General features: G+C 44.1%; 2 protein-coding genes across 6 annotated transcripts in view; both read left to right on the top strand.

The window, feature by feature from the left end:
• The first annotated feature begins 41,161 nt into the window (after positions 1-41,161).
• LOC147633110 (uncharacterized) lies at positions 41,162-113,053 on the top strand. The gene is made up of 4 exons (XM_086806108.1): positions 41,162-41,624; positions 106,832-106,864; positions 107,009-107,259; positions 112,299-113,053. The coding sequence occupies exons 1-4, from the start codon at positions 41,194-41,196 to the stop codon at positions 112,478-112,480; spliced, it is 897 nt and encodes a 298-aa protein (XP_086662234.1). The 5' UTR covers positions 41,162-41,193; the 3' UTR covers positions 112,481-113,053.
• A 23,682-nt stretch (positions 113,054-136,735) lies between these two features.
• Positions 136,736-144,179, top strand: part of LOC147633109 (triacylglycerol lipase 1-like) — a 22,754-nt gene continuing 15,310 nt past the window's right edge. Inside the window, exons 1-6 of one of the 5 annotated variants that reach the window (XM_086806107.1) lie at positions 136,736-137,571; positions 137,696-137,797; positions 137,962-138,026; positions 138,413-138,517; positions 138,624-138,764; positions 144,100-144,179. The exon at positions 144,100-144,179 is cut by the window's right edge and continues 31 nt beyond it. In XM_086806107.1, the coding sequence (XP_086662233.1) occupies positions 138,500-138,517; positions 138,624-138,764; positions 144,100-144,179 (239 nt within the window). In that variant the 5' untranslated portion in view covers positions 136,736-137,571; positions 137,696-137,797; positions 137,962-138,026; positions 138,413-138,499. The other 4 variants (XM_086806105.1, XM_086806104.1, XM_086806106.1 and 1 more) reach the window with 4 other exon arrangements.

Raw genomic sequence — 144,179 nt, 5'->3', positions numbered from 1 at the left:
AGCGACTCTACGGTGCAATCGTGGAGGAGGAGCTTGGAGGCTAGAGCTTTAACAAGCGAGCTTGGAGGCCTCAAGGGACTCAAGTTCGAAGTATTGGTACGTGCCCTATGATAGTTGTGATCTATTGCTCATCCTTTAGGTGAATGTGTTGAGTTCCCTCTTGGAGGTGTGGTAGCCCATAACATTTTTGGCACTGCTGCTGTCGAGGAGACACCTTTGTTTCTTCCATCCTCTTGAATTTTCAGCTCCCATTGCATAAGATTCATGATTTTCCTTGCCTTCTGGTAGTGCATTGTGTAGAAAATGAATGGATAAGATTTGTGTGGTAGGAAGAAATTGTGAGAAATTGATTGTGATGTTGTGTATGTGTGTGGTGGAGTGGTCTTAGGATAGAGCTTCATTGTTTTTTCTTGTTAATTTTGGTATTTGCATCATTGGAAGCACCAACGTGAACAAACAAGTTGGTGTTTTGTTTTTCTTTTTTCTTTTTTAAAAATTTAAAAAAATAAAAAATAAGGAGCCATTGATTGTGCCAAGAACTTGCATTCCATTCCTTAGGCGTGGTACAATCAATTTGGGATCCATAAGTATTTTGCACCCAAAAACATAACTTCCGACGTGGGAAGTTCCATGTGACTGCACGAAAAACGTTCATGCTGTGAACTTTTTCTGCAACTTCACGGTGCGAATCGCTCCCAACATCAGTGCCGATTAATGCCGTAATTCATAAGATTACCTTGCCAAAAATAGACAACATTATCTTGACACCTCTGACGCCACGAAGTCTGACAAAATTTTTGATCACGTGAAAGTTCAAAAAAACATTCACACCGTGAACTTTTTCATAAAATCTTCACGGTGTGAACCAATCAAAAAATCTTCACGGCGTGAACCCTTTTGTGTTCACGACCTAAACTTTTTCTGCAGACTCACGGTTTAGTCGAATCCAACGAATAGTCAGGCCAAGGCCATGAAGGTCGGTAAGGGAGGGACACCTATAGCAAAGAAGAGGGGATCTGAACCTAAAAGAAAAAATCTTTCATGATGTGAAAGTGCAGAAGAACATTCACGTCGTGAACCTTTTTCTGACACTTCATGTCGTGAACTATTCTCTACAGTTTCATGGCTTCAGAAACAGAGCAATAGAATCAGAGAAAAATCAATTTGGGTCGACAAAGTAGCTTATCAAATCATACATACATGCACTTAAGATCTAGAAAACTCATCGGAGACAATCTTACACCTGACGATAATGCATCAAATCACCCAGGATCTTCCTATCAAAGAAGTGTGGGGTTAGGACATTCCACAACCACACACCTGAGTGTCTTAAGAAACATGACCACCGTTGAAACTAGTTAGCGAAGTGTCCATGGAAGAAGGGCTAAGATACGTTGGTTTCGGGCAAGAGGAGAAACCACCCTCCCCAACCAGGTCCAGTGGTATCATTAATATCGCAAGGGGATTTTTGGTCTCCAAACCAGTCATGACCAAAGAAGCGCAATCTACGAGCATGGGTTCGTCATCGAGCACTGGAATCGGTCCACAACAGGAAGTGCCTATCCAAACGTCGAATTCTAGGCTGTCGAACACCAGCACCCCCCGAATGAGACAGGACATGGAAAGTGCAGCCAGGACGAGTCAAATATTATTCCCCACCTCCGAGGAAGTAGAGGTAGATCTTAGAAGGAGCGAGGTGGAACCACAGCTATGAGAGTTGAGCTTAAGGAAACAAGAGCTCGATACTCAAAGGGTGAGAGCTGAGCAAAAGGAAACAGAAAGTTTAAACCCACTCTAATCATGAGGTAAGGAGCCAAAATTGGTGATGGGAAGAAGTGGGAGAAATTTCAAACTTGGAATCCATAAATGAGGAATCCAGAGCTGAGGAAGGTTTTACAACCATAGAAGAAGAGGATAACCTAGCAAGAGTGGCAGGCAAAGTAGAGGACTGTCTGTACACCAAAAAGGATATTGAGCAGATGATCAATCACCCTACATTCCTACAAGACATGGAACTTCTGATTTTGCAAAGACGTACGGAGGCAACTAATGATGAGCCACTCCAAGGTATAGCGACAGGACCATCCCATGGACCAGAAATACCTAGAAGAGCTAATACAGGAAGGAGAGGAGGTCTAGGAAGGGGGGGCGATTCCTTAAAGGCCAAGGATGGATCCAACCATGGACTTTAATGCAGCCACAAGGACAAACCTGCTAAATATAGCGGTAGAGATGGGTCGAGGAATAGTTAGAGAACTAGACACTGCTCTAGAATCCCGACCCTCCTAAATGAAACCACATATCATTTCCAAACTCGTCCAAAAATTCTTTGGGGATGGAGATCCTATCCAACACATGTAGAGATTTTTGAATCCATATGTGAAACCTGCGGGCCTGTCAGTGATGTGATAATGATTCATGCCTTCTCACTGACCTTGGAAGGAAAAGCTTATCATCAGTGGTTCCGAACCCTCAAGCCTGAGGATAAGGTTAACTTCACAAGGCTTAAGAACATTTTTGTGCCCAATTTTGCCCGAAGTGGTGACAGATGGAGCCCTGTGGTGGCACAGTTACATAATATCAAAGAAAAGAAAGTTGAGTCAATGAGAGACTATGTGTCTCGTCTTAAGCACTTAAATTTAAGTTGCAGACTACGGGAGAGGTTAATTGATGACAGTTATTACCTTGATTCCGAAGAGGGGTTAGAGACCACAAAATGCATGATTACCTGGTACTAGCCCGACCCACTGACACCATTTGCCTCTGGTCCTATCAGTTAGTGTCTTTGATGTGCCTACACATACATTATGTTGATGGGTGCCGATGTATCATTAATCTACTCATCGTCTCGTCGGAGGGCATCACATAATAGATGTAGCAATGCACATCACTGGAACTGAGTAGTAATGGCAAAGGAGCTTCCCAGACACATTGCTGCACTCCTCTCCAGTTGCTAGATGTATTTGACACCCTGTCAGATTCTTTAAACATGGGCAAAGTTCATTAACACACTTCAAACTACCTAGACAATGGCTTTGCTGACATACTCCAGAGAAGGCAATGTTAAGAGGTTTGCGGCCTTGACCACCAGTGGGGATCATACTTATGCTCCATGGAGTCCATTCCTGAGCATGTTCCCATGGTCACCATTGTATTGTCTAGGAATCTCCATGGCCTTGATAATGTCTTTGACATTTAGCAAAATCTTTGTTAATGTGTTTCCCTTCTTCATGCTGAAAAGGTATTCTAAAATGCTCTTACCTTAACCTCTTGCAACACTGGATGAGCCTGATGTATCGGTATCCTTGTTATCTTATCGGCATGTGTATTGGTTCCAATTGATCGAGTACACACTCAAATTGTACACAAGGCTCACGGATGCCCTGAAATCTTACAGAAAGTGTCATTTTGAGAAGGCATTTATTAGGTGAAAAGAACAAATGTGTGCTACCTTGGATCCTAACCAGCAACCACACCTACCATGCATAGCACAACACCTCTTGTACAGGTATAAAGTACCACAACTCTTTTTTTAAAACCTTGCATGGTGGAGAAGTTTTCTTGCTTCTTGTATTGGTTTCTTAGACCTTTCTAATGGCTATGTATTAGGTGGTGGAGAAGTAGTGTACATGATCGGGGTCTACATTCCCAAGCACCCTTCAGACATATGGGAGCTGTTTGAGGTGGAGGAGACAGGACTGTACCCTGAAGCGTGGATCGACGAGCTTCGGGGCAAGGACACATGGATACTTTGTCCATGGTGGTTAGACTACATAGAGGGGGAGTTTCCTCCCGAGGAGGCAGAGCAGTTTCAGACTACATAGAGGGGGAGTTTCCTCCCGAGGAGGCAGAGCAGTTTCAGAGTACGTTTCCTTGTGCACAGTATTTAATTTGCACAAGGTATGAAGCCTGTTTTTTGGGAGTTTACAGTTCTAATGTTGGTTGAATGCAGTGGCCAGAAAGGGCAAGAAGCCTACCACTGAGCAAGAATTGACCCCTGTGAAGAAAAAGAGTAAGAAATCCACATCTTCATCGTCCCAAAAAAGGTCACGGCTAGATTGGGAAGGGGATGACTCAGATGAGGAATCTGAGGACAGCCATTCCAAGGATGATGAGCATGAAGATGAGCGGCAATCCCATGCACAGGGCAAAGAGCAGGTGACCCCTTCGCATGGCGAGACCTAAGAGCAGGGGTCTGAGAGTTCAAAAAATAATGAGGCGGACCTCTTGAGATCTAGTAAGTAAACTTAACGTGTTAAAGCATTCATTAGATCATTTATTCATCAATGCTCATAACATGTATTTGGTGTTGTGTAAATGTAGACTACCGTCCCATTGTGGTAAACCCCCTACACTTAGTTTTGAGCTCGAACATTGATCACCTCCATCTTGCGCTTATGGGAAAACAAAAACACAGGTACAATCTTTGAGACGTGCGAGTGACTCTCTCCGTTCATCGTCTAGCGTTTGCACTCCCCTTACATGCTTTGTTGTTCCAGGAATCTTGTAGTATTGCAATGATTCATGGGATCTTTGTTGACAAGGTGGGGAATGGAGGCCTTTGATAGCCTTGGAGGCGTGCGCTTGGTGTGGGGGGCTGATTTTCCTATAGATACGTGTCTCCACAATGTTTTTCGGAAGATACTTGTGGGGTTGGCTTTTATGCTTTCTGCAGAGTTCCTACATACCGATGGCACTATGGTGTGCACTCTACATGCAGAGCACCTAGGGATTGTTGTGCGGGAGGTAGGAACTTGGAACTTCACACTGTGAAGGAATTTGTTCTTGCGCGTCCCGCGATATCTCTATGTCATGTCAGAAGATGGCCAAGAAGAGGTGAGTGCAAGATGAAGTCAAGCTCAATGATTTCCCTCCCTAAAGTACTTACTAGTGTGCGCAAGTAGGTCTCTGCTTTGGTCATCTCACTATCTTCATGCACCCCAGTGAGATTACGTCAACTCGTCCAAAGTATGACATGCGAGGAGGCAAGGAAGCTGCAGATTGCAGAGGTTTTAAGGTTGGCGATGATATCTTCTTGGAGCCGAAAGCATAGGAGGAAACCTCCCCATACCAATTGGATGTAGACGGGGATCCCATCCGATATACTATTGAGCATAGCGAGCCTTTCACACAAGGTAATCATGTGCACGATTCAAGTAGTGAAATTGTTATATAATCAATGTCTTAGACATTGTCATCCATTTGTACATATGGTAATTGTGGGCTTCCACTATGGCAGGTGGTTACTCGGGACATTCACTGATCACACGTGGGGATGCTATCCTAGATTGCTTTTGCTGGTACTGGGTCCATGGCTAGAGCATGTAGGACATTGCATTGACATTGCATCAGCGTGGAGAGTGACGAGGTGTGCCTTAGTTCATGTCTGCGACCACTTGTTGCCGCCGCTGTGCACGATGATTTGGGTAACCAATTTTTGAGGGGTGAGGTCAGTGAAATTGTTAGACAAGAACAATAGATGGACATGGGGGTACCATATCCTCTAGTCCTTCTGGTACCCATGAGCCCAACACAGTCTAGTGCTTTGTCATGGCCACCTAGTGTTCTAATGGAGCCCCAATATCGACATGTCTTGCCACATACATCCCCCGTAGCTTCATGCGTAGTTCTCTCATAGGCACCACGGCCTGATTTTTCAAGGCCACTTTTTCCACCCGCACTTGCACCATTTGGTAGAGGTCCCTACCCCATACCACCTCCTTTCTTCCATCAGGGAGTCCGACATTCGTACTGATGTATTTCAGTAGCTTGTAATGTTTGAAATATATTGGTTTTAGACATTATTGTTGTTCACTCATATTATGACAATGGCCATGTTTTTTGCTTCTTTCGTGGCTTAGATTTTTGAGAGAGATGATGCAATTGGAGTGGGATCTCAACAACACGAGAGAGAGAGAGAGAGAGAGAGAGAGAGAGAGAGAGAGAGAGAGAGAGAGAACTTATGATGGAGACATTAAAATAATAACAATTGTGATTAAAGTAGTTTTTCTTATGCTTAAAATAAGAATTCTAGTGCTCGAAAAAGTAAATTTTATTCCTTTTGCCATATTCTTCTAGACACATCCTATACCACTCTCCCCTTATATCTTCATATTGCAACAGAGTCCTTGTTGTGAACTCTATGGTTATGGCTTCATCTAGTAATTCCTCTAATACTACAACATTTGCCACCATCTTAAGTAAAGCTCTTCAATCTTTCATGAAATTCAAAGAAAAGGAACCCAGATCAGATACCGTTTTTGGAGGCATGGACAATAACGTCTGAAGTAAATGAGCTCTACAAGAAGCTAAAAACATGCCAAGCGGTAGACCTTACAGACAAGAACATGCTAGAGGTGAAAGCAGCTTCAGCCACTGGGATATGGAGAGCTTTCGGTATCATTGAAGAGGCAAAGGAGGATCCTCTAAGAGTTGAAGTTTCCACCTTCATTCACAAGTTAGGGTACATGGGAAAGGCGAAGATAATAGTTGAGGCCCGAAATGCTTTCATATGGTATCTTTGTAAAGAAGTACAAATGATTGTGTCATGTCGTAGTGTTTGCCATGTAATGTTGTGGCCTTGTAAGTTTGCTAGGGAATATAAAATAGAAGTTTAAGATCATAATATGGTGACTTTGTAAACAAGTTACAATGGTAGTTATAACTTGATATGCATTGATAGTTGTAAATGAGTTGCAATGTGTATAGTGCTTTTGTATCCATCCACTCCTCTCCTCTACTGTCACTATGAGTCGTAATAATGTGCGAAACCATAGAGAGATGATAGAGGGAAGGAAGTGTAGAGAGAGAAACCGCTCGCCTAAACACCAAAAAGTGCTCGCTAGCCAAAAAATATACCCTTAGAATTCCAAGTTATTCCAATAAATTCTCCGTTGGAAATTCTCAACTTTGGAGAGAGTTATATAACTGGATGAATGGGAACCTAAGAGCCCATATAACTGATGTAAACTTGAAGAGGAGGAGCCATGCCACTTTGGAGAGACTTATCTAGTTGGATGAATGGGAACAGAGCCCACATAGGTGAATGTGAACCTCAAGGGGAGGAGCCCACATAGGTGAATGTGAACCTCAAGAGGAGGAGCCATGCCACATTGAGCACGCACCCACGCACCCTCCATAACCAAAACAAAATGATAGCTAGAAGTGTTTTTGGCTAAGAGGTAATGTCGATATTTCTTGACGACGTAATCCATAGCCAATCCTTCCCTCTCTGTGGTGGTGTAGTTCACCTTCGCATCATTTAGCTGACGACTAGCGAAGCAGACTAGATAGTCCAATTTAAACTCACCAGGCTGGGCTAGTACACATCCAATAGCAAAATTGTATGCATCAATATGCACGTGAAATATGAGATCCCAATTGGGGGGTCATAGAATTGGTGCACTAGCCAATGCTTGCTTCAGTCGATCATATACTTCCTGGCATTCATCAGTCCATTCAAAGACAATGAGGAGCTTGTACAATGGTCTGGCAATTTTAGCATAGAAAATTATGAAGCGGCGATAATACCCCAAATGGCCCATAAATCTTTGCACACCCTTGTAATTGGTGGGCGGTGGTAGCTCCAATATTAGCTTAACCTTGCTATCATCCATGGATATACCATTCTTTGAGACAATGTGTCCCAATATCACACCATGCTTGACCCAAAACTGACACTTTGAAGGGTTCAAGGATATGCGATATAATCTACATCGCTCGAACACTTTCCTCAAGTAGGCCAGATGGTCTGCCCATCGAGAGTGTGCACACAGATCGTCAATGAATACCTCCAACCACTTTTGTAAGTAGTCCTTGAAGGCTATGCACATCAACCGTTGAAATGTTGTTGGGGCATTGGTGAGGCCGAAGGGCATAACCTTGTATGCAAATGTCCCCCACATTGTATTGAAAGCTGTGTTGTGCTGGTCCTTTGGTGCTATGGACACCTAATTGTAACCAGAGAATCCATCTAAGAAGCTCTAAGCTTCTTCCCTAGTAGCCACTCTTTCCAAAACATTTTTCGTATAGGGCAGTGGATAATGGTCTTTCTTAGTGGCTACGTTGACTTTTTTAAGATCAACACATATCCTAAGTTTTCCATTCTTTTTTGGCACTATCACAATTGGTGACAACAACCAATCCATAAGTTCGATTTCATAGATGAAATTCACAGCAAATGAGCTTGTCTATTTCATCCTTTATAATTTCTGCATACTTAGGATTCATTTGGTATGGTTTCTACCTAGTTAGTCTCGACCCTTCCATGATTGGAATCGTATGTTGTACTACCTCAGGTGGTACCCCCTTCATCTCTTTGTAATTCCAGGCAAAATAGTCCTCAAATTCCTCGAGGAGAGTGACGAGCTCATCTTCTTTAGTTAAAGTCAAGTCCTTAGCAATGTATATGGGTCGAGCTTGCTCCCCTGGTCCCACAATATCCACTTCCTTGACTTCTGTTGAGCCATCGCATGATCTGGACATCCCATCCTCCTTAACCCTTGTTTTCGTCAGTTAGACCACTTTCTGTTCAGTATAGGTTTTGAAGTGGTCGGCGGGTACTGAGAGCAAGTCTGGTTCATCCTCAATTTCACTTTTGGTTTTAGCGACAATCTTTCTAGCCTCACGTTCTGCTTCTGCCAAGGCTTTATTGCGTTTTCGGCACCCAACTTTTGTAAGTTGCTTGGGTGTTTCTAACTCTTGAAGGAGGGCGATTTCTCCTTGTGTCCTCCCTCTAGTGATATCTCAACTCCTCACCTCAATCCTTGGAGAACTCATTGTGTACCTTAGTGGCCTCAAGGTACCTCAGCCCACTGGGCATCCGTGGGTTTTCTTCGTAATAGGGAATTTTGTCGGGCTATATATCGTTTCTGTTTTCGCCACTATCTGAGGCAGTGAGCATTAGTATGGCCTTGTGCTATGGTCCCTTCTGTACTGGATGTCTCGTCTTCTTTTGATGCTTCATCAATGGTCTGTCAATTAGCCATACAGATAGAGGTCGTGTGGGGACGGTTCCAAATTCCACATACGGGTCCCCTTGGGTTGCATCACATCTATGGTGGCCAACACATGCATCCAGTTTTCACTGAAGTCCAGAGGAGGAAGTGACACATACATTTCCATTTCCTCTTCTTCCTTGGGATCTCCCACCGAGGGGCTAGCATGTTTGTATAGAGGTGGTCCATTCCGTTTTGTGACCAAATCATTACCAAACAAGTGCCCTTCCATGGGATGTGCTTTCCATGTTCTCATATCAATCTTTAAGATTTGTGAATCCCTATATACATGCACGTGATCTAAGGCCTGATCATGCACCAATTTTTCAAGGTGACCCTGTTATATCTGTCCATGGGCTTCACCTGCATCATCAAGGACATGGCCCTACAAGCTTTTTCTGTAGCTTCATCCTGGATGTTTTCGTACTCGGCCCATTTGAGTTGTAAGAACTTTTCTTGAGCATTGCATCAAAAGGCATTTTGTTGATGGCATGTGTGTGGACCTTGACTACAGGTGGAAGTTGTAGAGCATCCTGTATGAGATCTTAAGTGATGAGGAGTTGCTTGGAAGTCCCGTCAGCTTTGGTGATGGTTTCCCTTTTCGTGCCCTTGTCATAGGTCTTGAGGTATCCAAGTGCAGAGTTCTGTGTTGATACTTCTTGGGAGTATCTGTGCCATTTTCCCCAAACCAACCTTGTCGAGCTTTGCTTTGACTTTGGCCTCCTCTAGAATTTGGAGCAATTCTGGGTTGTGGTAATATAGGGCTACCTTTTCATGGGCAGTGAGAGCTTCTTTGCTAATGATGGCCCCATGGAAGGCCTGGGCATAAGGGCCCAAAAAGTTCAACTTTGGGCCTTGCACACTGGCCTCTTTCTTTGACTTGCTGGGGATCCGGTGGTGTTGGCTTGAGTCACAGAGCTAGGATCTCGAGAGCTTCTGACTCCGAGGCTGACATCTGTACATGAACATCGCATCAGTCTACCGACTGGTCGGGTTGATATCATCTTTTCTTTTTATTTTCTTTCTTTTTCCTTTGAAACAAAAGGGTAATTGATTAGTTAAATTGAGGAGTTTGTTAGTGTAGGAGCAATCATAGGGTATGTTAATATACAGGTGAAGGCTGTGGCATAAAGGTGTAGGGTTAGAGTGGTTTCGTGAATCTGCAGGCCTTGAAGTCAGGTTCTGTGAAACAGTTAGTTTTCGTGAAAAAAAGTTAGGTTCCATGAAAAGGTTAGGCATGAAAAGGTGAGGTTTCGTGAAAAAGTTAGGTTTCGTGAAAAATTTAGGCTCCATTAACCTTTGTTCCGTGAAAAAGTTAGGTTCCATGAAAATGTTAGGCGTAAAAAGGCGAGGTTCCGTGAAAAAATGAGTTTTCATGAAACTGCAGGTTCCATGAAAAAGTTAGGCTCCGTGAAATTGCAAGTTGACGAACCTGAGTTCTCTGAAACTGCAAGGTGTTAATATCATGAATCGTTTGTTTGTTTATGAGGGTTTTCCTTTTTGCTTTTAGTGTAGAGATGAATGTGAGGATACCATGAAGAAATTGTTTTAGAATAATTATGACATATGTACACAAAGCAGTGTTGACAAGATTTTTATCAATCTCATGAATATCAACAAAAATACAAGAAGAAAAAGAAAACGAAAAGAAAAAGGATCAACCTCCCACACCTCAAAGGGCGATAGTCAAAATTCAGGATGGCGGGATGGGAGATGCAGAGCGATGAAGAGTGGAAGCGATGAGAATCAAAAGTGCAGGTCACACGATGCAAAATGATGAAAGAGGAAAAAAATTTGATTTTATAACGCAACCGTCGGACAAGGCGGTTGTCTTAATGAAGAAAACCATGTGGCACTGCTTGATTGGCCCATGAGAAATTATCGTTTCACGACGTGAACGTTTTTTATTTTTTTCACGACGTGTACCTTGTGAATTTGTTCACGGTGTGAACCTTTTCGAAGTTTGCATGCATTTGTCCAATACCTTCTCATTTTTTCCTTCATGCTCAAGTAGTCAAACATGCACATAATGAGTGAATGATACCTTGCTTACCTCGTACCCATTGTGCAACCCATTGGACACCCTTCTATCTTATTGCCACCACGAGAACCAAGGGGTCACTTTTGGGCATTTGTTGATGCAGTCATTTTAGCTCTATGTGGGAGTTTTTAATTGTTCCTTCCACCCAATTGGACAGTGTTGTCACTGTGCCTTGTGGTAGTGGAGGACTTCTATTTGTGTCTCTTTGCTGAACTTCTTTGTTTCTACCTTTAGGTTCCCTGTTCAGTTTTGTATAACCGGAGTGGGTACTTTCATTGCTTGGCAATTCCCAACCCATTTGACTAAGTTGTCTTTTTCCTCCACACACAAGGGTTAGCGAGGTTCTTACTTAAGTTGGTAGTTGATGTTATATGCTCTTACTACTCTCTTTTTTATGACTTGAATTGCTTGTGGTGTTGGCCCATTGAGTGGGGTTTGGGTACCCATATTGCCGTATTGCCTTGGTAGTATCCTTGTGCTCGGTAAGTCCTTTTGGATCCATTGCTTTTATGGAACCTTTGAGATCTATTGGGATGTTTGGAGTCCTGTTAATCTATTTGTGTCATCAAGGTCTGACTTTTGAATTTTTTGCATATTCTTCTTGTGGTCCCCATATTATTCATGGTGTCCTTTTTGTCGGGTTGATTTTTAAGTTGAATCTTGGGCACCCACTTCTGTGTACCCTTAGATGTTGGGTATTGTGTGTGCAAGCTTCATGGGACTGATGCTTGTTTGGTTTTATGAGGTGTTGCCACTGCACTCGGTGTTGTTTGTTCATCAGTTATGATGTGTTTCCCTCTGTTTGTCAAGCTCCATAAGGGTACGGACATGACCTTGTTGCCCGTGCTTAACAACGCTCTCTTTTCTTCCCATTGGATATTCCATTTACTTGCACACATCCAGGATCATCCTAGAATCAATTCCTCTTCCATGGAACCTGCATGCATGACAAACACCTACCAAGGAATTATTTCTGATGGAAATGTTAACATTTAAAATTCCTCAGCTCTCGTAGTTATCAAGTGAACACTGCGTACTTGCACATCAGTGGGTTCAGGGTGTGGTCTATCTAATGCTACGCAGGTTTCATATGAGATCAAGTTATGACTTGACCCCGTATCTATTAATGCAATGCTTGTTTTATGGCCTTTAGCTGTAGTAGGTCCCACCTTGAGTCGTGTTGGCTCAATATTTAGTTCCTCTTCATCCAACAGAGTCACAGAAGCCATGTTGACATGTATCAGTCTATTCTACAGTAATTGTTTGGCTTTGGCCTCCCTAGCCTTAACTTCTTCTTGAGCTTACTGGATTTTTTCCTTTGCAAGCTGTTTTTGTTGTTTTAAGAGATGCTCTTGCAAGAACATCTCTTGGATCAGTGGTCCAAAATATTTTTTTAATTTACTTCCATTGATGTAACCCTCCATCTGTATGTCGTCAATTGTCTCAATTCGAACAGACCCTTGAGGTGTGATCTCCGATACTCGGAATGGTCCCAGGCCTCGGTATTTGAGTTTCTTTTTCCTAGTGCTTCTGACACCATACATCAGAACAAGGTCCCCCGTTTCCAGTTCTTTTTGCTTTAGATTTTTGTCGAACCAATGTTTCCTATGTAGTTTTTCGACCATGAGTCCATGTGATGCTATTTGCCTGGTCTCATCAAGCTTCTCTAAGTCAATTAGCCTTTTAGAGCTAATGCATTCTCCGTCAGACGTTCTTGTACGGCAATCCTTAAGTTGGGAGACTAGGTATTCCATGGTCATAACTACTTTAACACCATAAGCTAGACAGAAGGGAGTGTACCCTGTTGCTACCTTATATGATGTTTGATACGCCCATCGGGCTGCTGTCAGCTTATGTTCCCAGTCTGTTCAACTTGCTTCCAAGGTTTTTGTCAAGATAGTACACAAAATTTTATGTGTACTCTCCGCTCGACCATTGGCCTGTGGATAATAAGGTGATGATTTTCGATGGACCACTAAGAATCCCGCAAGTAAATAATTAATCACCTCATTAATAAAATATGAGCCGCGATCACTAACTAATTCTGATGGGCAGCCAAACCTTGAGATAATTTGCTCGTATAAAAAAAATTTTGTTGTTCGTGCATCAGCTTTCTTTGAGGCTCTGGCTTCTGCCCATTTTGTGAAATAGTCCGCGTGGCCACGATCACGTATCAAGCTTGGGATGGATGTGCTGCCAGACTAATAGGTCCAACAAAATCTACTCCCCATTTCTCGAATGGTTATCTTACAATAATAGTGGTGAGCGGTATCTTGTCCTTTTGTTGTGGGATAGCAAAACGTTGACATTCTTCGCATCTTTTAACAAATTCTATGGCATCTCCAAATAATGTAGGCCACCATAGTCCTGCTTGAAGCACTTTTCAAGCTGTGATCTCTCAAGCAAATTGCCCGCCTGTTATCCCTGAATGAACTTCATCCAATATTGTGACGAACTCATCTTCTCTAACGTATCTTCTTAGCACATTATCTTTTTCTAGCTCATATAGTTCTCCCGCAATCAGTTGATAAGGTGCAGCAAGCTTGATAAGCCATCGCATTTCATCTTTGTTCAAAGGTATTTCCTGCGAAAAACCATAAGCTAGATAATCTGAGATATCCTCACTCCATTCGGGTCCAATTTGAACAAACAAGCATCACAGAGATCATCATCAACACCAATTTGCTGGTTCCCCATTTGGAATTCTTGACATATGATCGGCTAACACATGTTGTGTTCCTTTTCTTACCGTGACTATCAAGTCGAATTCCAACAATAATAGCAACCATTGTGTGATTCTCCCCGTGGTGCAAGGCTTATTCACTAGGTATAATAAGGCTTGATGGTCCATGAAGAATACATTTGAGTACCCACCCTCCACAACCAAAACCAAAGGATAGCTAGAAGTGCCCATGAACAAGCTAGGATACTATTTTTAAAGTGATGAAATGAACACCATGCCACATTCAGCACCCCACCTCCATAACCAAAACCAAGGGATAGCCAAAAGTGTGTCAACAAGCTAGGGTACTATTTTGAAAGCGACAAAATTAACATCATGTTACATATTGTGTACAAAAGGAATGACTGCCTTTCCAACCTTGGATGGTGGTCTTGGTTTCAAGGATTTCTGGGAGGCTTGGGGAAGCTCACCACTCTTAAGCAGAAGCCTTGTGGTCAAGTTTACCGAGCGACGAGCACATGGGCACCACAAGATGCAAAGATTAAGACCTTTGGGCAAAGTTTCCACCATAGAGGGTCATGCACCATGATCCTTGTGGAAGGCCATATATACAAGAAGTAAGGCTGGTTCTTGATTGGGAATCCAATCACATTTATATATGCAAATGCAACCAATCACATTTATATATGCAAATGCAACTAGTCCTTAAAAATAAACTTGAAAACAAGGAAGACTCATCCCATGGGGCGAGGAACTAGGCCTAAAAAATAAACTTGAAAACAAGAAAGACTCATCCCATGGGGCGAGGAATTCTCACCATATGTAAGTGTTGAACCAAGTTTTTAGATAGTGAAGATGTTATGGCTCACCCTAACCCCCCTTGAAACACATCTAACAAGAGATTACCTGGTGAACCGTAACTATCATAAGGATCTTTCCAATGGCCAAGCTCGTAACCCTTGAGGTCTCCAAGCTTTACAACTCCTTGAGAAGCAATTCCACCATGTCTTCCCACGAGCATTGTCACACCGCCACGTTGCACTACATGTACTCGTCCCTCCTCTCACCTCACTTCACTCACACACACTCACTAGCATGCATTAGAGAGAGATATTAGCAAGAGGATTAGCAAGAGCAAGACTCTATTGCACAATGGGAGTGTATTCTTGTATTATGAGAGATATTCACTTATATACATGGCCATAAGTATATTCACTTATATACATGGCCATAAGTATTCTTGTATTATGAGAGATATTCACTTATATACATGGCCATAAGTATTCACACTCAGTTAAATTGTGGCCGGCCAGACACTTTAGGCTCATAAGAGGCCTAATGCTATTACAATGATTACTCTCATAATATATCCATGAAGTACATCATGGGACTTCATCCTAACTTGCTACCACATGCTCTTAAAGAGGGAACCACCTTAAGTATTCCATCAGACCATTACGGGTGCCTGTCCAAGTTGTAGATTTGGACACCATTGCTTCATATCTTGAATATATGACCTTTTGGTGTATTTACCTTGACTCCTTAATGTAAGATAATGGTGGTAGCTCTTGTTAACCCTAGGAATGGGTTAACATTTACCCCTTCCTGATGTCGATCACGTCCTTGTGATCACATTGGAGACCTTTGTATGGGGAGAAGTGACAAGCTTGTAGATGGCTTTGATGTTGAGTGACGTTCAATGGTCATTGTTTCTCCACCATAAGGAATAAGAAAGGCAAGTTAGTAAATGAAAAGGTTAGTAGTTTATTGGGAATTCCTAACGGGGTGGGGGGTGGGGTTTTTGCAAATGATTGCATTTTTATATTTTAGTGAGCATGTTTTTTTTGGGGGACTCACTTTGTTTTTGGCAATCATAAGCAAGTTACATGTGATTTGTGCTAGTGGGGGGAAGCAAAGATATGTTCATAATGGGGGAGAAGAAAAGGAAGGATTCGGAGAGGAACGTAGACATAATCATCAGAATGAGATTGTGTTTCTCAGTTTCTCATTTGATTCATTGAAGCGACATTCATCAAAATGAGATTTTGTTTCTCAGTTTCTCATTTGATTCATTGAAGCGACATTCATCATTTGAATATGCCTTCGATGAAGTCCCCTTTTTTGAGGCAAGATTCTTGTCAAATGTTGTTGAGTAGGACCTGTTCTTGCATGCTTCTTCCCATGTGCTATTTTTGCTTTTATGTATATGTAAGTGCTCTAACAAAGCAGATATACATGAAGTACAAGAATTGAGTCACATAGACTCTTATGGAGCTGCTGCTTGTTGATGGAGCCACTTGTTGGTGAGGCATGAAAGAATTATGTCGACTTGCGAGGCTAAGACTTCTTCAATAAGGATTTAAGACCCATGCATTGTGAAGAATTGTGTTTGGGAAGGTTTGCAATTTGAAGGAAAGTTTGAGGCAATGGGTCGTACCATTAACCAGGCTTTTGCCCACCATGGCCCCCCCATCCCCAAAGATATACCTAGAAGTTGTCAATGGTGAAGCTTTTGTGTAAATGTCCTCCAGTGCATGAGTATGGATATGTACTCATGGAGCAGCTCTTACATTAACTTAGTCAAAAGAATAGTAAGCTATACGCTTAACAAAATTGTATTGGCTATTGAAGATCGTTGGGAGTTGCTTCTGATATTCTACCTTTTTTAGGTAGGCCATATGTGTGACTCCCTGGTGTTTGTCTTTCTTTTTCTCTCTCTTTCTCTTTTTTTTTCTTTTTTACACCTTGCGATCAATGTTTCTTGTGTCTATTTTAGAGAATAGGTGCTTATGTCTGCCGCGTAGCTTCCGCACTTATGCTTCATATCTAGAGGGGTGAAAAGAGCATTGTGAGTTTATCTTTGATATGCTCATAAGTCTCCGTTTTGCAGACGTGGGAATGGAATCTTGAATTTTTGGTGCAAGTGTTGTTGAGGTGGTATGTACAGCTTCTAGAACACGCAAGCTCTTGTGTATTTGTTGAGTGGCTTGTTTGGTGTTACTTGGGTTTCCATTCTTGTGTATTTGTTAAGTGGCTTGTTTGGTGTTGCTTGGGTTTCCATTCTTGTCGAAATTTAGGTGAAACTTTTGGGGCTGAAGTTGGTGGTGAGGATTTCCTCACTTTGTTTGATTTTGGCAACCATATGAAGGTATTATCATCATAATACCCATGTTCCTGAAGCACATGCATAGGCGCCCATCTATGATGAACATTATGACTTGGTGGCTGATACTTTTGGTGTTGAGGTTTCTTTCTTTTTGCAGGCTTAGGGGACTTTTTGATGCGTTTGGAAATCCAAGCTTTGGTATTTCCTTGGTAGTACCCTTGTGCTTGCAGTAATTGTTTTGGTGCCCACACTTGTTTAGTTGTTGGAGTTCGTTGAGGAACTCGCATAGGATTTTATTTACGGTGTTGTGGAGTACTTTTATTTTTCCTCTTTGGCCTCTGAGTGCTGTGTTGAGGAAGAGGATTTGACTTTTGAGGCACCCAAATTTGATTGGCACCTTCATAGTAGCCTTGAGCTGCAAGTAGCTGCTTCTCCACCCATATTTTGATACCATTAAGATACCTTGATTTGTGTTATCTTGGTGGATTTTGTGGTTGGGAGGGTTCTAGTTTCTTGATTGGTCTATGAGGTGCGCCTAGTGCTGAATCAGAACTTGTTTCATCCTCACTTAGTGATGTACTAGAACTTGTTTCATCTTCTGACTTTCTTTGGATCGTCAAGTTTTCATCATATTTACCCATGCAATGAGAACAAATTTTCTTTCGGGCTTTTATATTCTGTGTCGTATATATCGGTGTTGTGGTTTGTGTGGTAGCCTTTGAGGTGGATGCTTCTGTATCATGTATAGATTTTGGCTCTTTTGGAGTTATGTCCTCCATAGGCTCTTTTTCCTTGTCCTTTATTTTAGCTTTAGTTTTAATAGTTTGTTTCCCCTTGTCCTTCTTGGGTTTAGAAGATTTTGCTTTTTCTTTTGGTTCTTGTTTTAAAGCATGTTCTTTTGCCCATTTTGAAGTGTTTACTTTTGCATTCTTTTTTACTCTCTCATGCCTTGGCTTCTAAGTGTGTAAGCACGTTCAAGGGTACCGTGGAAAATTGCTCGTTTTGTACACTTAAGATGTTAAGAGTTGTATTTTGTGAGACAAGTTGCATTGAAGAAACTCGCCTTGGGCAATCTTGGAACATGTGATCAATGCCACATCATTCACACATGGGTTGCAAAGTGTCAGTGACTATGGGCATGGAAGTACTCCAAATTATGTAGTCTGCCACTTTGTGAGGTCCATGACAATAGAAACACTGAAGTTTTTGCTTAACTGCTTCTTGAGCGGTTTCTACCCTTTGGTCTATTTCTGTTTAGTGCAAAGGAGATGGAGGTTTTGAGTTAATTGTTGATGAATTGTTACATAGAGTTGTGCCATGACCAAAGGTTTTGCAATATATGCAGTACAGAAAAATAGGTGCCTTATATGCACAATGGGATTGGGATGGTCGTAGTGATTACAATTAACACAAGGCATTTTGCTCATCACTTGAAGAGGCATTAAGGATGTTTGGTTTTGAAGGATCTCATCCTCTATTAGAGATGTTGGTTGTAAGCTTTTAAGCAAGGCTACATAGAATTCAGGGAATGACAACTCTGAGATCAATTTTTTGTCGTTAGTCATTGCTTCACTTGGTTTAGATGAGGAACATCTCGTATCATGATCATCTTTCATCATGTTGTCATCTAACCGTATTGCTTCTTTAAAATATTGATCGAATGTTTTCGGGTTGGATATAATGATCAAGTTGTGTAAGCTGTTATTCTTTAAGTCCATCATGAAACATCTCTTCATTTAGTTTCTCCCATGGCTCACATCATAAGTCCAAGAGTTTTATCTGAAGGATAAAATCTCGAATGGTTTCGTTTTGCTTCCACTCAATTGAATAAAGTTCTATCACTGCACTCCATTGATCACCTTGTCTTGAAAAGCCGTGGATAAAAACTTTTTTCAAGGTCCTGAAGTTTGTCTTGATCGTTGGCATCAATGTGATGAACCATCAACTAGCCTTTCCCACTACGCATAGGTTCAACACATTTACCTTGGTGGGGTAGTTTGGATTTCTAAAAGCTTCACATCTTTGTTGGCATCAATGTGATGAACCATCAACTAGCCTTTCCCACTACGCATAGGTTCAACGCATTTACCTTGGTGGGGTAGTTTGGATTTCTAAAAGCTTCACATCTTTGTTGTTCAAACATTTGAATGAATTGAACAAGATCAATTGTTCCATCATATTTGCCCATGATTTTTGAAATATATACGGCCGTGTTTTTGTATGAGTCACTGAGGTCGTGTGTGAGTGCTCTTGTGGGTAGGGACTCACTTAGTCTCCTTGGGCAACCCTCCTTCCTAGATTAGTCAATATATCCAAGGTGTGGGCATTTAGGGGTTGTAAAGGGTTGGTACCTATAGGATTTGTAGGAATGTTAGGTAAAAGAGTAAAGCCCGATGGGATTGAAGTGATAGAGGATATAAAACCTGATGACATGCTTATTGTCGGCATGGCCAATGGTATTGGAAGATGCATTTGAGGTTTTGATCTCAATGGCTCGAAGATGTCAGCCATTGGGTTCAGTGAGGGTGTCGGCCCATGTAGTCCCTTTATCGTTGCCATGTCTGACACTACCAATTGCTCCTTAATGAGTAAGCACGCTTTTGTTTTCTTTTTAAGATTTATGATAGCCAGTTACAGCCTTAGGAGGCATGGCGTGCCCATTCATTGGGTCAAACGATGTCCATTTGCCCAAATTAGCTTAGACGTTACACGCACATGAACGACCTCTTAGAGATATTTTTTTCGAAAAAAGTGCAAGATGGTAGCATCTTAGATGGAAGAAGAGGTCTCAAAACCTATTTTTTAATCACTGTCTGAAGACAAATTTTCTTTCAAGAAGATTTTTCCTCTTTCACAGTCCGTTTCTGAAGGTGTTCCAAAAGGAATTTGGAAAAAATCTATATGAGAGAGTTGTAGTATTTTTGGAGTACTACAACTTTGTCTCTTTGAGTTTTTCGTGATTTTATCGTTTAGACCCTCAAAAAGTAGCCTGTATACGGTTCGCAATCATTTTCCTGTTGTTTAGGGCGATTTTTAGTGCTTTTAGGGCCATTTTGCCTCGATTTTTGGAACCAATTTTGAGGTTGTTGGTCAGAGGCTAAAACGATAGATTTTGCCTTCGGACCCTCACGTGAAGAGCTCGATGCTAGCTTTTCGATGAGCTCTAGAGCGCCTTTAACAGATTCAAGGTTTAGGAGATACGAGCCTCCAAATAGGATTGTTTTCCAGAGTCTCTTTTTTTTTTTTGGGGGCCGACGGACCCCCTTTCACATCATGAAACAGTAGGGCGCAATACACGTCATAAAACGGACTTCACGAAAAGAATTAATTTGGATTTTTTTAAAGATGCTAGGACTGTTTCACATCGTGAGACACTTAAGGGTTTAACACCGTGAACCCTTAAGGCGTGAACCGGACTTCACAAATTTTATCAAATTTAAATTATTTTTTTTGTGCGGAGACTATTTCATGCCGTGAGACGCTTAAGGGTTTCATGCTATGAACCCTTAAGGCGTGAAACAAGCTTCATGGATTTTATCAAATTTGACCTTTTTTTTGCACGGGAACTGTTTCATGTCGTGAACCCTTAAGGTGTGAAATGGACTTCATGGATTTTATCAAATTTGAAAAAGAAAGTCACGTGAGGCCTTAAGGCGTGAAACGCCATTTTTTTTTTGGCGAAAAACTTTCACGACGTGAAAGTTCAACTATTTCACGGCATGAAATAGTCAAGTGTTTCACGTCGTGAAAGTTCAAGAACAATACGATTTTTTTTTGGGCGTCTAGAGCGAAATTCGAGTTTCCTTGTTTGGGAGGGATATTTTTTGAATTTTAAATTAGGAAGATATGAGAATTTTTCCAAAAAGGCAAGTGGAAATAAAAAAAGTCAACCTTTTTTTATGACACCCCCTTACACCCCTCATAAATGACCCTTAAAATGGATAATTTAACAACTCATTGGCATCCTCTCATTTAATGCTCATTAGCCTTAATGAGTTATGTAAAAAAGTATTTAAGAATTAATCAAAGATTAATCTCCTCCTTTTAGACTAATCAAGAGCTCTAATTAACTATTACTAATTAATTCACACCATTGAGCACATCATTGGATAGAGCATGAAATTGCTAAGCTATGTGCATCAACAAATGTGTAAATTAATATATAATTAGATATTAATTAAACTCTTAATTAATATCTCTTCTCTTTAAGCAAAATTAAGCAAAAGAGAGGAAAATTCATCCAATTGATGAAGAAATTGACGTAATTAGGTGTTTTAATGCATCTAGAAGCTCGCACAAAACACTCATAAACACTAATTTTGACCTTTTACATGATTAATTTGGACCCAAAAAAATATATTTTTGAAAATTTTTACTTCTTGAATTGGATTCATCACCCTTAATGATAAAAACCACAAAATTAAGAAAGATTAGTCAATTTCAAATATTTTTTTGATGGTTTTGAAATTTTTTTTCAATAATTAAGCTACTTCTATTGCTTGCTAACACTCTAATGCATACAATTCAAACACAAAACACACAATTTTAGCAAAAAATAATGATTCTAGCTCGATGTTTAACTCTAAAGTAAGCTAAAAATCACTAAAAGTTATATTTTATTGCATTGTTTGATGTAATGGATACAAACTAAGGAACATTAAAAACCACATTAGCAATAACAAAAAACAACAATTTAGGCTAAAATTAAACAAAAATATTCTTTACAAAACAAAAAAGAGAGCTATTCTACACCAAATCACACATAAATCACCATCAAATCCACATCTTTTTTATGGGAAACCACTAATCAAGACAATGGGTAATGCGTATATTAGAGAAAAATAATGAAAAAAGCCAAGGGATGGCTCCCCGACAGCGGCGCCAAAAGTTGTTTGTTATGTAGCACATGTTGAATTCAATGATTGTAGATGTATCCATAAACGGTGATAATGTATGGTACGTGGATGCAAGAGTCTCTAACTACATGACTTGCCATGGTGAGTGGTTTAAAGATGTCAAAAATTTAGAAAAACCAGGTTATGTAGAGATGGGGGATGACATGGCTCATCCTATTGCTCACATTGGAAATGTGCCATTGGCTATGTAAGATGGCAAGATGTGGTACTTGGCTGATGTACTTCATATGCCTAGCATAACAAAGAACTTGGAGAAGAAACATGCACAGGCTTCAACTCATTAAGCAAGTCATCAATCCTTGGAATAGGGAATCTATTCTTGATTATTGACTTATTCAAATTCCTATAGTCTACACACATGCGAAAAGTATTGTCCTTCTTCTTAACCAAGAGTATGGGTGGTACAAAAGGTGATTGGAAAAAGGAGTAACCCATCCTACGTCCATGCGCTCTTGCACTTGCTTTCTCACTTCATCCTTTTTCTACCTTTGACAACCTGTAAGGTGGTTTATTTGATGGGCTTGGTATGCAACTCAAGCTCTATCCCATGATCCACCTCTCACTTTGGCATTCGAAACACATCTTTATACTCCTTTAACAACTCCTTCATACCTTTATGCATAACTTCACCCTTTTCTTCATTGCTCATGCAAGCTATAATACATAAATGCATCCCACATTCCTTAGCTTCCTCTTGAGTTGTGTTGCATTAATCGTCTTAAGGCTTGGCATATAAGTCCTAGCTAATGTTGTAAATTCACAGTAAATAACCCGAGTTGCCAACCAATCACATCCCAACACGATGTCAATAGGACCCATGTCTAAGACAAGCAAATGAACCTTGTAAGTGTAATCCTTTGTGAGTACCAAAATGGCCTCTCTTAGAATAGAAATCCCTCCCCCCCACATAAAGTTCTGAAGCTCTGATCTACGAAGCTCTTTGATCAGCTCTCTCTCTCTCTCTCTCTCTCTCTCTCTCTCTCTCTGTCTCTCTTTGTGCGTCTTTGTCTAACATTCACAAGCACATCATAAGATCACTCCACCGTTTCTTGCTCTGATCTAACCCAAGAAAGGGACACAATGTGGAATGGCCTTTCTCTCAGAGAAGAAAAACGAAGGCATCTCCCTATATAATAGCAAGATTTTCAATGCCATCGTCGAGGACTTCTCTTAGCTCAATCATTGGCACAGTAGGACGACGTTCTATGTGTTGCATTCTGTTTTACTTTCTAATGTGGTTGTGGGATCCCTGTCCCCACCGCGCAACGAATTCAGGGGGTTCAAGCAGCGGAAGTAGCACTTCTTGCGCAGGGCAGGGTCTCACACTCGGGGCCTCACCCACGGATATCTGGACAAGAGACTAATCCATCGGTTCTTCCAAAACCGATCCCAGAAAAACTTCCCTTGCTTGAAAAGCGCGGGCGATTCCTCCAGGATAACTTTTCTCTAACGTAGTCAAAAGCCTTAACTAACTGAACTGATCTGACCGAACCCATAAGTCCCAAGTCAGATCAGGAAAAAGATTGCACTTGGATCATAGAGACCAACACTTTTTTCCTCATGGTCGTTTGATTCTTTTCCATAAAACAATTTTTGTCCGGGATTTACTTCATCTATCGTACCATAACAGAATTGAGTCTCAATTTAAGGATCCATCAGTCCAGCCTACCCCATCCAGTCCCGTGGGTTAGTCAACCGCCCCAACCACTGTAGTGATGGGATCCAATTAAGAATCTAGTTAGGTTTTGTCCCGAGTACCAGGGAAAAGAGTTTCCAGGCCCCCTAGCTGGATATTCATGCAAACTTAAAACTAGTCACACCACTTACACACCCAATATGAAATTGCCTTTTTCTCAGCATCAGCTATCTTTAAAACAATCATTTAATGAAACCATTGTGTCACTGATCACAATCCTCAAAATCTCCGGTTGAATCCTTATTTCTAATCATTCCTTTATGGGTGTACCTATGGCATCATTGGCAACCAGAATGCTCACCACCTGTTCACTCAGGGGCCTTTTCGATAGTTCCTAGCTCATAGTAACCGACAATATATTCACATATCAAAATGGAATCTCTGTTGAAGATCAGCAACATCAACCAATGGATCCATATAAAAGAGCCATGGGCTCATCCGTTGGACCAGCAAGGTCAACCAACCAGATCCATGCCCGAATTCAGAAAACAACTCTTACTCCTTGTTCCAATATCTTCCCCGACGTACATGTGGGTATCTTCGGCGACCCAGAGCCCGAGCACCGTATGGTGAGCACCCTCTAGGATCCTTCGCAGGTCACCTAGCACTTCACTCATAGGCTGCTTCCTTGGTCCCTCATCCACTATACCAGAAGCTCACCATTTAAATCAAACCGAGACTGGTCAAGACCTCGGCTGACCTTGCTACGCGAGACGTCCTCCGTTGACTCTCCGTCTCAGCAGTTGCAACTTTAACAGATAGGTCTTCCATGACCTCATTTACAAAACGGTCAAAATGCTTCCCCAGCATCCTTGACATAAAACAGTCATTTAAAAACAGATTTCACATACAAATACAGTTCCAACAATATTTTCATCTTTTCTCATCACTCCATATCCTCACATTAGTCCCCATCTTTTCTCATCTTCCCACAATTTTTTTTCTTCATCGATCCCTATCACATCACATCATTCCCACATCAATTCACATCCAATCGCATCATCCACACATCAATCCACATCATCCATACATCCATCCACATCATCCACACCAATCCACATCACCCATACATCCATCCACATCAATCCACATTATCCACACATCCATCCACATCTTTCATACATCCATCCACATCAATCCACATTACCCACATATCAATCCACATTATCCACACATCAATCCACATCATCCATACATCCATTCACGTCAATCCACATTACCCACACATCAATACACATCATCCATACATCCATCCACATCATACACATCCATCCACATTATCCACTCATCCATCCACATCAATCCACATTACCCACACATCCATCCACATCTTCCATACATCCATCCACATCAATCCATACGTCAATCCACATCAATCCATACGTCAATCCACATTCATTTCATAAGTATTCCCATTCTCATCTAATCACATCTTTTTCTATCTCATCACTTATTTCCTCATTTATCCTCATCAGATCACATCTACTTGCATCTACCCATACATCTCATCACTTCACATACATTAACATCTATCCAGATTACATCGCATCTTATCACATCCATTTCACATCACATCTCATCATTCACATCCTGATTCACATGCTAACACATTCATTCACATCCCGATTCACATGCTAACACATTCATTCACATCCCTTATCGTTCATTCACATCCCGATTCACATGTTATCACATTCATTCACATCTTATATCATTACATCCTGATTCACATGACATCACATTCATTCACATCCTATATTCATTTACATCCTGATTCACATGACATCACATCTCATCTATTCATTCACATTTATCTGATTCGCATCACATATCATCATATCTATTTACCTTTCATTCTCATCACTTCTATTCTCATCACATCCATCCATCCATTCTTTCCCATCTATCTGATTCGCATTACATCTCATCACATCTATTCACCTCACATTCTCGTCACTCCTATTCTCATCGCATCCATCCATCCATTCATTCCCATCTATCTGATTCGCATCACACATCATTACATCTATTTACCTTTCATTCTCATCACTTCTATTCTCATCGCATCCACCATCGCATCCATCTATCCATTCATTCCCATCTATCTGATTCATTCCCATCTATCTGATTCATATCACATCTTATCACATCTATTTATAGAATGTAAAAGAATTCTTATTTTTGATATAAAGATTCTTTACGCATCTATTTATGCATAAGAATAACTTCAGTGGGAAATAACACGTTTATAAAAATCCGTTTATGCATCTATTTATGCATAAATTCAATTTTAACGAGAATAACACTTTCAAAATAAAAAAATCTTTTATGCATCTTTCTATGCATAAACTCAATTTTAATGAGAATAACTCTTTTGAAATAAAAATAAATTTCTTTATGCATCTTTCTATGCATAAATAAAAATTGATGAGAATAACTCTTTTGAAATAAAACTAAATTTCTTTATGCATCTTTCTATGCATAAAATCAAAATTGATGAGAATAACTCTTTTGAAATAAAAAAAAATTTCTTTATGCATCTTTCTATGCATAAAATCAAAATTGATGAGAGTAACTCTTTTGAAATAATAATAAATTTCTTTATGCATCTTTCTATGCATAAAATCAAAATTTGATGAAAGTAATGCTTTTATAATAAAAAATTCTTTTATGCATCTATTTATGCATAAATTCATTTTTAAGGAGAATAACTCTTTTGAAATAAAAATAAATTTCTTTATGCATCTTTCTATGCATAAAATCAAAATTGATGAGAATAACTCTTTTGAAATAAAAATAAATTTCTTTTTGTATCTTTCTATGCATAAAATCAAAATTTGATGAAAGTAACGCTTTTATAATTTAAAAAAAATTAATTTTGATGAAAGTAACACTTTTATAATCAAAATATTTCCAATATGCATCTTTCTATGCATAGAAATTAATTCTAATGAAAATAACATATTTATTATAAAAATATTTCTAATATGCATTTTTTTATGCATAGAATAAAAATAACACTTTTAGAATACACAAGCGGTGAGGATTACTCTTTTTGAATAATAAAAGATAAAACTTATTTCACAAAATTTAGGAAAATTTTGCCATAACCTCCTTTGTATGGTTGACCATTTTTCAAATTTTTTTTCATTCTCAAGTTACTTAGAAATTATTCCAAATGGTTTAAAGCATTCTAAACTAATCAAATTTCACTTTTTAAAGAGAAACAATATGAAAAGTTTAATTCTAACAATGTGATTACACATCTAGGATAAAGAAAGGCTCAATTCAAGAATGAAGAGAGGGGGAAAGCCTTTCCAACAAGACATAGCACCATTTTTCATTTTAAAGAAAACAAAAATTAGAAAACCATTAAATGGAATAAAGAAAAAGTAGGATTTCTAGCTTACATGAATTTTTGTGAGCTTTCCTTTGGCTTGATGGTTTGAGGGATCTACTCTTGTTTGCAACAAGAGTGGCCACCAATTCTTTTGAAAAGGAAATGGTCAAAAACTAATGAATTATCAATAAATTTATTATTTTTGGCTCTGGGGAGGAGTAGAGTAACAGTGCATAAAACACTATTAACCATTTACAAAGGGGGATGCTTCATTTATAGGAAAAAGTGAGCCTCTAACCAAGAAAACTGATTCTAAAATTTTCCAGATCAGTTTGGTCAAATTTTTACCATTTTTAGGTCAGTTTAGCTTACTTTTTGGATCTAGTTGAAGCAGGAGAGAGGAGAGATGAAAATATCTCATTATTTGTGAGTTTAAAACTCAACCACACATGTGAAATAGGTGCCTCCTTCATGAGGGGAATTCCCCCACACTGAGGTGTCAAAAATGCATCATATCTCTTCTTTTTTAACTAATAACCTTGTCCTTAGTCATCTCTTCATCTTATGTGAGTATTTACTCATTTTTGGGGGGATTTCCTTTTATTCTTCAATTTATCTCCTACATTTGGATTAATCTAATTGGTCCATAGGAACCTTAATTCAAAAATTTCAGAAAATCTGGACCCTTAGGCTAAGGTCCTTTTTACTTTATTTCAATTTATTCCAATTGCACATTGGGAATTTCTTTTTGAATATCTGTTTCATGGAAAACCTGTTTAGACACTAGGAGGATTTTTATATCAAAAAATATCTCAATTTTGAATTACCTTCCTCTAGACATTTTCTCTCTCTAGGCCAAAACAGGGAAAAACAGGATCTTTCTTTTATTTTAGAGAGGGGAATAAATATAAGATAAGAAGGGGGGAGATTGGGTATATCTTCGGATTATGAAGCAAAGATTGAAGCAAGTGATGCCGGCTCGCTGAAGCTCCCGCCACCCCTCTCCCTGCTCGCGATTCTGCATAGCGCCATCGCCCCCCCTGCCTGCTCGCCCCCCCGCCTTCCCATCGCGCCCTCCCCCCTCCGCCTTCCCTGCATTGCCTGCCGCCGTTTAGCCCCCCCGCCTGCTTCTGCAGCTGCGCCCCCCCCCCCTTTTTTTTCAGTTCCGCCTCGCTTCCTCTCCTCGCGCCTTCCCCCTTGTCTTCGCGCCCCCCCTCCCCTCTGCTGCGCCTCATCCCCCCCTCTTCCGCCTGCTCGCTTCCTCCATTCTCTCTTGTGCGCAGCCCCCGCCTTCCCCCTTTTTAGGGGTTTTTTTTCTCTTTTCTCTCCTTCGCCTGTTCCCACCCCCCCTCCTTCTTGCTTCCGCCCCCCCTTGGGGTTTTGTTTTTCTTTTTCGCATCGTTTCCCGCCTCTCTGTGTGCAGTTCGGTTCCAGCAGGATCCCGCCTTCGCCTCGCCTTCGCTGCAGCTTCAGACTCTCATGGAGGCTCCTCCCGCCCCGCCTCAGAGGGACTCATCCGCAGCCCCCTCGCCCGCCCCTGGGTCACCCCCATCAGGGTTTCTCTTTCGCCGGAAGAGGAAGCGAGCCTCATTGTAGAGGTGGAACGCCTCCAGGCTCATTCCACCATCTGCGGCACTCGCCCCAACAGAGGGGAGATCAGGGATCTTCTTCTGGCCCGCCTTCTTGCAGATGTGGGCAAGATCCTGGATGTACAGCTTCTGGGCCGGGGACATTATCAGATCGAGTTCGAGGCCGCCCAGAGCATTGCCAAGGTCCTTGCCATGAGTCCCCTTGACATCAGGGGTGCTCGGGCTTTCTTTAGACCTTGGCAGCATGGATTTGACCCAGCAGCGGTGGAGCAGGGAGAGCGCCTCTTTCATGTTACAGTTTGTTTCCCTGGTCTCCGCCGAGAGTATCTTCCGCTCCTCTCCAGGCTCGGAGCATTGGTGGGCTCGGTAGAGACGGGCCCCTCAGCAGCTTCAGTGGTGGCCAGAGCAGCTGGGCTACCTTCGGTCAGAGTGTTGGTGTCTGACATCTCCTCCCTTCCTAAGGTCATTCAGCTACCTAGGATAGGGGGGTGGATAGATCAGAGAGTGGAGTTCTCGGGGCTCCCGAACCAGTGCTTCATTTGCAGGCAGTTCGGTCATCTGGCCAAGGCCTGCCCTCGCAGGAGACCTCGACCCTCACCACAGCTGCAGGCTACTGATGGCCCGCCCACAGATTCGGCTCGGCAGGCTGCCTCCGGGACACCTGCTCAGGCCACAGAGACCTCGGAGTGGCAGCCTGGACAGGGGTGCCGCCGAGGGAGACAGCCACAGCAGCACGCCCAGAGACTGCTGCAGCAGCAGCCACAGTCTCAGCCTCACTGGGTTCCCGTGAGGAACAGCTTTGCTCCCCTTCAGGAGGAGACCCCTGCAGCGACGACTGAGGACCAGGAGATGCCAGCTCCCCCTCCTTCACCCCCCCCACCCCCGTCCCCTCCCACCGCCTCGCTTCCACCATCGCCTCCTCCCGTCCCCGCTCCGGTTTCGGCAGCGGCTCCCTCTCCACCTCCCTCGCCTCCCCCTCCTCCCCCTCCGCCCGCCTCACCTTCCCGGGAGGCCCTGGCAGTTCCCTGGCGCTCACCTACAGTTCGGAGAACGCTGAGCACTGACCTCGCTCGAGCATCACAGAGGAGACCTATGCCGATTAGGGCCTCACGGATTTCATCTATCCGCAGTCGGCTGAGTCGCCTTGGCATTAGACAGCGCTCGGAGGCTTTTGATTATACCTTCACACGGCTTTTTGGAGCAGAGGGCCCCCATGAGCCAACACCCATTCGAGTTCATGTAGTGATACCTCCGGCCCGTGGTGGGGAGGAGGCACTAGACTCAGCGGTGGCCTTCTCGTTCCCTCTATGTGGACCTTGTGACCGGGAGTGGACTCTAGAGCTCGCTCTCAGCACTTTGAAGACTCAGGCAGTTGAGTTTTCTCATCACATGAGCGATCTGGAGGTGACAGATGTGATAGGCCGACTTTGGGAGTTGGCTCATTTTTTCTTGGATCCCGGGTGTGTGGATACCTCAGGGATTCGGCATTTGGTCGTGCGCATAGTGGCAGACTTGGCACGCGACCCAGGATATGTGAGTATACACGAGGTTGCTCTGTCAGAGCAGGAGGCAGTCGCCATGGGCCACAACCACTGGCGCCTGATCCGGGATTCTTGCAGTACACCGGGTGGGCAGATTCGTAGCCGTTCGGATGGGGACTACTCTCCATCCAAGCCGCTTGCGAAGGCCCGCCGTACGGCTAAGACATCATCCACCTCAGCAGGGCATCCATGAGGATCATCTCATGGAATGTACAGGGCCTTGGCGGAGCACACTTTATACGCTATAGAGGTTGAGGCAGGAGCTTCAGAGATGCCTGGTTGGTGGCAGCATTGATATTTTGATGATGCAGGAGCACCACTTGGGTGAGAGCAGGATCCGGAGATATGGTTCGGTGATGCCTGGTAGATGGGACACTTTTTGGTCTGCAGGGTTTGGTCCTTTGGGTGGACATGGAGGAGTATGCATGGTTATTGCAGATGTATGGCAGCAGGCCATTGTGGATCGAGGGATCATTGTGCCTGGTAGAGCACAGTATGTCATTCTAAGGATGCATGATGAGCTATTAGGTGTGCTCAACATCTATGCGCCCAATCATGCTAGTGCCAGAGCAGAGTTCTGGAATCAGGTTACAGATGCATTGCTAGAGGCCGCACATTGGGAGACTTCAACATGCTTGAGGACCCGACAGATAGGGTGGGAGGCAGTCATGTTACAGTGCACGGCACGGAGCTTGCAGCTTGGGACCGGTTTTGCATGTCACTGAGGATCACTGATGCATGGCAGCATGGGGCTTTCTCCCGGTCTCAGGACAGTCTTAGTTTCTCTCGGTCGGATCGCCGGCAGGGAGGGACTAATCTATCACGGATTGATCGCTTTTATGTGGGCAACTGGTTAGGGGAGCGAGGGGGCTCTGTCGGCATTCTCGCTGGCACCTCATTTTCAGATCATGCGCCAGTTATATTGACATTGGAGGAGGGGACACGGGAGCCCAGCTTGCAGTTGAGGATCCTAGAGAGAGTACTTACAGATCCCAGTCTCGTTGAGGACATTGAGAGGATCTAGCATGATAGTCAGTGCTCTGACCAGTATGCAGCGGGCCAGTGTGCCCAAGGACTCATTGATCTTAGCTCTTTTCTACACGCTGCAGCTTTGACACAACTGGGAGAGATTCGTGAGCGGGAGCAACGGCTGAGACGCAGCCTTGCTTCGCTACAGCGCCTTCAGGAGCAGCAGCCTGCATGTGAGTGGGTGGCGTCCCAGCTGAGCCAGGCACGCCAGGAGGTTAGAGAGGTAGAGGAGTAGAGACATGAGTTTTACTATCGTCGTCAGGCCTCTCAGTGGACGCAGCTTGGTGATAGAGTGACTGGGGAGTTTTTTGAGATCACTGGACCCCGTCATGCGCGAGCAGGAGTCCGCCAGCTTGGTAGACCGGGGATGGATCGGTAGCTACTGAGCTCGGGGAGATCAGAGCCATTGCTACTGCATTTTATAGTGACCTGCTTTCAGCGGAGCCAGCCACTGAGGATCAAGATGTTTGCAGACAGACTGTGTGGGCCCATGTGCAGAGGAGGGTCACAGACCATATGCGTACAGTTCTAGGTGCGCCTCTATCAGAGATTGAGCTTGCCGAGGCCTTGAGGGTCCTGCCGCGACATAGTTGCCCAGGGGAGGACGGATTGACGCCGGCCTTTTTTATGCGCTATTGGGACCTTTTGGGGCCAGGCCTCCGCAGGGGCTTTCAGCATGTTTTGGACACTGGGGTGATGCCGCAGAGCTTTTCAGAGGGCTTGATCTATCTTATCCCCAAGGGGGAGGGAGTATCAGATGACATTCGGCATTGGAGGCCTATTACGATCCTCAATACTGTCTACAAGGTCTTAGCAAAGGCCTTGAGTTTGAGGATCCAGCCCTTCCTGGGGGAGTTGATTCATGCTACTCAGACAGGATTTGTCAAGGACGCAGTATCCTTGACAACATCTTTACTTTCTGGGAGGCGACGGCCCGAGCTAGATTTCTTGGCGAGGACTTGGTCGTGATGCTTCTCGATTTTGAGAAGGCATACGATAGAGTTGATTGGGGTTTCTTAGAGGGCACTATGCTTCGCCTGGGCTTTGAGCCAGGATGGATCAGAGCGGTGGCAGCTCTATACTCCACAGCTCGCAGCCAGGTGCTGATTGCAGGAGGACGGGGGCCGAGTTTTGAGCTGACCAGATCAGTCCGTCAGGGGTGTCCTCTCGCCCCTTTCCTTTTTCTCTTCTTTGCGGAGGCTATGAGTATGTATTTGACGGCAGAGGAGGTTGGTTTGAGAGGACTTCAGCTCCCAGTTCGGGGGGAGGACTTGCTTGATGCTGAGTTTGCAGACGACACGGGCTTATTTTTGCATGGCCAAGAGGCCAATCTTATTCGGGCTGAGCAGTCGCTCCAGGTTTTTAGTGCAGCTTCGGGAGCATTGATCAATTGGCGCAAGACAGTGGCCTTTTGGATTAGTAGTGCTCCCACTCCGGCATGGAGCCCGGACCCCGGTTTTAGATGGATTCCTCCAGGCACAGCAGTGCGGTATTTGGGATGCCAGATTGGCCTCGATTTGTCACCTGAGCAGCAGATTGCCTCGCTTCTTCTGAGCATTCGGAAGAAGCTATTGTATTGGAGTACAGCTCGACTATCCTTGGCTGGGAGGGTGGTGGTGGCAAATCAAGTGCTGTTAGCGACCATGTGGCACATTACGTCTTGCTGGATTTTCTCGAGCTCTTGCATCAGCCAGGTACAGAGGCTGATCAGGAACTTTCTGTGGTCTGGGCGGGATGGTCAGCCAGCTCGGGCAAAGGTTGCATGGGCAGTTATTACACTTTCGCTGGCTCAGGGCGGTTTGGGCATTATAGATCCAGTCGATCAGAGTAGAGCCTTATTGGGGAAGCTTATTGTTCGGGGGTTGCTTCCAGGCGCTGAGCCTTGGAAAGAGCTCCTCTTGCAGCGACTGCAGGCTCGGGCGCCCCCAGCAGGGGGTACTTGGGCACCAGAGATTCGCTAGATCTTCATAGAGATGAGGAGGACAGGCCTCAGTAGAGGATGGGAGGACAGATTTGCTTTGAGTATCCTGAGAGCTTGGGAGCTGCTGAGATCGGGGCTCTCTCAGCGGCCTCCTTCTTGTGTTGAGGAGCGGGCCAGGCAGCCGCTCATCTGGAGCCCAGCGGTTCACACGGAGCAGGGTCATATGCTGGGTTCTCGGCCTCGTCTAGCCTGGGGACCTTTAGCGGCAGGCCCAGCTCGTAGTTTTGGAGACTGGCAGGCTTTCTGCAGTCTACCAGAGGAGATCCAGGTGGAGAGGCTGAGTCACTTCAGAGGGGGGTTGATTATGAGGGATGATATACAGGAGGCACTCACAGAGGAGTGGTTCACGCCTCTCGAGCCAGTGGCCCCACGGTGGATGGGAGCCTTTACACAGTTGGAGATCCTGATTGCTGTCAGAGCTAGCACTGAGGATGGCAGATGCCTCTACTATGAGATTCAGGATGAGGGCAGACTCCAGAGAGTGGAGGTGGAGTCGCCTTTGGTTGCAGAGTGCACCTTCCAGAGGATTCAGGTAGTGGCCGCCGCTTCTCGGAAGTGGCATATTGACCCCGACCCTGCTGATGTGCTCCCGGATTGGCGCATATGGGCATATGCAGCGCGCCCCTTGCCGGCTACAGTGGGACCCCGGGGAGTACGAGTGGCATGATCCTTATGCATCCCTTGAGGCCACAGAGATCACCTTTTTCCAGTATACTGTTCGGCTGGGACGGCATATTTTGACGGTGAGGAGGACGGTTTCTCCAGCGGCAGCAGCGGGGCATTGGCGACTACAGGGACTCTCACAGGAGTTCCTGGAGGATTTCTGGGCTCGGCTCTGGGCTAGTCGGCAGGCCCGCAGGATCTCGGCTTTTCAGTGGCTGGTCGCCTACAGGGGCTCAGCAGTTGGCACTTGGCTTGTTTACAGCGGTCTTCCGGCGGCCTGCGTCCGATGCGGCCACCCTATGGAGACACAGAGACATTGCCTTTGGGACTGCCCTCAGGCACAGCAGATTTGGCTGCGGATGCTGCGTATTCTGGCCCCCCTCTCTCCAGAGGGTATGTTTACGGGTCGACTTCGTCAGGGCCTGCTACTATGGGCTATGAGATGGAGCAGGGCAGTCAGGCCATCAGATTTATTAGGGGCCAGCCTCGCCTGATTCCGGCACCGGATTTCTCGTCCGCCAGAGGAGAGGGATTTACGATGGGAGCTCCTCAGCAGCCTCACCATCTGGTTCACCTGGAGGGCCCGGTGCTTTACGGCCTTTGAGGGGAGATTGGAGCCACGGCAGAGATTGTACGGGGGATTTGGCAGGAGTTGATCCACACCCTGCGAGGACAGTACGACCGCATCCGCCGGGGAGACTCGGATGAGGCGATCTTACGGCGCCAGGCCTTTCACACCACTTGGCGCTGTGGCCCTTTCTACACCTTACACACGGGATCCCCCCGTTGGCACTACAGGCCACCTATTTGGCTCTTCCCCCCCCCTATTGTATGATTTAGCCGCTCAGTTCTTTGTACTGATGCTTGTATTTTGCAGCACCTAGGGAGAGTCTCTCGGGCTGCATTGATGTATTCGCTGCTCTATCTCTCTTAGGGAGAGTCTCTCGGGCTGTAGCCCTACGGGCGTTTTTATATAACTAATGAAAGGATCTTTCCTCGGAAAAAAAAATAAGATCAGAAGGGGAGGTTTTTACACCTGCACACCTCAAAAGCCGAAGGGAGGAATCTTACATCCTACCCCACTTAAGAAATGCGAGATGTCCTCATCTCGCAAAATTAGAGGAGATTTTTTTTCCCCTTAAGATCCAATTGATTCTGGGGTTCCTTATAGTCTGGTGAACCCAACAGAATCCTGGGATAAAGATCCCTTATATAAAACTCATCATCAGATAATAATTCACTCAAATCGTATCATTTAAATCCTTATCACAATAATGGTCCATTAGACCGAATTTTCTATCTAAACAGTCCATGGAAATTTTCAATTATACAAATTTTTAATTTGACATCCCTTAACTTGATCCACTGGGTCAATTGTTAATAGTAGCAAATCTATTAGCACAATCCACTAATCTCATATTGATTCGCTGAAGTCATTAACGTCATTTGAGTTATGAACATCATCACATGGACTCGTCCCATTCATCCTCATTGTGGTTTTGCTTAGTTTAATACATTTCAACCAAAATTCAAGAATCTTCATTTTTCAATCAGAATCCAAATCAACTCATCAGTTCTCAACCAGAATTTAAAATCATATCAACCACATTCAAATTTATCATCTAGATAGTATTAATGCTTATAATTTCAAGTCTTAGATTTACTCTTATATACTGCCAATAAAGAGCTACAGTTATACCCTCGGTATATACGGGTAGTCACGGTCCTTGGAACTATAAGGTAAATACCATCATGTCTAGGCCTCAAGCAAGTCATGGATTCCATACAATTGCGGTACTTCCATCTGAAGACCCAATTACCAATTTACGAATTTCAGTTTGAATATCAACTCGTATGAATTTTTTCACACGATTATAACCTTTTATTGCTTCTTCATAAATTTTTGACATTTTTGGCTTCTCGGTTGATCCTCATTAGCCAATTCGCTCTGATACCAGCTGTGGGATCCCTGTCCCCACTGCGCAACGAATTCAGGGGGTTGTAGCAGCGACGTAGCACTTCTTACGCAGGGCAGGGTCTCACACTCGGGGCCTCGCCCACGAATATCCGCACAAGAGACTAATCCATCGGTTCTTCCAAAATTGATCCTGAAAAAACTCCCCTTGCATGGAAAGCACGGGCGATTCCTCCAGGATACCTTTTCTCTAACGTAGTCAAAAGCCTTAACTATAACTGAACTGATCTGACCAAGCCCGTAAGTCCCAAGTCAGATCAGGGAAAAGATTGCACTTGGATCATAGAGACCAACGCTTTTTTCCTCATTGAGAGGCACAATCGTTGATTCTTTTCCATAGAATAATTTTTGTCTGGGATTTACTTCATCTATCATACCATAACAGAATTGAGTCTCAATCCCCATCTAGTCCCGTGGGTTAGCCAACCGCCCCAACCACTGTAGTGATGGGATCCAATTAAGAATTTGGTTGGGTTTTGTCCTGAGTACCAGGGAAAAGAGTTCCCAGGCCCCCTAGCCGGATATTCATGCAAACTTAAAACTAGTCACACCACTTATACACCCAATATGAAATTGCCTTTTTCTCAGCATTAGCTATCTTTAAAACAATCATTTAATGAAACCATTGTGTCACTGATCACAATCCTCAAAATCTCCGGTTGAATCCTTATTTCTAATCATTCCTTCATCGGTGTACCTATGGCATCATTGGCAACCAGAACGCTCACCACCTGTTCACTCAGGGGCCTTTTCGATAGTTTCTTGTTCACTCAGGGGCCTTTTCGATAGTTCCTAGCTCATAGTAGCCGGCAATATATTCACATATCAAAATGGAATCTCCGTTGAAGATCAGCAAGATCAACCAACGGATCCATATAAAAGAGCCATGGGCTCATCCGTTGAGGACCAACAAGGTCAACCAACCACATCTATGTCCAAATTCAGAAAACAACTCTTACTCCTTGTTCTAAGATCTTCCCCGACATACATGTGGGTATCCTCGGCGACCCAGAGCCCGAGCATCGTATGGTCAGCACCCTCTAGGATCCTTCGCAGGTCACCTAGCGCTTCACTCATAGGCCGTTTCCTTGGTCCCTCATCTACTGTACCAGAAGCTCACCATTTAAATCAAACCGAGGCTAGTCAAGACATCGACCGACCTTGCTACGCGAGACGTCCTCCGTTGACTCTCCATCGTCACAGCAGTTGCAACTTTAACAGATAGGTTTGCCCCACGACCTCATTCATAAGACGGTCAAAATGCTTCCCCAGCATTCTTGACATAAAACAGCCATTTAAAAATAGATTTCACATACAAATACAGTTCCAATAATATTTCCATCTTTTCTCATCACTCCACATCCTTTCACATTAGTCCCCATCTTTTCTCATCTTTCTATAATTTTTCTTCTTCATCGATCCTTATCACATCACATCATTCCCACATCAATTCACATCCAATCGCATCATCCACACATCAATCCACATCATCCATACATCCATCCACATCATCCACACCAATCCACATCACCCATACATCCATCCACATCAATCCACATTATCCACACATCCATCCACATCTTCCATACATCCATCCACGCATCCATCCACATCAATCTACATTATCCACACATCAATCCACATTATCCACACATCCATCCACATCAATCCACATTACCCACACATCAATCCACATTATCCACACATCAATCCACATTATCCATACATCCATTCATGTCAATCCACATTACCCACACATCAATGCACATCATCCATACATCCATCCACATCAATCCACATTATCCACACATCCATCCACATCAATCCACTCATCCATCCACATCAATCCACATTACCCACACATCCATCCACATCTTCTATACATCCATCCATACGTCAATCCACATTCATTTCATAAGTATTCCCATTCTCATCACATCTTTTTCTATCTCATTACTTATTTTCTCATTTATCCTCATCAGATATCACATCTACTGATATCTACCCATACATCTCATCACTTCACATACATTAACATCCATCCAGTTTATATTGCATCTTATCACAATCATTTCACATCACATCTCATTCATTCACATCCCGATTCACATGCTAACACATTCATTCACATGCTAACACATTTATTCACGTCCCTTATCATTCATTCACAACCCGATTCACATGCTAACACATTCATTCACGTCCCTTATCGTTCATTCACATCCTGATTCACATGTTATCACATTCATTCACATCCTATATCATTCATTTACATCCTGATTCACATGACATCACATCTCATCTATTCATTCATATTTATCTGATTCGTATCACATATCATCATATCTATTTACCTTTCATTCTCATCACTTCTATTCTCATCACATCCATCCATTCTTTCCCATCTATCTGATTCAATCTCATCACATCTATTCACCTCACATTCTCGTCACTCCTATTCTCATCGCATCCATCCATCCATCCATTCCCACCTATCTGATTCGCATCACATATCATCACATCTATTTACCTTTCATTCTCATCACTTCTATTCTCATCGCATCCATCCATCCATCCATTCATTCCCATCACTTCTATTCTCATCCATCCATCCATTCATTCCCATATATCGGATCCGTATCACATCTTATCACATCTATTTATAGAATGTAAGAGAATTCTTATTTTTGATATAAAGATTCTTTACACATCTATTTATGCATAAGAACAACTTCAATGGGAAATAACACTTTAAAAGAAATATGTTTATGTATCTATTTATGCATGAATTCAATTTTAAGGAGAATAACACTTTCGAAATCAAAATAAATCTTTTATGTATCTTTCTATGCATAAATTCAATTTTAATGAGAATAACTCTTTTGAAATAAAAATAAATTTCTTTATGCATCTTTCTATGCATAAAATACTTCTATTCTCATCCATCCATCCATCCATTCCCATATATCTGATTCGTATCACATCTATCTATAGAATGTAAGAGAATTCTTATTTTTGATATAAAGATTCTTTACACATCTATTTAGGCATAAGAACAACTTCAATGGGAAATAACACTTTAAAAGAAATCTGTTTATGTATCTATTTATGCATGAATTCAATTTTAAGGAGAATAACACTTTCGAAATAAAAATAAATCTTTTATGTATCTTTCTATGCATAAATTCAATTTTAATGAGAATAACTCTTTTGAAATAAAAATAAATTTCTTTATGTATCTTTCTATGCATAAAATCAAAATTGATGAGAATAACTCTTTTGAAATAAAAATAAATTTCTTTATGCATCTTTCAATGCATAAATCAAAATTTGATGAAAGTAACGCTTTTATAATAAAAAAATTCTTTTATGCATCTATTTATGCATAAATTCAATTTTAAGAAGAATAACTCTTTTGAAATAAAAATGAATTTCTTTATGCATCTTTCTATGCATAAAATCAAAATTGATAAGAATAACTTTTTTGAAATAAAAATAAATTTCTTTATGCATCTTTCTATGCATAAAATCAAAATTTGATGAAAGTAACGCTTTTATAATAAAAAAATTCTTTTATACATCTATTTATGCATAAATTCAATTTTAAGGAGAATAAATCTTTTGAAATAAAAATAAATTTTTTAATGCATTTTTCTATGCATAAAATCAAAATTGATGAGAATAACTCTTTCGAAATAAAAATAAATTTCTTTATGCATCTTTCTATGCATAAAATCAAAATTGATGAGAATAACTCTTTTGAAATAAAAATAAATTTCTTTATGCATCTTTCTATGCATAAAATCAAAATTTGATGCAAGTAATGCTTTTATAATAAAAAAATTCTTTTATGCATCTATTTATGCATAAAAATCCATTTTGATGAAAGTAACACTTTTATAATCAAAATATTCCCAATATGCATCCTTCTATGCATAGAAATTAATTCTAATGAAAATAACACTTTTATTATAAAAATATTTCTAATATGCATTTTTCTATGCATAGAATAAAAATAACACTTTTAGCATACACAAGCGGTGGGGATCACTCTTTTTGAATAATGAAAAGTAAAACTTATTTCACAAAATTTAAGAAAATTTTGACATAACCTCCTTTGTATGGCTGACCATTTTTCAAAATTTTTTTTCATTCTCAAGTTACTTAGAAATTATCCCAAATGGTTTAAAGCATTCTAAACTAATCAAATTCTACTTTTTAAAGAGAAACAATATGAAAAGTTTAATTCTAACAATTTGATTACCCATCTAGGATAAAGAAAGGTTGAATTCAAGAATAAAGAGAGGGGAAAAGCCTTTCCAACAGGGCATAGCACCATTTTTCATTTTAAAGAAAACAAAAATTAGAAAACCATTAAATGGAATAAAGAAAAAGTAGGATTTCTAGCTTACATAATTATTTTGAAGAGGAAATGGTCAAAAACTAATGAATTATCAATAAATTCACTGTTTTTGGCTTTGGAGAGGAGTAGAGTAACAGTGCACAAAACACTATTAACCATTTACAAAGGGAGACGCTTCATTTATAGGAAAAAGTGAGCCTCTAACCAAGCAAACTGATTCTAAAATTTTTCGAGATCAGTTTGGTCAATTTTTTACCATTTTTAGGTCACTTTAGCTTACTTTTTGGATCTAGTTGAAGCAGTAGAGAGGAGAGATGAAAATATCTCATTATTTGTGAGTTTAAAACTCAACCACACATGTGAAATAGGTGCCTCCTTCATGAGGGGAATTCCCCCACACTGAGGTATCAAAAATGCATCATTTCTTCTAAATATCTCTTCTTTTTTAACTAATAACCTTGTCCTTAGTCAACTCTTCATCTTATGTGAGTATTTACTCATTTTTGGGAGGATTTCCTTTTATTCTTCAATTTATCTCCTCCCTACATTTGGATTAATCTAATTGGTCCATAGGAACCTTAATTCAAAAATTTCAGAAAATCTGGACCCTTAGGCTAAGGTCCTTTTTACCTGATTTCAATTTATTCCAATTGCACATTAGAAATTTCTTTTTGAATATCTGTTTCAGGGGAAACCATTTTAGACACTAGGAGGATTTCTATATCTAAAAATATCTCAATTTTAAATTGCCTCCCTCTAGACATTTTCTCTGTCTAGGCCAAAACAAGAAAAAACAGGAATTTCAGAGAGGGGAATAATTATAAGATCAGAAGGGGAGGTTTTAACACCTGCACACCTCAAAAGCCGGAGGGAGTAATCTTAGAGTGGTGATTGTCATCAGGTCGAGCTCTCACAAAAGGCTTTCTCTAGTAAGCTTTATTTCTCACTCCATTTTTATTTTCAGCAAACATGGAGAAGACAGGGTCCTCATACACACACACACACGAATGTTTGACAACAAAGCGTACATTAGATTTGAAAAAAATAGAAAAAATAGAAATACGTGGTAGACATCAGATCGCAAATAGTACAAGCGAAAAGAAAAAAAGTATGTGCAAAGAATAAAAACTCAAATTCAAAAAATCCTCCTCTCTCCGTTGGCCCTCTCCCTCCTCTCCTTTGGCCACGTGGAAGAGGAGCACCTTGTGTTTGATCTATAGGCTATAGATATAGCACAACAAACAATAACAATAAATTGGACACCCGAGCGAAGCATGGCTATGGCTATGGCGATGGTTTCGGTTGCACAGCCACTATCGGCATCCTTTTCAAAGCGTTTGCATTTGTCGTCATGCCAAGTGAATCGCCTCCCATTTCTTCACCACCGCCGCCGCTGCCACCTCCACAGCGGTTCTTCTGCTGGGGGCAACTACCTACATGTGAGAGCCATAGCAGGCGATGAAGAGGAAGATCTCCAGGCGAAGGTTCAGCATGCAGATTGGCGAGCTTTCCGGGCCCGCCTCCTCCAAAAGACCGCGTCACTTGACACTGCTGCTTCGGAACAGCCCAGCCCCTGCGGCCTTGAGCTCTGGGCACACGCTCTCACCCAGCCGGAGCCGGGCTGCTTGCTGATCGCTAACCCCACTGCATTCCTCATGAGGCAGCAATATTTCCATCAAGCAGTCATCTTCCTCTTCGCCCACAGGTATTTCAACTCCGTACTCAAACATAGCGATCGTATTTATGCCGTTTACACTTAGATTCTGGCTCACCACTGGCTCCTCCTCGCCTGTGGGTCATGAGCTCAATATGGTGGGACTCTGGCTCTTCGGTGGGGGCATTCCGAGCTTGTTGTCAACCATACTACTTGTAAATTTGTATCTTGACGAGACCGCTCCCTCTTGTCAGATAAGTTCCTCTTGGCCTGCCGTGTAAAAAACTTGGATCTAGGGAGGAGCGTAGAGCATTATTAAATCCTTGGTAGAATCCACAGTAGAACGAAAAAACATAAACATCGAGCAAGGATAGCATAGTGTTAGATCTCTCACAACGTGAGACCAAGTACATCAATTTATAGCTCTAAGAATAAGAGCATCTGGTTCCACGATTTTCTTCTTGAATCCCTCAATGAACCCCTAGAATCTCTTAATCAACCCATGTGGCATATGACCTCTTCATCATGAAAACAATGTTGCTTACATCATGAATTTCCTGTCTTTTTCACCTTCTATAACCCAACATACATTTACTAATCTCAAAATAGTCTTTGAGAAAAATAGCCATGCAAATGCACACATTTTGGAAGCACCTTTGCGTCACCTTAATCATAAAGTTGAGGAGAGTAACTTGTGTTTCTCACACGCATAATGTTGATGAATACTCAAATTTTTAACACCTCCTCTTTGGGGATACCTGCTTTACCTCCAAGGCTCCATGAAGGGCCGGGAAGCTAGCCCTGGCCGACTAGCTTCCCAGCCCTTCATGGGCTGTTGTGCTTGGCCATGGGGCCTCCTTGGCCCCCAGGGTGGTCCACAAGGGCTACCCTCCTTGTAGGCAAGGACCTTTAAGCCCACAGGGCTGGCCCTTTGCCTATCTGCCCACATACCAAAATAGGTATCCTAGAAGACCTCTAAACCTACGACTAGTGTCCTAGGCAAAGCCCAATACACCTCTACATCATTCCAGAGGGTGACTCACTGCACGGATTGGCACTGCTCCATGTGCAGGACTTGCACACTTGACCAAGACCATGTACGGGACTTGTACAACTGATCGAGATGCTTAGAGTGGAACCCTAGTTGACTTGTCCGGGATTGGGGTTCACATGGGATCAGGTCGTACACTTGCTCTACAGATATGTCCACATGGCATCTGTTGGGGTAAAGGCGTTATGCCCACCCTTATAGTGTGTACAAGCCCATAAGTTATAGTACATAGTACACTTAGTACTTTTAATGTACTAAGTGCACTATGTGTACTAGTGCAATATACATGTGTGATAGGGGAGTCACACACTCATGCTTTTCATGAGTTGACTTATCCCCACAACTCTCTCTCTCTCTCCCTTGCTTCTCTGTGTATGTCTCCCATGAATGAACTCTAAACCCTAATTAAACAGGTTTCTCCCCATCAACTGGTATCAGAGCAATTAGGTTATCCCTCCTTCTTCCCTCTTCTCCTTGATAGCAGGCGTTGGCGCTCAGCAGCCAGTTGATGCAAGAGAGTCTCTCTGATCATCGACTGTGAGAGATCAACTGCTGGTCGCCCTTGTGCAACACTGGTTACGTGGAGCTTTTCGTGGGCAGCAGAAAGAGTCGACTACAAGCGTGCGAGCGAAGAAGATAGGCGGGCTGCAAAGCGCATTAGCGCTGGGCGTATAGGCTGCGTAAGCGTGAAGCGAACAGCAGCCAGGCGGAGCGTAGTCGGGCGAACACAGCAACGCGTGTAGCGCAAGCGAGCGAAGGCAGCAGCCGTAGCGCTAGGCTGGCGTCGAGCGTGTAGCACCAGCGCTTGTCGAAGGCAGCAGTACAAAGCGAAGGAGTCGGCTGGCCACCTAGGCGTGAACGAAACCAGCAGGCGAAACCACACTCATCGGCGCTAGGTGACGAAGGCGCTCCCCTGCAAATTTATCCTGGTCGAATCGTTCGCTGAGCTTCTTGATGGAGTAGGCGAGGTAGATGGTGCCGAAGGACTTGACATCTGTGATTACACCATTGTGAGCACAGACGAGGCGGCCCAGCGTGGACATCACATTCACCACGCTCTTCCTATCCACTGAGGGCTTCAGCAGCAGCACGCAGTCAAGAGCTTGTGACTCCACGACTCCTGCAGCACGCTTGAAGAGGCCCCCCCCACCTGCACAGTTTCCTGCAACAAAATTCAGAAATTTGAAAGGTATTTTGCTTCAATTTTTTTTTGGGATTTGCAATTGAGCAAGTACAATCAACAATTGAGCAGGTACAGGTGCCTAATTGCTCAATTTTTGAGCAAAATTGGCAAAATTGGGTGACATTGGTCACAATCAGGCTAAATTTGCAGGAAATTGGTCAAATCAGGATCAATTTGCAGGAAATTGGATGTCGAAATTTGGGGCTTTTGATGTAATTGTGCAATTAAGCACTCATACATGCTGTATGATGTGAAAAATCGCACATTTGGGCAAAATTGCAGCAAATTGCAGTGCAAATCAAGGGGCTTTTGTGCCGATTTGGTTGATTTGCATGCAGGCAATCGCATTTGATGCTGTGGATAATGTGCTGATGCCTTACAAGCACTCAATGTGCCTGTAAATCAAGGGGCTTTCATGTATTTGATGTATATGTGGCCAGGGGGAAGCATCGTGAACACTCTGGATGCCTTCATGTGCGCCAATGTACCATGCATGATCAGAAATTGATCTCAAATCAAGGGGCTTTTCAAGTTTGTATGCTTGTTGAGCTTGGCAAAGCAGCAGGCAAGACATTTATGTCTTGAATCCTCAGAAATCAGCTTGCAGTCAAGGGGCTTTTGCCCAATTTCTGTTCGGGACTGTTTTATGCAGTGTTCGTGACTGTAAAAATCTGATTTTCACTCATTTGGACAGCCAGGAGAGCATTTATTGCTATTGTACCTGCTGGTACAGATTTGGCACAGCTTTGTGCATGTTTTGACATGGCTGTACACTGTTTTTGAGTGATCAAAAGGTTCAAATTCAGCTGCTGAAATTGCCGGTACAGGTTTGGTACATCATTAATGAGCGCTTAGTACTGCTGTACAGTACTTTGGAAGGGCAAAAGAGCACATTGGAGGTGCTGTCCAAAATCTGCAGCAACCAGATTTTGGTGTTTTCATCACAAAAAGTGGGAGAAAAGTTGCATTCTTGCTTCCGCAGTGGGAGATAAAGCTTGGGAGAACATTTGTGAGCACTTTGTGTGCTTTGGGTGCAGTGTTTGCACATCTTTTGGGTGCAGTGTTTGCACATTTGCAGGGAGTCAGGCATTACAGGTTGCATTTTGCTATGGCAACCACAGGTGAGAGCTCTTCATTGCTTCACATCAAGAAGCTTGAAGGCTCGCATAACTATGATATTTGGCAAACCCAGTGCTACAATGTGTTGCTTCAGAAAAAGCAGCACAAACCTATCAAAGAAAGGGGTGTGATGCCCGCTTCTCTTACAGCTGAAGAGTGGGAAGATATGGATGAGCTGGCAAGATCTACTATCATGTTGTCTGTGTCAGACTCATTACTTTTCAGCATTCGTGAAGAGAAGACAGCTTGGGGAATGTGGCAGAGATTGCAGGACTTGTATGCCCAACAAAGTGCCTCAAGCAAAGTGTATTGGTTGAAGAAACTCATAGGTCTTCAGATGAAGGAAGGGGCTTCTATGACAGCCCATCTCAATGAGTTTAATGGTATTGTCAGCCAGGTTATCAATCAAAAGTTGGCGATGGACGATGAGTTCAAAGCCACCTTTTTGTTATGCACTTTGCCAGAGAGTTGGGACACATTCAGGACAGCCACTAGCAATTCGAATGCTATGCTGTCATATGCAGATGTTGAGGGTGCTCTTCTTCAAGAAGAGATGAACAGGAAAAACAACTCTGTTGGCAAGTCTAATGCAATGAATGCACGTGGGAGATCCCAGCAAAGGGGGAAAAGCCAAGAAAGGGGAAGGAGCAAGTCTCGCTCCAAAAAGGATTTGGAATGCCATTATTGTGGCAAGAAGGGACACATCAAAAAGCAATGCTACAAATGGAAAAATGATCAAAAGGAAAAGGGAAAAGGCAAAGACAAAGAGAAGGATGAAGCCAAAGATGTAAAGCCAAAGGGCAAAAGTGGAGTCAAGATCGAAGAAATCAATGTGTCACATGCAGGTGGCAGTGAGGATGAGGTCCTCTTTACTTCTTCACTTGATGCCCATTCACTTCTTACAGGTGGTCATGGTATGCACTCATGGATCATTGATTCAGGTGCCTCCTTTCATGTCACAGGTTGCAGAGACTTGTTTGTCAGGTACACTGCTGGCAATGAAGGAGTGGTTTATTTGGGTGATAACCATGCATGCAAGATTCTTGGCAGAGGTGATGTGAGGCTTGTATTTTCAGATGGCTCACAGCTTATGCTCCATGATGTCAGGCATGTGCCTGAGATCAAGAAGAATCTGCTTTCTACTGGACAGCTTGATGATGCTGATTATGTTACCACATTTGGTAGTGGAAAGTGGAAAATTAGTAAGGGCTCACTGGTTGTTGCCAGGGGCTCTAAGGTGGACACTCTTTACTTTATGCATGCAGGTGTTTGTCACCATGCTAATGTAAATGCAACCGAGCTGCCGGAAATTTCTATGTGGCATAGCCGGTTGGGACACATGAGTGTCAAGGGAATGGAGCAATTGTCTCGTTTGGGTTACTTGCCTTTTCTAAAGTTTTCAAGTTTTCAGTTTTGTGAGCATTGTATATATGGTAGGCAACTACAGTGCCCCCACAAGAAAGCTCTTGGACAGAAAGATGCTCAGTTAGAGCTTGTGCATACAGATGTATGTGAGATGCCTCAGCTTTCTTTGGGAGGGGCAAAATACTTTGTGTCTTTTATAGATGATGCCACACGCAAGGTGTGGGTTTATCCTCTTCGTTTGAAGAGCGATACATTCTCAGTGTTTCAGAAGTTTGTTGCTCATGTTGAGAATCAAACTGGCAAAACACTGAAGGCTTTGCGTTCTGATAATGGTGGAGAGTATACGTCCAAACAGTTTCAGGACTTTTGTGATGCTAAAGGCATCAAGAGGGAGCTCTCTACTCCTTATGATCCTCCACAAAACGGGACAGCAGAGAGGATGAACAGGACCATACAGGAGAAGGTCCGTTCTATGTTGTCACATGCTGCATTACCTCATGGTTTTTGGGCTGAAGCTGTTATGACAGCCGTTCACCTTATAAACAGGTCACCTAATACGAGGCTTGGTGGGAAAGTGCCAGAAGAAGTATGGACAGGGAAGCCTCCGTCATACAAGCACTTGAGAGTGTTTGGTTGCGTTGCGTACGTGCACATACGCAGGGAAATGCGCACCAAACTTGATCCTAAGTCTCACAAATGCATATTCCTAGGATATGGTGACAGAGGTGAAATGGGGTATAGACTTTGGGATCCCATGAATAGAAAGATCATACGCAGCAATGATGTCATTTTTGATGAAACATGCATGTATAAGGAGCCTGCAAGGCAACAGGGGCCTAGCAGAGTCATCTTTGATGATGATGGACATCATGGACAACAACAAAGGGCTGTAAATCAGCCATTACAGCAGGAAAACCAGCCCTTAAATGGTGCTGAAAATGGTCCAAATGGACAGCCAGAGATGGCAGAAGATATCCCTATGGATATACCACAGTTGGAGGAGATACCGGGCATGATTTTTCAGCCTTATGGCATGGAACAGGAGCCACCAATGGGTGATATGCAGGCTGGACAGCAACCTGCAAATGATGGTCATTGGGTACGGAGGTCCACTAGACCCTCCAGAGCCCCTGACAGGTTTGTTCCAGGGGTTGACTACTTGATGCTCACTGACTGTGGGGAGCCCTCATGTTATAAAGAGGCTTTACAGAGGGCAGACAAGGCTCTATGGGAGCGTGCCATGAAGTCAGAGATGGATTCTCTGCACAAAAATGGAACTTGGAAGTTGGTGCCTTTGCCTGCAGGCAAGAAGGTTTTGCCATGCAAGTGGGTATACAGGCTCAAAGTTGCATCAGATGCTAAGCCAAGATACAAAGCCAGGTTAGTGGCTAAGGGCTTCAAGCAGGAATATGGTGTGGACTTTGATGAGATCTTCTCTCCAGTGGTCAAAATGACCACACTTAGAGCTGTGTTGGCTTTGGTTGCGCATGATGATCTGGACTTGATTCAGATGGATGTGAAGACTGCTTTTCTTCACGGTGATCTCCATGAGGAGATATATATGCAGCAGCCAGAGGGTTATGCAGTGAGTGGAAAGGAGAAGCTTGTATGCAAGCTGAAAAAGAGTCTTTATGGGCTAAAACAGGCACCACGAGAATGGTATCATAAATTTGATACATTCATGAAATCACAGAAATTCAGGAGAAGTGACATAGATCACTGCTTGTACACCAAGAAAGCTTTGGATGGCAGTCTATTGATTCTCATTTTGTATGTTGATGATATGTTGATTGCCGGGAAATCTCGTAAAGAGATGGATGCTTTGAAGAAGAGGCTGCATGAGACCTTTGATATGAAGGATCTGGGTGATGCAAATCACATCTTGGGTATGCGGATACTTCGGGACAGAAATCAGCATGTGTTGTATTTGTCTCAGAAGGAATACATTGGCAAAGTCTTGCAGAGGTTCAATATGGACGGGGGGAAGAAAGCTAGTACTCCTTTGCCTCCATATGTGAAACTCAGTGCTAAGGACAGCCCACAGTCGGATAGTGACAGGGCTGATATGGCCAAGATTCCGTATGCTTCAGCTTGTGGCAGTCTCATGTATGCCATGGTTGCTACTAGGCCAGACATTGCATTTGCAGTGGGAGTGGTTTCTAGATACATGGCCAACCCTGGCAAGAAGCATTGGGAAGCAGTGAAAGGTGTCATGAGATACCTGAAGGGCACACAGGATTTGTGCATTTGCTTTGGCAAACAGGATGCATTAGTGCATGGTTACACGGATTCGGATTATGCCGGTCATCCAGATAACCGGAAGTCTACTACCGGTTATGTATTTACATTCACAGGAGGTGCTGTGTCATGGATATCGAGGATGCAGAAGTGCACTGCCTTATCTACTACAGAGGCCGAGTATATTGCAGCCACAGAGGCTTGCAAGGAGGCATTATGGCTATCTCGGTTAGTGGTTGATTTGGGTTATACAGGGGATATTCCATTGTTGCATTGTGACAGTCAGAGTGCCATTCAGTTGGCAAAGAACCCTGTTTTTCATGCAAAGACGAAGCATGTGGATGTGAAGTATCACTTCATCAGAGAGGTGATAGAGAACAAGCAAATTCAGCTTGTTAAGATTCACACGGATGACAACCCGGCTGATCTGTTGACGAAGAGTTTGCCTCCGGAGCGGTTTGCTCATTGCAGACACTTGATGGGCATTGGATGAGGCCATTTTCAGCCTTGATATGGCCTTGTATATTATCATGTACATGCTGATTTTTTCTTTTCCTTTACTTAAGGGCACTTTGCCTTTAAGTGGGAGGTTGTTGGGGTAAAGGCGTTATGCCCACCCTTATAGTGTGTACAAGCCCATAAGTTATAGTACATAGTACACTTAGTACTTTTAATGTACTAAGTGCACTATGTGTACTAGTGCAATATACATGTGTGATAGGGGAGTCACACACTCATGCTTTTCATGAGTTGACTTATCCCCACAACTCTCTCTCTCTCTCCCTTGCTTCTCTGTGTATGTCTCCCATGAATGAACTCTAAACCCTAATTAAACAGGTTTCTCCCCATCAGCATCGAAGTGCGCGATGCACATGACATCCTCTTTTGCTTAACTTGACAGAAGCTGAAGGCTCCAAGTAGTTTGTCCATAATGCTGGATAATCTTCAAAGAAATTCTTGTCGAGCCATATCGCTTCATGTGTGCCTCAGTCTTGGAACTTCATGAGGAACTGTCTTTCTTTTTTTTCGGTTGGAGCCGTGCCTGAAATGATGCAAGGGGATCTGTTCCGGAACCATAACTTCAGCTTTGTCCTGTCTCTATCCTGTTCATTGTGGACAACGGAGAGAGGAGGTCCTATATAAGGCTTCAACCAACTGACATGGAACATATCATGCATGGTCCAACTCGGAGGTAGCTTTAGCTTCGTAGAAATCTCACTGATCTTCTTTAGGATGGGAAAAGGTTCGAAGCTTCAAAGCTTCGAAATGATAACTTGAGGCAACACTTGCCCACCTATTTCAACCTTTCTTCATGATCTTGAGATATACCCAATCTCCTTCCGAGAAGATCACATCTCTTTTGTTCTTGTTACCTTGTCCAATATAGGCCTCCTGTGCTTTAGCCAACTTGTCTTTTACCGAATCCAAAATCTCCTGGTAAGACACTGTCAATCTCTTAGCTTCAGGCACCGAGGATGACGTCCTGGTCAAAAAAGACTGGAACGGTCTTCCAAATGTTGCCTCTGCCAATAGCTGAAGAAAAGAGTCATTCAACACAGCTTGAAGGAAAGGCAAAAATTGTTCCCACTTACCTTGCTGGTCATATACATCCTTAGTCCCTAAGCATGTGGGCTACTCCTCACCCTCCATTTCTGTTTCTGTGAGCTCCTCCTTACCCTCTATTTCTATGTCGTTGGGTTCTTTTTTCTTCCCTTCTCTTGTGATATAAGCTTGGCCCCCAAATGGCAGTCGCAATAGTGTAGGAATGACTAATGTGTCAAATAGCCATAGCTTTGTTCTAGGTTCTTGGAATTGTACATGAGCATACTTCTTCTCTAATGATCCCAAGGCTGCATACCCTTGTGTCAATCTAGCCTCTGTTGCATTCCTCATAGAGAATGCTGGACCGGTAAAAGTGATTCCCAAGTACACATATGAAGTGACATACTCCACTATCTCTCCTCTGTATGTAAACTATGGGGTAGATCTGCCAATCCACCGTGGTGTGGTGTTAAAGATCATAACCTCGGTCTTGCCAAGGTTTTCAGTAAGGTCCGGTGCATCACAAAAGGCTTGCAAAGCATCCAAATGTCTATGTAGCCCTTCCGTTGAAACCGAGATGAGGACTATGTCATCTGCATATGTCAAGTCCCCACCGATCTCCTTGTAGAGCAATCTTGAAACAAGACTCGAAACCTGCAAAACAAAGCCATAAAATGTGAAGGGGGTGCAGGCATGACTCACCACCCTACCATGACAGCCGTGGGCAAAACCCACAAGACCTGGTTGTCCCCATCGAGCCACGAGCTAAGCTAACTAGCAAGACGCACCGACTAATCTCTACTCCATGACGTCCCATACCGCCACGGAGCTACCCTCGTGGGCCTCGAGACTGCTTTTGGGCTCGGCTGCATGAAGCAGGTGCATGTCTGCAGTGGATCCAGGCTCCTGACCGCAGAGCTCTCGCAAAGACTTGCGAGACTGTCTAGCTGGCTGACCTTGGCCACCCTTTTATAGGCTCTTGGCTGGTCACCGGGCGTCTGCACTTGGGTGCTTGCCCATCAGTCCATTCCTAGCCTAGCTCGCTAATCAGCCTGCCTAGCTCCAAGCTACCCCAAGCCTCGAAGCTAGTCTTGTGTGCGTGTTGCACACGGTAGACACTCTGTGCACATGACGTACTCCCCTTCCTCTAAGAGCTTACTCGTGAGCTCAGTAAAAACTAAGGATAATGAAGGGTAGTCAATGTCTCCCATGTAGCGTCCTCCTCAACACGATCCTTTCACTTGATCTTGTATTCTATGAGTAGCGTATGCCGCAAACGTCTTTCACGAAATCCAAGAATCTTTTTCGTGTGGCACAAATGTCATATCCTCGACATCTATGATTTCTTGAGGAGTAACTAACTGGTCTGCTCCACCCACTACTTCCTTAAGTCTACTGACATGAAATACGGGATGAACTTTCACTTGAGAAGGTAGTTCCAATTCATATGCAATTGAACCAATCTGGTGTGTTACCCGAAATGGTCCGCAGTATCTAGGGGATAATTTTGGAGATCGGCCTGTCTGTAAAGTCTCGGAATCTTTACTTCCGCCCAGATTTCCGAAGAAAAACAACAAAACCGAGAAAAGAACAAAGTTGTCTCACCGCCTGCGGTATCGGCCAAGCCAAAACCTTCTGAACTTGGTCATAGTCAATGCTCAACCCATCTCGTGTGATCTTGTGTTCCAAGTAAATGATTTCGGTCTCGTCAAAATCAGGGCAATCCCAGGAGGAATCCAGCTCAACCATCTGCCTCTGTTCAGAGTAATCTCAAAACTCCCTCCCAGAACTGGAGTAACCAAAGAGAAAGAGTTTCTTCCCAGTCTCTGCAGCAGCAGCCAGAGCAGTTACGATAGCTGAAGTAGTGGAAGAGGAAAGAGGTCAGATTTATGCCGCAATTGAGAACCAAGGGCCAAATCGTCAATTCTCTGTCATCCATACTCCAGCTGAGTATAAGGGTAAGTCATTTAAGCTTTTGATTGATTCAAGCAGCACTCATTCATTTATTTCTCCCCTGGATGCTTGCATAAGCTAGTCTTAGAATAGAAATTAGGGAAACCTATGCAAGTTGAATTGGCCAGTGGGAAGACTCTTTTCTCTCACCACGAGACAGATCGTATTCAGTTTAATCTAGATGGGAATGTAGCTAACTGACAGATCAGAGTTCTACCTTTGGGAGTTTTGACGGAATCTTTGGAATGGATTGGCTCCACTCAAATCAAGCTGACATTCACTGCCACAATGGAACCATTTCCTTCCGTGACCTTCATGGGAACAAAGTTCAAGGAACTGAAATTTTTGGATCCCCAGATCTGCAATTAGTAAAAGCTTCTAAGTTACTGAAAATAGTCAAGACAATCGTGAGGTGTCTAACATGATCCTCGAGAGTTCGATTGTAGACTAAAATATCGTCTAGGAACAACCACGAACTTTCCCAAATGTTCACGAAAAAGATCGTTCATCATTTGCTAGAGACTGGCTGGAGCATTGGTCAACCCAAAAGGCAATACGAGAAACTCGTAATGGCCATACCTAGTCCGAAAGGCGGTTCTTTCGACGTGCCTTTTATGAATACGTATTTGGTGGTAGCTAGTACGTAAATCTATCATTGTGAAATACTTCGCTCACACTAAATGGTCAATCAGATCATTTGATCTAGGGAGAGGATAGCGGTTCTTGATTGTTACTTTGTTCAGTCTCTTGTAATCTACACACATTCGCTAGGTGTTGTCCTTCTTTCTCCTAAGTAACACAAGTGCACCCCAAGGTGATTTACTTGGACGGATCTGGCCCATCCTCAAATAATATGCGAGTTGTTTGGCCAACTCATCTTCCTCCTTATGGCTCATTCTGTAAGGCGGAATGCTAATAGTTGAGTACCAGGGACTAGATCAATACGATGATCCACTGCCCTTTCGGGTGGTAAACACGTGTCAAAATACGCAGCGGAGATGATAACCAAATCTGAGACCAAACAAGAGCAAGTAGAGTGCAGAAAATAGACAGCACAAGAGAAGGAGAGAGATAGATGTGTAACTCTACTCTATATGGTGTACGTGTTGTGCTTTACATCACTCCATTTGGTTGAGTTTGCAGAGAAATATGACCAGTTGAAGGTGGCAAAGTATGCCATGAGGCTGCAACTTTTATTCTAAGTGCCACTATGGGATGGAGAGTCCGAAAAAGTGTGGGACCATTCAGTTGTAAAGTGGGTACTATGAGCTAACCGGTGTACTTTCTTGCTCTGGAGTTGAAGCCTGGACACTCAAGTTACAAGCTTGGCAATATTGATGTACAAGAGGGTTGCGCTAATAAGTACATGGCTCTTTTAGACTAAAAAGAAAAACTTTCCAGAGAGCGTGTTTTTGGGCATTTTAGTGAACCTACCTACCTTCAACGGCTGGTATCTTCCCCTACCGAACTCCATTTTATGCATATGAGAGTTCTACGGACATCTACTCGAGATGAGCTTCGCAAGGAAGGTGTCGGCTTGGGATGATTGCGATGTGGTTGTCATCTAGGAGGACTTTTGTTGGATGTTCCAAGGGGGTAATCATAAGTTTTTTCTGTCTGGGTGTGTGTATACATCTCAAGGTGTGTGAGGAGGAATATACTATAGAGGCAGTAGATACTCTCCCATTTTCTTTCTCTCAACGTACTGACCAATCTCCTCCTCGTGACGTCCCATACCGCCACGAAGCTGCCCTCGCGGGCCTCGAGATTGCTGCCGGCCTCGGTTGCATAAAGCAGGTGCACGTCTGCACTAGATCCAGGCTCCAAAACCATAGAGCTCTCACAAACTCGCGAGACTCTCTATAATACAATAACTAACCTTGGCCACCCTTTTATAGGCTCTTGGCCGGTCATCGGGCGTCCACACTTGGGTGCCCGCCCGTCCATACTTGGATGCCCGCCCGTTAGTATTTCCCTAACTCAGCTCGTCAATCAGCCTGCCTAGTTCCAAGCTTCCCCAAGCCTCGAAACTAGTCTTGCATGCGTGTAGCACACGGTAGATACACACTGTGCACATGACATACTCCCCTTCCTCTAAGAGCTCACTCCTGAGCTCACTAAAAAGCTAGGGTAATCTCTCTGAAGAGTAGTCAATGTCTCCCATGTAGCGTCCTCCTCAACATGATCCTTCCACTTGATCTTGTATTCCGTGATAAGCGTATTACTCAATCTGCGTTCACGAAATCTAAGAATCTTTTCAGGTTCGTGCGGAACAAATGTCATGTCCTCAACATCTATAATTTCTTGAGGAGTAACTAACTGATCTGCTCCACCCAATACTTCCTTAAGTCTACTGACATGAAATATAGGATGAACTTTCACATGAGAAGGTAAATCCAATTCATATGCAACTGAACCAATCCGTCGTGTAACACGAAATGGTCCATAGTATCTAGGGGATAATTTCAGAGATCTACCTGTCCGTAAAGTCTCCGAATCTTTCAGAACTCGCAAATACACCATCGTTCCTTCAGAGAACTCTCTGGGTGAACGATGTCTATTAGAATAAAACCTGTCTCGGTCTTGAGCACTTCTAATAGATTCCTTTGCAACTTGTAACATTTCCTACATATCTTGCAAAAAATTACGTGCTGCATCATGCTGAAGTCCTGAGAATCCTACTGTAACAGGTGATCTTGGTTGAAAACCATACATAAGCATGAAAGGACTAAAACCTGTACTCGTATGCTTAGTATTGTTATATGCAAATTCTAACATAGGAAGATAATCCTCCCATGATCTCTGTCTTTTGGATACATATGCTCGAAGCATATCCTCCAAAATCTGATTCACTCTTTCAGTCTGGCCATCAGATTGAGGATGATCAGAGGAACTCAAATTCAAAGTTGTTTCCAACTTCTCAAAAACAAAGTTGTTTCCAACTTCTCAAAAACAAGTTTCCAAAAATCACTCGTAAACTTAGAGTCCCTATCACTGACTATGTCTTGCGGTAACCCGTACAGTCTAAACAATTGCTAGATAAACTGCCGAGCTAATTGCGTAGCTGTAATAGTCTTCCGGGTTGGTAAAAATCTAGCCATTTTTGTTAAGCGATCTACCACAACCCAAATAGAATCATGGCCTTGATGTGTTCTTGGCAATCCGGTAATAAAATCCATGGAAATACTTTTCCATTTATTACCTGGGATTTGCAAAGGATGCAACAACCCAGTCTGTCTAAAGCGTTCAGCTTTATTTACCTGACAAATTTGACACTTGAGAACATAATCTTCTACATACCCTTTCATCTTCGGCCAATAAAAAGTGTGTTTCACTAATGATAGTGTCTTGTGTACCCCAGGGTGTCCAGCAGAAGGGGCGTCGTGACACTCCTTCAGAATCTTGGACCTAATGTCCGGGATCTGTGGTACACAAATTTTGTCATTACGGAATAGCAAACCATTCCGAATCATCCACTGACCTCCTGCAGCCTGAATAGTAGACTGCTCAGTCACTGAGTCTTGGTCAATCAATGAGCTTCCGTCTTGGATCTTCTGCCAAAATGGACCAAAATAACTATCAGTCCTGCAAAGCCCTCTCAATGACTGAAATAAGTCAGTAGAAATCTCGGTGAACGACAAAGAATTCACCTCTCTAATCCGACTAAGCGCATCTGCAATACTATTCATGGACCCTTTCCGATAACGGATCTCAAAATCAAAATCTTGCATTAACTCCACCCAACAAGCTTTCCTGCCTCTCAAATCATCCGCATCACACACATACTTGATTGACTGATGATCAGTCAATACCACAAACTTGGAGCCATATAAATAATGTCTCCAAACCTTGAGAGCATGAATCACAGCATAAAGCTCCTTCTCAAGGGTCGGCCAACGAGATTGAGTGTCGTCTAGCTTTTTACTTTCAAAAGCAACCGGTCTACCATCTTGAAATAAAGCAGCCCCGATAGCATAGTCACTGGCATCAGTTTCAAGAACATAAGGCCGACTAGGATCAGGTAATGCTAAGATAGGTGCTTCCTCGACTTTATCTTTCAAAAGTCTGAAGGCCATATCCAAATCGTTATTCCAAGTGATAGGCTGATTTGACTTACGTCCACGACCTTTCAATAAGTCGGTCATCGGTAGTGTGAGCTGAGAGTACTCCCGTACAAATTTCCAAAGAAAAACAACAAGACTGAGAAAAGAACGAAGTTGTTTCACTGTTTGCGGTATAGGCCAGTCCAGACTCTTCTGAACTCGGTCATAGTCAATGATGCTCAACCCATCTCTAGTGATCTTGTGTCCCAAGTAAATGATGTCGGTCATAAAGAACTCACATTTACTTAACTTAGCATATAGTCGATTCTGTCTCAAAATAGATAAGACAATCGTGAGGTGTCTGACATGATCCTCAAGAGTATGACTATATATCAAAATATCATCCAGGAACACCACGACAAATTTCCCCAAATGTTCACGAAAAAGATCGTTCATCATTTGGAAAGTGGCTGGAGCATTGGTTAACCCAAAAGGTAATACGAGAAACTCGTAATGGCCATACCTAGTCCGAAAGGTGGTTCTTCCGACATGCCTTTCATGAATACGTATCTGGTGATAGCCAGTACGTAAATCTATCTTCGTGAAATATTTCGCTCCTGCTAACCGGTCAATCAGGTCATCTGATCTAGGGAGAGGATAACGGTTCTTAATGGTCAACTTGTTCAATCTCTTGTAATCTATACACATTCTCTAGGTATTGTCCTTCTTTCTCCTAAGCAACACAGGTGCACCCCAAGGTGATTTACTTGGACGGATCTAGCCCATCCTCAAATAATCTGCGAGTTATTTAGCCAACTCATCTTCCTCAGCTTGGCTCATCCTATAAGGTGGAATACTGACAGGATGAGCACCAGGGATCAAGTCAATACGATGATCTACTGCCCGTTCAGGTGGTTAACCCGATGGCAGTTCCTTAGAAAATACATCTTGAAATGAATCAAGTATCTTCTGTAATTCTTTGCTTTCAAACACACTTAATTCATTTACATCCATGGAAGGGATGAGAAAAGAAGAAAGTGGAATCAATACACAATGGAAAGCGGTATACAAAGAAGAATCCATTATATTTTCAAAATCAATTGTATTTACAAGAGGTCCCTGAGAGGGATGGATACAATCACCTAAAATACTATACTTGGTGTTCCTATGCTGAAAAGAAAAAATATGACTAGACCAATCTATCTGGACGTCAAGAGTCTTAAACCACTCAATCCCTAATAACAAGTCTACATTTTCCAGATGCATAACATAGCATTCCAGAGTGTCTTTGTAGTCCTGAATCTGGATTGGAAGCATCTCCACCTTGCGATCCCAAACTTGCCTTCCCGCAAGTAGACGTACCTCATAGGTATGGTCGCCGAGTGTCGTATCAAGACTCAATTTCTGCACAAGTTTGTAGTTAACAAAGTTATGCGAACTGCCAGGGTCTAAAAGAATGTGAATTTTACACTTCTCCATAAACTCGGAGAAGATCATTCAAGCCAAATACTTTAGAATTGAACAGACAATCAGAACAAGTACTAGGGCGAGAAAGTACAGTAATTGACGTACCTGTCAAAGACAACTGGTTAGCTGCCTTTGGCTTGGGTCCTGCGTTTGACTTGGTACTCTTTTGCTTCGGGCACTCATTTTGCATGTGTCCTTTTTCTTCGCAGATAAAACAACGTCCTTCCTTCTTGAGCTTTAAAGCCCTAAGGAGTCGTTTCTTCTTCGCTGGCGTCGAACTGGAACTCTTCGAAGGTTGGTCCGAAGACTTTCCTTCTGTCGTGTTGGCCATAGGTGCGGAGAACTTTCTAGCTATGCTCTGATACCACTGTTAAATCCCCACTGATCCCCTCGTGATCGATCTTGGTTCGAAACTCGAATCCTGCAAACAAACGAACAAACAAATAAGCAAGGGGGTGCTGGCCTGACTCACCTCCCAACCATGACAGCCGTGGGCGAGCCCACTGTCTTGGCTGTCCCCACTGAGCCACGAGCTGAGCTAACTAGGATGACGTACCGACCAATCTCCTCGCGACGTTCTATACCGCCACGAAGCTGCCCTCGCGGGCCTCGAGATTGCTGTCGGCCTCGGCTACATAAAGCAGGTGCACGTCTGCACTAGATCCAGGCTCCAAAACCATAGAGCTCTCACAAACTCGTGAGACTCTCTATAATACAATAACTAACCTTGGCCACACTTTTATAGGCTCTTGGCCGGTCATCGGGTGTCCACACTTGGCCGCCTGCCCGTCCATACTTGGGTGCCCGCCCGTTAGTATTTCCCTAACTCAGCTCGTCAATCAGCCTGCCTAGTTCCAAACTTCCCCAAGCCTCGAAACTAGTCTTGCATGCGTGTAGCACACGGTAGATACACACTGTGCACATGACATGTATCCTTTGCGGTGAAGCCAACTGCCGCCTCGCTCGAAGACGATGAATCATATGAGTCCATCATCTCTAAGTGCACAAAGGCTGGAGTCTTTGCAGCTGAGGCTGAAGAATCAAGACTCTTCCCAGTCTGCTTAGGACACTTCCTCCGATAGTGACCTTTCTTGCCACAATCATTGCAGGACCTCTCGGCCTTCAGTTTCTCTCGATCTGTGTCAGGCTTCTTCTCAAAAGACTTGTAACACGCGGAAGCTCTGGGAGTCTTCTTTCAGCCCTAAACACTCTTGGAAACATGCTAATGCAAAACGCAGATATGAAGAGAGAGTAGAGAGAGAGAGAGAGAGGTGCTGGAAATTCAGTATATTTCATATGGTACAAAAAGGGTACTTTGCTACAGCCCTAGGCTGCCTTCATAAAAGGTGAACATCACCCAAAACAGTCCTAGTCTAGGACCCATTCCATGAGGGAATGAATGAACAATGAGCTCATGTGCCTTTTATAGGCGTCGTGGACCAAAGGAGATCTGGCCGACCAGCAGTCGGCCAGCCGACTGGACAAAAATATCATATCCTTGATGCGCCTGCAGCCTCCTCATGTGGTTCAGCCGATAGCACACTCCTTGCAGCCGACATCATCCTCTTTATGTCCTCCATGCCTTGCTCCAAGTCCACACTAGCCTCTTCTGCACTTTGTGCTCCAAAATCCTAGGTCTAGTTATCTTTTACTGGTTGCCTCTTTTGGACTAGCATCTGGATATGTCCATGGGCAGACATGCACATGACATCCGCCTCTGCTAAACTTGATGACGGGATTCCAACTTGTTCTTGGATGACTGTCATCATTCCAATCTTTTCCGCAGTCCCTTTGTCATCCATCCATCCCTGGCAACCCTTTTCTCTGAAGTCCCGGCCCGGTTCTCCAAACCACTTTGTCTCGGACGAAGATCTATGCATCTATTCCCTCTAGTCCACAATCCATTCTTGCCCCGACATGAACACCGTCTTGGTCTTCATTCCTGAGAAATGAGTCTGGCACTCTCACATCACCCTTGGAGGATAATCCTCCCTTGGGACCGTTGCCCGAGAACCTATCTGGCTCATAGGACTGCCATCCCCTTTGGCTTTGTGGAACACCACCAACAAACCTCCTGGGAGCTCTTCCCGATCTGTGTTCTTTGCCTTGGGCTTCGTATCCGTGTACTTTCCTGTACCTTGGACCTGTACACCATCATATGGGACTGATTCAGTGTTTAGGCTTGCTGAGCCTGATGCTCTGATACCAATGTAACACGCGGAAGCTCTGGGAGTCTTCTTTCAGCCCTAAACACTCCAGGAAACATGCTGATGCAAAACGTAGATATGATGAGAGAGTAGAGAGAGAGAGATGTGCTGGAAATTCAGTATATTTCATATGGTACAAAAAGGGTACTTTGCTACAGCCCTAGGCTGCCTTCATAAAAGGTGAACATCACCGAAAACAGTCCTAGTCTAAGACCCATTCCATGAGGGAATGAATGACTACAACAATGAGCTCATGTGCCTTTTATAGGCCTCTTGGACCAAAGGAGATCTGGCCGACCAGCAGTCGGCCAGCCGACTGGACAAAAAATATCATATCCTTGATGCGCCTGCAGCCTCCTCATGTGGTTCAGCCGATAGCACACTCCTTGCAGCCGACATCATCCTCTTAATGTCCTCCATGCCTTGCTCCAAGTCCACACTAGCCTCTTCTGCACTTTGTGCTCCAAAATCCTAGTTCTAGTTATCTTTTACTGGTTGCCTCTTCTGGACTAGCATCTGGATATGTCCATAGGCAGACATGCACATGACAAGACTTCTCCGAAGAAGCCTTTCCTTTGCCCTTGTTATTCCGGCCTTTTGGCCGTTGGCCAGTCAAGGCCTCCGAATCTCCGTTGTGAGGAGGGTTCGTGAATCGTTCCTCCTGGTCTAAGACCATGGGCACAAGCTCCTCCCATGTAATGGTGTTGAGCCTGCCACTAGTAATCAAAGAAGAGTAGAATGTGGAATATTGAGAAGGCAAGTGGGACAGCAAAGTGATGGCCATATCTTCTGATGATATCTCCTTCCCAGCCTGAAGGACTTCGTGCTGAAGAGCCTGCAGCTTGTTAATATGCTCTCGCATCGTCGACGACTTTGTAGGGTTCATAACCCGCAATTGTACTCCCAAGGAAATCCTCTTCATGGGCGATACCCTGTTATAAAGAGAAGCCAAGTGCTGCCATATGCCTCTGGCTAGCGTCATATGCTTTACATGATTGATTACCGGCGGTGTGTAGTTGAAGAAGATAAATGAACAGACCGTGGCGTTGACACGATCCCACAATTGTGCCTGTGTCTCGTGGTCCTTTCTGGTTGACTGTAACTCCCCCTCCACTGCTTCCGGTCGTGGAACCTCGACAAGGATGAAATCAACAAGGTCATATGACTCCAGCACAGATTCCATCATAACCTTCCATATGCCGTAATTGTTCCTGTCCAACTGACGGCTCTAATAAATTGGCCATTGGGGGGATGTAACTGAAAAGGGTGGGTGGGTGGGGGAAAAAAACTTACGCCTGCAAGTGGTTGTCCAGCAAATCAGCCCGCTGTCCTCTCCCGAACAGTCCACCAATCAGCAATGCTACAGTCCCCCTCTTGCTCACACAAGTCCCAAGATCTATCAAGAGCGTAGGGCTTTGATACCATGTCAAATTACGCAGCGGAGATGATAACCAAATCTGAGACCACAAGAGCAAGTAGAGTGCAGAAAATAGACAGCACAAGAGAAGGAGAGAGATAGATGTGTAACTCTACTCTATATACACAAGATCCCGGAATGATACAAGATGATATGACAAGGGAGCAATGGGGCCATTTTATATGGCTTCCATACTATAGTCGGCTTGCATCAGAAGCAGCAGACAGGCCCTAAACCTCCACGACTTGCTGAAGACACCCAGTCGGCCAGCTATAATGAGTCGGCTAGCACATAGGTGAAGTCGTAGACCTGATGCAGCAGTCGGCCAGAATCTGTGAGCTCCAGCCACCACAGGGCAGCCACCCAAGCCATAGAAAAATGGAAAAAAATACGGGGAGTGAGGAAAAATGAGAATAACACCTACGAGGGCGGACACACCCACAACAGAGGCCCTGGTGTCTCAGTAAAGACAGGAGATGACTTCTAACAACCCGATGGCAGCTCCTTAGGAAATACGTCCTGAAACGAGTCAAGTAACTTCTTTAATTCTTTGCTTTCAAACACACGTAATTCATTAACATCTATAGTAGGTATGAGAAATGAAGAAAGTGGAATCAAAACACAGTGGAAAGCAATATACAAAGAAGAATCCATTATATTTCCAAAATCAACTGTATTTACAAGAGGTCCCTGAGAGGGATGTATACAATCACCTTGGATACAAAACTGGGTGTTCCAAATCCCGAGGTGCAAAAGGAAAAGAATGACTAGAACAATCTATTTGGACCTTAAGGGTCTTAAACCACTCAATCCCTAATAGCAAGTCTACATGCTCTAGGTGCATAACATAGCACTCTAGAATATCTTTGTAGTCTTCAATCCGGATCGGTAGCTTCTCCACCTTTCAATCCCACACTTGCTGACTTGCAGGTAGGCGTATCTCGTAGATATGATCGCTAGGCGTCGTGTCTAGACCCAATTTCTGCACAAGTTTATAATTAACAAAATTATGTGAGCTTTCGGGGTCCAGAAGAATGTAACGTGCGGAAGCTCTGGGTAGTCTTCTTTCAGCCCTAAACACTCTTGGAAACCTTCTGATGCAAAAACGCACCATCTGATGCAAAAACGCAGGTAGAGAGAGAGTAGAGAGAGAGAGTGAGAAGTGCTGGAATTTCAGTATATACTATGGTACAAAAAGGTACATATCTGCAGCCCTTGGCTGCCTTCCTGAAAAGGTGGTAAAACACCAAAACCTATCCCCTATGGGACCCCTAGTGATCCCAACCCCTAGTGGGTTTGAATGAATGAAACCTTGAGCAAGAGGGGCTATTTATAGCCCCTTGGACTACATGGGGAACTGGCCGACTACTGGTCGGCCAGTTCATACTTCATTAATGCCTTTTTTAAGCCAGCCGACTGGATATCCTCCTGCGCATGCTGCTGCCCCCCTTATCTGCTGGTTCAGCCGACCCTGTTATGGGCAGCCGACACCTCCTGTCCTGCAGCCGACTCACTTCTGCAGCTAGCCTACTGCACTTATCTGGATCCTGCGCTTCAGCTGTCTGCTGCTTCCATGATCCCACTTGTCCTGCTCCACGTCCACTTCAGATGATACACCTGAAGCTTTGATCATTCTGGTTCTACCTATCTTCTACTGGTTCATGGTCTTAATCTGTTTGCCCCTTCTGGATTTAGCCTTGAGAAGGTCCATGGCACTTATGCACATGACAAAGAATGTGGATTTTATGGCCATTCACTTTCCCATAAACTCGGAGAAGATCGTGCAAGCCAAAAACCTTAAGAGTTGAACAGACAATCAGAAGATGAACTAGGGCGAGAAAGTACAGTGACTGAAGTACTTGTTAATGACAACTAGTTGGTTGTCTTTGTCTTGAGTTCTGCATTGGTCTTAGCACCCTTCTTCGGGCACTCGTTACGCATGTGTCCTTTTTCTTCACAGATGAAGTAACGTCCCTCCTCCTTGAGCTTCAAAGCTTTGAGGAGGCGGTTTTTCTTCATTGGAGTCGACATAAAATTCTTCGAAGGTTGGTGCGAAGACTTTTCTTCCGTCGTGCTAGACATCGGTGCGGATAACTTCTTGCTGTGCTTGTTCCCCTGCTCGGTTATGGTCTTGGTTTTGGAAGAGACCATCGTATCATCATAAAACGCGCAGAGTGAATGGCCTCGTCCAAAGTTTTGCATTTGTTATTCTTGATCTGTAAACGGTATGAGTCGGGTAATCTTGCTCTACGAAGAAGCCAAAAGAGAAGTAGAATCCATCTTTGTAGCTTTCATCTGCAAGTCTCTAAATTTCTGGAGGTAGACCTCGTAAGTGAGGTTCTGCGAGGTCATGGTCAAATTGGCAAACGGAGCAACTATGTCGTAGTCATCCTTCTTCTTGAGGAACTCTTTCTTGAAGACTTCTAGGCCAATTTTGACCTTTTGCAGACGTTAATATATCTTTCTTTCTTTCTTTCTTTCTCTCTCTTTTGCGTTTGTTCTTCCAAACATAGTTCTGCGTTTTCAGGCTGGTGGTTCTCTCTAGCGTTTGCTCATCTTCATCGTGGAGTCTTGCTGCGTGTGCTCTCAGCTGTTTGTCTCATATCCACTGCGTATTCCGACATGATATCAGAGCCCGAGGTGGCTTGACGCTTGGAGACATTGGAGAGCTTGCGGGATTGTTTCTTGAAGACCTTAGAGAGCTTGCGGGAGATTTGAAGAGCTTGCGGGATTGCTGGTTTTTGGTGCTGATTGGAGATCTCTTGGGCTGTTCGGGACTTGGAGATCGGGTAGAAGGCGGCCATCACTGTTGGACAGCCACCTTGCGTATTACTTGCAGCCTCTTCTTCATTTTTTTCCCACACACCCTCCCTTCACAAGACCAAAGTAACCCCCCCGAGATGGCATACTTGCTTGAGATGGCTGAGAAGCACGTGAAGATCCCTACTCTCCCCACATTCCTGTTGGATTGACAGTTGGATGGGAACAACTACGGTATATGGAAGGTAATGATGGAATCTGTCTTGGAGTCTTATGACTTGGTTGATTTCATTGTGGTTGGTGTTCCACGGCCAAAGTTGGAGGACGGGGAGCTTTTATCCTCTTCTCGGAAAGAACGGGGGACTCAAGCATAGTTGTGGGATCGTGTCAATGCTCGTGTGCGTTCTTTCATCTTCCTTAATTGCACACCACAGTTGATTAATCATATAAAACATATGACGCTGGCCAGAGGGATTTCACAGCATTTGGCTTCTCTGTATAACAGGGTATCACCCATGAAGCGGATCTCCTTAGAAATGCAGGTGTGGGTAATAGATCCTGCAAAGTCTTCGACGATGCAGGAGCACATCAACAAGTTGCAGGCTCTTCAGTAGGAGGTTCTTCAAGCTGGGAAGGAGATATCTTCAGAGGACATGGCCATCACTTTGCTGTCTCATTTGACCTCTCAGTACTCAGCTTTCTACTCCTCTTTGATCACCAGTGGTAGGCTCAGCACCATCACATGGGAGGAGCTTGTGCCTATGGTCTTGGACTAGGAAGAGTGTTTTACGAACCCTCCACAGGGCGGAGGTTCTGAGGCCTTGATTGGCTAGCGGTCGCAAGGCCGCAGTAAGGGCAAACGGAAGTCTTCCGAGCAACAGCCCTACTTGGATTGTGAGGCGTTGAAGGCAAAGAAGACCTATAACAATTGTGGTGAGAAAGGCCACTAGTGGAGGAAATGTCTTAAGTGGAGCACGGAGAAGGGCAGATTCCTCAGTAGTAACTGTAAAGACTCTAGCTTTTGTGCGCTTGGAGATTATGGACATTGGCGTTTCATCTTCTTCGAGCTGGGAGGTGGTTGGACTCCTCGCTAGGGACACTCGGGATTGGATTCTCGATAGTGGTGCTTCCAAGCACACGACTCCTTGCCGGGAGTCATTACAAGATCTTTGAAGGCATGTAGGTCACATCTTGATTGGTGACGAGTCCACTATCCCTATTCACAGTGAAGGTAGGATGGAGATCATTCCCGATGGCAAAGGGGGGAAGCATTCCTCCTAGGTTCTTTTCGTCCCCTTGGTTTTCATGTATTGTCAATGCATGAGGTTTGTAAGACTGGCTTCCGGTGTCATGTGCAAGCATTGCCATGGACATTCTCTAGAGCTAGTCCAGAAGGGGCAGCCAGAAAAAGATCATTAAAACCAGGATTTGGAGCATAAAGTGCAAAACTGGCAAGTTTGGACTTGGAGAAGGACTGGGTTGCTCTGTCGGTTGCATGACAGGGTGCTGTTTGCTGATGACAAAAGTTGTCGGCTGTACTAGAGGGCAAGGCGGCTGCAAGCGCATCACTACATGGATTTATGAATAGTCGGTTGGGCGACCAGCAGTCGGCCAACACTCCATTGGTCCAAGGGCCTATAAATAGGCACAGATGCTCATTGTGTTAGTCATTCACTCCCCCTTTGGGTGTGGGTCTAGACTAGGACTGTTTTGGTGTTTCCCACCTTTTCAAGAAGGCAGCCTATGGCTGTAGATGTAGGGTATCTTTTTGTACTATATGAATATACTGAATTTCCAGCTCTCTCTCTCTCTCTCTCTCTCTCTCTCTCTCTCTCTCATGCTTCCCACATGGGGGTCATACACGGACCGGAGGCACGGTGGTAGACTACATTATGGGGTCTTTGGAGGCATCACAGCTTGTCACCTCATTCTCCATTCCACCTCGTCCTATTGGGGCAGATCATACATACTTGGCATTTTCACTAGCCGGATCACCAGTATCACCAGCCCCCCACATACCGACGCCACACACTACCATCTACTTCACACATGACATGGCAGACATATACACTGGCAGAGTAGAGGATGGGCTCCTACTCATGGCTCCCCTGGCATCTATGGATACCATTACAGCCCAGCTCGCATCACTCCTACACACGGCTGCATTACAGAGCTTCCCACATCGTGTACACTCAGGAGAGCCTGCGAGACCTGGGACTATGCCCCAGAACAGATGGTATGATGACGAGTGCAGAGCCCTATACTCACGACTCCGCATACAGAGAGCCTTGGGAGCCATCACAGAGCAGGAGTCGAGGAGAGAGATGAGGAGACTTACTCGCCGCAAAAGGCGGGCCTTCGCAGAGATACAGGAGCTAGAGATCTTTCATTTCTTCATGAGTAGAGATAGCCCTGTCTCATGGCGGCACTTCAGAGAGCCCCGGACCCCGACACCTATTGCAGACCCACAGACATGGCACACATATGCAGAGGGTCTATACCATGCCCCACAGCAGCCACCTATACCTCAGCCACAGGAGCCTCGACCTACCACAGCCAGCTTCTTTACCCACTCGATGGTACAGGAAGCTATCCGCCGCCTACAGCATGGACGGGCCGCCGACCATATGGGCCTGCAGGGTGAGCATCTCATATATGCAGTAGATTCTTTAGCTCCTTTTCTTGCACACCTGTGTAACAGGGCACTAGCAGAGGGTTTGCCTGCGGAGTGGACGATGCACACCATTGTGCCGATTCACAAAACAGGGGATATGCTCGATCCGAGCAACTACAGGACGGTTATGGTTGGCCACGTGCTGGCCAAACTCTATGGTGCAGTGCTGGAGCAGGAGCTTAGCTTATATGCTGAGCGAGCAGGTTTACGCTCATCAGGGCAGGCAGGCTTCAGGAGAGCTTTCTCTACCACTGACCATGTATTCACTTTGAGATGTATGATTGATCAGGCCAGAGTGAGGAAGAGAAAGCTCTATTGCTGCTTTGTGGATTTCCGCAAGGCATTTGACACAGTACCACGAGAGAGGCTCTTTCAGCGCCTGCAGTCTCTTGGCATACCAGCAGATATGACATGGGGCATCTATGCATTATATGAGCAGGTTTTTGGGCGAGTCAGATGTCCAGGAGGTATGTCCGAGACTATTGCTAGCACCATTGGTGTGAAGCAAGGATGCCCACTTTCCCCCACGTTATTTGGGTTATACATTGATGAGGTGGCTGACTTCATTACACGGGGAGGCGGAGATGGAGTTGATTTAGCAGGTACCTCAGTACATATTATGCTCTATGCTGATGATATTGTATTAGTGTCTGAGTCCCCAGGTGGTCTACAGCAGCATCTACATGCACTCCATGATTTCTGCACACAGAGGGGTCTTACTGTGAACCTTGGGAAAACCAAGGTTACGGTCTTTCATACATCGAGACAGGGTAGGAGTCAGCTGACATTCACTCTCGCAGGATGCCAGGTGGAGGTGGTGACATCATACGTGTACCTAGGGGTTACCTTCTCTGCAGCAGCCACACGCTTTACCATGGGTTCAGCAGCCAGAGCTAGATTAACACGGGGATATGCAGCATTGGCTATGCTAGAGAGACAGTGCCACCAGGCGCATTTTCAGGAGCCCCGGACGAAGGGGTGGCTATTTGACACATTAGTCACACCGGCATTGATGTATGGAGCAGCAGTATGGGCGCCAGGCCTTGCTACCCATTGGTGGACACAGATAGAGAGACCACAGGCCCTCATGATGGCACGCATGATATGCAGCAAACCGTCAGTACCTCATGACATTATCCGAGCAGAGTTTGCTGCGCCTCCTATGATGGTAGAGGCCATATTTCAGACTATATGCCTGCTAGACAGATTCAGAGAGATGCCACAGGACAGATTATCATACAGAGCTTTTCAGGCATCTAGACAGTTGGCTGAGGCAGGAGACAGAGGATCATGGTATGCACAGGTCACACATTGGTTCTCACAGCATGGCCTAGACATGGATCATCTACCACCATTCCAGTATGACAGGGATGCACCACATATCCGTCTCTCTCATAGTGAGAGGAACAGAGTATTGAGACAGGATCTATGGCAGCTCTATACACGAGAGACATGGATATCGCCTACACAGCCTCTTCCACCGAAGATGCTATACTACAGAGATCACTTCATGAGTATCACTGATGATGGATTTATAGAGAGGCCTAGATACATGGAGGGCTTTTTACCACACGGCTCCCGAGTGGCTATTGGTCAGCTCAGAGTTTCATCACACCGATTGGAGATTGAGACTGGCAGAGCAGCACGGATCCCCCGAGAGGAGAGGGTATGCAGATTGTGCAGAGAGGAGGTGGAGAGTGAGGAGCATTATGTATGCAGATGCAGAGCATATACAGCCATCAGAGAGAGATATCCCATTTTATTCAGAGAGCCACATTCCCTACGCCAGATCTTTGAGGCAGCAGACCAGCGCATACTGGGGAGATACATTCTAGACATACAGCGCCACAGAGAGACATTATTACAGGCTCAGACAGCTCCAGAGGGGGGGCGACAGACACAGATTACTACATTTTTTCAGAGATCCATACCCCTCCCAGCCTCTACACGGCAGGGAATTACTCTCCAGAGAGCAGAGACACTTAGAGCCCGCAGGAGACAGAGGACACCTCGCCTATACCAGAGAGAGATGACAGAGATCAGAGCTCAGTTTCACAGAGAGGGTGCGGAGCGACTTGCTCGCTTCAGAGCACACCCAGGCATGTTCTTCAGGGAGCTGTGGACACCCCCTTCACTGATGTATACCATTTTATACCCCCAGTATGGTACAGGATGGAGCTAGCTAGGTTGCATATCATGATTGTATACTCCATGCATATAGCTTTGCATTCTCCTAGTAATAGAGCTCCATCCCCTGCACACCCAGATTCAGCTTTTTTATTCAGTACTTTTTCATTTTGTTGGGATGACAGAGGATACCCCATACATGTACTCCGATTTGTCTCATAGGCCGAGTTCGGTCTTTTGGAAGACGTTAATAAAATCTTTCTTTCTTTCTTTCTTTCTCTCTCTCTACTCTCCCTTCTGTCTGCGTTTTTGCATCAGCATGTTCTGAGTGGTGTTTAGGGCTGAAAGAAGACTCTCAGAGCTTCCGCGTGTTACATTGGTATCAAAGCATTAGGCTCAGCAAAGCTAAAGACTGATTCAGTCCCATATGATGGTGTACAGGTCCAAGGTACAAGGAAGTGCACAGGTATGAAGCCCAAGGCAAGGAACACAAGATCGGGAAGAGCTCCCAGCAGGTTTGTTGGTGGTGTTCCACAAAGCCAAAGGGGATGGCAGTCCTGTGAGCCACATAGGTTTTCGGGCAACAGTCCCAAGGGAGGATTATCCTCCAAGGGGTGGAGTGAGAGTGCCAGACTCATTTCTCAGGAATGAAGACCAAGACAGTGTTCAGAGTCAGGGCAGGAACGGATTGGGGATTGGAAGGAACAAATGCATAGATCTTATTCAGAGTTAGAGTGGTTTTGGAGACTGGGCGGGGTTTTCAGAGAAAAGGGCATAGTCACAAGGGACGGGGGACGGGGACGGGACGGGGGACGGCCATAGGTAGGGAACGGGGACGGGGGAGGGAACGGCACTCAAAAAACACTCAAAAAATACTTTTTTAAAAAAAATTTTCTACTCTACACTTATTCTACTTTGGAAGTACATCAAAAGGAGCACAAATTTACACTAAAATGGTAAGCTTTTGAGTCATTAATAATTAAGTAGATACAAAATGAGTCATGACTCAAGAGTTAGGAGTTAGGACTAAGCCTTAAGGAGGCAGAATACATGGACGGACTCAAATGAGTCAATGACAAAAAAGTGCTGAAGACTAGAGGCTAGAGGCTAGAGCTAAGTAGTAAGGCCCATGAATCATGATCCATGAACGATCATCCACGTGAAGTGCTCGCCTCATGGTCATGGGTAGCTTGTGCCAAAGAAGCATCAAGCTCATCCTCAGTCTCATCCTCACTGGCATGCTGCTCCTGCACCTCATCCTCTTGTTGCTCTTCTTGTTGACTCATCTTCCACTCGGTGAAGGAATCTGCCTTCTTGGTCATGCTCTTGCAAAGCATTGGCAAGTTCGTGCTGACGAAGACAAGGTCATTGGCACGCTCTATCCCGAGTCGGTTCCTCTTCCTAGAGGCAATGTGGCTATAGGTACTCCAAAGTTGCTCCAAGCAAGAGGAGCTGACGGCCTGGCTACGTATGCGGATGGCAAGCTGCTGTAGCTTCGGTCAATGAACCAAAGTCCTCCCACCATAGAGCAGCACCCACTTTGGAGCGGTCAACCTGTGCATCATGACAGCCATAGGAGCCATGAAATGACCTGTACATCGAAAGCTGGTCCGTGATCTTGCGCCTAACCGATGCATCAGGCACAAGACGATCCAAGATGATCCTCAATCCAGCGCTCACCTCCCGGTCGCTCTCCTGCTTGTTGCCTTGGAATTCTGGGTCCACCACATAAGCTGCTCCATGCAATGGAGAGTAGTAGGAATTCCACCTTCCTAGACACAAGGCATGGATCTCCTCGTATCTGTCTTCGTGAATCGTCAGGCATGAAGTCTTTCAACTTCTCTATCATGCGATCCATGGCCTCATAGACCTTGCCTATGCATGGTTGCATAGCGTCTACAATCCTCAATAGGTGGACTATGGGCCTCACCATAGCATCTGTGGTCTTCACACGCTCCACCAAGAGGCGTCATCCGCCCGTAGCCTACACTCTTGGCCAGTGTTTGTATGGGACTCTTGCATGGTGACAAACTCCTCGCTAAGGAAAAGCCCCCTCAAAGCACCGCTACAATCCTTCAACCGGCCCAACATGAGAAAGTTGTAGGCAAACCGGGTGTCGGAATATTTGAGGAGAGAGAGATAGGACCTCTTGTTGAACTCATGCCGAAGTCTTTGGTAGTTGAGGACAAAGGAGACCATGGTGTTGGCCTCCTCAATGAGCGGGCTGATCCATGGTAATGCCCGGATGTCCTTGAGGAGGTTGTTTAGGCAATGAGCCATACAAAAGGACACCGTGACATGTCCATACATACCTTGGAGAATAGCTCCCGCCGCCCTATTGGAAGGCTCCCCATCCGCAACAAAGCCCACTACATGCTCGGGGCCAATGATCTCCATGGTGGTAGCCCACTCCGCCGCAAGCACATCCGTGCTCTTCCCAGTACCGGATGCATCATGAGATGAGATGAAGTACATCTCGCCGCAGGAATATGCAACCATGCCGTGAATACTCCTCTTGCGGGTGTCACTCCATCCATCCACAATGAGGGAGACTCTGTTCCTCTCCCATTGCCGCTTTGTGTTGTCGGCCGCTTGCTCTACAATGCGCTTCTCCTTCTCGAGCAATGTAGTGCGCAAGCTCTCGGATGAGGGGGGCGTATAGGTTGAGCCATACTCCCCAATCTTCTTAACCATGACCTTGAAGTATTCCGACCTATTCAAGAAAGTAATTTACTAATGAGAAGGGGACTAGGATGATGAAAACATGAATGATGAATTGGCAATGATCGATTGCACTTACCTAGCCGCTTGAAAGGCAATGTGGTCGTGGAAGAAGAAGTGGGCCACCGCCATATCCACCACCTCCTTCAACTTGGGGTTCCAATTCTCCCCAAGTGTAGATTGTCGTTGGGGCCACGTACTGGTTGAGAGGCCGTGGAGATGGAGGGTGCCGACATCATGGATGGAGTAACATTCCGACTTGATGGGGTGAAGGTGATGGTGTGCATGATCCCGATCCACCACATGACTCCATTGTGGAGGCTTGAGTTCCTCTCCCCATCGTCGCGGGATCCACGGCCACTCGTGGTGTCCTTCTTGTCGCTTAGACCGCCTCGTAGACGCTAAGCTTGTCAAGAAGTTCCCGTCTCTTCTCGGGCGTGACATTCGTGCAAAACCTCACCTCATGCCCACTCTCATGCAAGAGGTGGGCTCGCACTTTGTCGGCGCCACCCGTTCGCCGGTACGGGCAAAGCTTACATACCCATGGCCGAGAACCGCCTCCATGAGCGGATGGGGTGTAGTTAACCTCCTCCCACCATGTCCATCCCGTTGTCCTTCTACTACGGCTGCATGTTACAGTGGTATCAGAGCCTGCTTCAAGTGCAAATTCAACAAAGAAACTAGAATTTTTTCTGGCTCGTGTGGTTGGTTTTTCAGACGCCGGTGGACTACCCTTTTCGGAGTGACTACTGTCCCTCGAAGGACGATTGGTTTTCAGCCTCCGGAATCCTCCGGACGTCTCCCACACAGACAGTGGATGGTCAGATTGCGTTCTGGAAAGGAAGTGCATTTTTCTGCTATGGCGAGCTTCGACGACGAGAGAGACCAAGAATCATGGGACCAGAGTGCACCAGGCAGCCCAGCTAGGGCACCAAGCTTGAGTGTTGCAGATATGTTCCAGCAGATGATGCGAGCAATCGCAGACTAGACAACCAAGTTGGACGAGCAGAAGGCGCAGATCTTGGCTTTGGAAGAGCGTACCCGTTCTCCAGCGTCGCGTTTTCCATCTCCTCCTCCCTCTCCTTCGGTATCCCAGATTCCATATCCTCGACACAGGGACCCTTTCGTGGGGTCACAGCCGCAACCAAGCTCTTTGCTTGAGTTGCAGATGCGTGCATTGGAGATCCGACAACGTGAAGACGAAGCCATGCGACGCGTGGAGCACGAACGTTACCTAGCAGCTTTGGACGCTAGATTGACAGCGGCGGCGTCCTTGAATCATTTTCTCGAGAAAATGAACTTCAGTAAGTAAAATGGTAAACTCGATTCCACAACTCTCTATTCATGGTTGCAAAAGTTTGAAGCTTACTTTGCTGCAGCTAGAAAAACAGATATTGACAGAGTGATCTTAGCTAGTTGGTACTTGGAAGGTGAGGCCATTCCTCGGTGGACTCAGTGGGCTCATGCCCACACCAGAGTAGGTATGGCAGCTTATGTGTGGGACGAGTTTGTCCACGACCTTAAGCAGCGGTTTCTACCGCCCCACTACCTCGAGCGACTCGAAGACGAGTTCAGGGGAGCGCGTCAAAACGCGCAACCAGTCCTTCAGTTTGCCATTATAATTTTGACTTTATGTTTGCAATTAGGCTTAACTGATTCGGACAAGAAAGGGCAGTTTTTGTATGGCCTTGACACGCAAATCCAATGGAAGGTGCGTATGTTTAGGCTAGCCACCTTTGAAGACGCACTCTCGCTCTTGCGCAGAGTGCAAAAATGAAACATAATGGTGGCAAGCCCAAGACTTCCCAGCCGGCTTCCCCCACGGCTACCGCCTCGGGGGGCAAAGGCCAGATCCAGACGGGGTCTTTCCCAGGACGACAGAGCCCGGGAGCCTATGGCTCCAAGAACTCGAACAATGCATCTAAGCTTACTCCAGACTAGAAAGCGGAGGCAGGCAAGACAGGTGGCAAGTTAAGTGCTAAGGAGCTTTCTCAGTATAAGGAGGGTAGATGTTTCTTTTGTCATACAAAAGGACATACTTATCGGGATTGTCCGAAGAAGCCTCCAAAGCCCGTCGCCGCCGCCTCCACAGCTTTCGTGGTGAGCTCAGCTCCCACATAGACCCCAGCGGCTACCCCTAGTTCTTCAAACCCCGGTGCTTCAATTGGAGCAATTATTAGCCGGGAGCTCGAAGATAAGCAGAAGGGCGCCCATGACCAAGAGTATGAGCGCAACGAATTGCTCAAGTCCTTTGGCTACATAGGTGGCCAGAGAGTCGTTGTCTTGTTTGACAGCGGCAGCACGGAGGATGTGGTCACGGAACAGGCTGCTAGGCGTGTCCGTTTCGACCTGACTTCGGTGGACAAATAGGTTGAGGGTTTTAGCACAGGCATGACAACGATCGTCAAGTATGAAGCTCTAGGTGCTAAGTTAGTTATTCAGGGCATAGAATTTGTGCGTGATTTTATGGTTGTCCCTCTTGTAGGAGCAGACATAATTTTGGGTATTCAGTGGTTTCACAAGTTTCTTCCAGATGTCAAGTGGAACAAGCACACGTTCCAGATCAATCGGAATGTGTCAAAGCCCCAGTGACCATTAATTGTGAGCTAGGAATTCCGAATTTTCCGCTCATAAGCCACTTGCAGGCTAAGCGAGCAGTCAAGAAAGGCGCACAGTATGCAATGATATACATCGAGACAGCCCAGACGGTGGCCAATGCTTCCGAGAAGTAAGTCCAGGGAGCCTGTCGAAGACCATACAAGGCCTTCCGTAAACTGTAAACCATCCCCTTTGATCTCGGAACCTCAAAGCCTAGAGGCTACTCAACATACACCTCCTCCTGCAAGTCATCATCTGGCTCTTGCATGGCTTTCCTCCAAGTCTCCTAGGAAAGAGCTTCCTGAACTAAAAGAGGCTCTATGTCCCGAATGATACGAGACATCAAAGCATAGTTCACTTGTAAAGGCCCCTCTGATTGACGAACGCAAGAACTGGTATGTCCCTTCCTGCTGCCAACATCTGGCAAGCCATCCACCATCTGGTCCCGAAAGACCTGCCCGCAATACATCCACATTCAAGTGGCCAAAACGGAAATGCCACAAATCACCGAGCTGAGTGCCTGACAGAGAAGAGAGTGCTGAGAGTTCGTAAATCCCATTCTCCACTCCGCCTTCCCAAACAACCTGGCCTGTTGCTTTGTCTCGTAGAGCAACAAAATGCTCATCAAACTCCACCTGTATGCCAGTCTTGCAAACCTCATGCACTGACAAAAGATAAAAACCAAGGAACGCTCTTCTTGGTCCAAGACCATAGGCACAAGCTCCTCCCACGTGATGGTGTTGAGCCTCTCACTAGTGATCAAAGAGGAATAGAAAGCTGAATACTGAGAGTTTAGATGAGATAGCAAGTAATGGCCATGTCCTTTGAAGATACCTTCTTCCCAGCGTGAAGAACCACTTGTTGAAGAGCCTGGAGTTTGTTGATGTGTTTCCGCATCGTCGAAGACTTTGCAGGATTCATCACTCACATCTGCACTTCCAAGAAAATCCGCTCCATGGGTGATACCCTGCTATACAGAGAAGCCAAGTGCTACCAAATCCCTCTGGCCGGTGTCATGTGTGTAATATGATTAATCACATGGGGTGTGCAATTAAGGAAGATGAATGAACACACACGGGCATTAACACCATCCCATAACTGTGCCTGAGTCTCTCGTTCTTTCCTAGTAGAGGGTAAAAGCTCCCCGTCCTCCAATTCTGGCCGTGGAACACCAACCACAATGAAATCAACCAAGTCATAAGACTCCAAGACAGACTCCATCATTACCTTCCATATGCCATAGTTGGTCCCGTCCAAGTGTCGATCCATCGGGAATGTGCGGAGAGTGGGGATCTTCACGTGCTTCTCAGCCATCTCAAGAAAATCAGCCATCTCAAGGGTTCACAAGGTCTTGTGAAGGAAGGGTGGGTGGGAAAAAAATGAAGAAGAGGCTACAAACACTATGCAAGGTAGTTGTCCAACAGTGATGGCCGCCTTCTACCCGTTCTCCAAGTCCCAACCCAAGAAATCTCCAATCAGCACCAAAAAACAACAAACCCTCAAGCTCCCACTGTCTCCAAGCTTTAAGCCACCTTGGACTCTGATACCATGTCGGAATGCACAGCGGAAAATAAGACAACTGTTGTGACAAACAAAACGCAAAAGTGTAAAGAGAGAGCAGCTGTATAAACTTTGCTATATACACAAAGATCCGGTACTAAAGGAGTGTGGGGGCAAGGGTGATATTTATATCACAGAAGCACCAATGATGTCCAATCTCGAGCCTATGCACTCTTCCCAATGGAATGAGGAAGGGTGCAAATCTGAGGCTGAGATAGGGACTCTTTGGGACTGTTCTAGGTTATGTATGAATGCTGTAAATGAATAGGGATGCTGAAAACTGTATGTATGCTGAAAATGCAAAGGGGACTGAAGGCTGAATGCTGTAGATGCTGCGTTTTACTTCATAGAGGCTGAATTGCTCAAGCGTTGATGCTCCTAGTTGCTGATGAGGAAAACGCTGAGGTATGAGGTGCTGAATTCTGCAATCGCTTTATGATCCTTGTGTTGAAGGCTCCAAGCGTTGAGTGCTTCAAGGCTGAATAAGATATGAATGAATAAATGGATGATATGCTGGGCTATTTATATGGGCAAGGGGTGCTGGTTGGCTAGCTACAGGACTGGCCGACTGCACTTGTCCAAATAAAATATATAAATGATGTAAAAAATGCCCAATAAATGCTGTAAAATATGAAAATAATACTGGATAAATTCTGATGGCTGCTAGATGATATCTAAAGGCTTTTGCAATGGTCTAGATGGCCTACATGCATATGGAATGAATGCTATGCATAAATGCACACATGTCCTGATGCAAACTCTAAGGCTTCTAGTGACTCTACATGCATGAATGCATCTCTTTAAGTGGGTTAAGGGACTTGGACTGACTGACTGATTGTCTAAGGTTGAGAATGACCTACGTAGCTCGTGCCTGACTTATTCTGGATTGAGGATTACAATGGGGTCACGGCGTACGACAAATATCATCCTAAAAGGTACTAATACCGTACAATGTTGCACTGATGATGATGAGCCAGCTTGTCACCATGCACTACAGTGCAGAGTGCATGTGACGCTCCCTCCTGCTTAGCTTGGCGGCAGGTTCATGGCTTCCAAGTAGTCCGCCAACAACTGGGGGTACTGTTGAAAGAACTCCTCGTCTAGCCATACGGCTTCGTAGGTACCTCGATCTCGAAACTTCGTATAGAACTGACGTATCCGTCGACCGGAACCATGCTTTCAACGATGAAGGAGGATGTGCTTGGGCTTGATGACTTCGGCTTCGTCTACCACGTCTGGCTGCTGTTCATTTGAAACATCAAATACTTCTGGTCCAACATATGGTTTTAGCCAAGAAACATGGAAAACATCCTGCATCGTCCAACTGTTAGGCAATTTTAACTTCATGGAGACATCACTTAACTTTTTAACTATTAGGAAAGGTCCAAAATTACGGAATGAAAGCTTGGATCAACATTTGCCCACTTGTTTCAATCTTTGTTTCATGATGCACAGATAGACCCAATCCTCTTTCTTAAAGTAGACATCTCGTCTTGACTTATTTGCATGTCTGCTATAGGCTTCTTGTGCTTTGGTCAAGTGGTCCTTGACTGACTCAATGATTTCAGAAAATGCTTCCGTGGTTTTATTAGCCTCTAGAGATGGAGACACCAATCTCGTCAAAAGAGAGGAGAAATGGCGACCAAAGACTGCTTCATATGGAGTCCGTCCGACACTGGATGAATGAGTATCGTTCAAGATGGCTTGGACTGTTGGTCATGACAATATGACTTGAGAATATCAAGGGCCAATGGTTATAAATTTCTATCTAGCCGTCTGTTTGTGGATGGAATGCACTAGACAATTGTAACTTAGTTCCAAAGTTTTCGAATAATGCCCTCCAGAAATGTGAGGTAAACTTGGAATCTCTATCTGAGGTGATGGTGCTAGGCAAACCACAAATTGGGTACCAATGCTTGAGAAAAAAGACGGGCTACGTTCTCAGCTGTGGCCGTATGCTTGCATGGGATGAGCATGCAAAATTTACTAAACCGATCCACAATGGTGAAACACTGAGTGTTACGGGATCCGGTGGATGCTGGTGTTAGCACTTTCATCCCCAGTTTCTGCTCTGTATGGTGCCCATTTGGTCCCCTTTTGCATGGCCCTTGTTTGTGGGCTGGCCACCCCTTTTTTAGTATTTTTCTGGGATTTTTCCCAGCCTTTCTGGCATTTTTCTAGGGAGCCATGTCCAACAGCTCCAGTCGGCCTGTTTCTATGCTCCAGTCGGCCAGCTCTTCCCCACTATAAATAGTGGGTGCTGGCCTCTCATTTTTCATAGAGTCTTGTAGTTATTTGCTCCCTCACTTATGAGACTATAACTGTCTCTTGCTTGGGACTGTTTTGGTTCAGTATATTCAGCATAGTTTGCTCCATATCTCTCTCTCTCTTGCACTCTCTGTTCAGCACATTCTAGTGCCACTCTGCTTCCGCTCTGTGCACTCTTTCATGGTATCATCGCTCTAGGTTTAGCAACCTTTCTGCTGCCCCAGATTCAGCCCTGTTTTCAGCACTTCTCCTCTGCGTTTTCTTCCAGATCCATAGCTTTTTGCTGCTGCGTTTTCTGGACAGCACTCTGCTGGTTGGTTCCTCTTCAGATTGGCTTCACCGATTCAGCCGTCTGGCTCTTGGAGATCAGCGTTTCTTTGCCCACTTGGAGATTGGACTGCAGGCGGCCTGTTTTCTACAGGACAGCACTTCTTCATTGCTGCGTTTTCCTCTCCAGTGGTTCTTTCCCTTTGCAGAGGGGGCTTGTGGTGTTGCAGGCTTTGGTGGCACACTTGGTACCTGTGGAGGACACCTTTTCTTCAGAGATTGTGCATTTCTTGAGATTGAGCCCAAGCTCTTGTGATGGCTGCTCCCACTTCTCTTCATATGTTTGCAGAGTCTGCCAAGTTGGATGGTTCCAACTACACCCTATGGAAGGTGAAGGTGAAATCGGCCTTGCGTGGCGTGGATCTCTGGGATTGGCTTGTTACACCAGCCAATGCCACCCCTTCCACCCTTGCTTCCGGTGGTGTGACTCAGGCACATATTGATATTTGGCAGTCGAATGATCGACGTGTTTTTTCCTTTCTGATGTTGAACTGTCAGGATGCTGTTCTCTCTCATGTGCGTACAGCTGATGCTGCACATGAAGTTTGGAAGGCTTTTGCAGATCTCTATGAGATTAAGTCTCCGGGTCGGATTTTGGCATTGGAAAAGCAACTTATGAACTTATCAGTTTCTGCGTTTCCATCTTTATCTGCTTTCATCTCGAAGATGAAAGATCTCCGGGACGAGCTTGCTGTTTGTGGCAAGGACATCTCCACAGAGGATATGGCTATTCGGCTGCTCTCCAAACTTCCAGAGAGGTTTGATGCATACTTTCAGTCTCTGGTTTCTTCTCCTCGTCCTGTTCCAGTTACTTGGGAGGAAGTTCTCCCCTCCATTATGCAGATAGAGTCTCGCTTTGAGGAGCGGACTGGCACCTCCGGTGGCCCTGATGGAGCTTTGGCAGCACGAGATAAAGGGAAGTCTCAACAAAAGAAAGGTAAAGGGGGTTCTGACAAGAACTCCAAGGATTCCGATAAGGATAAAGATAACAAATCTTCAAAGAATAAGGACATTGAATGTCATTATTGTGGCAAGAAGGGTCACAAGTCACCCCAATGTCACAAGAAGAAGCGTGATGAAGCAGCAAAGAACTCTTCCTCAACGGCGGTGTCTCAACCCAAGAAGGATGATGGAATTCTTCTCTTAGCAGGTACTCGGCGTATACTTGCTCTTGTGACTTCTCAGTCACGGTCTTGGATTGTTGATAGCGGTGCTACTGCTCATATGACACCCCATCGAGATTGGTTCGAGGACTTCACTGCCAGAACAGGCGAGATCACTCTGGGTGATTCTTCTTCTGTGCCAGTGCATGGTCATGGCACTATCTCCATCTTCCGTTCTGAAGAGGACAAGAGGTACTTCTCTGACGTTCTGTATATTCCAGATTTGGCTTTTAACCTTTTGTCAGTGAGTGCTCTTACAGCTCAGGGTGCGGAGGTGATCTTTTCTCGTTATGAGATTACCATTCGTGATAAAGCGACTGGTAGCATCTTGGCTCAGGGAGTCCAAGATAGTGGTCTCTACAAACTGACCGCTCTGCTTTCTTCTGGTGCTTCTTTTGCTCTTTGGCATGCTCGGTTTGGCCATTTGAGCTATCAGCTTCTGCAGCGAGCTTCGAAGGATGGGTTGGTTGATGGATTACCAACCATCAAGGCTCCGTCTTCTCCTTGTTCCTCTTGTTTGCAGGGGAAGCAGCACCGAGCCGCCTTTCCGAAGGAGGCGACACACAGATCTTCGACATCACTTGCTCTCATTCATGCAGACTTGTGTGGTCCTATGAGTACCGCGTCTTTGAGTAAGGCGTTGTACATGCTCGTGATGGTGGATGATTTTACCAGATATACTTGGGTTTTCTTTCTGAAGACCAAGGATGAGACTTTTCATCACTTCTGTGATTGGAAAGCCGAGGTGGAAAAAGAGACCGGTCACTCGGTCAAGGCTCTCAGGACCGATGGAGGGGGTGAGTTTACATCCCAGGAGTTTAAGCAATATTGCAAGACACATGGCATTCGGAGACAGCTTACTACAGCATATACTCCATCTCAGAATGGAGTTGCCGAGAGGAAGAATAGGACCATTATGGAGATGGCCCGTGCTATGCTTGAGCATTCTTCATTACCTCGACGTTTCTGGGCTGAGGCGGCTTCCACTGCTGTCTACATTCAGAATAGGTCTCCTACTGCTGCTCTTCCCGACAAAACTCCATATGAGGCTTTCCATGGTGAGAAGCCCTCTGTTGTTCATTTCCGGATATTTGGATGTACCGCGTATGTTCATGTGCCTAAGGAGCACCGCTCCAAGTTGGACTCGAAGTCTCAGCGCATGACTTTTCTCGGATACAGCACTGTGTCCAAGGCATATCGTCTTTATGATCCTCAAGCCGGTAAAGTTATTGTGAGCCGTGATGTGGTGTTCGACGAGACTCCTACATCTTCAGAGGGGGGTGGTGAGCTTGGTGAGCTTCTTCTTCCTGCACCTCCTTCTCCTCCTCCTACTCATCCTCCTGCTCCCGCTGTTACTGTCACACCTCCAGCTGAGGATTCTCAGTCAGATGATGATGACCCTGCTCCTCCTCCGGCGAGTTCGAGCAGATCTGTACCTGGCTGGTATTATCAGACAGTTCGTGACTCTGGGTTACGTGAGCTTCCTTCTGCTCCTCCGCCTGGTTCTCTTCGGCGTTCTTCCAGAGTTACAGGGAAACAAATTCATGAGGGCAACATGTTTGTTAATTATGCTCTTATGTCTACAATCATTAATGGTCCTTCTGATCCCACTTCTGTAGACGAGGCTCTTTCACATGAGTCTTGGCGTCATGCTATGCAGACAGAGCTGGATGCTATCGAACGGAATGGCACTTGGATTTTGGTGCCTCGGCCTCTGCAGCGTAAGGTGATTGGTGTGCGTTGGATTTTCAAATCAAAGTTCCTAGCTGATGGCAGCTTGGACAAGCACAAAGCGAGGTTGGTTGCCAAGGGTTATGCTCAGCGCCCCGGTGTCGACTTCGATGAGACTTTCGCTCCAACGGCCCGAATGACTACCATTCGCACCGTTCTTGCACTTGCAGGACATCATAGATGGCCCGTTTTCCAGATGGACGTCAAGTCGGCTTTCTTGAATGGAGAGCTTACACAGGAGGTTTATGTTGATCAGCCGCCAGGATTTGTTGTTCCGGGCAAACAGGATCATGTGTACCGGCTGAAGAAGGCTTTATATGGTCTAAAGCAGGCTCCGCGGGCTTGGTACCAGCGGATTGATGAGTTCTTTCAGAAGCTCGGCCTGCGCCGCTCTCATGCAGATTCGAACCTTTATATCCTCCTTGAGAGGGGGTTGATTGTTATCATTGTGGTCTATGTTGATGACCTCATCTTTACAGGTTCTTATTCTGTGCGGATCCGTTCTGTTATGGATGCTTTGGAGACAGAGTTTGAGATGACGGATCTGGGCCTCTTGCACTATTTTCTTGGCTTTGAGATTTGGTAGACCTCGAAGGGCATTTTCTTCTCTCAGCAGAAGTACACTCGGGAGATTCTCGACAGATTTCAGATGACTGGGTGCAAACCAGTATCTTCTCCTTTGGATATTGGTGAGAAGCTTTCTTCACTTGATGCTTCTCCAGGGACTGATCAGGGCCAGTATCGGGTTCTCGTCGGTTGTTTGGTATGGTTGACCTACTCCCGATTGGACATATGCTTCGCAGTCAGTTTATTGAGTTCCTTCTCATCCAAACCCCGTCAGCAGCATTGGCGGTGTGCTCTCAGAGTTCTTCGGTACTTACGTGGCACTCTGGATTTTGGCATCTTTTATGGCCAAGGACGCACTCTTGTTGGATGGTCTGACTCAGACTGGGCTGGAGATCCAGATACACGGCGTTCGACCACTGGTTGTGTTTTTTCACTTGGGTCTGGAGCCATTTCTTGGAGCAGTAAAAAGCAGCCTACTGTGGCGCTTTCCTCTACCGAGGCGGAGTACCGTGCAGTTTGCTATGCTGCATGTGAGGCGATATGGTTGCGGAGATTATTGGAGGAGCTTGGCTGTCCTCCTACCGGATCTACTCTTCTTTGGTGTGACAATCAGAGTTGCATCGCCATCGCCAAGAACCCTGTGTTTCATGCTCGTACGAAACACATTGAGATTCAGTATCACTATGTTCGTGAACGGGTTCTTGCTGGAGATTTGCGTTTGGAGTATTGTCCTTCCGCGGAGAATGCTGCAGATTTGTTCACCAAGCCGGTTTCTCAGGCTTCCTTGGCTCCTCATCTTCGGATTCTCGGAGTTTGTTCAGCATCTGGTGCTGAGAGGGGGTGTTAGCACTTTCATCCCCAGTTTCTGCTCTGTATGGTGCCCATTTGGTCCCCTTTTGCATGGCCCTTGTTTGTGGGCTGGCCACCCCTTTTTTAGTATTTTTCTGGGATTTTTCCCAGCCTTTCTGGCATTTTTCTAGGGAGCCATGTCCAACAGCTCCAGTCGGCCTGTTTCTATGCTCCAGTCGGCCAGCTCTTCCCCACTATAAATAGTGGGTGCTGGCCTCTCATTTTTCATAGAGTCTTGTAGTTATTTGCTCCCTCACTTATGAGACTATAACTGTCTCTTGCTTGGGACTGTTTTGGTTCAGTATATTCAGCATAGTTTGCTCCATATCTCTCTCTCTCTTGCACTCTCTGTTCAGCACATTCTAGTGCCACTCTGCTTCCGCTCTGTGCACTCTTTCAGCTGGTAGAGGTCTTATAAAGTCCATAGATATGTCGATGAAAGGTCCGTCGGGGATAGACAAAGGTTGAAGTAACCCAGCCTTCTTTGTATATGGAACCTTAACTTTTTGACAAATCTTACAGGCTTGAACATGTGAATATACATCACGCCTCATTTTTGGCCAATAAAAGGACCGTTCTAATTTCTCGAGGGTACTGTTGATACCTCTATGTCCTCGAACTAAGGAGTCATCGGCATCATGGAGAAGAGCTGATCGCTTTTCCCAAATGAATAGAGGCGGTTCTTGAAGAACAACCAACGATTCTTTACTGAATGATGGCCAGACTCAGAAGTGAGGGCCAAATTATGCCGAGTACCAAACTCAGGGAAGTCGACATATTGGTCTTTCATGCTATCTAAGTCCTTTCCTGTGATTTCGAGAATGGTAGACTCTTGGACTGCCTGGATGCTGGCCTTTCGACTAAGAGTATCTGCTACTACTGGGTTATGCTTACCAGGGATGTACTCAATCATTCCTCCAAATTGTTGGAAGAGTTGACTCCACCTGGCTTGCCGATCACTCCACTGAGCACTTAGCATGGTTTGAAGCCACTTAAGTGCTTGGTGGTCTGTTTTTATTGTGAAGACTTGTCCATAAAGAAAAGACTTCCAATGTTTGAGCGTTGTGATCACACCCAAAAGCTCTTTGTCATAAACCAAATAATTCTTTTCGGCGACATCCAACTTTCTATTGTAGTATGCCACGGGTCTATTGTCCTGTTGGAGAACTGCACCTATGGCTACATTGCTTGCATCGGTAATGACCTCAAAAGATTCATCCGCCTTTTCATCGGGGGTTTTCTTAGGCTTAGATTCTTTATCCTTCTTACCCCGTGAATTGGAGCTATTACTGCCGTCCTTCTTAGCATCTTTAGAAGATGCGTTACGTTTCCCTGGTTGCGCAACAGATTGCTACTGCTAGGGTTTGGTACTGGACTGTGATGACTGCTTGGGCTTGCCTCCGTTCATCTTCATTTCTCCGTTTTGAGCAAGAAACAAAGCCCGGTCATATGTATTGGGTTCAAAGTTGCGAACTGTGAACCGGATGTTGGGATCTAGTCCACGAATGAATTGCATCTTGGCCTGCGTAGATAGCCCTAACTGTTGTGCTAAAGTAACGGCTGTGACACCTGTGGTTTGGTCTGTATGAAGATTAGACCAATGCTACCACCAAGTGACTGCCTCACCTGAGAGGTGGGGAGCCGCTACGTGGACTCTATCCTGAGGATCTGTGATCCTAGCTTATGGAAAATGAGCAATAAATTGATGAATAAACTGATTAACTGCCAAATGAGCACACTTACCATCGTACTTACTAAAATTTGGTTGACTTCGAATGATGGTAGTTGATGCTGCGGACTGCTGGCTGGTGGCACCTGAGGCTAGGGAAGCTGAAGAGAGGTGCTGGTGTCTAAGATGCATGGCCTCCTTTTCCCATTGGTGCTCGAGTAACATACGTTGTCGATCGAGGTCTCGTTGGTGCTCCCGGTCTTCTTCGATCCCGCGTTGGGCTTCCTCATAGTCCCATCTATCTGCTTTTTCTTGTTGTTTTCTTGCTTCTGCTTCTGCTTTTTCTTCTCTCCGTCTGGCGTCGTCTTCTCTTCTTTGTTGTTTCATCTGAAAGAAGAGGAAGATGTAGTTGGGGGTTGCTGGAGCCGGAGAAGGACATGTTGTTGTTGCCTCCAAGAGTCGGAGACGCTCCATGAGAAGTTGGTTCTGAGCTCTGAGTAGAGCTATGGTGTCTGCTATAGTCAGAAGAGCAAGGTCTCCTCCGGAGAAGGACGTGCTGTTGTTGCCTCCAAGAGTCGGAGACGTTCCATGAGAAGTTGGTTCTGAGCTCTGAGTAGAGCTATGGTGTCTGCTATAGTCAGAAGAGCAAGGTCTCCTTCGGGGGAGACTTCTTCGGGCGAATGGATACTCTCCTCTGTAGACATGATGCTGAAGTGAGTGGTTGTGCTGGAGCGCAATCTGACCATCCAAGGATGCCCTCACGCTAGGGTACGGTGTGTGTGGACAAGCTGAATCTGATACCAATGTAACATGCAGTGGAAGTATTCGTAATTGAGGATCTTGTCACACAAATGCTCACACCGTCTTCTGTATCCTGAGTTTTGTGAGTTTAGCAATTCACTTTAAGATTTCAGACTTTAAGAGATTTGAGAGAGAGATGGAAAGTGTACACCGTATGGGGTCCCGAATTACCCGCTGAAGGGCCCCCTATCCTGTTACTGGAATAGTATTTGCTTTATTACTTTGAAGAGACTGACGGTGGACTGACGATAAGCCAAACGCAAGATCTCTGAAGACCAAGAGTCGGGCTGAATTGTACACGGTTGTAGAAGCACCAATGATGTCCAATCTCGAGCCTATGCACTCTTCCCAATGGAATGAGGAAGGGTTGCGAATCTGAGGCTGAGATAGGGACTGTTTGGGACTGTTCTAGGCTATGTATGAATGCTGTAAATGAATATGAATGCTGAGTTTTACCTTCACCAATTGGCTGTAGCAAAACGATGAAGATATGAATGCTGAAAACTGTATGTATGCTAAAAACGTAAAGGGGACTGAAGGCTGAATGCTGTAGATGTTGCGTTTTACTTCATAGAGGCTGAATTGCTCAAGCGTTGATGCTCCTGGATGCTGATGAGGAAAACGCTGAGGTGTGAGGTGCTGAATTCTGCAATTGCTTTATGCTCCTTGTGCTGAAGGCTCCAAGCGTTGAGTGCTTCAAGGCTGAATGAGATATGAATGAATAAATGGATGATATGCTGGGCTATTTATATGGGCAAGGGGTGCTGGTTGTTTGGCTACAAGGCTGGCCGATTGCACTTGTCCAAATAAAATATATAAATGATGTAAAAAATGCCCAATAAATGCTCTAAAATATGGGAATAATACTTGATAAATTCTGATGGCTGCTACATGATATCTGAAGGCTTATGCAATGGTCTAGATGGCCTACATGTATATGGAATGAATGCTATGCATAAATGCACACATGTCCTGATGCAAACTCAAAGGCTTCTATTGACCCTACATGCATGAATGCATCTCTTCAAGTGGGTTAAGGGACTTGGATTGATTGACTGACTGTCTAAGGCTGAGAATGACCTACGTAGCTCGTGCTTGACTTATCTTGGATTGAGGATTACAATGGGGTCACGGCGTACGACAAATATCATCCTGAAAGGTACTAATACTGTACAATGTTGCACTGATGATGATGATGAGCCAGCTTGTCCTCCAGCAGGAAGGGCGCCCAATGGCTTATTACAACCGGAACTTAAATGATGCAGAAAAGAATTATTCTGTGGATGACAAGGAGTTATTGGGGGTGATGACAGCACTTAAACATTGGAAACACTTCCTTTATGGGAGAGAGCTTACTGTTAAGACAGATTACCAGGCATTGAAATGGTTATAGACCATGCCTAGTTCCCAATGGAGTTGGATCTTCCAACAATTTGGAGGTATGATTGAATACATCCCTAGCTCAAATAACCCCGTTGTCAATGCTCTCAGTCGAAAAAGCACAATTCAAAATTTGCAAGAGTCCACTACGCTTGAAATATAGGGAAAAGATCTCGACAGTATGAATGCATTGCCCGAGGATTCATTGGAATTCGGGACTCAATTTAGATTGGCCCTGCAATCAGAACCGGGTCATTACACCATTCATGATGGCTGGTTATTTTACAAGAATTGGCTGTGCATTCTCAAGGAAAAATGATAGGCCCTTCTCCATGATGCACATGATTCTCTCGCTGGAGGGCATCGTGGTATCAACAGTACACTGGAGAAACTTGAGCAATCATTCTAGTGGCCAAAAATGAAACGGGATGTCTATCAATATGTCCAAGCATGTCAAATATGCCAAAAAGTGAAGGTATGTCCAAGCATGTCAAATATGACAAAAAGTACAAAATAGGAAGAGTTACTTCAACCTTTGCCAGTTCCAGACGATCCTTTCTAGGATATCAGTATGGACTTTGTTGGACCTCTTTCCACTGCATTTGGATCTCGGAACACGCAGTGCATGACCATTGTGAACCTATTCAATAAATTATGCATGTTGATCCCATGCAAGCAAACAGCCATAGCTAAAGACATCTCTCGCCTGTTCATCCGCCATTGGTACCCCATCGGAGGTTTGCCAAGGGCAATATCATCAGACAAGGATCCCAAGTTTACTTCAAATTTTTGGAGAGCATTGTTCGATAACTTTGGAACGAAGTTGCATTTGTCTAGTGCATTTCATCCGCAAACAGACGGCCATACATAAATATACAATCAACTAGCTTTTGATGTTCTCAAATTGTATTGCCATGACAGGCAATCAAAGTTGGAGCATTATCTTCCTTTGGTTCAGGTCATCCTTAACGACACTCATTTATCTAGCATTGGTTGAACTTCATACGAGGCAGCATTTGGTCGCCGTTTCTCGTCACTTCTGACACGAATGGTATCACCTTCCTTGGAGGCCAACAAGACCACAAAAACATTTTTAGAGATCATTGAGTCTGTCAAAGAGCGCCTTGCCAAAGCACATGAAGCATACACCAGCAGGCAAGCCAATAAATCAATAAGAGATGTCAACTTTAAAGAAGGGTACTGGATATATCTTCGGATTGTGAAGCAAAGGTTGAAGCAAGTGAGCAAACATTGTCCAAAATTATCCTTTCGCAGCTTCAGACCCTTTCCTATCATTAAAAAGATCAATGATGTCTCTATGAAGCTTAAGCTTCTTGATAGTTGGACTATGCATAATGTTTTCCATGTTTGTTGGTTGAAGTCCTACATTGGTCCAGCGTTGCAGGATATTACAGATGAGCAACAACCGAACGTGGTAGACGAAGACGAAGTAATTGAGCCTGAACAGATTCTTCTCCACAGGTGGAAGCGTGGATCCGGTCAAAGACGAAGACAATTCTACACAAGGTTTCGAGACCGAGGTACCCATGAAGCTATTGGAAAATATATCATCTCCGGATGGTCTACATGTACCCTAGCATGCTTGTACTAGTCATTTCTATGGGGCCTTGCATTAGCGTAACTAGCAGACATCAGTTAGGTCTTTTCTAGCATTTTTATGATTCTTTTTAGGCTACTTATGGTACATTTATGGCTCACGACTGCTGTTGGCCTGTTGCAGCTAGCTGACTTGCTCATATCATATATGAGAGATATATAAGGGTTCACACCCTTCTCCTCATATCTCATCTCATTCTTGCATATTTTCTAGAGGTCATTGGCTGTTGCAATAGTCTCTTATGCTTGTAAGCACCTACAAGCTTCCCTCATGCTCATTTTCAGCAATAATCAATTGTCTACAGCCTTCTACAGTTTGTATTTGGGCCTACAACTTGTGTTTTCTCTTTCTTTCATGGTATCAGAGCCCAACGTTGACCTACAGGTAGGAAAGTGCTGCATTTTTCTTCTTGGAGCAGAGGTTTCCTCAAGAGTGCTGCGTTTTTTGCAATTGAAGCCTAGTTGCGTTTTTGCTGTTGGAGGTGGAGGCCCTCTTCTAGGTGCTGAGGACAGGGTTCTTGAGAGATTTGCTTTCTCTATTTCTGTTTCCCACCCTCCCTCTCTCTCTTCTTTCTCCTCTTGCTGTGCACAGCTTGAGAGGAGGCTATTTGCTGTTTTTTTACAGCACTCTTGCTTCAGAGCAGGTTTCTTGTCAGAGGACATGGCTTCAGGAGATTTTTCTATTTTTTTTCCTTCTCCAGTTGATACTCCAATACCTACACAGCCTAGATCCCCTACTCTCGCTCCCCAGTTCCAAGTCTTTCTTCTCTAAGTTTCCCTCATCCAGGTCTTTCTCCCGCGCCTACCCATATACCATCCTACAATCCTCCCCAAGTTAGTGACTCCATGAAGCTTAAAGCAACCAACTATCATACTTGGTCTTTCTACACTCAGTTATTGCTTGAAGGAGTCGGTGTGTGGATGTCCATCTCCACACCTCACTTGGTGGACCGTGTTGGGTGTTGGACTCACACACTCACACACACAAACCTGCACATTAGGGTTAGGTGCAGGATAGAGAAGCTCACACACAGAAATGAGAGAGAGAGAGAAAGAAAGAAAGAAAGAAAGAAAGATTTTATTAACGTCTTCCAAAAGACCGAACTCGGCCTATGAGACAAATCGGAGTACCTGTATGGGGTATCCTCTGTCATCCCAACAAAATCATCTGTATGCATAAACTGTATGCCGAGATAGAAGTGTAAAGGCCCCAAATCTGACATATCAAATTCAGCTTTCAAATCAGCTTTGAAATCTGAAATTTGTGCTTTGCTAGTACTTGTATCGAGCATGTCATCTACATACAAGATGACTATGAGAATATCGGCATCGGTTTTCTTCACATACAATGTGCTTTCAGCTAGACTATTCACATAACCTTGGCTGGTTAGATGAGCATGTATCTTATCATACCAAGCTCTTGGAGCTTGCTTTTAACCCATACAATGCTTTGTGTAACCTGCATACTTTATGTTCCTCACCAGGAACTACAAAACCAATGGGCTGATTTACATATACTTCCTCCTGTGAATCCCCATTTAAGAATGCAGTTTTGATGTCCAATTGATGCACTATCCATCCTTTATGTGTAGCCAATGCAATCACTGATCTTATTGTGGTCATTCTCGAAGTAGGAGCAAAAGTCTCTTCATAATCTATTCCCTTTTTCTGGGAGTAGCCCTTAGCCACAAGTCTTGCTTTGTACCTGTCAATAGTACCATCAGATTTTCTTTGAACTTTGTACACCCACTTTGTTCCAATGACATGCTTGCCTTTAGGCAATTCCACAAGATCCCATGTATTGTTCTTCATGATAGAAGAAATTTCAGCTTGCATAGCTTGCAACCAATGCTCATTCTCATGTGCTTCTTCATAAGAAGAAGGCTCTTCTGAATCAAAGAGACCACCCATTGCTAATGCAGACTCCCCACGATGTATATTCAAAGCATGGCTGGAACTAGCCCTTGTTCTACGTGTGAGTGGAGCTGCAAGTTTGCTTTCTTGCAAAGTTTTCAGCAACCATCTTGGCACTGACTTGGCTGTGTCTATGGCTGTTTGCTCTTCCCTGACAAGATCTTCCACTTCTTCCATAGAAGGGGGCTGAATGGCTGGCTGTTCCACATGTTCTACATGAGGATTTTCTTGTGTAGGGGCTGGTTGATCTGAATCCCCCCTAATTGCAATGGGTAAAAGTCCTTCAAACATGTCCTGTATGCTTGTATTATTGCTTTTATACAAGCTGTACATGGGGTGTTCTAAATTTTCAGCAAATACCACATCTCTACTTACAAAAATCCTTGGTGTAGTTGGATTATAAAGACGGTAACCTTTGCTCTCATTGCCGTAGCCCACAAAAATGCATTTCATTGCTTTGTCATCTAGCTTTGTTTGGAGTTGTTCTGGCACATGTGCATATGCCAAACACCCAAATGTACGCATATAGTCCACTGTTGGCTTTCGGCTATACCAAGCCTCAAATGGTGTTATGGTTTTCAAAGCTTTTGTTGGACACCTGTTCAACACATAGTTGCACACATTATAGCTTCCATCCAAAATTTGTGAGGCAACTTTTGTGCTTTCACCATGCATCTTGCCATCTCCATGAGAGATCTATTTTTCCTTTCAGCTACACCATTCTGTTGCGGTGTATAAGGCACAGTACATTGGTGTTTAATGCCCTTTTGAAGCATATAATCCTTGAATGCATTTGACATGTATTCTCCACCTCTATCTGAGCGGAGTGTTTGGACTTTACATCCACACATATTTTCAGTCATTGCTACAAAGTGTCGAAAGCATGTAAACACATCTGCTTTCGCTTTCAAGGGGTAAGCCCAAGCAAACCTGGAGTAGTCATCAATGAATGTGATGAAGTAAAGATGCCCCCCTATGGATGGTGTCCGCATTGGACCACATACATCACTATGTATGAGCTGTAATTTACTTTCAGCTCTAACAGCTCCATCTTTGGGGAATGGTTTTTGTTGCATCTTTCCCAAAATACATCCCTCACATACATGTCTTGGTGGAGACTCAAGAGACGGCATATTATCAACCATATGATGCTTCTGCAAAAGCATCAAACTTTGAAAATTTACATGCCCAAAACGAGCATGCCATAGCTCTGCATCATGCATAGTAGGAGTGTGGGCAGCCACTGTATTTGCATCATAAGTACGCTTGTCATAGCTGTCTAGCTTATACAAGCCTTTGTATCGTGTTCCAGAAGTGACTATTTCATAACCCTTTGATGGGTCTTTTACCAAACACTTCCCATCTTCAAGTTCAGCCTTTAAACCTTGGTCGTTTATGGCTGAGACGGAGAGCAGATTTTTCTTTATCCCTGGAACATACAATACATTTTTCATACATATATTGGCACCATTGGCTGCAATAAGTATGACATTGCCAATTCCCTTTACTGGATATGTGGTATGATCTGCACATGATACAGTGCGGCCATTTGAAGCATAAACCAAGTGCTGAAATACATCTTTGCATGAAGTGATGTGGCTCGAAGCACCACTATCAAAATACCATGATGCATTCTGTCTGTTAGATGCAATGCAAGACATATCAGTGTCTAAAGCACTTGGTGTGGCATGCGACCAAAAAAGCGCACTCTTCTTGGATTACATTAGCTGATTGCCGTGCTTTGTCATCAGAAGAGTCTGCTACTGCATTGCCTGCTTCTTTCCTTTTCTCTTTTGCAATCTGCTTCCTACATTCACTGATGTAGTGTCCAGGCTTATGGCAGTAGTGAGATTTGCCCTTCTTTTTGGGCTTGTTTGCATCCCCTTTGTCAGACTTTTCACCACTAGAAGAGGGCTGTCCATGACCAGCCTTGCTAGACTGTTGTCCCCCATGCTTAAAGCTCTTTGCTTTACCCTTATCCTTGGCTGTAAATGCCTTGTCTCCACCACGGTTGCTCGATAAGTTTGCTCTTGTTTGCTCTTCCTGCAAGAGTAAACCCACCAGCTCTTCAAAAGTGACGGGATCACCACTTCCTCTCATTGAGAGGTTGAGAGAGGTGTGAAAGCCCAAGTAGGAAGGTGGTAAAGAATGAAGAGTGTTGGTGACCATCTGTCTGTCTGGGATAACCTTATCAATGTTGAGCCATTGTTCCTGCAAATCTTTCACTTTGGTGAGATGATATGCCATGGAGTCACCCTCATCCATAGAAAGAAGATCCAATTGCCTCTTCAAGTAGGCAACTCTTGCCTCGTTGCGTACCTGATACATTGCTTCCAATGTGTCCCATGCAAGCTTCGATGTCTTGCAAGAACAAATGTGCGGAATAATAGTCCTTTTCACTGAAAGGGCTATCAATGACATGGCCTGTGCATCTCTAGAGTCCCATCTCTTCTGCTCTTGTGTGGGAGCAGGTTCTACATCAGGAGCTCTTTGAGCACCTTCCCTTTGAGGCATTGCTGGCTGTATGGTAAGTGGGCGTGTGTCATTACCACACACGATGCCCCAAAGCCCTTTGGCTACCAGCAAATTACGGATCATGAAACTCCAGAGGGAGTAGTTAGATCCATCCAACTTGTCCTCTTGGGTGAGCACACCAAATACATCTGTAGCACACCAAATACATCTGTAGCATTCTGTGCCATGCCAACAAAAATATACTTGCAAGCAAACCAAGCACCAATGTGCACTGCCAGGCAACCAAATGTCTTGTGCAAATGTATGCCTGCAAACCAAAGTAAGTGTAAACCTGCACCAAATTGTCCAATTACACACAATGTGTATACATACGCGACAAATCACAGCTGTAATGCCCAGTTACATGCTCCAATCTGAAAATCCCCAATTTTTATGCACTTCAATGTGCATCTAATTGGCCAATTTTCACAAAAGCCCCAAATTTCTGCAACTGAAAGAGGTTCAATTTGCTGATTTTGACCTCAATTTTGAAAACCCCCAAATTGCAAGCAAAGCAACATGCCCAATTTTTTTCAATTTGTCGTGAAATTGAGAAATCCCCCAAATCGTCTGAACCCTTTACCACATGCACTGTAGTGTCTGCAAAATTGTATCTGTCCTGCACTGAAATGGCTGTAGAATTTGTATTTGTGTTTGAATAAAAAATGCACAGAGAATACCTTCAAGCAAGGGCGCAGGCGTGCAGAGGCGCAGGTGTTAGGCGGCGAGTAGACAGGTGCGAATGTTGAGGGGCCTGCAGCCAGGCGTGCAAAGTGTGACGGAGCTGCACAATTGACAAGAAGTAGGAGTTGGAGCGCAGGGTCGACGGGAAGGTGGAGCTGAAGCGCACAGAGCTGACGGGGCAGGCGGAGGCGGCGAAACGCGTATCTGTGCCCGGGACCCGGCGGCAACGGAGAGCGAGCACGGAGGGGGCAGGCAAGTCGGCGGGGGCTCGGAACGGGTTGTAGCCGACGGTTGTGGGCTCGTTTGGAGCTTGGAGCAGACGGCTTGGAACGGAGCAGCAACGGCGTCTGCAACGGAGAAGCGACGGTGGGACGGCTACGACCGGACGGAATAGAGCAGCGACGGAGGTCGTCGAATGGTAGGTGCTGCTGGGCGGCCGGAGCGGAACACCGATGGCGGCAGGTCTGGGTAGGCGGAACGGAACACTGACGGCGGCGGGTCTGGGCAGGCGGAACGGAACATCGACGGCGGCTGTGGGCGGCTGGAACGAAACAGCGCCGGAGGGGAGGCGCTGCTGGGTGGCGACGGCCCTAGGTGCACTATCGCCGCCGGCTAGAGAGGGAGGTGTCGCCCGCGGGCTGAGCGGCGGTGGTGGGCTCCCCACTAGTGCCGCCAGCTTCTGGTGGCCGGAATGGCAGACGAAACGGACGGCGACGGAAATTTACAGGTTTTCTTCGAGCGGCAGAATTCCAGGGCCAGCTCCCTGCTCTGATACCAATTGTTGGGTGTTGGACTCACACACTCACACACACAAACCTGCACATTAGGGTTAGGTGCAAGATAGAGAAGCTCACACATAGAAATGAGAGAGAGAGAGAGAGAGAGAGAGAGAGAGAGAGAGAGAGAGAGAGAGAGAGAGAGAGCCAAAAGTGTGGTATCCACAAAATGCAAGTCAACCCTTGCATGTGTGCCACATCCATATAATATAGAAGTACAAAATATTATATGTTACGAGTGTCCTTTCACACTTGATATCCAAGGGGAAAAACCACATGGGAAAAAGTGCCCTTGGTTAAGCCCTGTTCACACATAGCACTACCATAAGTGAGCATATGCCTACACACCCTACTTTGAGAAGCATATTGGATGCTTGGGCCCGTCTTATCATCATCCATTGCATGACTCCGCCTATACAGGCACAGTTTGTCTCTACCCTGAGTAATGCTCATCAGATGTGGACAGAGATCTAGAGGAGGTATGGGAGAGTTTTTACAGTGAAGATTGCCAACTGGAGTCATATTTAGAGAAGATTACAATCAATGAGTCACATAACATGGTTGAGAGATTGGAGAGTTCACGCGTATCAAGCTGTAGCTTGAGGAGTAGGGGAGCATATTCAACAATCCAATCCATAAGCTTCTTGGAAAATTGCCTGCTTTGATTCTTGTAGAGATCATATTTACTTCCGTGATCCTCTCCCCCCTTTTGAGGAAGTCATGAGTTATCTCAACGACAAGTGCATGCTTTGCGGAAAAGGCAAGTCGGAGTCTGCTTTTGTTCCCCAAGACAAGGGCAAAGACAAAGGCGGAAAGGAAACTCCAACAACAATAACAAAAACAAGGGCAAGGGTAAACATGATTCAAAGGAGTCCGAGGACAAAAGCAATGAATGTGATTACTACGGCAGGACAGGTCATACTAAGACTCGTTGCTTTGCTCGTCTCGCTATTGGTCTCACCAAGTATTATGCCCAGGATGCTTCCAAAGCATTTGACAAGGACAACACCAAAGACAAGGGCAAGGACAAAGTTTCAGAGGAAGTATCTGCCAAAGTAGCATTCATGGCAGTCACACATTCATCCACTTCTTTAGAGGATTCTCTCCTAGTGATCATAGAGATGACTTCTCCAGAAGAGGTCACTGACACACTTGAAGCGGTGGAATGGGTTGGTGATAGTGGTACTTGAGTCCACATGACCAATCAAGGCCATATCCTAGAGGACTACCAGACTCTCTCTTCTTCAGTTCGCATTGGTGACAATTGCTCGCTTCCTGTCATCATCGGTGTTGGTAATGTTACTTTGGGTTCCTCTGCCACCTTACATGATGTTTTATGTACCACGTATTTCCAAAAAAATTGTTTTCAGTGTACAAAGCTTCTCAGAAGGGACTTGGTGTGTACTTTGATGATGAGGTCATTGAAGTGATCGATAGGAAGACTCTCTCGGTTGTTGCCAGTGGAGTCCATGATGGGGGTCTCTACAAGATCACCAACTTTACTTCCTACTCACTTGCACTGACTTCCATATTCATTAGCATTTCTCTCCCTCGATGGCTTTGGTTTCTTAAGCAGATACTTCTCTGTGGCATTCACGCTTTGGTCATGTACCCATTGTTGCCTTACAGAAGTTCCATTCTTAGCAAGTTGTCTCTGGACTACCTCAACTCAGGTCTCTCACACACATTTGCTCATCCTGCATGATGGGCAAGCATCATCAAGATGCATTTCTAGAGGAGGCCACTCATCGAGCAACCTGAAGACTGGAGCTTATACATGCAGATCGTGCTAGACCCATGGAGGTTAAGTCTCTTGGAGGGGCTCGGTATTTTCTTCTTGTGGATGATTTCACTCGCAAAGTCTGGGTATGTTTTTTGGCTCCCATGTCAGATGCTTTTGCCATTTTCAAGACTTGGATCGCGATGGTGGAAAATCAGCCTGGGGTATAGTTTCTTTTCTTCGGATTGATAATGGTGGCGAGTTTGTACCATTTGATAACTTCCTTGCGTCGAAGGGCACTCACTGACAAACCACAGTTCCTTACACTCCTCAGTAGAACGGAGTTGTGGAACGGAAGAACCGGACCGTAAAAGATATGGCTCATGCTTTGTTGCATCATGCAAGTCTCCCTCCTACTTTCTGGGGTAGAGCTGTGGCTACCTCAGCTTATGTCATTAACTGCTCTCACAAAAGCGGTTGAGGGGATGACTCTGAAGGAGGCTTTTACAGAACACCTTCTGTATCTCACCCACGTGTTTTTGGTTGTGTTGCTTATGTGCATGTCCCAAATCAAAAGAGGAATACACTCGCACCGAAGTCAAAGAGGATGATCTTCATAGGCTACAGTCTGAGATCTAAAGGGTACTACTTTTGGGATTCGGAGGTTGATGACATCATCATTTCCTATGAGATTTACCTTTTTAGGAATATTTTGTTGTATGCCGTGGCCCCATTGTGAGCCCCAGTCTGGGACATGTCAGGCATGAGCTACGTAGGTTAGTCTCCACAGCCTTAGAGAGTCTCCATGTGTCAGTCCTCTTAACCCACTTGGAGAATTTGTCAGATAGTGCATGTAGTAGTCAGCCATAGGTTGCATTAGTTGCATATAGATAAGCCTATGGGCCAGGTCATAGGAGGGCTTGGGCAGCCAGTCGGCTGCCCTACATATGGCCATCATTTGCTGTCAGCCAGCATAAGAGCCTCATCACAGGCTGTTAGGGCCAGCACTTATTTCCGTTAGGCAGTCGTCGGCCAGCATGGCAGGGGGATGAGACCAAGTCGTGAGCAGCACCAAGTCGGCCAGCAGTAAAAAGCATTAAATAATATTATTTGTCCACAAGGGACTGGCCAACGGCTTCAATGAACCGATTAGCAGCTTTCGTACATGTAAAATCATCTGCATCTCTCCCATTCCATTCATTCAGGTATTCAGCAAAAGTTAGCATCAGTTCCAAGCATTCCTAGGTCTCCACGAGGGGAATCTTCAGCATTCAGCCAATTTATGTGCATCCCTTAGTTTTGGGGTTGCATAGTGGTCATTGAAGAGCCATTCAGAGGAGCTTGGACAGCATTTGGATCAGCCTGCGTTGGGTCTACATCATCCTTGCGTGTGGCAGTCCTTAGTCATCCTTCATACTCATTACTCATGGGTATAAAGAAGGCTTTGTTGCATGTTACGACGATCAACCTCTTGCATGCTACACTTTATTAAGCACATAAACATGATTAGCAATCAGCTTTGTACTTGCCTATAAATTGGCACGCATCTAATGCAAAATTGACTCTCTAATTTTACATCATTATGCTCTCATTATCTTGCTCATGTGATTAAGTTTTTTTTTTTTTTGAGAAAAGATCCTTTCATTAGTTATATAAAAACGCCCGTAGGGCTACAAAAGATCTCTCCTGCTCATGAGAGAAATAGAGCAGTGAATACAGCAAGGCAGCCTGGGAGACTCTCCCTAGGTGCTACAAAATACAAGCATTAGTTCAAAGGACTGAGGGGCTAAATCATACAATAGGGGGGGGGGGGGGGGGGGGGGGAAGCCAAACAGGTGGCCTGTAATGCCAACGGGGGGATCCCGTGTGTAAGGTATAGAAGGGGCCGCTGCGCCAGGTGGTGTGAAAGGCCTGGCGCCGCAAGATCGCCTCATCCGAGTCGCCCCGGATGCGGTCATAGTGTCCTCGCAGGGTGTGGATCAACTCCTGCCAAATCCCCCGTACAGTCTTTGCTGGTGGCTCCAGTCTCCCCTCAAAGGCCATGAAACACCGGGCCCTCCAGGTGAACCAGATGGTGAGGTTGTTGAGGAGCTCCCATCGTAAATCCCTCTCCTGTGTCCAGCTGGCGGACGAGAAATCCGGTGCCGGAACCAGGCGAGGCTGGCCCCTAATGAATCTGATGGCCTGACTGTCCTGCTCCATCTCATAGCCCATAGCACGCCCTGACGAAGTCGACCAAGCAGCGGCACCCCACGTAAACATACCCTCTGGAGAGAGGGGGGCCAGAATACGCAGCATCCGCAGCCAAATCTGCTGCGCCTGAGGGCGATCCCAAAGGCAATGTCTCTGTGTCTCCATAGGGTGGCCGCATTGGACGCAGGCCACCGGAAGACCGCTATAAACAAGCCAGGTGCCAACTGCTGAGCCCCTGTGGGGGTGACCAGCCACTGGAAAGTCGAGATCCTGCGGGCCTGTCGACTAGCCCAGAGCCGAGCCCAAAAATCCTCCAGGAACTCCTGTGAGAGTCCCTGTAGCCGCCAATGCCCCGTTGCAGGTGGAGAGACCATCCTCCTCGCCGTCAAAGTATGCCGCCGCAGCCGAACAGTATACTGGAAAAAGGTGATCTCTGTGGCCTCAAGGGATGCATAAGGATCATGCCACTCGTACTCCCCAGGGTCCCACTGTAGCTGGGCCAAGGGGCACGCTGCATATGCCCATATGCGCCAATCCGAGAGCACATCTGCAGGGTCGGGGTCAATATGCCACTTCCGAGAAGCGACAGCCACTACCCGTATCCTCTGAAAGGTGCACTCTGCAACCAAAGGCGACTCCACCTCCACTCTCTGAAGTCTGCCCTCATCCTGAATCTCATAGTAGAGGCATCTGCCATCCTTAGTGCAAGCTCTGACAGCAATCAGGATCTCCAACTGCGTAAAGGCTCCCATCCACCGTGGGCCCACTAGCTCGAAAGGCGTGAACCACTCCTCTATGAGTGCCTCCTGAATATCATCCCTCATAATCAACCCCCCCTCTGAAGTGACTCAGCCTCTCCACCTGGATCTCCTCTGGGAGACTGCAGAAGGCCTGCCAGTCTCCAAAACTACGTGCTGGGCCTGTCGCTAAAGGTCCCCAGGCTAGACGAGGCCGAGAACCCAGCATATGACCCTGCTCTGTGCGAACCGCTGGGCTCCAGATGAGCGGCTGTCTGGCCCGCTCCTCAACACAAGAAGGAGGTCGCTGAGAGAGCCCCGGTCTCAGCAGCTCCCAAGCTCTTAGGATGCTCAAAGCAAATCTATCCTCGCATCCTCTACTGAGGCCTGTCCTCCTCATCTCTATGAAGATCCAGCGAATCTCTGGTGCCCAAGTGCCCCTTGCTGGGGGAGCTCGAGCCTGCAGCCGCTGCAAGAGAAGCTCTTTCCAAGGCTCAGCGCCTGGAAGCAACCCCCGAACAATAAGCTTCCCCAATAAGGCTCTACTCTGATCGACTGAATCTATAATGCCCAAGCCTCCCTGAGCCAGCGGAACTGCCCATGCAACCTTTGGCCGGGTTGGCTGACCGTCCCGCCCAGACCAAAGAAAGTTCCTGATCAGCCTCTGTACCTGGCTGATGCAAGAGCTCGAGAAGATCCAGCAAGACGTAATGTACCACATGGTCGCTAACAGCACCTGATTTGCCACCACCACCACCCTCCCAGCCAAGGATAGTCGAGCTGTACTCCAATACAAAAGCTTCTTCCGAATGCTCAGAAGAAGCGGGGCAATCTACTGCTCAGGTGACAAATCTAGTCCAATTTGGCATCCCAAATACCGCATTGCTGTGCCAGGAGGAATCCATCTAAAACTGGGGTCCGGGCTCCATGCCGGAGTGGGAGCACTACTGATCCAAAAGGCCACTGTCTTGCGCCAATTGATCAATGTTCCCGAAGCTGCACTAAAAACCTGGAGCAACTGCTCTGCCCAAAGAAGATTGGCCTCTTGGCCATGCAAAAATAAGCCCGTGTCGTTTGCAAACTCAGCATCGAGCAGGTCCTCCCCCCGGACTGGGAGCTGGAGTCCTCTCAAACCAACCTCCTCTGCCGTCAAATACATGCTCATAGCCTCCGCAAAGAAGAGAAAAAGAAAAGGGGCGAGGGGACATCCTTGACGGACTAATCTGGTCAGCTCAAAACTCGGCCCCCGTCCTCCTGCAATCAACACCTGGCTACAAGCTATGGAATACAGAGCCGCCACCCCTCTGATCCATCTTGGCTCAAAGCCCAGGCGAAGCATAGTGCCCTCTAAGAAACCCCAATCAACTCTATCGTATGCCTTCTCAAAATCGAGAAGCATCACGACCAAGTCCTCGCCAAGAAATCTAGCTCGGGCTGTCGCCTCCCAGAAAGTAAAGATGTTGTCAAGGATACTGCGCTCCTTGACAAATCCTGTCTGGGTAGCATGAATCAACTCCCTAGGAAGGGCTGGATCCTCAAACTCAAGGCCTTTGCTAAGACCTTGTAGACAGTATTGAGGATCGTAATAGGCCTCCAATGCCGAATATCATCTGATACTCCCTCCCCCTTGGGGATAAGAAAGATCAAGCCCTCTGAAAAGCTCTGTGGCATCACCCCAGTGTCCAAAACATACTGAAAGCCCCTGCAGAGGCTTGGCCCCAAAAGGTCCCAATAGCGCATAAAAAAGGCCGGCGTCAGTCCGTCCTCCCCTGGGCAACTATGTCGCGGCAGGACCCTCAAGGCCTCGGCAAGCTCAATCTGTGAAAGAGGCACACCAAGAACTGTACGCATACGATCTGTGACTCTCCTCTGCACATGGGCCCACACAGTCTGTCTGCAAGCATCTCGATCCTTAGTGGCTGGCTCCGCTGAAAGCAGGTCTCTATAGAATGCAGTGGCAATGGCTCTGATCTCCCCGGACTCAGTAGCTACCGATCCATCCGGTCTACCAAGCTGACGGACTCCTGCTCGAGCATGGCGGGGTCCAGTGATCTCAAAAAACTCCCCAGTCACTCTATCACCAAGCTGCGCCCACTGAGAGGCCTGACGACGATAGTAAAACTCATGTCTCTGCTCCTCTGCCTCTCTAACCTCCTGGTGTGCCTGGCTCAGTTGTGACGCCACCCACTCACATGCAGGCTGCTGCTCCTGAAGGCGCTGTAGCGAAGCAAGGCTACGTCTCAGCCGATGCTCCCGCTCGAGAATCTCTCCCAGCCGTGTCAAAGCTGCAGCGTGCAGAAAAGAGCTAAGCTCGATGAGTCCTGGGCACACTGGCCTGCTGCATCCTGGTCAGAGCACTGACTATCATGCCAGATCCTCTGGATCTGTAAGTACCCTCTCTGGGATCCTCAACTGCAAGCTGGGCTCCCGTGTCCTGTCCTCCAATGTCAAGATAACTGGCGCATGATCTGAAAATGAGGTGCCAGCGAGAATGCTGACGGAGCCCCCTCGCTCCCCTAGCCAGTCGCCCACATAAAAGCGATCAATCCGTGATAGATTAGTCCCTCCCTGCCGGCGATCCGACCGAGAGAAACTAAGACTGTCCTGAGAGCGGGAGAAGGCCCCTTGCTGGCGTGCATCAGTGATCCTCAGTGACATGCAAAACCGGTCCCAAGCTACAAGCTCCGTGCCGTGCACTGTAACATGACTGCCTCCCACCCTATTGGCCGGGTCCTCAAGCATGTTGAAGTCTCCCCCGACACACCAATGTGCGGCCTCTGGCAATGCATCCGTAACCTGGGTCTAGAACTCTGCTCTGGCACTAGCATGATTGGGCGCATAGACGTTGAGCACGCCCAATAGCTCATCATGCATCCTCAGAATGACATACTGTACTCTTCTAGGCACAATGATCCCTCGATCCACAATGGCCTGCCGCCATACATCTGCAATGACCATGCATACTCCTCCCTGTCCACCCAAAGGACCAAACCCTGCAGACCGAAAGGTGTCCCATCTACCAAGCATCACCGAACCATATCTCCGGATCCTGCTCTCACCCAAGTGGTGCTCCTGCATCATCAAAATATCAATGCTGCCACCAACCAGGCATCTCTGAAGCTCCTGCCTCAAGCAACCACAATAGCGTATAAAATGTGCTCCGCCAAGGCCCTGTACATTCCATGAGATGATCCTCATGGATGACTTGCTGAGGTGGATGTTGTCTCAGCCGTACGGCGGGCCTTCGCAAGCGGCTGCGAATCTGCCCACCCGGTGTACTGCAAGAATCACGGATCAGGCGCCAGTGGCTGTGGCCCATGGCGACTGCCTCCCGCTCTGATAGAGCAACCTCGTGTATGCATACATATCCAGGGTCGCGTGCTAAGTTTGCCACTATGCGAACGACCAAATGACGAATCCCTGAGGCATCCACACTCCCGGGATCCAAGAAAAAATGAGCCAACTCCCATAGTCGGCCTATCACATCTGTCACCTCCAGATCGCTCACATGATGAGAAAACTCAACTGCCTGAGTCTTCAAAGTGCTAAGAGCGAGCTCTAGAGTCCACTCCCGGTCGCAAGGGTCACATAGAGGGAACGAGAAGGCCACCGCTGAATCAAGTGCCTCCTCCCCGCGGGCCGGAGGTATCACTACATGAACTCGGATGGGTGCTGGCTCATGGGGGCCCTCTGCTCCAAAAAGGCGTGTGAAGGCGTAATCAAAAGCCTCCGAGCGCTGTCTAATGCCGAGGCGACTCAGCCGACTGCGGATAGATGATATCCGTGAAGCCCGAATCGGCATGGTAGGTCTCCTCTGTGGTGCTCGAGCGAGGTCGGTGCTCAGTGTCCTCCGGACTGCAGGTGAACGCCAGGGAACTGCCAGGGCCTCCCGGGAAGGTGAGGCGCGCGGGGGGGTAGGGAGGGGGGTGGAGGGGAAGCCGCTGCCGAAACCGGAGCAGGGACCGGAGGAGGCGATAGTGGAAGCGAGGCGGTGGGAGGGGGCGGGGGTGGGGGGGGTGAAGGAGGGGGTGCTGGCATCTCCTGGTCCTCAGTCGTCGCCGCAAGGGTCTCCTCCTGGAGGGGAGCAAAGCTGTTCCTCACGGGAACCCAGTGAGGCTGAGACTGTGGCTGCTGCTGCAGCGGTCTCTGGCCGTGCTGCTGTGGCTGTCTCCCTCGGCGGCGCCCCTGTCCAGGCTGCCACTCCGAGGTCTTTGTGGCCTGGGCAGGTGTCCCGGAGGCAGCCTGCCGAGCCGCATTTGGGGGCGGGCCATCAGGGGCCTGCTGCTGCGGTGAGGGTCGTGATCTCCTGCGAGGGCAGGCCTTGGCCAGATGACCGACCTGCCTGCAAATGAAGCACTGGTTCGGGAGCCCTGAGAACTCCACTCTCTGATCAATCCATCCCTCCCCTATCCTAGGTAGGTGAATGACCTTAGGAAGGGAGGAGATGTCAGACACCAAAACTCTTACCGAAGGTAGCCCAGCTGCTCTGGCCACCACTGAAGCCGCTGTGGGGCTAGTCTCTAGTACCGAGCCCACCAATGCTCCTAGCCTAGAGAGGAGCGGAAGATACTCCCGGCGGAGTCCAGGGAAGCAAATTGTAACATGGAAAAGGCGCTCTCCCTGCTCAGCCGCTGCTGGGTCAAAGCCATGCTGCCAAGGTCTGAAGAAAGCCTGAGCACCCCTGATGTCAAGGGGACTCATGGCAAGGACCTTGGCCATGCTCTGGGCGGTCTCGAACTTGATCTGGTAATGTCCACGACCCAGTAGCTGTATGTCCAGGATCTTGCCCACATCTGCAAGAAGGCGGGCCTGGAGAAGATCCCGGATCTCCCCTCTGCTGGGGCGAGTGCCGACTATACGGCAGATGGTGGAATGTGCCTGAAGGCGTTCCACCTCTGCGGCGAGGCTCGCTTTCTCTTCCGGCGAAAGAGAAAGCCTGATGGGGGTGTCCTCTCACAGGGGCGGGCGAGGGGGCTGCGGATGAGTCCCTCTGAGGTGGGGCGGGAGGAACCTCCATCAGAGTCTGAAGCTGTGTCGAAGGCGGAGCGGAGACAGAGAACCTGCACGAACTGAGCTGCACACGAACGAGGGGGAAGGCGAAAGGTAAAAAGGTTTTTAAAAAAAAAATCCCTGGGGGCGGAGAAATGCAGAAAGAAAAGGAGGGGGGGGAAGAGGCGGCGAAGATGGATCCCAAGGGGGGGGGGGGGGGAGTGCAAGGCGCTGAAGAGGAGGGGGGTGGGCGCGAGGGCGAAGAGCTACGGGAGGGGGGGGGGGGGGGGGCGAAGGCGAAGAGCAGTGGAGGGGGGGGCGCTTCAGCGCAGGCAAGCCAGGCGAAGGGGGGGGGTGCAAACTTGAGGGCAGGCGGAGGGGGGAAAGCGCGATGGCGGGCAGGGAGAGGGGAGTGCAGACAGAAGCGCGAGTAGGGGAGGAGCGCGGAGCTTCAGCGAGCCGTTTTCGCTCTTGGGCATTTCTCCGTACCTGGAAAACCAACTCAAGAGTTTCTGACTAAGTATTTATATCTTTTCATTAGTAGTATTGTTATACTAATCTCATGGCTCTAATTTTATTTGAACCACCTTAGATTTCTAACATGCATGTGACAAGATTTGCTATGATACCAATTGTAAGATCCCACAAGATCTCCCTAAACACAAGCAACAAGATTATTACCAAATAGAAGAGGTGCATGCTAGCTCATATCCCAACCATAGGTCTAAATCCATAGACCACCCCGGAGTCCTCGGGCTAAGGGTTCCATGGACCACACCCCAAGCCTAGGCACAAGCCTCTTGTCATTGACCACACCGGTAGGATAGAAAATAAAAAAGTAGTCCATATAATAGGCTCACCCCACTTATATAGCCTCAGTCACATAGTTGCAATGAAACGTGAAACGAAACGTTTCATTGGAATGAAACGCGTTTCTTTCATGCTACATGGGAAAACCTATGATTTTCAATGTTTTCTATCCAGAGAGCACGTTTTTCGAAAAAACGTCTAAAGGCGACTGGGAAACTAATTGAAGAAGCTCCTACCTTGCACAAATCAGCTCCTACCAGCTCCTTCCGCTTTTCCGAGGTTCCGTGCCCGCCATCTCTCAGGTTGGTTGTGCTGATTTGTGCTTTTTTTCTTCGATTTTGTAAAAAACACACAGATTTTGAAATTTGGGGGTTTTCATGCTAGGGTGCCAATCCAGCCCTGCTTTTGTCAAGATGCCTCTTTTGAGAGTGACATTGAATCTACCGAGGAGACTACTGATGAGGACATTGGGGATGTTGAGGATTGAGTGCCCAGTTGGCAGTGCCCACACTCCATATTGAGGACTCTAATCTTTGGGGCTATCAAGCTCCTCTAGTTTACTATTTGTTATCATTCATGCATGATTGCATCTATCAGGCATCAGCATGCTTTACTTCGTGTATTTCAGACTTCAGTTTACTTTTTTTGTATCAACTCAAGATTCAAACTTTTTGTGATCACTTTGAGTGCCATTTTTTGAGTAGTTGCCATTATTGATGATGAAATCTAGATCTTGATTCTTGATGTTGCCAGTTTATTTATGCCAATTGGTCAGTGACTCAGTTGGGTGCCCATTGTAACTAGGTCAGTCAGATTCTTTAGTTTTAGCTTGTAAACATGTTTTAATGTGTAAATGATGCATGTTTAATATTGTTTTGTAGGGAAGGCAACATATTTTTAACATATTATAAACATGTATATAATTTTGGGGCCTGTACCCCCCCTTTTTGTATGAAACGTTTTTGAAACTTCTTGAAAATGAATGAAACGTTTATGAAATACGTTTCATGAAACGCCTGGCAACTATGCTGAGTCAACCTATAAATAGCCGTTGACTCATAAATAGCTATAACTTATGGGATAACAATAATAAACTTTAACCCAAGTAATCACAGCTTGCTGCACTAATTATCAGGGTCCCCTAACCCCCGAATTGGGCCATGTGGTTAGCATCAAGTACGTAACACATATGACATGTCTCTCTCCAGCATTTTGAAGCCTAAAGGGAGGGCATCCATAAGCACCCTCTGTTACATGAAGTGTAGCGTTTGCTTTTCAATTGTGACTAAGGCGTGCGTTAATTATTGTTTTGGGAATTGATTATGGAAGAGAGACAGAGGGAAGTAGATAGCATACACGTACACCTGATGGGGTCCCAATTACCCACTTAAGGCCATCCCTAAAATAAGGGTTTTGCCACAGAGAATTCCTCTCTGCCTTGACTTGACAGCGGCCTGGGTCTGAAGGGTACCACCCTTGCTTGTAGGCAACCAAGTCTTTTATGAAGATCTGCATTTTTCAGCAGGTATGGCTGGGCTTAAAACACATATGCTTCTGCTGATCTTGGTGGCCTTGCGTTTTGCTCTCCTGCTTGCCTGTAGGCTTCTTGAGCATCAGACACCAAAGATGGATGAGGGAATAGGCAGCAAAGGCAGCATTATATATATATAGTTCATAGTTACTGGAAACTCCCCGAAACTCCACTTTTTTGTCGTTCCCGTTCCCGTTCCCGTTCCCGTTTCCGTTTCCGTTTCCGTTTCCGCCTTTCTTATTACCGATAGTTATTGGAAACTCCCCGAAACTCCAAATTTTTGCCGTTCCTGTTTCCGTTTCCGTTCCCATAACTATGATATAGTTCCCACAGTGCTGATCGGCCAGTCCTCTACAGGCCAATTGGGGACAAATATTTATAGGAGTGTGATTTTCCTTAAAACAGGGCTACTTTTTGATGAATGGTCCATTGCCTCTTTTCCATGTGCATTCGGGTGCCCATGGGCTGCCTTTTGCCCTGGCCCATGGCCCTTCAGTGACACATAAGCCCCTCCTTTACCTTGCTTTTCACCTTGCACAAAATGGCGTTCACACAGGTAGACATTAGACCTTCTAAAGGGCCTGACCAATGTTCTAGGCACCCGACTAGCAGGTCTAATAAATGCATGGGACACGTGTACATCATTATAGCTTGCAAGTGGGTTATAACCTACATCTGACTTGTGTGGGTATAAAGATGTATCCATGGAAAGTTGCGGTTATTTTCCTAACTTAACAGAAAATAAAGTCTGATTTCGACTCCATGAGAGTCTACTCACAAAGCTTCAAATTATCAACTCCATCATGCACAACATAGACTACATGCTATGATATCTCCTCACATCATCAGCGACCAAGAGTATGGCAGGTTTGCATAAAAATATGCCACCTTAGTAGACAATCTTCATAGATAAACCATCGAACTGATGTTTGTCTATTGTATTATATCATTTTTCAATATTTCGCCTTGCTAAATTATGACATCTTTATGCAGCAAGGAAGGAAGTGCAGGGCTTATATTGAACAGGTGAGTCAGAGCCTATTGTTTTGTCACAAACCGATCAAATCTTTTTGTTACGTCTTCATTTTTTATGACCAAAATTACAGGCTTTTAGGAGCATTAGTCATAACAGTTTGCACTTGTTTGTGTGGTGCGTCTGCTAGCGTGCAGACCTACAGAATACAACCTAGGTCAGCTTGCAGGATTTGAGGACCTGCTGCCAGATTTTTCAAGCTGTCCCTTATACATGGGTGGTGATGTTGGTGCCAACGCATTACATGTTGTACATGGTGTTCCTGGGCTGGAAGATACCGTAGAGATCATACCTGGTGTATACATGGGAGGAATAAAGGCGATGAAGTCCAGTGTACAAAGTGGGCAAAGCAACCCTAATGATTATCGCTGGTTCGTTCGCTATGCAGGTGAGCTCCAAGGCTATCTATTGTACCATCTTTTAGTTTGCAAGTGTAGAGATGTATGTAGAAGGATTGAAGTATTTGAAGTACAGAATGATGCTTTGAGCTGCCACCTATATGAAGGACCTTAACAAGATTGTAAAATTGATTTGTTTGCATAATTTTGTAAGATACCTTTCTTCTCTCTCCTTACTAACCACTGTATGTACATATCTTGTGTGGCTATGCGCGTGTCAATCCATGTTCTCCGAAAATGGAAAATACTCCATACAATTAATTGCCTCCCTAGCTCCTACAGCCACTACATAGTACAAGATGCCCAAGGGTTGTACCGCTCTCCACACCCCCCTCCCCCCCCCCCCCCCTTGCCCCTACTCTTTTGAGTATATCCTTGTGTAGTGGCAACCTGAGTGCCCACCCGAAGGTGGCTTGGTCTCCTGCGCGAAGGCTGTACAATTATGGCCAAATGACCCGCTGTTCTTTGCAAGAACAACCACCACCAGTTTTTATGTATGCCAAAATTATGTTCCTCTTGCTTACAAATCTGGTTCTCTCTTCTTCTTTTTTTGGTCTCCCACTAAAAAAACAAATCTGTTTTTCTTAGTTCTTGCTTACATATATAGCAATATCCAAGATAGAAGTTAACACCATTATTATTGAAGAGTGAGCATGAGGGATGCTCCAAGATAGAAAGAAGATTGTCCTGCGAGGATGTCTTGAAGTGCTACTGAATTTTCATGGGCCATTGGGTGGTGGTTCTCTTTGACTCGGGCCACTATAGTCTATCCCGTGGTTGTGGAGCAAGCCAAGTTGAGCACAACTTCGAAGCTTACAATCTATTAGGCCTCTTTCAGGTGTTATTGTTACCATGAAGACTTCAACTGAAGTGCAATAGAAGAGGACATTCAAGTGTTGCCTTGAAGACTTCAGCTAAAGTGCAATAGGTGATTTGAGTACTCAAATTTTTAATTAGGATGATTCATTCATGGATTAGTGACATCACACCTTTGTCGATCAAGTGTTTGAACTAGTAGTGATTATGATTGGATCCAGACATCACCAATGTTTCAGGAGTGTTTGCCATTCAACTTAGGCGGTTGGCAGGCCAAAGCTATTGAATTTGTATTAGGGTCAGCAGAGTAGTAATTTGTTGTACTAATTCTTTCTATTTGCTACTTCCCTTAGTGTTAGGCTTCATTATGGCTGAGTTTGCCCTGCATCTCCGGAGTTTGACAGAAACTCAGTACGAAGGGCTTTGTGTGAATATATGGTCTTATGTGTGTGTGTGTGTGTGTGTGTGTGTGTGTGTGTGTGTGGAGTGCGTGTGTGAGAGCGTATCTTGATACAGAGTTTGGGCACTGATGACGTTAGTGGGGATGTCGTAGTATCTAGTCCATACTATGCATAATGGAGTTGATAGTTATTTAGTCTTGTGGGTTGACTACCATGAGTATATAACATGCACGTTCCTAAAAGGTGAATTTGGGCATCTTTTTGGATTCATCCAGGTATATAATTAAGCCGTATTAGCGGACATGCAGATTTCACATTGTGAAGTTTTCGTGCGAGTTGTGGCCAGTTGATATTGTGCTTATTCTATCTTTAACGGTGCATTTGCCCACATTGCAAAATACTAAATAGATGTGGTTTTTGTGGAAAACTCAGTTCAGCCCATGCTTTCATGCAAAAGACAGCAAGTTGTATGCTTTCAGGATCTCTTTAATACCTTTTTCCCTTGTACAATCTGGGACAGCCAAATCTAGAGCATTCTGGTACTCAACGGGTTGCTGAAATTCAGCCCCAATAGCTGCGAATCAGTCTGTGTTGGCTGAGATTCAGCCCATAGATCAGGCCTTAGATGAGGCTATTGTGAATGATGCAGTGAATGAGGAGCTGACAGCCATTCAAGCGTCCCAATGGATGCCAAGATGGTTGATGGATATACTCTGTGATAGCAAGATCACAGGTCCTCTGTCCAGCAGGACACATGCAGGTTCTCATTATGCATATGGATATTATGTGGATCATGCTCTCATTGCCACCACTTGCAATGACGAGAACCTTGTTTCCTTTGAGGAAGCATAGGAAGATGATCAATGGATACATGCCATGTAGGATGAGTACGACTTAATCCTTAAAGAATGACACTTGGTATTTGGCTAATTGCCTCATGGCGAGAAAGCCATTGGTACGAAGTGGGTTTACAAGCTCAAGCGTAAGGCAGATGGTAGTGTTGACGGCTACAAGGTGAGGCTTGTTGCAAAGGGTTATGCTCAGCAAAAGGGCATCAATTATGATGAGACCTTTGCTCCCACTTCTCGTATGACTACCATTAGGTGTATTATTGCCATGGCTGCACATCATGGATGGATTGTGCATCAGTTGGATATCAAAGCTGCCTTCTTGAACGGTGAGCTGCATGGGAGGTTAATGTATCTCAGCCTCGTGGTTTCGTTCAAAAGGGCCAGAAGTGTGTAGGTTTTGAAAAGCTTTGTATGGCCTTAAGCAGGCTCTCAGAGCATGGTACGAGAAGATACATGCATACTTGGTTACACATGGGTTTTGCAATAGTCCAATAGAGAGCACCCTCTATGTCAAGAAGACAAAAAAGGATTTGCTAGTCATTGTTTTATATGTTGATGACATGTTGCTCACAGGCCCCGATATTGACCAAATTTCAGCCTTCAAGGCTGAGTTATAGGCATCTTTTGACATGTCAGATATGGGTCAGTTGCAACACTATTTGGGCATTCACAATGTGATGATGGGATTATCATGATGCAATCTAAGTACATACAAAGAGTGCTTAAAAGGTTTAATCTCGAGGATTGTAAGCCTGTATCTACACCAGTTGAGACAGGTGCGAGGCTTAGTGTTCAGGATTTTGGAGAGTCTTTTGATCAGACTTTATATCAGCAGACTGTTAGATGCTTGATCTACTTATGTTATACGTAGCCAAACATTTAGTATGGGGTTTCACAATTGAATCGATTTATGGATTGTCTAGGTACCAAGCACCGGCAGGCTGTCAAGCGGGTCTTCCGCTACTTATAGAGCACCCAGTTCCTTGGATTGTTCTATCTAGGGGGGGTGAGTCACAGCTGCATGCTTTTACTATATCATGGCTCAGCAAGAAGTAGCCAACAGTGGCCACATCGAACTGCGAAGCTGAATACAGGGCGGCCTTTAGAGCGACAACTGTGTGTATGGCTCAGACGCCTTTTGACTGATTTGAGTGTTGGATAGCCGTCCTCCACTTGTATATTGATTGACAGTCAGAGCGCATTGGTAGTTGCGAGGAACCTAGTGTTTCATGCTCGCACTAAGCACATTGAGGTGCACCATCATTATGTCAGGGAGAGGCTCTCTGCAGGAGAGATCAGCTTGGTCTATGTGTACACATGACAACATGGCATGTTTGTTCACGAGGGCTCTTCCTCGCGTGAGAAGTTCGAAGCTTTTCGCAAAGCTTTGGGCTTGTTGCCTTTGGGGGATTGATCTGCCATATCCCTGTACATGTTCCCTGCACATGTTCATATCATCACTCCAAGGGGGTTTATAGACATTTATGTCACAAGCAATGATGTGTGTGAACACTCTTTAGTTGGTCGGGGCACTTTTTCCCTCACTAGGAGGTTTTTTCCCCGTCCATGTGTACACCCTCTTATCCACTTATGAGGTTTACTTTATCTTTTGTACTTGCCACTTGGGTACATTTCCCTATCATTCAATCTATATTAAGTTGTGTGCCTCTTACTCTCTCCCCCAAGAATATCACTGTGCGTGCGCTTTGCAGCTGTTGCAAACCCTAACCCTAAATATGCAGGTCATCCAACACCCCGTGCAGATGAGAAATCATTAGAGAGAGGGTGTCTCCCTTGAGAGAACCATATGTCCCCGTCCTCATAGATTCACATTCTCCACCTGTCAACTTGAGGTTTTGGACATTCTTTGGCGCCACAGAAAGACACCACCATAGGTAGTGGATATTGTGGCCTTGTACTCATCCGTGAGGATAACACAAGATGAGTCTGGGCAAATGAGATTTTTTGCCTACTGCATTGTATACACAGGACCTATGTAGTACATCAGCCTTATTTTTCTTTTGGCAGTTGGTTTTACATTTTTTTCGTGTTGTCCTGACATCCAGTTTACTCGTGGATTATATATACTATCTGTTTGGTCTCATAGACCCTTTGGTTCTTTTGTAGACAGTAATACATCCTTTCTTTCTTCATCTCCCCTCTTCCCTGCTGATGTGTTCGGGGCAATGTGAAGCATGGAGTCTTATCAGTTTGCGCACTGTATGGAGTGATGCAACTTTAGTCATTCCTCTCAGGCCTGCGGTAGTTTGAAGTCTCGGTGAAGGAAGCCTTCAACTAGCCATGGAATGAGGGTAGTGACTAGCAAGGTAGATATATCCATCTTTGTTTCCAATTGTGAGGGCTACAGTTGTCACCTGACGAAACCAGCCCCATCACTGTCTCTGTCAGCGATTGTGCCAAGCCTGTCCATTAGTCGTGGCTGTTTGCTGCCATGAATGTGGTTGGGCCATCAACCTCAATGCCAGGCAGAAGCACCTGCTTATCTTTAGTATATAGTAGAGCTGAGAAGCAATTGTTCTAGACAATAGTGTGCTCACAAAAAATCTGACAAGTGGATTGTGAACTTGTTTGGTGAGTTTCTGTGATACTGGCTGCTTTTTGGGCCGAAGATATGTTGGACTCTCTCTCTCTCTCTCTCTCTCTCTCTCTCTCTCTCGCACGCTCTTGCACACGTACACACACGCACACACACACACACACACACACACACATACACACATACACACACACATATGAGGACTCTGAAATTAACTTGGAGAGGAAATGGATCATATAACGGTCTTTTCAAGAGGCATGATGCTCACATTAGCCAGTCATATACCTTTTTGAAAGGATTTGTTTCAAACTTGCTTAAAATTTAGTCTCATGAGTCATGATTAGTTCTTTTGGTTGGACTTCAAATTAAATCTTATGGAACACAATAATTGCTTCCACTTGCAGGGTGGGGACCCGGTCAATTGGAACATGAAGTTGCAATGGGGGTGTGGTATCTTGCTTCTTCCTCCAAAGATACTATTCTAAAACCTTGTATCAGACTGCCAAAGCCCTTGTGGAGAGAGATACTAGAGTATATGGGTGATCCTTATGTTGACATCTCAAGACGAGCTTATGGGGAAATCTGATTTACCAACACCTGCCTACGGGATATATGGACAAAAGCTGTCTTAAGCTCCGGAGTTACCAGCTGATAGTTCACACCCACCAAATTGTTTGCGTGTTACTACACGTTTTTTACTTGTACTTTAGCATGAGGCCATGTTTAGCTGCAAGGAAGGATTAAGAAATGTACATAGTTGTGATTCCTACAGTAAAAACCGATAGCTGGCAAGCCCAGGTAGTTTGATTATACTGCTTAGTCTTCCTTCATCATGGTTGAATAGTAATCTCAAGCTACTTTTCATGTTATCAATAATGTGTAAGTCAACTAGCTTCGGATTTGTTTATAGTACGATAAGAAGGCACAGAGCTTTCGTGTCCGGCGTCCGGAAATCAAACATGTAATGGGATTCTTCTATGATGTTGACCTTACTGTTGGGGTGGGCCCATGGGAGCAGCTATTTGTGAAGGCCTTGAATTTTGTTCGGTTTAAATTGGGAAAGGCTAGTAATTAAACTAGCTTAAAAGTTGGGTAAGACTCAAAGCAAAGTTACTTTCTTGTGCTATGCATGGAGTCAATGATTATAAGCTTGTGAGTAGACTCTCCTGCAGTAAAGATTGCACTTAGGTTTTTGCTTTGGTTGAGAAATAAGATGAACTTTCCTTGTGTATTTGTGTGTGTGTGTGGGTGTGTGTGTGTGTGTGTGAGAGAGAGAGAGAGAGAGAGAGAGAGATTAAAAGACATTGTGGGTGAGGCCATGCAACAATTCTTTGATTTTAGAAACAGAAACAAGCTTTATAGAAGAGCATCACTCTTGGTTCTGAAGCATTGTCACCTTCTTGACCCACTTTACTCAGGGAAGGGCGAACCATTTACACTCAAGTTCCTTATTTTCGATTGTTATACTTCCTTTCCCTCTTCGCATTGATCCCCATCTTTGCAATTAGCTTATGTATGGCGGCCACATGTTTCTTTAATTGCGAGAGCTTGTTTAATCAAAACTAGAAAAAATATTAATGATCAAAACAAAAGTAACTCTTGACTGAACGTCTTGTTGAGTGTGGTGTCCAAGTCTTGAAAATGTTTTACATGGGTAAAAATATTAACCCACCTTTCAACTTATTGAACGTGCCTCCTGGGGTTTATCCTAGTGGTAGCACCCCTTGCTTTGTGAAAGGGAGGTGTTGGGTTTGAATCTACCTATTCCAATGATGGCATGTTATTCCAGAACCGCCCCTCGCATAAAAACCTACTGAACACATTTTATACACACATAGAGAAGCTAATGCAATCCTTTGATGAGGTATGAGGCACTAAGTGACGGTTATATCAATGTCAATGCATAAAGTGTATGAGAATCAATGGAACCTCTTTCCATCATTATTTAGGTCGAATAGAGTTTCATTAATATGTTTGGCTATAAGACCACATTTTGTATCATTTCCTAGTCCAATCCATTGCCTAACAAAGATGGGCATTAGCTAAGTAAGGCCAACAAGGAGCTTTCACAGCAAATAATTTAACTTCAAACAATTAAAGAGAAAGTAGGGGGAACATGCAAATGAAAGAAAGAAGAATGATCAGCTGCTGACAAATCAATGTGTAAGGATATGGAGAGAACTTCTAGAGGCCCGATAAAGTTTTCTAAAAGAACTCCAGAAGTACCAAGAGGACAAAAAAAAAGGCAACACAAAGAGCAAAAGAGAAATATGAACAAGCATTAGAAGCCCGTCAACTCTCTCAAAAGATACAAAGCTTAAGCAGAAGGTCGAGGAACTTGATTTGGTTCTTCGTACAACAGATAAATGAAGATACAAGCTCACCTCAAAAGCAACCGGGTAATTTCATGGACACCCTCTTCGCTCATGCTTATTAGTTACCACCCTAGCTCTTGCACCTAGAAGCCCTCAATAGACTCAAGCCTTCTTTACATCCACTCGTTGATTTCAATGATTGAAAGAGAAGTAGATTGCATATCTCCCATTAGCCATGATGATGTAGAGTTTGTCAAAACATGCACCTACTTCTACTATGGCCGTATTTCATGGGCATGTAGAACTTCAGGAGCCCGATGATGTGTATGAATTTCTCATTCATCTTGTAGTTCTTAACTGTAGGGCATGGATCATTGTACTTATGTAATCTCAAGATTTCTTGATGATGAGTTTACTAAAAGAGCATGTTTGAAAATTACCAATGTCCTAAGGAGTTTATTTGCTCGATGATGAAGAGCCCTTCTTGGTCAGTTTTAACAAGAGAGCATGTTTGAAGATTACCAATGCCCTTGGGAATTTATTTCCCTAATGAAGAGCCCTTCCTGCTCAGTTTACCAGAGCATGCTTGAAGATACCAGTTCCCTAGGGAGTTTATTTGTAATAGCACTACTTGAATGCATGCTTATGGACTATATGAAACTAGGGACCGCTATTTGTACCTAAAAGCACGACACAGTGAATCAGCTTATCATGCTCTGGGAATTTGGAGATTGTTCTTAAATCTATGTTCCCATCTAGAAAATTTAGAAATGTCTAGCTCTAGGAAATTTGAAGCTGTTCACTTAAACTACCCTAGCTTAGATATTGAGAGCATACTTTCCTTGGAAACTGAATTGAATGCCCATTTAGAGACAAACCACAAGGCCTTGATGTGGAAAAGGAGGAGAAGAAGCAGTTAGAAAAGCTCACTTATTTCTATAGGAACACCTTTAGCAAAGCTACTCAGAGAACCCTCCCATTTCAAAATCTACACAGGAAGAACCCACAAATAGTAACCCTCCAAAGGATTTTGATAAGTCATCTGAAAGATTTCTTGGCTAAGCAAAGGAAGGAATGCGTACTCATCACTTCCCAATGGGAAACATACGAGATGGAATAGATGCTTAACCAAATGAAGGAAGTTCTTCTCAATGCCAATGCACAAAACAGTGACACTCGGCTACTTTAAGCTCTGACATTAACATAGAAAGGTGAGATACTTAACTATAAGGTAGAAGGGTCAATCCATAACTTAGCCCAGAAGCTCAGACAACAATTGTGGTGGGGGTGGAAGAGATGTACAATGAGGACCGGCAATGTTGGCATGACACGAGTTTGGTGGCAATAAAGAAAATTTATGACTTGCAACAATCTTTGGAGAGACTCAAGACAGAAAGACCTTTGCAGTTTATGAGATAGGGGATTGTATGACAAATGTTTTTTAAGTGAAGCTCGAGTGGCCCCTAGAAATGTTTTCACCATAATTACAAGCTACTTATCTCTCACTGTCCACTCTCTAAGTGGATCTCCACAACATAACCAGTCAAGATTTGGATCTCCACATTATAGAAAGGCGAGATACTTAACTATAAGGTAGAAGGGCCAATCCATAACTTCACCCAGAAGCTCAAACAACAACTGTGGTGGGGGTGGAAAAGATGTACAATGAGGAGGCAATGTTGGCATGACAAGAGTTTGGTGGCAATAAAGAAAATTTATGACTTGCAACAATCTTTGGAGAGACTCAAGACAGAAAGACCTTTGCAGTTTATGGGATAGGGGATCGTATGACAAATGTTTGTTAAGTGAAGCTCGAGTGGCCCCTAGAAATGTTTTCACCATAATTACAAGCTACTTATCTCTCTCAATGTCCACTCTCTAAGTGGATCTCCACAACATAACCAATTAAGATTTGGATCTCTTTTCACATAATCTTTCACACTATACAGTACCAACCCTTGTGCTTGCTACATTCTTGGGAGACTACAAGCTATAGAACTCCCATGGCTACCTCATGTTTCCTATGCACTCTCTAATACTCAATTTTAGGGCTTGGGAAAAGCTTATATATGTCTAAACTCTTTGGGAATAAAGAACATAAGAGACCTATTGGCCTTTAGTAGTAATTCGCAATGGGTTAACAACCCGGGGAATTCATTTTCCATAAAAAGGGGACGTCACCTACGTGGATGAAACTCATAAAAACCTCCTATTTAAGTTTCTCTAAAAAATAAACTATATCCCTTTCTAAGCATATGAATCCCAATTATGAAATTCAAGTACCCCCTATTTAAGGCTTAAAATTTAAATAACAAATATTGATGTTATACATGTGACAAGTTGTAGCCCGTGTAAGTAGTGTGGATGTAAGTGCTAGAAACACAAAGACCTACATGTACTCTCCAAAAATTGTTCCATGTGTGGTGGTTTGGTTAAAAGAGTAGTAACTAATCAAGTTTTCAAACTACACCACTAGATCACATATTGTAAACTATAAGAAGAAATGAAACCCGTGCTTTCATTCTCCCCTGGGTCCCTGGTCCCTTGTCCCCCCCCTCTCCGATGCCACCATAAATCTCTCTCACCCCCTAACTTATAAGCTTAAGCCTCCCTTCCAAAACCCTCCCTCCCTTACACTCATGTGATACCATAAGATATGGCTTCTGAATCCCATGGGGTACACAATAGCATAGGGTGGTTTGGAAAGATTTGGAGTAGCAGAAGTTAAAAATGTATACGCGCACTTCTAAATTATAAACATAAGATAGTGGCAGTTTCCATCCTTTGGGCATAGTTTTGATTATATTCTCAGGTACTTAAAAAGAAATGATAATGACACTTGGAGTGATGCCTATACAAATTTGGTTAACTATCCTGTAGTGGATGCAAAAGATGTGCCATAACTTTACAAGCATCTCATCAAGAACAATTCACAAGAGAATACAGAGGGTGAAGAACTCAGGAGGAGGAGCATGTTAGCTTATCCATGTCAGGACAAACACCAAGCATCTATGCTATCATGTCAACAACCAAGAGATGTAGGGAATATGCAAATGACACTCCAGCAGAAGCGGGTCTAATAGAACCACCTCTGCAAGAACATAATGAAGAAACATACCCAATTAGGCATAATCTGTTCCCTGTGCAACCACCAACACCTAATGGAATTAAGGATTTGTTTGAAAAATCTAATATTTTTAATGACATGCTGGACACATCCTATATTAAGGTCATTAAAGAAGGAAAACCTTGGCTATTGGGAATAGTCAAGCCCACAATTGAAAGAAGCCTTATCTAGTCTATGAACCGATAGAAGGTGTGAAAGAGTATGTGGAACAAAGCAAGTGGAAAGCCAATGACTTGTGTGGCTACCTTTGTATGAGAAAACCCAATTATGAAATCCCCACTCACTGATTTATTGTGCATGTAGTGGATTTCATGATAGAATATTCCTTTGAAAAATGGAAGAATAAGCATCCTACAACCAATGGAGGAGTTTATAATGTGCCAAGGATTTATCATGACAAGCTATCTAAGGATTGGCAAGGAATACAATCAAAATGGAGACAAACCTCCTTAATTAGACTTATATAGTTGCTCCTAGGAGTCTGAGAATTAACCCTTATTCATGCCAACCTAAGGAGATGATCACATTATGAATTCAACAAAAAGAGGGAAAAGAATCCTCAGTGTGTTTTTAACTTTTCTCCAAGGTTCCATCCTTCCATTTTGACCTCCAAAAAAGATATGAGAAAGAGCTTATGGGAAAAATACTATTCTTGGAGGCAAACACCGGATGTTGCATTCGTGGCAATAGTTAGGTTCATATTGTTAATCATCACATTGATGGACATGCCACATGGAGGCACTAAGTTGGGAGATGAGGAGCTATTATTTGATTTGAACACATGATCAGATATTCTATTTCCAAAAACACATATTCTTGCTGGGTAACATGCTTTTTGTGATTTTGAAACTATGATTGACACTGAGTTTTGGCCCCCTTATTAAGCTTTTAGAAGGACCCAATATTTATTGGAGCTCGTACATTTACACGGGATGGTATCTTACATTAATGTCCTAAGTCTAAGTCATCATCATGCCTAAAGATGGGTGGCATAAGAGTTAAAAGTCTGAGTCATCGTCAGTCTTATTGGACTGAAGGCAGTCTTTTTCTTGCACAACACATGCATAATAAACCAAAAAGACCATAAAAAGTTTTTATGCACATTCGCCAATTGTTTTTTGGACCATTATCATAATTTTGTTTTTGCATAAGCATGCAGAGAGTCGTAAGTCTAGGTATTGGCATATGAGTCTAAAGTCGCCTAAAATTTTCTAGTCAAAGGCATAGTCTTGTTGTTACGGTTTGTTTGTTTTTCCTTATATGGTTAATTGGGGACGCCTACTTACCACTATGTTTGTAGCATGGCACTTGGGTGATTCTTGTATATTCCATGTGTAGGATATATGGAATTAGGGATGGCTAGAACTGAGTGTTGGATTTAATGCTTATGTGTTGTGTACTTTTAGCATATGTTGATAATTTGTAATATATTTGAATGGACAGCCTATGTAGGTTGGTGAGATTGATGAGCTTTGTGATCGTACTGTCGTGCTAGTTTAACTGTTAAAAAGTTTGAACTTTTTTAAGTTTTTAATAAGCTTTGCTATGAAGCTCTTGTTAAAGCTTTAATTTTCAGGATTTTTAGAGAGAGAGAGCCTTCTGCGCTCCTTTGTTTGGGCCGTACGGCTCTCTTACAGCCGTGAAGCGTATTGTTAAAGAAAAAAGGTTTGGCTTCATGTGTCTAAGCTTTTTAAGCCTAATAAATCTTATTATTAGTAAAGCTTATAAGCTTTACAATGTATAAACTCTAAAAGCTTATATTATTACAAGCTTGCATCCCTCTTCAGCCCACAAAAAAGAAAAAAAAGTTTTTTACCAAAGAAATTTTCTAGACTAGGTCTTATAGCCAACAAGGATTTCATGGGAACCCACATTTGTATAAGCCAAAAGAATAAGCAAGGATTAAATCCTTAATTGCATGAGTAATGCTATGCTTTAAGCTTAACTAATTTGGTTTGATTTGGCCAAATTCAACGCGGTTGAAAAAACACCCAAAAAGGATAAAATTAAGGAAATGATAAATCTGAAAAGCTGCTAGTTTAATTAAACAATGGTCAAGGCTTGTTTACCTCTTCTTCTTTTTTATAACTTGACTTGGCCAAACTTTAATGTTAAACTTGTGGAAGCATCACTATGAAGGTCTTCCTGAATTGTTGAGGTTTTATTTTTTTTCCCTAAGCAATATCTTATGACCTTAACACATCAATGTCTAGAATTTTCAAATCTAATTAGCAAATTTTATGCTTCTTATTTAGTCAAAGTTTCATATTCAGTATTTTTAAAGGTTTCTAGTTTGTGATTGAAACTTTTATGAGAATATGTCGATAAAAACACTTTAATTTTACAAGCTAATTTGACAGGACTGAGACGAAGCTTCTATTTCATATACTTTGGCTTGGCTCTTTAAAACATTTTGGGACCACACATTTATCTTTTGGTGGAGAAGCTCATCCACTATGAGCCTCCTCCTTGGTCTTTCCTTGATGTATGGGGACCTCTCATTTTATGGACACGTGGAATTGTTTGGGATCCGACAATAAAAGTGGTGGATTTTGACATCATATCCTTGACCCATAACACTTACCCATATGCTTTATTTAAATTACAGACTATATTTTTCTTTAATATGGTGGCGAAAATACGCATCTACATCCTTAAAACAAAAGAAGAAATTTTTATATAACAACCATTACCCGTCTTATGAATAGTTTTCCCCATCATCTCTTCAAACTGTATGAACGAGGCTTTGGCACCCTTGGTCCTAGGTAATTTCTTAGTAACATTCTGTTTTATCAAATCTTTACTTCCATTAATCTTTTAACCTTCTTTTGGATATTTATAGTTTAGAAAAAAAATTATATTTTTCTTTCTCACTTTTGTTTTTCTAATTCCCAATCAAGTATTCTCAATATAGAACATCATTGCAATCGAATCTACGTAAGGCGCAACCTTCTTACTCTTGACTCAATCAAGTATTCTCAACATAGAACATCATTGCAATCGAATCTTTTCTCAGTGTGTTTTTAACTTTTCTCCAAGGTTCCATCCTTCCACTTTGACCTCCAAAAAAGAGGTGAGAAAGAGCTTATGGGAAAAATACTATTCTTGGAGGCAAACACCGGATGCTGCATTCGTGGCAATAGTTAGGTTCATATTGTTAATCATCACATTGATGGACATGCCACATGGAGGCACTAAGTTGGGAGATGAGGAGCTATTATTTGATTTGAACACATGATTAGATATTCTATTTCCAAAAACACATATTCTTGCTAGGTAACATGCTTTTTGTGATTTTGAAACTATGATTGACACTGAGTTTTGGCCCCCTTATAAAGCTTTTAGAAGGACCCAATATTTATTGGAGCTCGTACATCTAGACGGGATGGTATCTTACATTAATGTCCTAAGTGTAAGTCGTCATGCCTAAAGACGGGTGGCATAAGAGTTAAAAGTCTGAGTCATCGTTAGTCTTATTGGATTGAAGGCAGTCTTTTTCTTGCACAACACACATGCATAACAAACCAAAAAGACCATAAAAAGTTTTTATGCACATTCGCCAATTGTTTTTTGGACCATTATCATAGTCTTGTTTTTGCATAAGCATGCAGAGAGTCGTAAGTCTAGGTATTGGCATACGAGTCTAAAGTCGCCTAAAATTTTCTAGTCAAAGGCATAGTCTTGTTTTTTAGTCTTGTTGTTACGGTTTGTTCGTCTTTCCTTATATGGTTAATTGGGGACGCCTACTTACCACTATGTTTGTAGCATGGCACTTGGGTGATTCTTGTATATTCCATGTGTAGGATATATGGAATCTCAGGGATGGCTAGAACTGAGTGTTGGATTTAATGCTTATGTGTTGTTGTGTACTTTTAGCATATGTTGATAATTTGTACTATGTTTGAATGGACAGCCTATGTAGGTTGGTGAGATTGATGAGCTTTGTGATCGTAAGCCGGAGTGGCTAGGACGTGATGGCGGTGATATGACATGAGCTATGACCGAGACAGTTCTCATTTTTGGTATTTTGGCCGTAGTATCTACTATGAGATTTTGTATCATTGTTGACTGCCCACTTTTAATGTACTTGGGCATGGACCTATTTAGCCGCCCACTTTTGTTATACTTGGGTGTGGACTTACTGATTTTTGTTGCACGTGAATTAGCCCTTGGGATTCTTTATATAATTTTTCTTTAGTGGTTTAGATAGGAAGAATTTATCTAAGCTTGTGTTAAAAGCAATCCCCATTTTTGTAAAGGGAATCCCATATAAAAGTTTATATCTATTTTTGAATTATGGACTATTTTTATTAATAAAGCATAAATACTCAAGAAGTGGGAGGATGCTAACACTTCTTTGGGGGGAGGGGAGGGCAAGGAGGGAGGGAGGGAGATTGCACCCAATACTATGTTCAAGGTGATGTCTATTCTATTTCTTATTTTTATTTCAATTTATGCTCATCTTCTCAAATTCAATTCAATTCTATGGTTAAGTCTTTATTATATTTATGAGTTTATTTCAAGGTGATGTCTATTCTATTTCTTATTTTTATTTCAATTTATGCTCATCTTCTCAAATTCAATTCAATTCAATTCTATGGTTAAGTCTTTATTATATTTATGAGTTTTGTACTATTCTTTAAAAAGTATTTTAAGATCACGTGTCTGTGGTATCATAGCATAGGGGTACTTGGATTTGAAGAATAGGGAGAAGCTCACTAAAATCCAAAGGGTAAACTAGTGAAAGACCCAAGAACCCATTGACAAAAGCTTGAAGGGTTATGGGAATTTTTGAGCCTCTCAATCGAGATTTAGATCAAGGCTATGGTATAATATCAACTTTGATCAGAAAACCACTCTTTTTGAAGAGAAAACACCCTTGTTCTTCCCAAAATCACCTTCAAGAATCTTAATCCTCTCAGTGATCCATATGTATGGATGGAATCAGCAAGTTGAGGAGATCAAAGTCCCATTTTCAGATTTGCTAAGCTCCTTATATATTTGCTAAGCTCAGCGCTATTTGTTGAAAAACATCCTTAAATTAAGGAATTCAATAAAAAAAGAGACAAAACTCCTTATTTGCTGGTGAGACGAAATCATGAATTTCAAGGCAACAATTTATTTTTTCATTAGTGCGTACTGTCGTGCTAGTTTAACCGTTAAAAAGTTTGAACTTTTTTAAGTTTTTAATAAGCTTTGCTATGAAGCTCTTGTTAAAGCTTTAATTTTCAGGATTTTTAGAGAGAGAGAGCCTTCTGCGCTCCTTTGTTTGGGCCGTACGGCTCTCTTACAGCCGTGAAGCGTATTGTTAAAGAAAAAAGGTTTGGCTTCATGTGTCTAAGCTTTTTAAGCCTAATAAATCTTATTATTAGTAAAGCTTATAAGCTTTACAATGTATAAACTCTAAAAGCTTATATTATTACAAGCTTAGCATCCCTCTTCAGCCCACAAAAAAGAAAAAAAAGTTTTTTACCAAAGAAAAACCTCAACAATTCAGGAAGACCTTCATAGTGATGCTTCCACAAGTTTAACATTAAAGTTTGGCCAAGTCAAGTTATAAAAAAGAAGAAGAGGTAAACAAGCCTTGACCATTGTTTAATTAAACTAGCAGCTTTTCAGATTTATCATTTCCTTAATTTTATCCTCTTTGGGTGTTTTTTCAACCGCGTTGAATTTGGCCAAATCAAACCAAATTAGTTAAGCTTAAAGCATAGCATTACTCATGCAATTAAGGATTTAATCCTTGCTTATTCTTTTGGCTTATACAAATGTGGGTTCCCATGAAATCCTTGTTGGCTATAAGACCTAGTCTAGAAATTTTCCCTTATTTTTTTTCCCTAAGCAATATCTTACGACCTTAACACATCAATGTCTAGAATTTTCAAATCTAATTAGCAAATTTTATGCTTCTTATTTAGTCAAAGTTTCATATTCAGTATTTTTAAAGGTTTCTAGTTTGTGATTGAAACTTTTATGAGAATATGTCGATAAAAACACTTTAATTTTACAAGCTAATTTGACAAGACTTTGAGACGAAGCTTCTATTTCATATACTTTGGCTTGGCTCTTTAAAACATTTTGGGACCACACATTTATCTTTTGGTGGAGAAGCTCATCCACTATGAGCCTCCTCCTTGGTCTTTCCTTGATGTATGGGGACCTCTCATTTTATGGACACGTGGAATTGTTTGGGATCCGACAATAAAAGTGGTGGATTTTGACATCATATCCTTGACCCATAACACTTACCCATATGCTTTATTTAAATTACAGACTATATTTTTCTTTAATATGGTGGCGAAAATACGCATCTACATCCTTAAAACAAAAGAAGAAATTTTTATATAACAACCATTACCCGTCTTATGAATAGTTTTCCCCATCATCTCTTCAAACTGTATGAACGAGGCTTTGGCACCCTTGGTCCTAGGTAATTTCTTAGTAACATTCTGTTTTATCAAATCTTTACTTCCATTAATCTTTTAACCTTCTTTTGGATATTTATAGTTTAGAAAAAAAATTATATTTTTCTTTCTCACTTTTGTTTTTCTAATTCCCAATCAAGTATTCTCAATATAGAACATCATTGCAATCGAATCTACGTAAGGCGCAACCTTCTTACTCTTGACTCAATCAAGTGTTCTCAACATAGAACATCATTGCAATCGAATCTTTTCTCAGTGTGTTTTTAACTTTTCTCCAAGGTTCCATCCTTCCACTTTGACCTCCAAAAAAGAGGTGAGAAAGAGCTTATGGGAAAAATACTATTCTTGGAGGCAAACACCGGATGCTGCATTCGTGGCAATAGTTAGGTTCATATTGTTAATCATCACATTGATGGACATGCCACATGGAGGCACTAAGTTGGGAGATGAGGAGCTATTATTTGATTTGAACACATGATTAGATATTCTATTTCCAAAAACACATATTCTTGCTAGGTAACATGCTTTTTGTGATTTTGAAACTATGATTGACACTGAGTTTTGGCCCCCTTATAAAGCTTTTAGAAGGACCCAATATTTATTGGAGCTCGTACATCTAGACGGGATGGTATCTTACATTAATGTCCTAAGTGTAAGTCGTCATGCCTAAAGACGGGTGGCATAAGAGTTAAAAGTCTGAGTCATCGTTAGTCTTATTGGATTGAAGGCAGTCTTTTTCTTGCACAACACACATGCATAACAAACCAAAAAGACCATAAAAAGTTTTTATGCACATTCGCCAATTGTTTTTTGGACCATTATCATAGTCTTGTTTTTGCATAAGCATGCAGAGAGTCGTAAGTCTAGGTATTGGCATACGAGTCTAAAGTCGCCTAAAATTTTCTAGTCAAAGGCATAGTCTTGTTTTTTAGTCTTGTTGTTACGGTTTGTTCGTCTTTCCTTATATGGTTAATTGGGGACGCCTACTTACCACTATGTTTGTAGCATGGCACTTGGGTGATTCTTGTATATTCCATGTGTAGGATATATGGAATCTCAGGGATGGGTAGAACTGAGTGTTGGATTTAATGCTTATGTGTTGTTGTGTTCTTTTAGCATATGTTGATAATTTGTACTATGTTTGAATGGACAGCTTATGTAGGTTGGTGAGATTGATGAGCTTTGTGATCGTAAGCCGGAGTGGCTAGGATGTGATGGCAGTGATATGACATGAGCTATGACCGAGACAGTTCTCATTTTTGGTATTTTGGCCGTAGTATCTAATATGAGATTTTGTATCATTGTTGACTGCCCACTTTTAATGTACTTGGGCATGGACCTATTTAGCCGCCCACTTTTGTTATACTTGGGTGTGGACTTACTGATTTTTGTTGCATGTGAATTAGCCCTTGGGATTCTTTATATAATTTTCCTTTAGTGGTTTAGATAGGAAGAATTTATCTAAGCTTGCGTTAAAAGCAATCCCCATTTTTGTAAAGGGCAATCCCATATAAAAGTGTATATCTAATTTTGAATTATGGACCATTTTTATTAATAAAGCATAAATACTCAAGAAGTGGGAGGATGCTAACACTTCTTTGGGGGGGGGAGGGGGGAGGGAGGGAGATTGCACTCAATACTATGTTCAAGGTGATGTCTATTCTATTTCTTATTTTTATTTCAATTTATGCTCATCTTCTCAAATTCAATTCAATTCTATGGTTAAGTCTTTATTGTATTTGTGAGTTTTGTACTATTCTTTAAAAAGTATTTTATTTCAATTTATGCTCATCTTCTCAAATTCTATTCAATTCTATGGTTAAGTCTTTATTGTATTTTTGAGTTTTGTACTATTCTTTAAAAAGTATTTTAAGATCACGTGTTTGTGGTATCAGAGCATAGGGGTACGTGGATTTGAAGAATAGGGAGAAGCTCACTAAAATCCAAAGGGTAAACTAGTGAAAGACCCAAGAACCCATGGACAAAAGCTTGAAGGGTTATGGGAATTTTTGAGCCTCTCAATCGAGATTTAGATCAAGGCTATGGTATAATATCAACTTTGATCAGAAAACCACTCTTTTTGAAGAGAAAACACCTTTGTTCTTCCCAAAATCACCTTCAAGAATCTTAATCCTCTCAGTAATCCATATGTATGGATGGAATCAACAAGTTGAGGAGATCAAAGTCCTATTTTCAGATTTGCTAAGGTCCTTATATATTTGCTAAGCTCAGCGCTATTTGTTGAAAAACATCCTTAAATTAAGGAATTCAATAAAAAAAAGAGACAAAACTCCTTATTTGCTGGTGAGACGAAATCATGAATTTCAAGGCAACGATTTATTTTTTCATTAGTGCGTACTGTGGTGCTAGTTTTTTTTTTAAAAAAAACCAACAAGCGCAAGAATTAATTAAGAGAGAAACATTACAAAATTTGGCTGGGATACAACACCATAATCATAACAATTACAAATCTCAAAATTCCTTATCGTATAGCTTCAATTATGGATTGCAGTAAAGTCACAAAGCGGTTGGCCTCGTCCGTCTTCATTTGGAGCGCATGCGACTGTATCTTGACCGGATTGCTTGGTTGAATTGGAGGTTCTCGAAGTACTGCAGCTTGCGTGGTATACAGTCTCGTCTGCACCAAGTGGTAGTCATAAATCTGTACATGAAAATCAGCAAAAAGACTTCTCAGATTTGGAATCTGGTAAGCAACCTCAAATGTAGTCACATATCTATCTTTCCAAATCAACCAAAGGAATTCAGCTCTGACTCTTGCCCAACACCGTGAGAGCACCCCAACAGTATCCCCTAGAAGTAGTTGTTTAGCAGAGGGCAGGCAACCCAGAGCAAACCAAACCGGTGACAATGTCAACAGATCTCTGACAGTTTCTGAACAAATGCCCAATATCTTCAATGCTAAGTTTGCATCTAGCACATACCCCATCTGAGAGCCCACATTTCCTGCACTTGTCACCTGTCCATATGGCTTTATGCATAATCAACCACAATAAAACAAATTTCTTAGGCTGAATCTCTTTAGACCAAATTGAGCGGAATTTGAAGTTCCATTGGCGTCTGTCTCATATAGGACTGACCATCTCTTGTTGAGAACCACATGTACAGGGGAAGACAGTACTGCTTGCACACGAGGGGGGTGAACGAAAGCTGTACCTCCTCTAGGGCTTTGAGGGAAAAGGGCTCGGAGATTGATATCTGCCATGCCTCACTCTCAGGAAAGATGTTGATACGATCCCGCACCAACTTCACTTCCCAAGGAAGGAGCGAGAATTTTAACATCAGTTCATCATTGGTCATCCACCTATGGGAGGGAGATTGCCACACATCTGCCCATACTCTGATGCCCTTCTTGTGAATACGTAGAGCAGTACGCATTGAAATGCTGGGCACCGGAGGAACTGGACTAAGAGGAAACCATAGAGAGTCAGAAGCTCTGATAGAGTAGCTGTGTCTGCTTTCCCACACAACCCCTACCTTGTCACGATATTTGTTCCAAGCTTTCCATAAAGAACGAAGAAGCTCAGACCCTTTAGGCTTGACAGTTACATGTCCTATCAAAATAGTAATCCAAGGCAGATCCTTCCAACCTGAGAAGTTTTCAAAGGAGAATTGGTCAAAGTTTCTGAATAGCAGAAGGGAAGAGCATTCCTCAGGGTGAGAGACAGCTCTAATAATGGTTTTAACAGCAAGACGGTCAGCCCAAGGGAGAATATCTACTACCCCCAATCCCCCTTTGTCCCTGGGAAGGCAGTAGAATTCCCATCTAACTTTGGCAGCTCCTCTCCTGAAAGGGTCTCCTGACCATAGGAAGTTCCTACATAATTTTTCAATTTCCTTTAGATGAGTGTCTAGGGGTCTCCAACAGGTGAGGAAGAAGAGGACGTAAGGAGCTAAAAAGTGATTGATTACTAGCACTCTGCCCACTAACGAAAGCTGCATACCCATCCATCTATTCAGCTTGCCCCTGAACTTATCAACTACCCAGTCCCACCTTTGCTTCAGGGTAACTCCGAAACCCATAGGAACGCCTAGCAGCCGAAATATTTCACCAGCCCGAATACTCTGACATCCCTGCTGAACCAGCCAAATGGGGAGATTTCCTTCAGCAGAGAATACTCCGGTTTTTGTGTGATTGACTCTAGAGCCAGATGCTAAACAAAAGGTGTCCAGCACCTTCTAGAAGGTCAGGACAGAATTCTGGTCATTGATGAGCAAAGCGTTGGTGTCATCCGCAAACTGAGAAAGAATCTGAACACCATTTGAGCTAGGCAAGGGAATACCTTTAATTAGCAACTCTGAGATCTTTGCACCATACAATTCAAACTATCCACAGATAACACAAACAACAGTGGAGCAAGAGGACAACCCTGTCTGACCGACCTGGACAGGGGGAAAGCATCTGACATTGAGTTATTTAGCGCCACTCTAGCTGAAGCATTGCCGAAGAGGGTTTTAACAAACTGGATCAAGGTCGGGCCAAACCCCATCTTCTCCAAACTGAGTAATACAAAGCTCCACTCCAGCCTGTCACCATAGGCTTTGTCAAAATCAACTTTGGCAAAGATAAAGTCAATCCCTTTCTCCTGAGCATACTCTACTCCTTCCCAAATTGAAATAACAGATTCAATGAGTCTTCTTCCACGGATGAATCCTTTCTGCTCTGCTGAGATGTGTCTCATTAACCTGGGAGTGATCCTGCAGGCTATTACTTTGGCGAGCAGTTTGTATACAGAATTCAGCATAGTCAGAGGCCTCCAGTTCTCTAGGAGATCCTTAGGTCCTCGTTTGTGGGTGGATAAGTTTTATCACTCCTGTATTGATAAAGGTGGGCAAAGCAGAGTACTTCACCGATTCTTCCCAAACCCACTGGATGAAAGGGGCAATCCAATCTTTAAAGGCAAGGAAGAACTCACCCGGCATTCCATCCAAGCCAGGAGTTTTGTTTGGTTTCAAGCTCTCAATGGCCATCTTAATTTCTGAGATTGAAATAGGTATATCAAGCTGACTTGCCAGCTCTGCTAAGATGACATTATATCTAGCCTCTCAGACCGAATCGCGGGCCTTAGCCTTCAGCTCACTGGACTGCTCCGGTGAATTGAACAGCTTTTGAAAGTGATTGCAGACCAGTACACAGTTTTCCTCCTCAGTCTTGGCCGTGCCATCACTGGTGGTCAGCAGAGGTACTAGATCCCTCACTTGTTTCTTCCTAAGGATCTTGAACATTTCTTTAGATGGGCGATCGATCCTGCTAGCCCACCACTCTCTGAAGAAAACCGTGGCATGCTTGAAGGCCAGCTCCTCCTCAGATCTAATATGGGCCCTTAGCCTGGTGATCTCTTCTTGGTCCTCAGCTACAGCATTGTTCTTGGCTTCAAGTTCCATAAGCTGGAGATAGGTAGCTTCTCTCCTTTTCCTTCTTATGATAGTAACCTCTTTCCTAAAACCAGTGAGAGCTTTTTGGGACTCCCTCAAAGCTTGAGACCAGGCCGCGCGGCAGGGCAGTGCGCTTTACTGAATGCATTCAACCAGATCTTCTTGAGTTCTTTTTGCACCACCTTAAGCAGAAAGAGGGAAGCGTCAGTGTGAAACCAAGAGTTTCTAACCTTGGTGGCTTTGTCATCCAAGGTGACTACCAGAGGATAATGATCCGACAAGCAGGAGGAGTATTTAGGTTTTGACTTGACCGAGTAGATATTGGCTAATTCCGAAGAAATGTAACATCTGTCTAATCTAGCCTTCCTGGCGTTATCGCCAGAGGAGTAGTTCTGCCAAGTGAACTCAACTTCCTCTCCTACATCCCACAAAGAAAAGATCTCTTTGACTTGGACCTAACTCTCTTTCTCTAAGCCTTTGATTACCTGGCCCAGGACTTTGTATCTATCCGCTAAGGACTCCACCATGTTGAAATCTCCTACAATGACTACTGGGCCATCCATCGCCTTGAGCTCACTTCACAAATTGGCTCTGTCAGGAGCAGCACCCCCTGCATAGACGGAGCAAATCTGTATCTTGACTGGCTTATCTACCTTGGCTGAAATCCAGTTGAAGCCCCCAGCAACCGAGTTAGGGGAGACATCCCATTTAACAGGAACTCCCAGAACAGCTCCTCCAGAGCCCCTAGAATGAGACAAAGAGAACCATCTATGATCCTCAGAGACCTCCTTAAGATGGCTAAAAAGATCGTTGCTAGTTGTTTTGACCTCCTGACAAGCTATTATCTCCGATTTGTTAATGCGGAACCAATGTTTCAGCTCCCTGGCCTTGATGGGGTCTGACAGCCCCTTGATGTTCCAAGAAACAATCCTCATTTATGGGACTTCTTATTGGATTTCTTGGTCTGAGCTCTAATGGGCGATGCTTGTGAAGCAGCTTGCATAGGTCTTTTGTGGTCTTTGTGGATCTCCATAGGAGTGGAAAGCCCATCCCCCTCCACCTGTACTTCCTTGCCTTTATAAGCAGAGGTGTCTCCCGCCAGAACATTAACATTCAGTTCTGGCATTGCAGTTTGATCATTTTCGTTAACCTGGTCTTTCAGCAATTTTCCCACCTCTGCTTCTTCATCAGAGCCCGAGAGTAGAGACTCTTCAACCTCAGAGTCAACCCACTCTGGCAATGAAGCTAGGAGGGCAAACTTGTTAACAGATTTAGCCCTGGTCTTAGAAGCATCCTGCCAGGTATCTTTGGTCGCCCTCTTAGGGGGGGTGACTCTAGTTGCTTTAGGGGCTTGCTGAAGAGGGGTGGCATCTGGAGAAGCTGGGGAAGGGGCGTTGACCGAGATAAGTCGAGGATAGTTTCTGACGAAGTGCCCATTGGCACCACAGTGAAAACAGGCGAATGGGAGGTATTTGTACACTATGGCTTGCTCAAAGTGTTCACCATCGTCGGTGAAGATATCAATAGCTGAGGGGAGATCCAAAGATATGTCCATTTCTATGAGAACTTGAGGGTGCCATGAAGGCACCCTCAAGTTCTCCATCGTCGGTGAAGATATCAATAGCTAAGGGGAGATCCAAAGATATGTCCATTTCTATGAGAACTTGAGGGTGCCATGAAGGCACATAATCTGAGCAGGGTTTTCCTCCCAGAACTTTCCCCAGCTTAGAACCAATGACTCCTAGGTGATTATGGTAGTGGAGGGGCAGATTAGGACTTTAACCGTCGTTAAAAAGTTTGAACTTTTTTAAGTTTTTAATAAGCTTTGCTATGAAGCTCTTGTTAAAGCTTTAATTTTCAGGATTTTTAGAGAGTGAGAGAGCCTTCTGCGCTCCTTTGTTTGGGCCGTGGAGAAGCGTAGTTTAGTAAATTTTTTTTTAAAAGGGCTTATGCTCTCTAACGGACGGCTCTCTTACAGCCGTGAAGCGTATTGTTAAAGAAAAAAGGTTTGGCTTCATGTGTCTAAGCTTTTTAAGCCTAATAAATCTTATTATTAGTAAAGCTTATAAGCTTTACAATGTATAAACTCTAAAAGCTTATATTATTACAAGCTTGCATCCCTCTTCAGCCCACAAAAAAGAAAAAAAAGTTTTTTACCAAAGAAAAACCTCAACAATTCGGGAAGACCTCCATAGTGATGCTTCCACAAGTTTAACATTAAATTTTGGCCAAGTCAAGTTATAAAAAAAAAGAAGAGGTAAATAAGCCTTGACCATTGTTTTATTAAACTAGCAGCTTTCTGGATTTATCATTTCCTTAATTTTATCCTCTTTGGATGTTTTTTCAACCGCATTGAATTTGGCCAAATCAAACCAAATTAGTTAAGCTTAAAGCATAGCATAACTCATGCAATTAAGGATTTAATCCTTGCTTATTCTTTTGGCTTATACAAATGTGGGTTCCCATGAAATCCTTGTTGTTGGCTATAAGACCTAGTCTAGAAATTTTCCCTTATTTCTTTCCCTAAGCAATATCTTATGACCTTAACACATCAATGCCTAGAATTTTCAAATCTAATTGGCAAATTTTATGCTTCTTATTTAGTCAAAGTTTCATATTCAGTCTTTTTAAAGGTTTCTAGTTTGTGATTGAAACTTTTATGAAAATATGTCGATAAAAACACTTTAATTTTACAAGCTAATTTGACAGGACTTTGAGACGAAGCTTCTATTTCATATACTTTGGCTTGGCTCTTTGAAACATTTCGGGACCACACGTTTATCTTTTGGTGGAGAAGCTCATCAACTATGAGCCTCCTCCTTGGTCTTTCCTTGATGGATGGGGACCTCTCATTTTATGGACACGTGGAATTGTTTGGGATCCGACAACAAAAGTGGTGGATTTTGACATCATATCCTTGACCCATAACACTTACCCATATGCTTTATTTAAATTACAGACTATATTTTTCTTTAATATGGTGGCAAAAATATGCATCTACATCCTTAAAACAAAAGAAATTTTTTTTATATAACAACCATTACCCGTCTTATGAATAGTTTTCCCCATCATCTCTTCAAATTGTATGAACAAGGGTTTGGCACCCTTGGTCCTAGGTAATTTCTTAGTAACATTCTGTTTTATCAAATCTTTACTTCAATTAAATTTTTAACCTTCTTTTGGATATTTATAGTTTAGAAAAAAAATTATATTTTTCTTTCTCACTTTTTTTTTCTAATTCCCAATCAAGTATTCTCAATATAGTACATCATTGGAATCGAATCTATGTAAGGCGCAACCTTCTTACTCTTGACTCAATCAAGTATTCTCAACATAGAACATCATTGCAATCAAATCTATGTAAGGTGCGACCTTATTACGCTTGACTCAATCTTATGATTGCTAAGTTTTATATTTATTATTCAAGTTTATTTTTATCATAACTTTAAATGTAAATTAATCTTTTCATCTTCATCTCGTTTGACATTTAGCTAATTATATAGATTTAGACTTGCATATTCAAACCATTTCAAAACCTATTAGTCTTGTTTGAATTTAAAGCTTGTGGACTAACATTTAAGTTTCCCAAAACTTTATCCATAATTTTTATGCAAGGCTGTTAAACAGCTTATGTATATGTGCACCTTTATTTCCCTTACCAAAGCATCAGTCTAGACCTTTTAAAACTAAGCGATGGTGGAACAATTAGCAGAATCTTCCATCATGAGACATCAAGACAAACTCTTATTAGAGACTTATTTTTAAACTTTTATGATAATTGGGAAAATATGATCAAAAGGTTGTTTTCCTCAAATTTGAGAGACTCTTGCTATATAAATACCTTATAAAGGTACTTATACAAGATTCAATGAAATTTATACCATAGATTTTGTCCATTTCTAGAAAAAAAAATGTATAAGTTTATTTTGTTTGCCCTAGTTTGAATTAGAGACACTAGAAGATATGTTCGAAATTCTTATCCTTTCCTCTTTCTCTACATGTGAGTTTGGAGAACTTCACTAACCCAAATGCATGATCACAATTCTTTCATTGAAAGATTGTACAAACCCCTAAGTCCTCTTAAGTTTAGAGACCTTCATGATGACTTTATGCAATTGCATAATACCTTTCCAAGTAATGTCTTTTGACATTAACTCCCTTATAACTTGAACTGCTTATTTTGATTCATAAGAAAGAGTTATCATGAAATAGTTAAATTCATGTTTTTATTTTTATAAATCTGGATTGTGAGAATTACTGCTAGTCATTCATTCATTATGTTCATCTTTATATTGTGCTTAAATTTTGAATGTATTGAAATTCAATTCTCAACTCAAGGTAAGTTTCTCTTATCTTTATATCTATAATGAATTTATATTTTATTTGTATGATGTCAAGTTTCTCATGATTTATGTTCAAGAACTTTATATTTCCTATCCATAGAAAGTATAACCATTCACATGTCTTTGGAGTGTTAAAACTATTTTTGACATATAATTTCAACCACACTATAACGATGTGGGTATATGCTGACTTCATTTCACCAACGATTCACATTTTCAGTAAAGTCATTTAAATTTTCCTTTACTTTTACAATAAGACAAGCATTATCTTCAAGAACAGATTGACTCTATTTGTGATTCCTCAGATGGATGCCTGAGTAGTTTTTTCGCACCTATCCCAACCTTACCTAATCTTACTTTCAAACATGGGGCACTTGATATGACGCAACTAAGGACAGTTGCTATCCCAGGCAGAAGGGATGTTACGGTTTGTACGTCCATTCTTTTGTGGTTAATTGGTAATTACCACCACTATGTTTGTAGCATGGCACTTGGGTGATTCCGAATATTCCATGTGTAGGACATATGAAATTAGGGATGGCTTGAACTAAGTGTTGGATTTAATGCTTATGTGATGTTGTGTACTTTTTGCATATGTTGCTAATTTGTAATATGTTTGAATGGACAACCTGTGTAGGTTGGTGAGATTGACGAGCTTTATACTTCTTGCATATGTTGCTAATTTGTAATGTGTTTGAATGGACAACCTGTGTAGGTTGGTGAGATTGACGAGCTTTATACTTGTAAGTTGGAATGACTGTGATAGCGATGATATGGCGTGAGCTATTACCGGGATGGTTCTCATTTTTGGTATTTTGGCCATAGTATCTAACGAGAGTTTGTATCGTTTTGTTGGCCGCCCACTTTTGATGTAGTTGGGCGTGGACCTATTGAGCCACCCACTTTTGTTATACTTGGGCATGGACTTATTGATTTTTGTTCTATGTGAATTAGCCCTTGGGGTTCTTTATGTAATTTTCCTTTAGAGGTTTAGATAGGAAGAGTTTATGTAAGCTTGTGTTAAAAGAAACCCCCATTTTTGTAAAGGGTAGGCCCATGCATAAGAGTGTATCTAGTTTTGGTTTATGGGCTATTTTTATTAATAAAGCATAAATACTCAAGAAGTGGGAGGATGCCGACACTTCTTGGGGGGGAGGAGATTTCACCCAATATTGTGTTCAAGGTGATTCTATTCTATTTCTTGTTTATATTTCAATTTATGCTCATCTTGTCAAATTCAATTCAATTCTATGATGTAGTCTTTGTTGTATTTGTGAGTTTTGTATTAGTATTTTAACATCTCGTGTCACTTGCATAGTATATTCTTTCATAAATAAACATTTTGTAAAGAAAGAAAAAAGAAAAGACAAAAACAAAAAGAGCTTCTACACACACACACACACACACACACACACACACACACACACTCTCCTTCTAGGATAGAGGCTTTGACATAAAAACCAAGTACACAACTAGATGGGGGATCTTTGGCAGTGGTAACATTGGCCTTAAGGTACCACCCACCATCGCTTGGATCTTAGGTACATGCTTTTCTTATACATCATGCTATTCTTTTATGTGAAGCATATAGGCATTTGCACCTTTTAAGTGCTTGCATTAGGCACTCTTCTATTGTTTTTACCCATACACATACATTGCACTTGACGTCTACAACCTCGTCAACAAAAGCCAACTCTTACAGTAATAAATTTGAGTAGCTAGATGACTATTAAAATGCAGCACATATAGCTTTATCCTCACAGTTAGTGAGGTGCTTGATTGACACTAGTAGACTACATCTCGTGGTCTCTCTAGCTTCTTCTACATTATCACATCAGACCTTGGTCTTCATTGCATAGGTTCAAGGATAGACCTACATTAAGCATAGGAAGATATTGACCCTATTTTTGGTGGTTTAACTAAGCGAACAACTCTAGTGGGCCTTGTTAAAAATTATAGAGTTGTGGACAAAGCGCGAGAGTAATGATGTCTGACACTAGCCACTTAATGGTGGTGAATGAGGCAGATGACCTTGATGCGTTTCTTCGACATATTTTTAACAAAGTCGAAGTCATTATGAGTAATCAACATTAATATAAATATTCATGTGGATCACTTTATGATTTTTTTGGTCGCTCGAGAGGTTTTTTCTAGGTGTAATGCTTACATCAAAGGGATGCACATTAGTTAGCCTAGGACACACATATGAGAAGTTTAGACTAAGGCTGGCCACCCAAGTTTGGGTGCCCGGACACTTAGTAAATTATATAAAAGATAACTTCTCTAATGAGAATGGACACTTCCCTTGTATAAGATTAAGAACACTAGCTTCTCTACACACACACACACACACACACACACACACACACACACACACACACACATATTCATTGTGTGTTTACAAGAAAACGTGTATGCAATTTTGTTACCTGTTAATTGAATCCGTGTATTATAAAGCTTTGAAATTAATTTGTTGAAATGAAACAACATTGGTGGATTATAAATTCTGAGATTACACACCACTAAACTCAATTTGCTCAATGTACATTTCTAGTTTCCTTCTTTAATACAGCCTTGGTTCTCTCTTGAAATAGAGAAAGCGAGGTGACCGGATAACCCTAATGTAAGGAAATTGGAAACCTTCAAATATATGGCACCAAAATGTTTTTTTGCATTTCCATTAAATATATTCTCTGAGATTTTCAAGAATAAGAGTGTTTTTCTAAGGTTCCATTTTAGTATGGCTTGAAAAAGTCAATGAAATGATGACCCTCCGTATGCTTGCTATTTACATGCGTTTACCCCTCCAAGTCCTCTCTATTTAAGGCAATGAAATGATGACCGCCCTTATGCTTTCTATTTCCATGCACTCACCCATACCCTTTCTATTTAAGGTTTCACAATTCTCTATAAAAGTCCATAAAAGGTTCATTTGATGAGTAAAGGGAGGAAAGAGAGGGAGGGGATGGCCATGGGGAACTCATGCCTAAGGTCTGTATTAAGTAAATTCCACTTCAGTGGCATTTAATTAATAGAGTACAACTATATATATCCTTTAAAAAAAATTGAAACCTTCAATTGTAAAATTAGTACGTATGTTTCAAATTTAACAGTTGCAAAGTAGGAAGTACACCGGTTTTTTTTGCAAATGGGATTATATAAATTTGTCTTGGTGTGGAAGAATATATAAATTTGTCTTGGTGTGGAAGAGTAGATCCATGGGGCATGTGAGAAAAAGGAGGTACAAGACACGGGTGAAGAGAGATGTGCACAATGTAAATTTAGGTTAAAAAGCTAAAGGGTGAAGGGGGACCTTAGATTAATATGAAGTTTGGCTTGAAAAGGTGGGCAGGTAAAATCACGAGTTACAAGTAAGATCTTATAAGGGACCGTGGCATGAGGTACGTGAACCTGCGATTTATTTACGACACGTAGCTCCTTAATGACTCCTCTAATCACGAACTAAATGGATTTGCAAGGCTATTAAGTAGTGTCTTCATACTGTAGATTACCATGATGCACATTGCATCTACTGTGTAGAACCCAACATGGCATAGCAATTATGCATGATCATGTAGTACGGTGAACATATTGTACGTAGAACCCATCATGGTTATACTGTGTATGTGCCATGGCGCACTTTAATTATGTAGAACCCCAGCCTTATGTAGAACCCATCATGGCATGCTCTTTGATTTTGTAGAACCCAGCCTTCATATACTGTATGATTACGTAGCTATGTATGTAGAACCATCATGTATGTACGTAGAACCCGTCTTGGCATACTCTTTGATCATGCATATACTGTATGGCCATTACTTTCATGCACATGAACATACAGCCCTTGCTTGTTCACACGAGCGTGCAGCTTTCTCTACAAAAGTGTCATGTGCATTGTTCGGTTTCTCTCCTGGAGACACACAGAAAGCTGGAAAACAAAGTTACCCATCATGGTCATTCAAGATCATGCTGGACATCGATGGTTTCAGAAACAATGTAAGCTCTGATTAAAAAAAAAAGAAGAAGCAGCAGAAAGGCAAAAAGCAATCATGGATTCAACCACACACAAAAAAGTATTGCCCCCATCTTGCTTGTCAAAACATCTTTAGAGCTTAATCCACCATTGCAGTTGTTGCCCTGTATACTATGGCTCTCAACTTCATGCTTCTTAGGGTTTCCCTTGTGTTCTCTCTGCAGTTCTTATGTTTGTGGGCTAAAGTGCTGCACCAACAACGTCAGAATGGCCTTTGCTCATCTCTAGTTAGCCCTCAAGGGAGCTACCATTGTGATGAATTTGTGGTAAGTGATATTCGAATGCATGAAGGCTCTAATATGACGCTTTCATAGGAAAAGAAGTTGCTAGTTCGTAGATTAACAGATGATTAAACAGTTTGTGCACCAATATTAACATATCAATCAGTTGGTAGCTCACCGTCGTGATGATTAGATCATTGCTTGTGTAGACATCAACAGATAATTGCTAGATCATCCATGCAAGCATGTGTAACATCCATCAGCAGGATAATTGGTAGGTAAACATGTAAATTATTGGGTATATCAACAGCAGATACATAACTGGCTAGATTATGTTTCCCTTCGTTTCATCATCAAACATCATTACAAACAGCAATTAAATCAAGCAATGTGCATAAGCTATCATCATCGTCATCATTATGGTCATTCTCTTTATCGTAGACATCATCTTCATCATCATGGTGGTCATTTTCAGCATCATAATCAGCATGGCATTCTCAGCATCATCAGCATCATTGTTGTTGTCGTCATCATTGGCCTGGTCGGCATCATTGATAGATTATCCATGTATCCAAAGATTACTTTAAAAAAAAAAATGTTCAGAAGAAAATCCAAAAAAATGCCTGGAAGGGTTGTGATACTGGGTGAAGTGATCATCAGGTGAGCACAGATGATGGGTTCTTGCTGGGGGTTCAAAGGATAGCTGCAGGAGCAAATGCAGGAGAAAAGAAGAAGCCTGTGTTCCTCATGCATGGCTTATTATCTGTAAGTCGGAATGCTGTTGATAATCTTGGAGCACCTCTTTTCAGTATTTTCACAATAGGATAAAAAGGAAGGTTCCCGTTTCTGAATTCTGAAGTCATCTGTATAGGGAGGGGACACTTGGCTGCTAAACCCACCTGACCAGTCACTTGGTTTCATACTGGCCGATGCTGGTTATGATGTGTGGATCGGCAACTTTCGCACCACAAGTTTCTCGCATGGCCATGCTTTTTACACACCCAGGGACAAGGTAATGCTCAACCATTGAAAGTTTTTTCACCATGTTCATGTATCCATTGTCAAGGTAATGCCTTTACCATGTTCATGTATTTAATGTCAAGGTAATGCCCAAAAGTTGTAATCTTATCCACCTTTGCATCAATGCAAGCAAGGTCTCATGATACCTTGTCATCTGTTGGAATGGGCAGCGGAAATGAGACTGAAAACTGAAAGCAGAAAACACAGAAGTGCTGGAGAAGAGATGCTCTGTGAAAACTTTCATATATACACACTATAACCAGTACAATGTGTGGGAGGGGGCAAGGTGCTATATATATATAGCCAAGGCAGCCAGTCGGCCCTGTCTAAACAGGCCGACAGCCCCCTATAGGGCCCCACGACCATGCATAAGCTGGTCGGCTGGCTCACGACCAGGCTTGGCCTGGTCGGCCAGCATCGAGGTGGGCCCCCATGGCCAGCTGCCTCCTACAGGCCAGCCAGACAGGAAAAACAGCCCCCCCACCTATGCCTACAAAATTGGGGAAAGAAATGGAAAAAATGGGGACTCCTCCCGCAGGCGGGCACACCCACATCACAGGCCCTCGCTCCCTACAGTATAGTATTGTACAGACAGACAGGAGATGAATGCTAACACCCCCTCTCAGCTCCTGGACGTGAAACCAATCCTAGTGAGCTGGAGTGCTGACGGAGCATCTGCCGAGGAAGAGGCTTCGTGAAGAGGTCTGCCGCATTGTCCTCCGTCAAACAAAAGGCTAGCAAGATGTCACCATCCAAATCTTCTCTCGAACAAAGTGATATTGTATCTCTATATGCTTGGTCCGGGCATGAAAGACCGGGTTTCGAGCAATAGCTATACAGCTTTGGTTGGCGCACAAGATGACCGTGGGTTCCTTCTGTGGCGGAAACCCGATCTTGCCAAGTAACCTCCTCAGCCACACCACCTCGCAAACAGCACCACAAGCAGCCCGATACTTTGCCTCAGTGGAAGACAAGGCAACAGTTGGCTACTTCTTGCTGCTCCAAGAAATCGCTCCTGAGCCAAGGGTAAAGCAATATTCTGAAGTAGATCTCCCCATGTCTCGATCTCCTCCCCAATTAGAGTCACTCCAACCTCGGAGAGTGACTCGGTCCTTCGATCGCCCTCCAATGTCAGAAAAGAGTCCAAGATCCTTTCTACCCTGCAGATACTGCAGGGTACAAATATCAGAAAAGAGTCCAAGATCCTTTGTACCCTTGCAGATACTGCAAGATCCGCAATCCTACATCCCAATGAGTCTTCAAAGGTGTCTGCATAAATGAGCTCAACAACCCCATTGAAAAACTCAAGTCCAATCTGGTGTTCAGCAACCAAATCAATGAACCGACAAGTTTTCGATATATAGAGGCATCAACCAGCTCAGAAGGATCATGTACAATAAGTTTGGTATTCGGGTCCATCAGAGATGAAATAAGCTTGCAGTTCTCCATCCCAAAGGCTACCGCTGTTGAGAAACAAAGAACCCCCTCTGGTTCTGCCAAATCTTTGATCCCAAAAAGAAATGGAGTAAGCCTAAATCCATCATCTCAAACTCCTTGGACAAGACAGTCTTCGTCACGGTTATGTGCTCCACATGACTGCCAGTGAGGATAAGATCATCCACACAGAGGATAATCAATGTGACCATACCGTGTTCCCGAAAGAGATACAAGTTTGGATCTGCAAACTGATCTCTGGAAACCCTGTCTTTGAAAGAAAGCATCAATCTTCTGGTTCCAAGTCTTGGGAGCTTGTTTAAGACCATACAAGGCCTTCCGCAACGTGTAAACCATACCTTTTGAACCCGGAACCTCCATGTAAGTCACCATTCAGGAATGGAGATTGAACATCCATCTGATACACCGGCCACTGCTGATGATGAGAGGCAAGGGCAAGAACTGTCCGAATCGTGGCCATTCTAGCGGTCGGTGCAAAAGTGTCCTTATAGTCGATGCTTGGCCTTTGAGCATAGCCCTTAGCCACAAGTTTGGCGTTGTGCTCGCCACGGATCCATCGGACTTATACTTGGTCTTGTAGACCCACTTGACATCAATGACTGACTGTTTCGACAGCCTTCGAAGAACCAACTCCCAATTCCCATTCTTCTGTATGGCCTCAAGTTCCATTTGCATGGCTTTCCTCCAAGTCTCTTGGGAAAGAGTTTCCTTAACTGAAGTATTGCCGCGAATGATACGAGACATCAAGGCATAATTTACCTGTAAATGCTCCTTTGACTGACTTTGTCACGGACTCTGTGCAATCTGCGAGGTCCAACCTCCGTGGTCCACTCGGAGGGATAATCCGTCACATCAGACTCTCGAATGGTATCCAACAACCACTTCGGTACCCGAACAGAACGCGGAGCTGCGTGCTGCTGGTGTGGCAAATCTCCAACCTTGGGATCAACCTCTCCTACTGACTAAGGCTTGCTAGCTGGAACAATAGCCCGGGACTCATCCTCACTCTCATCTGGCTTTCCAAGAAGCGGTGGCTTCTCAACAGTGGAAGCTGGAACATGCTCATCAAAGACAACATCTTTGCTGATGACAACAACCTCATTCCGCTCTAGGTCATATAACATGTAGCCTTTGGAAAGAGAGCTATATCCCACAAAAACAAGCTTCTGGGATTTGGAGTCAAGCTTCCCCCTCTGCTTCTTCGGAATGTGAACATAGGCATCACTCCCAATAACACAGAAATGGGACACATCTGATTTCTTGCCTTAATAAGCCTCAAATGGAGTCACCTTGGGCACTGCAGTCGTCGGAGATTGGTTGAGGATATGGACAGCTTTAGCCACAGGCTCTCCCCAAAGTGGACAAGGAAGGTTGTGATGCTCTAACATTATCCTCGCCATTCCACCACCGTTCGGTTCTTTCGCTCAACCACTCCATTCTCTGAAGGAGACCCAGTATTGGCCAACTCCTGCGTGATGCCATTCTCCGCACAAAAGCATAGGAAGAGAACTCCCCTCCTTTGTCAGCCCGAACAATCTTCACCTACAATCCAAACTCCGTTTCCACCAAAGCATACCAGTCCTTGAACCGAGCAAAGGCTTGGTCCTTATGTGGCCGAAAGTACACTCATTTGAACCTTCTACAATCATCCACAATCAGCATGAAATACAAGGCTCCTCCCAAAGATGGGGCTTGCATAGGCCCACATAAGTTAGTGTGAACCTACTCCAGTGGCTTTGAAGCCTGCCTGGTAGCGTGCTTCGGAAAAGACTCCCTATGCTGCATCCCACGAATGCAGGAATTGCAATGTCCTTGTTTGTAGCCAACATCTGGCAAGCCATCCACCATATGGTCCCGGAAAGCTTGCCGCAACGCGTCCACATTGAAGCGGCCAAAACGAAAATGCCACAAATCACCAAGCTGAGTACCTATAAGAGAAGAGAGTACCTCTGAATGCATTTGAAACTCAACCCGCATGCCAGTCTTGCAGACCCCATGCACTGACAAAAGATGAAAGCCAAGAGATGGGACATAAAGAACCGGGGAGGAATGCTTCTCCCCTTTGCCATCGGGAACGATCTACAACCTGCCCTCACTGTGAATTGGGATAGTGGACTTGTCACCAATAAAGATGTGACCTGTTTGCCTCCGATGGTCTTGTAATAACTCTCCGGAAGGAGACATGTGCTTGGAAGCACCATTGTCCAGAATCCACTCCCGAGTATCCCCAACGGTGAGACCAACCGCCCTCCCTGCTTGAAGAAGATGAAGCTCCTCTGATGATATCTCCTTCCCAACCTGAAGAACCTTTTGTTGAAGAGCCTGGAGTTTGTTGATGTGCTTCCACATTGTTGAAGACTTTGTAGGATTCATCACTCGCATCTGCACTTCCAAGGAAACTCTCTTCATGGGTGTTACCCAATTGTATAGAGAGGCCAAGTGCTGTCAAATCCCTCGAGCCAGCGTCATGTGTTTGATATGATTGATCACCTGGGGTGTGCAGTTGAGGAAGATGAAAGAACGCACACGTGCATTGACACGATCCCACAAGTGTGCTTGGGCCTCTTGCTCTTTTGTGAGACAGACAGTGAAATTTCCTCCTTCGGATCTGGCCTTGGAACTCCAACCGTGATGAAGTTAGCCAGATCATAAGATTCCAAAATAGACTCCATCATCACCTTCCAAATGCCATAGTTGTCCCCGTCCAACTGTCGGAACGTTGGGAGGGTGGGGATCTTCACAGGTTTATCCGCCATCTCGAGCAAATCTGCCATCTTCAGGGGTTCACGTGGTCTTGTGAAGGGAGGGTGGGTGGGGAAAAAAATTTGAAGAAGAGGCTGCACTTTCTTGCAAGGTGGCTGTCCAGCAACGACGCCCGCCTTCTACCCGCTTCTCCACGTCCTGTATGAGTCGATCACTCTCCAATCCGCACCAAACACAGCAGCCCCGCAATCTCTCACCGTCTCCAAAGCTTCAAGCAACCTGGAGCTCTAATACCATGTCGGAATGGGCAGTGGAAATGAGACTGAAAACTGAAAGAAGAAAACGCAAAAGTGCTGGAGAAGAGATGCGCTGTGAAAACTCTCATATACACACACTATAACCAGTACAATGTGGGTGATTGATACGCTGTGAAAACTGAGTCTGCCTTGCATCTCCGGAGGTTTGACAAAAACTCAATACGAAGGGCTTTGTGTGAATATATGCTCTTATGTGTGTGTGTGTGTGTGGAGTGCGTGTGTGAGCATATCTTGATACAGAGTTCTACACCCACTATTGGGCACTGATGACGTTAGTGGGGATGTCGTAGTATCTAGTCCATACTATGCATAATGGAGTTGATAGCTATATAGTCTTGTGGGTTGACTACCATGAGTATATAACATGCACGTTCCTAAAAGGTGAATTTGGGCATGTTCCTTGATTCATCTAGGTATATATCACTGGTACAATGTGTGTGTGTGTGGGGGGGGGGGGGGGGGTGCAAGGTGCTATATGTATATGGTCAAGGCAGCCAGTTGGCCCTGTCTAAACAGGCCGACAGCCCCCTGTAGGCCCCATGACCATGCATAAGCTGGTCGGCTGGCTCACGACCAGGCTTGGCCTGGTCGGCCAGCATCTAGGTGGGCCCCCATGGCCAGCTGCTGCCTACAGGCCGTCCAGAGAGAAAAAAACAGCCCCCTCACCTACGCCTACAAAATTGGGGAAAGAAATGGAAAAAAGGGGGACTCCTCCCGTGGGCACACCCACATCACAGGCCCTCACTCCCTACATTATAGTATGGTACAGACAGGAGATGAATGCTAACATCATCTGCCTTCATTATATTACCCTTGGGCCTTTGCAAATTATTGTGTGAATTGTTTGCTCAGGGTTACTGGGATTGGAGTGTGGATGAACTCGCTGAGAAAGACCTTGTGGCAATGGTGGAGCTTGCATACAGAACTACGAA

Source organism: Cibotium barometz, chromosome 12 (genome assembly GCF_041138505.1).
Source record: "Cibotium barometz isolate CiBa-2024 chromosome 12, ASM4113850v1, whole genome shotgun sequence".
In the NCBI taxonomy this organism is placed as follows: domain Eukaryota; kingdom Viridiplantae; phylum Streptophyta; class Polypodiopsida; order Cyatheales; family Cibotiaceae; genus Cibotium; species Cibotium barometz.
This window is presented reverse-complemented; position numbering and strand designations above follow the sequence as displayed.

Excerpts from the sequence above, each read along its gene's own strand:
- LOC147633110 (XM_086806108.1), top strand. The coding sequence starts at position 41,194 with ATGGCTATGGCTATGGCGATGGTTTCGGTTGCACAGCCACTATCGGCA. Across the intron at positions 106,865-107,008 it reads GCAGGGCTTATATTGAACAG|ACCTACAGAATACAACCTAG; the intron begins GTGAGTCAGAGC and ends GCTAGCGTGCAG. Across the intron at positions 107,260-112,298 it reads CTGGTTCGTTCGCTATGCAG|GGTGGGGACCCGGTCAATTG; the intron begins GTGAGCTCCAAG and ends TTCCACTTGCAG.